The sequence below is a fragment of the Corylus avellana genome, chromosome 8 (genome assembly GCF_965113065.1).
Source record: "Corylus avellana chromosome 8, dhCorAvel1.hap1.2, whole genome shotgun sequence".
Lineage (NCBI taxonomy): Eukaryota > Viridiplantae > Streptophyta > Magnoliopsida > Fagales > Betulaceae > Corylus > Corylus avellana.
The window spans coordinates 6470658-6610091 of NC_142497.1; the positions used below are offsets into that span (position 1 = coordinate 6470658).

At 36.4% G+C, this 139434-nt stretch overlaps 19 protein-coding genes and 3 pseudogenes across 20 annotated transcripts; 21 read left to right on the plus strand and 1 right to left on the minus strand.

Annotated features, from left to right (window-relative positions):
- Positions 1-1889: 1889 nt before the first annotated feature.
- Positions 1890-12435, minus strand: LOC148584033 (uncharacterized). Its single transcript, XM_088518713.1, has 9 exons — positions 11700-12435; positions 11554-11615; positions 10752-11494; positions 9945-10627; positions 3428-3568; positions 2999-3316; positions 2779-2895; positions 2317-2461; positions 1890-2211 (listed from the first exon to the last, which is right to left on the minus strand). The coding sequence occupies exons 1-9, from the start codon at positions 12433-12435 to the stop codon at positions 1890-1892; spliced, it is 3267 nt and encodes a 1088-aa protein (XP_088374839.1).
- A 1078-nt stretch (positions 12436-13513) lies between these two features.
- LOC132177903 (uncharacterized) lies at positions 13514-14095 on the plus strand. The gene has a single exon (XM_059590381.2). It carries the CDS (start codon positions 13514-13516, stop codon positions 14093-14095), a length of 582 nt encoding a protein of 193 aa, XP_059446364.2.
- A 7484-nt stretch (positions 14096-21579) lies between these two features.
- LOC148584034 (threonine dehydratase 1 biosynthetic, chloroplastic-like) lies at positions 21580-35850 on the plus strand. 2 transcript variants are annotated; one of them, XR_015912996.1, is made up of 6 exons: positions 21580-21809; positions 22846-22978; positions 23189-23308; positions 23768-23995; positions 24664-24809; positions 25304-25405. XR_015912996.1 is itself a non-coding variant. In XM_088519231.1 (5 exons), exons 3-5 carry the CDS (start codon positions 33282-33284, stop codon positions 35236-35238), a joined length of 291 nt encoding a protein of 96 aa, XP_088375357.1. In that variant the 5' UTR covers positions 24558-24809; positions 32512-32562; positions 33171-33281; the 3' UTR covers positions 35239-35850. The 2 variants fall into 2 exon arrangements, 1 of the variants encoding a protein (XP_088375357.1); XM_088519231.1 differs by lacking the exons at positions 21580-21809; positions 22846-22978; positions 23189-23308; positions 23768-23995; positions 25304-25405 and adding exons at positions 32512-32562; positions 33171-33305; positions 34757-34891; positions 35107-35850 and having other exon boundaries at positions 24558-24809.
- A 4332-nt stretch (positions 35851-40182) lies between these two features.
- Positions 40183-40914, plus strand: LOC132162819 (uncharacterized; annotated as a pseudogene).
- Positions 40915-43066: 2152 nt separating this feature from the next.
- LOC132162816 (GDSL esterase/lipase At5g22810-like) lies at positions 43067-47103 on the plus strand. Its single transcript, XM_088519135.1, has 5 exons — positions 43067-43319; positions 43916-44043; positions 44324-44557; positions 45190-45445; positions 46910-47103. The coding sequence occupies exons 1-5, from the start codon at positions 43067-43069 to the stop codon at positions 47101-47103; spliced, it is 1065 nt and encodes a 354-aa protein (XP_088375261.1).
- A 1207-nt stretch (positions 47104-48310) lies between these two features.
- On the plus strand, positions 48311-49887 carry LOC148584035 (uncharacterized). Its single transcript, XM_088519136.1, has 5 exons — positions 48311-48388; positions 49171-49212; positions 49313-49439; positions 49544-49605; positions 49722-49887. The coding sequence occupies exons 1-5, from the start codon at positions 48311-48313 to the stop codon at positions 49833-49835; spliced, it is 423 nt and encodes a 140-aa protein (XP_088375262.1). The 3' UTR covers positions 49836-49887.
- Positions 49888-51989: 2102 nt separating this feature from the next.
- Positions 51990-56161, plus strand: LOC132162818 (GDSL esterase/lipase At5g22810-like). Its single transcript, XM_088519235.1, has 5 exons — positions 51990-52242; positions 52831-52958; positions 53239-53472; positions 54105-54360; positions 55826-56161. Exons 1-5 carry the CDS (start codon positions 51990-51992, stop codon positions 56017-56019), a joined length of 1065 nt encoding a protein of 354 aa, XP_088375361.1. The 3' UTR covers positions 56020-56161.
- A 1065-nt stretch (positions 56162-57226) lies between these two features.
- On the plus strand, positions 57227-58809 carry LOC148584036 (uncharacterized). Its single transcript, XM_088519336.1, has 5 exons — positions 57227-57304; positions 58087-58128; positions 58235-58361; positions 58466-58527; positions 58644-58809. The coding sequence occupies exons 1-5, from the start codon at positions 57227-57229 to the stop codon at positions 58755-58757; spliced, it is 423 nt and encodes a 140-aa protein (XP_088375462.1). The 3' UTR covers positions 58758-58809.
- A 2182-nt stretch (positions 58810-60991) lies between these two features.
- Positions 60992-65023, plus strand: LOC148584037 (GDSL esterase/lipase At5g22810-like). Its single transcript, XM_088519248.1, has 5 exons — positions 60992-61244; positions 61834-61961; positions 62242-62475; positions 63108-63363; positions 64830-65023. The coding sequence occupies exons 1-5, from the start codon at positions 60992-60994 to the stop codon at positions 65021-65023; spliced, it is 1065 nt and encodes a 354-aa protein (XP_088375374.1).
- A 1209-nt stretch (positions 65024-66232) lies between these two features.
- On the plus strand, positions 66233-67809 carry LOC132162817 (uncharacterized). Its single transcript, XM_088519335.1, has 5 exons — positions 66233-66310; positions 67093-67134; positions 67235-67361; positions 67466-67527; positions 67644-67809. The coding sequence occupies exons 1-5, from the start codon at positions 66233-66235 to the stop codon at positions 67755-67757; spliced, it is 423 nt and encodes a 140-aa protein (XP_088375461.1). The 3' UTR covers positions 67758-67809.
- A 2102-nt stretch (positions 67810-69911) lies between these two features.
- LOC148584038 (GDSL esterase/lipase At5g22810-like) lies at positions 69912-73942 on the plus strand. Its single transcript, XM_088519247.1, has 5 exons — positions 69912-70164; positions 70753-70880; positions 71161-71394; positions 72027-72282; positions 73749-73942. Exons 1-5 carry the CDS (start codon positions 69912-69914, stop codon positions 73940-73942), a joined length of 1065 nt encoding a protein of 354 aa, XP_088375373.1.
- A 1207-nt stretch (positions 73943-75149) lies between these two features.
- LOC148584039 (uncharacterized) lies at positions 75150-76726 on the plus strand. The gene is made up of 5 exons (XM_088519334.1): positions 75150-75227; positions 76010-76051; positions 76152-76278; positions 76383-76444; positions 76561-76726. The coding sequence occupies exons 1-5, from the start codon at positions 75150-75152 to the stop codon at positions 76672-76674; spliced, it is 423 nt and encodes a 140-aa protein (XP_088375460.1). The 3' UTR covers positions 76675-76726.
- Positions 76727-78906: 2180 nt separating this feature from the next.
- LOC132164600 (GDSL esterase/lipase At5g22810-like) lies at positions 78907-83077 on the plus strand. Its single transcript, XM_088519241.1, has 5 exons — positions 78907-79159; positions 79748-79875; positions 80156-80389; positions 81022-81277; positions 82742-83077. The coding sequence occupies exons 1-5, from the start codon at positions 78907-78909 to the stop codon at positions 82933-82935; spliced, it is 1065 nt and encodes a 354-aa protein (XP_088375367.1). The 3' UTR covers positions 82936-83077.
- A 1066-nt stretch (positions 83078-84143) lies between these two features.
- On the plus strand, positions 84144-85730 carry LOC148584040 (uncharacterized). Its single transcript, XM_088519333.1, has 5 exons — positions 84144-84221; positions 85004-85045; positions 85156-85282; positions 85387-85448; positions 85565-85730. The coding sequence occupies exons 1-5, from the start codon at positions 84144-84146 to the stop codon at positions 85676-85678; spliced, it is 423 nt and encodes a 140-aa protein (XP_088375459.1). The 3' UTR covers positions 85679-85730.
- A 2178-nt stretch (positions 85731-87908) lies between these two features.
- On the plus strand, positions 87909-92079 carry LOC148584041 (GDSL esterase/lipase At5g22810-like). The gene is made up of 5 exons (XM_088519240.1): positions 87909-88161; positions 88750-88877; positions 89158-89391; positions 90024-90279; positions 91744-92079. Exons 1-5 carry the CDS (start codon positions 87909-87911, stop codon positions 91935-91937), a joined length of 1065 nt encoding a protein of 354 aa, XP_088375366.1. The 3' UTR covers positions 91938-92079.
- A 1056-nt stretch (positions 92080-93135) lies between these two features.
- Positions 93136-94714, plus strand: LOC148584042 (uncharacterized). Its single transcript, XM_088519288.1, has 5 exons — positions 93136-93213; positions 93996-94037; positions 94140-94266; positions 94371-94432; positions 94549-94714. Exons 1-5 carry the CDS (start codon positions 93136-93138, stop codon positions 94660-94662), a joined length of 423 nt encoding a protein of 140 aa, XP_088375414.1. The 3' UTR covers positions 94663-94714.
- Positions 94715-96891: 2177 nt separating this feature from the next.
- On the plus strand, positions 96892-101061 carry LOC148584043 (GDSL esterase/lipase At5g22810-like). The gene is made up of 5 exons (XM_088519239.1): positions 96892-97144; positions 97732-97859; positions 98140-98373; positions 99006-99261; positions 100726-101061. Exons 1-5 carry the CDS (start codon positions 96892-96894, stop codon positions 100917-100919), a joined length of 1065 nt encoding a protein of 354 aa, XP_088375365.1. The 3' UTR covers positions 100920-101061.
- A 1772-nt stretch (positions 101062-102833) lies between these two features.
- LOC132162807 (uncharacterized) lies at positions 102834-108403 on the plus strand. Its single transcript, XM_088519289.1, has 4 exons — positions 102834-102953; positions 107881-108007; positions 108112-108173; positions 108290-108403. Exons 1-4 carry the CDS (start codon positions 102834-102836, stop codon positions 108401-108403), a joined length of 423 nt encoding a protein of 140 aa, XP_088375415.1.
- Positions 108404-110901: 2498 nt separating this feature from the next.
- Positions 110902-114879, plus strand: LOC148584044 (GDSL esterase/lipase At5g22810-like; annotated as a pseudogene).
- A 1135-nt stretch (positions 114880-116014) lies between these two features.
- Positions 116015-116763, plus strand: LOC148584045 (uncharacterized). Its single transcript, XM_088519319.1, has 4 exons — positions 116015-116134; positions 116241-116363; positions 116468-116533; positions 116650-116763. The coding sequence occupies exons 1-4, from the start codon at positions 116015-116017 to the stop codon at positions 116761-116763; spliced, it is 423 nt and encodes a 140-aa protein (XP_088375445.1).
- Positions 116764-129117: 12354 nt separating this feature from the next.
- LOC148584046 (uncharacterized) lies at positions 129118-130068 on the plus strand. The gene has a single exon (XM_088518714.1). The coding sequence runs from the start codon at positions 129118-129120 to the stop codon at positions 130066-130068; it is 951 nt and encodes a 316-aa protein (XP_088374840.1).
- A 5541-nt stretch (positions 130069-135609) lies between these two features.
- Positions 135610-139366, plus strand: LOC148584047 (GDSL esterase/lipase At5g22810-like; annotated as a pseudogene).
- The last annotated feature ends 68 nt before the right edge of the window (positions 139367-139434 follow it).

Here is a 139434-nt window from a genome sequence, read left to right on the forward strand (position 1 = left end):
ATTTTGGTGATGTTTGTAGCATGCGATCTCATTAAGTAAACAGCGGGAGTACAACAGGGAGTATCAGCTTAGGGTGATTAAAATTGCAGAACGAGTTGACATAAACGGAAGAATTAAAGACATAATGATGAATTTAAACAGAGACTGCTTGAAAGAATCTAGGTTGAATATGAACAGCATATCTAGAAGGATACACAAAGATATAAACATAAATATGAATATGAAATATTGAAAATACTTCAATTGGAACTATAAATTATATATATAACCAATCTGCGGAGAAGCTGCAGCCGGAGATGGATAAACTGAGGCCGGAGAACCGCCGAAGACGAAGACAGCGACGGCGAGGACGAACGACGTCGATCTGGCCATTAGAGAGAGAGAGAGCGAGCTGTTAGAGAAAGAGAGAGAGTGAGTGAGCTAGCCGGAGTAGGTGAGAGAGTTAGTGAGTGAGTGAGTGAGTGAGTGAGTACTGTGAGATGGAGCGAGGGATATGTGCGGCGACGGCAGAGAAATGGGCGGCCGGCAGTGAAAAAATCATTGAGAAGAGGGAGGAGCTGTGCGAGCTGCACGCGGGAGGAGGAAGAAAGAAGAGGGAAAAGCAAAGAAAAAGGAGCTGGCATGGGGATAAGTGGTTAGATCTAATTTACCACATGTAGCACGTCAATAATTTCTGACGTGCCACATGTAGCACGTCAGAAAAGGGCTGACGCGCCACATGTGGCACGTCAATAAATTCTGACGTGTCACATGTGGCACGTTAGAAAATGACTGATAAATTAAAATAATTACCTAACTTAATTATTAGGAGACACTTCAGTAAGCCCCCCCGAACTTTCAGTCGATTTGACAAATACCCATGTACTTCAAACTCTCTCACTTTACCTCCCTGAACTTTGGTTTGCTCTCACTTTGGACCATTTTGTTAGTTTTCAACGTTAAAGTCAAATGGTTTGACTTTTTATGCCAATTATACCCTCACCCCAAAACTACACTGTTTTGTGACCTAAAACTACAACACCCACCCAGCCCAAAATGACGTTGTTTTAGGCATTAATTTTTTTTTTTTTTTTGAAAAAAAAAAAAAAAAAAAAAAAAAGCAAAATATTTTAAACAAAAAAAAAGAGGGGGGGGGGGGGGGGCGGGGGGAAATCGAGAAGCCACCTCCTTGGCCAAAATGGGGTTGTCGGACCACCCCATTTTTGGCTAAGGGGGTCCAGCCACCCCCTAAAGGGAAAAAAAAAAAAAAAAAAAAAAAAAAAAAAAAAAAGGGATTGGGTGTTTTAGGGGTGGCCGGACCACCCCTAAGGGGCTGGGGATGGTTTCGGCCACCCCTACCGGCCGTATGGGGTGGCCGAAACCACCACCCTCAGGCCATTGGGGGTGGTCTGGCCACCCCCAAAAAACCCGATCCCCCCCCCCCCCCCTTTTTTTTTTTTTTGACCTTTTGGGGGTGGCTGGATGTTATAGTGTTGATGATGAATGCACTATGATTGAGCTTTTAACAAGAGGGAAAAAATGTAAAAGAATGGAAAAGAGAGAGAAATGGAAGGATCTTTATTGAACAAGCAATTTCGAGGATTGCTTAACCTCCATGAACATTTCAAGGATGCTCTACCTCCAAGTTCAGAATGAACTTTACAACCATCAAAAGCTAACTAATTACATAATGAGCTATAGACTTTATACTACAACTTCCTGCCCAATGCCTTAGTTGCTAATAGACTTAATAGAAACTAACTACCATAACAAAACTAACTGCTAAGTAGTTGTTGCAGCTCCTCCATTCCCCACGTGCCTTCTCAAACCCTTGCCAGCTGTCTTCTAATGTCTTGAAAGCATAACAACTGCCACCTCAGCTCTTCAGGTATAGCCTGTTGCACTACTCCCTATTTTAAAACACCTTGCCCACAAGGTGTGGAAAAGGCCTTCTTCAATGCTTGAAACTTTTCCCACGTAGCATCCTCAACAGATTGTCCTGCCCACCTAATCAACAAGTCAGTGACTGCATGATTAGCTTGAGCTCTAACCCTCCTATCCAAAACTGCCTCAGGTTCAGGCTGAATAATCCCATTGAAGTCCACAGGCGGCAAAGTGGGAAGTGCAATACTGCTTCTTCCTATCTTGGCCTTTAGTTGAGAGATGTGGAACACAAGATGAATCCTGGTAATAGCTGGTAAATCCAGCTCATAAGCTACCTCACCTATCTTCCTGATCACTGTAAAGGGTTCATAAAACCGTGGAGCTAATTTCAAAGCTCTCCTAACCACCATAGAGCCCTGTCTATAGGGTTGCAGCCTGAGAAAAACCTACTACCCCACCTCTAATGTTCGCTTAGACCTCCTTAAGTCAGCATATTTTTTCATCATATGCTGAGCATGCTGCAGGTTATGCTGTAAGAGTGCTAGAATCTCTTCTCTAGATCTTAAAACTTCATCCACAACAGCCACTTTAGTAGTACCTGGTACATAGGTCAACAACCAAGGAGGTAATCTGCCATAGACAACCTCAAAAGGAGTCATTTTGATAGATCCATGCCAACTGGTGTTATACCAGTATTCAGCCCAAGGCAGCCAAGATAGCCACTACTTAGGCCTATCTTGAGCAAAACACCTCAAATAATTTTCTAAACTCTTGTTAACCATTTCAGTCTGGCCATCTTTTGTGGATGGTAGCTAGTGCTCATCTTAAGTGAGGATCCTTGTAACCTAAATAGCTTTCTCCAAAAGACACTAGTAAATGTAGGGTCACGATCAGAGACAATAGATGTGAGCATACCATGTAACTTGATGATGTGAGCTACAAAAAGCTGAGCAGCCTTAGATGCAGTATATGGATGAGCCAAAGAAATGAAATGGCTATACTTAGATAACCGGTCCACCACCACTAAGATCACTGAATGTCCATTGGAAAAGGGTAACCCTTCCACAAAATCCATAGATAAGTTTGAAAAAAAAAAAAAAAACCCTCTTTGCCCTCTACATGGATCTTTCATAACCTGAATGATCTGCCACAGGATCACTATGGACAAAAGCCAACACTTGCTTCTTAATGGTTTGACAACTTCCCAAATACAGCCTATTCTTATAGAACAAAAGGCCATCATTGACAGCATACTTGGATGAATTTAAGGAATTGCTCTTCCACCTTGCAAACAAAGACTTCAACTCCTCATCCTCTAGGTATTGCTCATTAAGCTTATCAATCCAATCAGGTGTTGGAATAGATAACAGAGAAAGAGCCACCTCTTCTACCCAACCTTCCCTTCTAGAAAATGCATCAGCTACTCGATTCTCTACTCCTTTTTTATACTCTACTATAAAATCATAACCAAGCAGTTTGGTGATCCATTTTTGCTGAAAGGGTGTACCCACCTTCTATTCTAATAAGAATTTCAAGCTTTGTTGGTAAGTTTTGACCACAAAACTTTGGCCTAACAGATATAGCCTCCACTTCTGAATAGCAGTCACTAAAGCAAACAACACTTTCTCATTTGCAGACATGAGAAGAGCTCTCCCTTTCAAGGCCTTACTCAAGTAAGCAATAGGTCTACCAATCTGCATCAAGACTGCTCATATACCCAAACCACTTGCATCACATTCAATTACAAAGGGATGTGCAAAATTAGGTAAAGCCAAAACATGAGCTTCAGTCACTACAGCCTTGAGATTCAGAAAAGCTTCCTTGCCAGCAACATCCCAATGGAATGCATTTTTTTTCAACATAACTGTTAAGGGAGCAACAATTGAACCATAGCCTTTTATAAACTTCATGTAGTATCTGATAAGCGTCAAATGTTGCAGATTCAAGCCCCTTAATTTGCATATGTTAATTCCTTAGCGTTGTTGTTTGTTTGATTTTGTTTTGTTTTTATTGTTTTAATGTTATAAATAAATATGCAATTAATTCCATTGATTTGGGGCTGAAAAGCACACTGTGAGAAGACTTAGAAGATATGATTAAGCTTAGCCAATCATAACAGAGGACCTATATGTTTTGGTTAAGTTTAATCAAATAAAGAAAATGATTAATTCGGAATTTCTCAAATTAGAGTCAAAATCGGATTGGATTCAAATTTGGATTCTGCATGCATCTCGGTATTTTGGTCATAACTTTATCAGATTTAGGTGATTCAAGCGGCATTGGAAAGCTAACTCAAATTGCTACAAATCATTGTGAAATAGCATTTTCCTAATTCGGAGCACCGCAATGCCAAAATTGCCCCACAAGATAGGAACGCAATTCTGGGCGAATCCTATTGCGATTTGGACTTAGGTTTTCTTAATCCTAATTGGACTTGGACTTAAATCTCCAAAATTTATAGGATTACTAGGACTTCTAGGACTCTCCTAAGCCCTATAAATAGGCCTCTAAGCATTGAGAAAAAAGACAACTCTTCGTAGAGCTAGAAATCAGAAAATTGTCTTTGGAGGTTAGAAGATCATGAGTGGCTAAACCCCTTCGTGGGGTGTTGATGTAACCCTATCCAAGCACAATGGTTTGATTGTATTTAATTTCTAGTTTTTAATTTATGCATGTTGATTGTATAACTGTGAGAATTGCTACCTTTTGATTTTGTTCTTAATTATTAAATGCAATTGTTCTCAAATTCCAAAATCAATATTAGTGAAATTCTTCTCTTGTCTTAGAAAGTATTTTACTTTTATTGATCTCAAATCATTCTTGTTTTCTGTGATCACGAGGATGATGGTAATACAATGGGTATAATTGACATATGATCAATAGGATTTGATAGGCCATGCCTAGGGAAGACGGATTGTACTACACCCTAGTTTAGTGTAATTTAGGTAAACAATCTGTGCCAACCGAAGATGGGTTACACTTATTCATTGATTGTATTTATCCTGTTAAAGAATTTGATAATTTATACCTAGGGAAGATGGGTCGTACCGCATCTTAGTGGTTAGGTGAACGATCCGTGCCAACCGAAGATAGATTATGCTTATTCTTTAATAAGGTAGTTTCTTGTTTATTTATAACATGCATAGAATGAATTTCTGTGATTAATTATGATTATCCATTGTTGTGCGAATAGAGGTGAAGTTAATACCCTACACTCTCTCTTATTTTAAATCTCTTTTATTTTCATGCACTTTAAATTTTAAAGAAAACCAATTCAATTCTCTTTTTAATTAAGTTAATTTTAATATTTCGAATTTTGATAATAAAACCCCTACAGTCCTTGAAGTTCGACACCCTCAATATAGTTCTATCCTACGGGATTCGTCCTATTGCGAGTGGTTATTTTTATAATTGATATTTTTTGTCACAAAAATACCACATCAATATTTGGCGCCGTTGTCGGGGACTGCTTAACGGTTTCATTATCAAATTTTAAAGATTAATTTTAGCTTAATTTTTATTTTTCTGTTGCTAACTTTCATTCTGTTTTATGTTTTGTTTTTATTTTTTTTAGAATTTGCAAATAGGTCCAAAGCTGCCCTCTCGGTGACTGCGATCGAGCATACTCTGCCGTGCGATCGAGCGCATTAGCAGCAGTCAGCATCCAAATTTCCAGCGCACTTAAGGGCCGTTTGTAAGTTTTTATTTTTATTTTTCTGTTGTTATTTTATGTTGATTCTATTAGTTAGTTCATGTGGGGAGGCATTCCAACACCCCATGGACCATGTTCATATTGCTATAATCCTTATCATCATGTTAGAGATTGTCCTACAGCAGGACAATTTTCTAATTATTCTTATGAGCATATGAACATACAGTTCTCTAGACCGGGGAATGACCTTTATTCTGATCCCTATAACCCGGTATGGAGCAACCAGTCTAATCTCTCGTAGCAAGCTCAAGCTCCTGAAAATTATGCTTCACAATTTCATGAACTGTACCATCAACCAAATCCGTAGTTCAATGATCAATCATATTCCCCTCAATATCAAGCAACTCCACTGCAGAAATACCAAACCAAACCACCTCCTCCGATGGGTCCTGACTGTCAAGAAAAAATGTTAGCTTCTCAGGAAATTTTTTTAGAAAAGATGTCGAAACTTATGAGCGAGGTGAGTCAGGCTGTTCAGGAGATGGTGAACTCTCAATCCATTGCCAAGATAGAAGCCTACAAAGAGGAACCATCTCCCATCTATTGGCCTCCACAACAACAATACCAAGAGGAGCCATCTCCCATCTACTGGCCTACACAATAACACCAGGCTGAGCCATCTCCTCAGAAGAATTTTAACAAATCCAATGCCAAGATAGAAGCTCACCTCAAACAAATCATCAACCACCTTAATAGAGAGGAAGAAGAGCTTCAAAGTCAGCCGGTGGCCAATCCTGATGGACCCTACATGGAGGGTGAGAGTACTTCTTATCATGAGCAAGCTATCACCACATTGAGGAGATGAGAGGTGGTCGAAAACCACGTGGAAGAAAGGAAGGAGGAGCAAATTGAGGTCCCACAAGATCTATATCGGGAAAAAAGCAAGGAAGCGAGCACTAAGGCTTCTTCACCATCACCTCCTATTCCCGAGATGCCATATGAGCCTCAAGCCCCTGTTCCAGGTAATCTGAAATCTTCATTTTTAGGGACAGATGACATTATTCCGATCATTATTTTGTATGACTTACCAAGAGGCTAGGAGGGTAGTCTGTTAGGGTTGTTAGATGAGCAAAACGAGACCATCGAGGTTGAAAGACTTCCTAAGTATTCTCCCAATTTTATTATAATTCATGATTCCTTTTAGGATGAGAAATTGTTTGGGAATACTGAAAGGGATCTACCTCGATATGCTGACATTTGGAATTACCTATTTGTGGGTAAAATTTATTATCTTTGGTCCAAGAGAAGAAAAGATTGGTACTTCAAATTTAAACTTAAGGGTCAGAGAACACTGCGCGCATCAAGGATGTGGATTCCGTTGACTTGGCGAATTCCATATATTTTGACTAAATGAGTCAGTTTCATAGGATCGAGTGCAGGCCCTGTGCCCTTGAACCTCACTCTACTAGGGTACATGATCTCCATCCACGTTTCTTTTATCCATTGTTGTTTCATTCTTTGATTATATTTTTACAACAATCTGTGCATTTGATTGGTATTTGGTTGGAGTATCACATTTTTTTTAGGACAAGTGTGCTTCAATTCAAGTTTGGGGGTGTGCAATGAGCCATGCTATTTCAAACAGTTCGTCCATCTCCCAGGTAAATTCTTTCCATATTATACACACATTGAGGACAATGTGTAATTTAAGTTTGGGGGTATGAGGGACACCGTACACAAACTTTGTCCCAGTTTTATTTTATTTTTATTTGTGAAAAATCAAAAGGAAAAAAAATATATATGCATGTTCATGTTTGTCTTAAAATTTTGGTTGATCTTAAAAAATTGTGATTTGATTTCATTGGTGAGCTTAAAATTTTGAACACATGATCTGATAATTGAGTTTTTCAGTTTGGTTACTTGCTTAGGACAGTTGAGAATTCACATGTTTGATCTAATCTTACACAAGCACATTAGCACATAATTTGTGTGGTATGACATGAAGTCTGATGTGTGTGTTTCTATATCTTGGGTGAAACTGGATGATTTATTAGATGGATACTTTGGCATATACATATGTGAGAAAATAAAAAAAATAAAAATAAAAATAAAATCATTGATAAGCTTTTCACTAAGTAACTGGGTCTCTTGCCTCAAAGCATTGAGTGTTCATGTCAAAAGGTGAAAAATTTTGATTTGATTGATGTCATGGTTAGTTTGGTTTCGTAGCCTTTTTGACTCGAGTTAGTAAGTCCTAGGGGTGTCTCTACACCTAATGCCCTAAAACCATATAGTTTGGGAGTCATTGACTTAACACTTGTTACATGGGTTAATTAGAAAGCTTAAGAGAGCCAAACATTGCACAACCTAACGAAAAAAAATAAAATAAAAAATGTCATTGTTGTTCTTTCTAATAGGGATTTCAGTGAACTTTGAGATATGGAGACATTGCACATTGGAAATACTTGGAAACTTCATATTTATGTGCTAGTTCACCTTACATTGTTCGAACTTGTGATACCTTAGCATGTCTTTTGTAAGTAATTAAATTTTAAAATTCCAATTCATTGTGAAGATGAAGTTTATCTTTTTAAGCTTGCTAATGAATGAAAAATCATGGTTTTAAGTGATACCTCAAGCTTTGGATAACATGAACTCTTGCACAATGTTTGTGGGTATCATTCCTGGAAAACCCTCATATGACTTCACTCATCCACTAGGAAATTCCTAGGGGTTTAAAAGGCTTGTTGCATATGCTAAATGCAATCATACATCCCACGAAAAATGGATTTATCTTTTTTGTTTTCAGTTTTTCATTTAATTTTTAGCTTTGTATTGCTAAGGGACTAGCAATATGTAAGTTTGGGGGTGTGATAAGCGCCAAATGTTGCACATTCAAACCCCTTAATTTGCATATGTTAATTCCTTAGCGTTGTTGTTTGTTTGATTTTGTTTTGTTTTTATTGTTTTCAGGTTATAAATAAAGATGCAATTAATTCCATTGATTTGGGGCTTAAAAGCACACTTTGAGAAGACCTAGAAGATATGATTAAGCTTAGCCAATCATAATAGAGGACCTATATGTTTTGATTAAGTTTAATCAAATAAAAAAAAATGATTAATTCGGAATTTCTCAAATTGGAGTCAAAATCGGATTGGATTCAAATTTGGATTCTGCATACATCTCGGTATTTTGGTTATAACTTTCAACTCAAATATTAGATTGAGGTGATTCAAGCGGTATTGGAAAAGTAACTCAAATTTTTACAAATCATTGTGAAATAGTATTTTCCTAATTCGGAGCGCCGCAATGCCAAAATTGCCCCGTAAGATAGGAATGCAATTCTGGGTGAATCCTATTCCGATTTGGACTTAGGTTTTCTTTATCCCAATTGGACTTGGACTTAAATCTCCAAAATTTATAGGATTACTAGGGCTTCTAGGACTCTCCTAAGCCCTATAAATAGGCCTCTAAGCATGGAGAAAAAAGACAACTCTTCCTTGAGCTAGAAATCAGGAAATTGTCTTTGGAGCTTAGAAGATCATGAGCGGCTAAACCCCTTCGTGGGGTGTTGATGTAATCCTATCCAAGCACAATGATTTGATTGTATTTAATTTCTAGATTTTTAATTTATGCATGTTGATTGTATAACTATGAGAATTGCTACTTTTTGATTATGTTCTTAATTATTAAATGCAATTGTTCTTAAATTCCAAAATCAATATTAGTGAAATTCTTCTTTGTCTTAAAAAGTATTTTACTTTTATTGATCTCAAATCATTCTTTTTTTCTGTAATCACGAGGATGATGGTTATACAATGGGTTTAATTGACAATGATCAATAGGATTTGATAGGCAATGCCTAGGGAAGACGGATTGTACTACACCCTAGTTTAGTGTAATTTAGGTAGACAGTCTGTGCCAACCGAAGATGGGTTACACTTATTCCTTGATTGTATGTATCCTGTTAAAGAATTTGATAATTTATACCTAGGGAAGACGGGTCGTACCGCATCTTAGTGGTTGGGTGGACGATCCGTGCCAACCGAAGATAGATTATGCTTATTCTTTAATAAGGTAGTTGCTTGTTTATTTATAACATGCATATAATGAATTTTTGTGATTAATTATGATTAACCATTGTTGTGCGGATAAAGGTGAAGTCAATACCCTACACTCTCTCTTATTTTAAATCTCTTTTATTTTCATGCACTTTAAGTTTTAAAGAAAATCAAATCAATTCTCTTTGTAATTAAGTTAATTTTAATCTTTCGAATTTTGATAATAAAACCCCTGCAGTCCTTGAGGTTCGACACCCTCAATATAGCCCTATCCTACGGGATTCGTCCTATTGCAAGTGGTTAATTTTATAATTGATATTTTTGGTCACAAAAATACCACATTAGTATCCAGTCATTCCCAAGTTACCTCTCAAAGCTTTGATGTTGGTTGGAAAAGGCCACTCAACCATGACTTGGATTTTTCCTGGATTAGCCCTTACCCCATTTTCAGAAATAATATGTCCCAAGTAATCCACCTCTTTACAGCAAAATTTACATTTTGACTCCTTAGCAAATAACTTATGACTCCTCAAGACTGCTAAGGTCAATTGCAAATGTGTTTTGTGGCTGTTTTCATCCTTACTAAAGATAAGAATGTCATCAAAGAATACTAAGATAAACTTCCTAAGGTAAGGTTGAAAAATATGGTTCATTAGGCTTTGAAAGGTAGAAGGTGCATTTGTTAAACCAAATGGCATAACCAAGAATTCATAATGACCTTCATGAGTTCTAAAGGCAATCTTATGAATATCTTTTTCAACCACCCTTATCTGATGATAACCAGAAATCAAATCTAATTTAGAAAACACAGTAGCTCCCCACAATTCATCCAACAGTTCATCTACAACAGGAATTATAAAACAATCTTTAATTGTCACCTTGTTGAGAGCCCTGTAGTCCATGCACATCCTCCAAGTTGCATCATTTTTTCTAACTAGGATCATTGGAGAAGAAAAAGGGTTGTTGCTGTGTCGAATTACCCCAGACTTCAACAAGTTCTTGACAATCTTCTCTATTTCTGTTTTCTGATAAAATGGGTACCTGTATGGCCTGACAGAAATAGGCTGCACCCCTTCTTACAAGTTAATTGCATGGTCATGAGCTCTTTTTGGTGGTAATTCAATAGGTACTTGAAAAATATCCTAAAACTCCTCCAGAATATCATCCCACAAACCAGAGTTTTGAACCACCTCCAGAGCAGCTACACTGTGTCCTTCTTTTGAGTGATCCTCTATCTCCACCAACTGTAAAAGCACCCCCCTTATTCCCTTTTTTCAACCACCTAAATGAGATTTCATCTTCCAAATTCAAGTTAGGACCCTTCTGTAATCCCTTTAAACTACATCTCTTAGCACCCCACTGAAAAACCATGGTAAGGTCATCAAAGTTCCATAGAATTGGACCCAACAACCTCAACCATTGAATCCCCAGAGTGACATCACAACCAGCTAATGGCAAAATGTACAAATCCACCTGAAAAACATTCCCCTGCACCTTAACAGAAAGATCTTCACACTTCCCCGGACTACTAATTTGTTGACCATTAGCTATTCTCACTTTAATCACATCCTTATTTGTGCTTGTTATCCCAACCATTTTGGCCACCTGCTCATCTACAAATTTATGAGTGCTGCCCAAATCAATGAGAATTATAACCTGCTGACCCTTTATAATTCCTACAATTCTCATAGTTTTTGGATTAGAGGTTCCTTTGATAGCATTTAGTGAGATTTCTGGTTCCTGGTCCATAAAAAATTTTCCAGGATCTTCCTCATCTTTTTCCACTATTTCTTCAACTGTGATGGAATCCTCCTCAACCTCCTCAATAAGAAACAATTTAGCGACAGCACAAACATGACCTATACTCCACTTGGCATCACATGAATAACACAACCCCTTCTTCCTCCTCTCATCTATCTGAGCAGGAGAAATTTTTTGAACAAGTACAAAAGCCTTAGTATTCTCCTGAGTAGAACCTTTCTGCTGGTCATTCCCTCCAACTCCTCCTTGATATTGTCTAGTTTGAGAAAATTGCATTCTATTACCATAAGGATTCCCATATCTCATAAAAGCAAAGTTGTTTTCACCCCCAACACCTTGACTTACCACCACATTGACTTACCAGATTTGATGTTATTTGCAAGACACTCCTCCTGAATCTTTGCCAAAGAATAGGCATCATTCAATGTGTTAGGGTTAAACATTCTAGTAGGCAATCGAATACTGTCCCTTAATCCTCCCAAAAAACAACTTAGTTTATGGGGATCAATCAACCTATGGACTTGATTTGCTAAGCCTTCAAACTGAGTCTTATAGTCATCCAAAGAACCAGTTTGTTTTAACTTGGATAGAGTCTTCATAGGATCATCATAAGACCCTCTACCAAACCTCACTTGAATAGCTATCAAGAACTCACTCCAATTGGAAAGATTATTAGCACTATGTAAAGCTTGAAACCAAGACAAAGCCTTACCTTCCATGTGAAATGCAGACATGCTTAACCTCTGCTTTTCAGGAATGTCATGAAACTCAAAAAATTGTTCTGCTCTATAACACCAAGCATTTGGATCTTCCCCATTAAAACAAGGAAATTCCAGCCGCAAGCCTTTAGTGTAAAGTCCCCCACTAAAGCTTGATGACTCCCATCTTGATTGCCTTCCCCACTGAGCTGGAAGAACTCGAGGGTCATCAACATCCTCCTCCCCCTGATGCATTGTACCCTTCTGTTTACACACGTTGGCTGTCTCAACTCGCATGTCAGCCCTCATATCATTCATCTCCTGCCTGATACTGGCAGCCAAAGTGGTAAGAGCAATATGAATTTCTCTCATTTGATCATTCTGCTGATCTTCTGCCATTGCAGACCTCGTTTTCATGAAGAAAGAAAGAAGAGAAAAGGAAGAAAAAAAAACTCAATGGATCAAAGGGCTTTGATACCACTTGTTACAGTGCTGATGATGAATGCACTGTGATTGAGCTTTTAACAAGAGGGAAAGAATGTAAAAGAATGGAAAAGAGAGAGAAATGGAAGGATCTTTATTGAACAAGCAATTTTGAGGATTGCTTACCCTCCATGAACATTTCAAGGATGCTCTACCTCCAAGTTCAGAATGAACTTTACAACCATCAAAAGCTAACTAATTACAGAATGAGCTATAGACTTTATACTACAACTTCCCGCCCAATGCTTTAGCTGCTAACTAATTTAATAGAAACTAACTACCATAACAAAACTAACTGCTAAGTAGTTGTTGCAGCTCCTCCATTCCTCACGTGCCTTCTCAAACCCTTGCCAGCTATCTTCTAATGTCTTGAAAGCATAACAACTGCCACCTCAGCTCTTCAGGTACAGCTTGTTGCACCGGACCACCCCTTTGGCCATGGGGGTGGTTCGACCACCCCCAGACCGGCCAGGGGTGGCTCCAGCCAACCCGATTTCCCTTTTTTTTTTCTTTTTTTTTTTAATATTTTGCTTTTCTTTTCTTTTCTTTTCTTTTTTTCTTTTTTTTTCTTAAATATTATGCTCTAAATGACATCGTTTTGGGCTAGGTGGTGATGTAGTTTTGAAGCCCAAAACGGTGTAGTTTTGGAGCCCAAAACGATGTAGTTTTGGTTAAGGGTATAATGGGCACAAAATGTCGGTTTAATAGTGAAAACTAACAGAGGGCAGAAAATGATAGAAATTGAATGTTTAAGGAGGTAAAGTGAGAGAGTTTGAAGTACAGGAGGTGTTTGTCAATTCGGCTGAAAGTTCGGGGGAGCTTACTGAAGTTTCCCCTAATTATTACCATAAATAGCTATATATGTTTTTAACCTAGCTAATTAATTATGGTAAGCTACTATAATTACAGTAAGTTAATTATTTAGTTAACTTACCATAATTAGTCCAGTTTTTAATTATAGTAATTACCGTAATTAAAACACAACTAATTCTATATGAAGTTGGAAGGGAGAACAGTTCCAGAATGCTCTAAACAAGTGAAGGGGAGCTCAATGTGGAAGACGTTATGGCATTTACCCATATCAAATGCTGGAAAAAATTTCTTTTGGCAAGCATGTCACAACGTGCTCCCAACAAAAGACAACCTGCTTAGAAGAAAAGTGGTAAATGAGCCATTTTGCCCGATATGCGAAAGGGAACTAGAGACAGTCATGCATGCAATATGGAGTTGCCCAGCAGCTACGGATGTGTGGGGTTATAGCAAGACAATTTTCCAAAAATGTGCAATTGAAAGTAACGATTTTATGCTTGTGGCTGAGTTTATATTGGGTAGATGTGGGAAAGAAGATGATGTGCTTTTTATCCACCTTGCTCGTCAGATATGGATGCGGAGAAACAAATGGGTTCATGAAGGTAACTTCATCAACCCAAATGTTCTAATGAAGGAGGCGCAGGTATATGTTCATGAATTTCAAAAAGTGAATAAGCCAATAATTTCTGCTACAAACGAGAACGTCAACAACAACGAGAACGTTAAATGGTCAGCACCTACTCAAGGTTGGCTTAAGGTCAACTAGGATGTAGCTATTGACAAAGTTGGTGGAAGAATGGGGATAGGAGCTGTTGTCAAAGAAGAAAAAGGAAATGTAATTGCTGTAATGTGCAAGACACAAAGTGGTAGCTTTGAACCAACGACGGGAGAAGCCCTTGCTTCTTTTCATGTAGCGATTTTATGCAAAGACCTGGGAATACAGTAGATAGTTCTAGAGGGTGATGCCAAATTGGTAGTGGATGCAATTAATTCATTTAAGAATAATTGGAGCCTTTTTGGTCATATTGTGGAGGATATGCGGGGTGTCTTGCAAAATTTCTCAAGGTGGAGATGTGGGTTTATACACCATGAAGCTAATGAAGCAGCATATCGACTTGCAAGGGAGGCTATTACAAATGGCAGTGATAGGATTTGGAGGGATCAAACTCCAGATTGTATTAGTGACATTATTTTAATGGAGCAAATTGCTCTATCTTTTGATTGTTGATGGAGGCTTATGCTCCACCTCAGTTATTTTATCAATGATAATCATCATATTTATTTTCAAAAAAAAAATCTATATGGTATTATAAGTTTTAATTATTTAATTGGTAGTTAAGTTTTATAAAACCTAGCTAGCTAGCTAGCTAGCTACTAATTAACTATTTAATTTTTAAAAAGAAATAAATAAAAGGTGCCTCTTATATGACTTGATTTTTTGATAGTCCATGAAAGGTATATTTACCCTATAATATATATATACTTAACATCTATAGCTAGCTAGATAGGTTCGAAGCTCGCTAATTATTTCAACTAACATATATACGTACCCTAGCTATATATATATATATATATATATATATATGAAAGGTCTAATTAAACAAGTAAGATTAATTTTGAAGTAAAATAATCAATGCATGTGAAGTTTTTGTATATTGTGAAAGGCCTTAATATATATAAATTCGAAGTAAAAAATCAATGCATGTGGAGGAAACAATAAAATTAATTACAATAATCATTATACACGTAGCAATTAAATTTTGTTATTAATTATTAATTGTTATGGACAGGAATTTTCTCCAAACCGATATGGAGGAAATCTAGATTAAATTTAATGTGTCTTTTAAATATTTATAAACACTTGACACTATTTTATATCGGTTGAAAGACATGCAAATATCTGCATGCATGTGCAATTGTTATTAATCGTTAATTTTTATTATAACTTTTTTTATCAAATTTTTGTTATTAATCGTTAATCATTAATTATTTTGTTATTAATTTTTATTAATCGTTAATTTTTATTTTAAATACGTAATTTTTATTATTATTTTTTAACATGTGAAAGAATGACATGTCAATAAATATTGACGTGTGAAAATGACATGTCAATATTTACTAACGTGGCGAAATGACACGTCAATAAATATTCACATGTCACACGTCAATAAATATTGACGTGTGATAGTTTAGCACGTCACTATATTAAATTATTTAAATATAATTTTTAAAATTTTAATTTAATTTAAATTTAGCAACGTGTCAATATTGACACGTTGCTATTTCTTGACGTGTGGAATGTGCCACGTCACTAAATATTGATGTGGCACATTCAACACGTCAATAAAATAATTTTGATGTGGCACTTTTGCCACATCAATAATTATTGACGTGACAAAAGTTGGATTACTGTTTGCTACGTCAAAAACTATCCTTTTTTTTTGTAGTGTGTATTCCTACCTAAATTTTATCTAGTACTCATGATAAACTTTATAATATTATATATATATATATATAGGAATGTTTGTGACCTATATATATAGGAATGTTTGTGAAGGTCTTTTATACTAGTCTGCAAGCACCCAGCCCCCTCTCTCTCTCTGCAAAAATGGAAGCGCTCTGCTTCATTGCTTCACCCACTCCTCTATTTTGCAGTACACCCGAGCAGTCAACCTTCCCACCAATCAGGACGAAGAAGTACTCCAACAAAATTCAACCATCCATTATTACTGCAACATTGACAAACCCAAAGGAGCAGATCTGCTTCCACAAGCTCTCAGGGCTCGATTCTCTTAATACGACGTCGCCTGAATCGGCCTCTTCACATGTTCACCAGCTGATGAAAGTCTTGTCTGAGTCGTTGGTGTATGAGAGTGGCTTCCTCAGTGTTGTGCCGGAAAAGATGGCGGCGCTGCCATTTGGGATGGGTGGAGACTGGGCCCACAGCACCACCAGTTACTTGACGAAGATATTGTCATCTAAGGTTTATGATGTTGCGGTGGAGACACCATTGGACTATGCTTCGAAGCTGTCTGAGAAGCTTGGTGTTCATCTTTGGCTCAAAAGGGAGGATCTTCAACCTCGAGTATGTAAGTTTACGGGAAATGTTTGTTTTCATTAGGAAAAATTGCACTTTATCTCCTAAAATTGGTAACAATTTTCAATTCGAATTCCAAAGTTTTAATTTTTACAATTTATCCCCAAAGTTTTTATTTTTTTCAATTCAGCTATTCCGTCAGTCAAAGCCACTTTGACTGACGGAACAGTGATCACGTGTGAGGCACGTGATCATTTTAGGAGTTTTAGTACCGAAAATACCCCATCTCCTTCAGCTTCGCTAAGACTCAGATTGAGACTTTTGAGGGATGAACTTTGTCAAATGATGCCTTTTTGTTGATATTATTGGTAATATATTTTCGTCAATTTCTTTGTTTGTTTTCTTAATTGATATTTATTTGTTGCGTTATTATAATATTAAGTATATATGTTTATATATGAACCCAACCGATCGTCTTAAAGACGAACTATGAAACCTGAAAAACCTATATACGACTCCAAACGACACCAATAAGGGGGTTGAATAGGTGTATGCAAATAATACGCGGAATTAAAAATTAAACAATCATACCACCAAAATATGTAGAACAATAGATCACAGAGACACAAATATTTTGGTTACGAAGAGAAAACCATTTAGAGAACTCTCTAAGATGTAAAATCTCTCAGGGGCGGCCAAACCCAGGAAATCAATCAACTATAAAATAATAAGGATTACAAGAAGTTCACACTTACAAAACATTTGCAATTGACACTCCCTTGCATAAGACAAGGGACCCACTTGACTTCTACCGCGGTAGCCCTTTCCAGAACATTTGGCACAATTCTTCTACTTGATCTCCTTTACCGAAACTCCGGTAGACTTCGGTTGTATATGATCTGTGATGAAGACACAACCTTTAACTCTAAGAGAAGCTAACCCTAACACTCAATAGCTTAAATGCTCTCTTAGCACATGGAATTCTTATGTGGAATTCATTACAATTTCGTGCATAACAGCTCTCTATATATAGACTACAAGAAAACCTAGTACTAGTTGAAATGGGAAGAAAAACTAGTTCTAGTTGGAATGAGATTTATCTAAATTTTCTTCCTTATCTTGCGAGACGATTTTGGCATAGCTAACTTTCGAATTTTGAAAATCTTATTTCACAAATATTTTTATAATTTTGTGTTAGCTTTCCAATGCCGCTGGTTTCACCTCAATCTGATTCTTGAGCCGAAAACTATGATCCGAATACTGATACATGTGCAGGATACGAAATTTAATCAAATCCTATTTTAACTCTAATTAAAGAATTCCGATTTGATTAAACTTAACCATATCATATAGGTCTTCTATTATGATTGGTTAAGCTTAACCACATCTTCTAGGTCTTCTCTTGACACAACACCTCGTATGTATGCACTGCTGACGGGATTGCAGATGAATGTATTTTGTCACTGAATTTGGCAATTCAAAACCCAGCAAAACCCAATCCGATGTGAACTAAGAAACTCAGGAAACGAATTCTTATATGTGTATACATATATATATATATATATATATATATACATACACTACCACAAAATCAAAATCAACCTCTCTTTTGGGTTGTTTAGAAACCTCTACCTCTCTCCTTTAGTACCTTCGCCTAAGGTGGTTAGTATGGACTACACATAATCTAGGATGAGAGAGGTTATGGGGCCATATGAATAATGAAGTTTTTAGCTTAAAAAGATTTAGTTTTCACACTCTATTCATGTGTGTTCGACCGGTACTACTTGTGTTCCAATGTTGAACTCTTTCTTCAAAGCAAGTTCAATAATTGTCTGAACGGTAAACTAAAAATTGCAAAATCGAGAGCATCATTTGAAGCATGTTTGATACATGATCAGATGGTAAGTTGAAAAAGTTTAGACCATAGAGTTTTGCTTGAACCTTGTTTGAAGATAATTCGAACATCAAATTTAAAAATCGTGTACTTTAATCTAACACACTCAAATGCTGCATAAATTAAGATCTTTGCTTTAATACCAAAATAAATCGTTTGTTGTTCAAAAAGTTTAAGCTCATAAAAAAATATAAGTTTAATTATTTAATTGATATTCTAACAATGCTCATATTTCTTATCACTTTTACTTTTAGCTTAGTACTGAATAAGTTATAGGAGAAGAATAAAATTATTTAGAGTTCTAAAAGATTGACCTCTTATAAGCTTCCATTATTGGAATGGGAGGTGAATTACAGACATTGTTTGAACTCAAAATCTCTACTTCGATACCATGATAAATGATAGTGAATTTAATCATTTAATTACACTACAAGAAATCTACTCATCAGGGGCGACTTATTAGGGGCGACTATGAAGTCGACGCTAATGCTTACCTATTAGCGTCGACTTTTGAAAGTCGCCCTTAATAGGTGAGTATTAGCGTCCACCTTGCAGTGGACACTAATAGTTGACCCAAAAGATAAATATATATTAGCATCCACTTTACAGTGGATGCTAATAAGTCGACGCTAATATACTAGCGGAAATTATACCAGAGGCAAGAAAATTATTAGGGGCGACAGTATAACTATTAACGTCCACTCTTAGTCGACGCTGATAGTTTAGTACTAGTGTCTAACACTAGTGGACGCTAATAGTCAAATATATAAATAAAAAAAATTAATTGTCCTCAATAGCGTCCACTTTCAAAGTGGACACTAATGATGGAGCATTAGCGTCCACAAAGTTGATGTTAAAGCTCTTATAAAAAAAAATAAAAAAATAAAAAACAAATTAAACTAAAAGCTCAACAATGTCCACCAAAAGTGGACACTAATGATACATCATTAGCGTCCACTCTCATAGTGGATGCTAATAATTAAGCATTAGCATCCACTTTGGTGGACGCTAAAGCTCTAATAAAAAAATTAAAAATTAAAAAATAAATTAAACTAAAAGCTCAACAGCATCCACCAAAAGTGGACGCTGATGATGCATCATTGGAGTGGACGCTAATAATTAAGCATTAGCGTCCACTTTGGTGGACGCTAAAGCTCTTCTAAAAAAATTAAAAAATAAAAAATAAATTAAACTAAAAGCTCAACAGCGTGCACCAAAAGTGGACGCTGATGATACATCATTAGCGTCCACTCCCATAGTGGACGCTAATAATTGAGCATTAGCGTCCACAATGGTTTTGTAAAAACAAAAACAAATTAAACTAAAGGTTCAACAGTGTCCACAAAAGTGGACGCTAAAGCTCTTTTAAAAAAATTAAAAATTAAAAAATAAATTAAACTAAAAGCTCAACAGGTGGACGCTACTAATTGAGCATTAGCGTCCACTCTAATAGTCTTGTAAAAAAATAAAAAACAAATTAAACTAAAAGCTCAACAGCGTCCAAAAAAGGCGACGCTGATGATACATCATTAGCGTCCACTCTGATAGTGGAAGCTAATAATTAAGCATTTAGCGTCCACCAAAGCTCTTATAAAAAAATAAAAAATAAATTAAACTTAAAGCTCAACAGCGTCAACCAAAAGTGGACGGTGTTGATAATCATTAGCATCTACTCTCATAGTGGACGTTAATAATTAAGCATTAGCGTCCACTTGGACGCTAATGGTCTTGTAAAAAACACAAAAAAACAAATTAAACTAAAAGTTCAACAGTGTCCACCAAAAGTGGACGCTAATAATTGAGCATTAGCAAACTAAAAGTTCAACAGCGTCCACCAAAAGTGGACGCTAATAATTGAGCATTAGCGTCCACGGTAGTGGACGCTAATGCTCTTGTAAAAAATAAAAAAATAAAAAACAATAAAAGTAAAGATTATAGGTTCAGTTGAATATCTAAAAATGATAAAATGTCCTTTATACCCTCAAAACTTTTAGAAAATTCTAAATTTTCTCTTAATTTAAAATTAAAATTAATTTAAAAAAATGAAAAAAATAAATTAATTTCAATTTATTGTAGTCATGCAACAAACTTGACACAAATTGAAGATTCGATTTAACATCCGATCGATCCTAGTGAATTAGTTCGATTGATCGTGATAAGATCAAATGATCGATCAAACTTGATACAAATTGAAGGTTCGATCAAACATCCGATCGATCCTAGTGAATTAGTTTGATTTATCGCGATAGGATCAAGTGACGACCAAAATTGAAACAATTGAAAGTAAAGGTTCGTTCAAACATTCGTTTGATCCTAGTGCATTTGTTCGATCGATCATGATAGGATCAAATGATCGATCAAACTTAAAACATTTGAAATTGAAGGTTTGATCGAATATCTGATCAATTGAAATTGAATGTTTGATCAGACATCCAATTGGTCCTAGCTAGTGCATTCGTTCGATCAATCGTGATAAGATCAAATGATCGATCGTGAAAAAAATAAATATTTATTTTTTCTTTTAAATATAACAAATTTTCCTATTAAATTAAAACGCTTAGAATTTTTTATTTATTTATTTTTATATTATTATTGAAGTTTTCTATTTCTTATTCTTATTTAAATGTTTGATTGATCGTGATAGGATCAAATGTTTAATCAAACATCCGATCGATCCTAGTGAATTAGTTCGATTGAATGTGAAAGGATCAAACATTCGATTGAACATCCGATCAATCCTAATGGATTAGTTCGATTGATCATGATAGATCAAACATTTGATCGATCATGGTGAATTAGTTCGATTGATCGTGATAGGATCAAATGATCGATCGAACATCCAATGGATCCTATTGAATTAATTTGATTGATTGTGATAAGATCAAATGATCGATCAAACATCCGATCGATCCTAATGAATTAGTTCGATTGATCATAATATGATCAAATGTTTGATTAATTTTTTTAAAATTTGTTTAAAAATTGCACCAAAGTACTGGTGTGTTTGCTTCCAGAAAGTTGTTATAAAAATGTTAAAAAAAAAAAAAAATTTCATACAAAACTATCAATTCAAATTTTATATATATATTTCCGGATCAGAAGGCCAAATTATTGGGCTTTTATTATAAACTACAAGCCACCACCCACTGAAGCAAGAAATGGACTATTCAAATATTAGGTGCTTAATTATTCTAAAAATATTGTAAGTATAATTTAAAAAAAAAAAAAAAAAAAAATCCTAAAAAGCGGCGACCAATTTTGTTGCCACTGATTATGCTCAATTTTTGCGCCAACAAGTGGCGCGCGGTGTCTGAAATTTTTGAACCAAAAATTTCAGACTCCGTGTTTTTTTCCCCAAACCTCAAAAACCTCAAAAACACCAAAATCCCTCAAATTTCTGAAACTTCTGCCTCTCTCTCCCTCTCACTCACCTCCCTCATCACTCTCACTCTCGATCTCTCTCTCTCTACCTCACTCCGGCGCTCGTCTCTCTCTCTCCGGCGCGCTAAGCTCTCTCCGACAACTCTCTCTTCGGCGCACCTCTCTCTGGTACGTACTCGATCTCTCTCCACTCTCCAATCTCCCTCACTTGTTCATTCTGGGCCACTCTATGAAAGGGATAGACAAACATTGTTATTTAGGTCATATAAATAAATTTTAAGACAACAATTATTTGTTGATTACTCAATACCGATTATTTAGGTCATATAAATCTTTTTTTTCCAGCTGGGGTTTGGGGTTTGGGTTTTCGTTTGGGGTTTGGGGTTTGAAAGAAGATATATATGCTTTGAAACATTTACAAGGTTTGGGGTTTGGGTTTTCGTTTAGGTAATATGGGATGTTCAGAATTCTCGGGCTTTAGTTGAATTTTTGGGTAGTTTTGCATTGAATTTGTGGGTTTTGTGCGCTGGGATTGTGTATTTGTGTTTAGAATTCAATTGGGTTTTGTGTTTTGAGTGGCTGTGATGAAAATTTGAGTTTCTGGTTCAGTGTTTTTTTTTCCCTGAAGTTTAAGTTTTGGTGGTTTGTGCTGGTGTTATAGAGGAGAGAATGCAACTGGATTTTAGAAGTTTAGCCTGAATTCCTGGGTTTTGGTCAATCTTTTTTGTTTGTTTTGATTGAATTTGTGAGTTTGGGTTTAAAATTCAACTGGTGTTTTTGAGTGATTGTGTTGAATTTTTTTAGCTTTTTGGCTGAAGTTTGTTTTGGTGGTGTGACAGTGGAGAAGATGCATTTCTAACATTTTTTATTTTATTTTATTTTTTTTATGTGGGATGGTGCGCCGGCTTTAGAATAAGTTGGGACTTATGTGTTTTGGTCATCTATTGTGGATACGGTTAGTTGTCTAGTTATTAAAGTTTTAGTGGTATAATGGTGGTGTCTTACTTGGGATTCAGCTGGGTTTTTATACAAAAAATTGCTTTCCTTAGCCAAAATTTAGAACTGCATTCTTTCATCTATACTGTTTTGCAACAAACATTATTAGGAATTATAGGGTTTATGTTTCTTTGATATGTGACCAGGGGTTAGTAAAATTTCTGCATTAAATGTTGCCTCCGGCATTTTTTAATTGTCTTCATTTTAGCTTCCAGAGTGAGTTCATAGCTGAATGTTATATGAGGAGGGCCTATATATCAGGCTTTACTGGTAGCGCCGGTGCTGCTGTTGTCACAAGGGATAAAGCAGCTCTGTGGACAGACGGGCGTTACTTTCTCCAGGTTTGAAAGAAGGATACTCTTTGCCTATTCCAACTATTTAGCTTTAGCTCTGTCCTATATGCAAAGTCAAAACCCTTTTTTTCCCTCTTATTTTCTCATTGGTCGGGCCAAATCATTATGTCATTATTAGGAAAGGAAATTTATGTTTTGATATCCACCATTCTAGCTATATAGTTGTTATTAATACTTTTTTCTCTCTATAATGATTAGGCTGAGAAGCAGCTGAGTTCTAGTTGGATTCTCATGCGGGCTGGTAATCTTGGAGTTCCTACCACTAGTGAATGGCTTAATGATGTTTTGGCTCCTGGTGGTAGGGTTGGCATTGATCCTGTGAGCAATACTCTGCTGCTTAAGATGCCTGCACTAATCTTCTTGTTCTTACTTTTCTGTACTGTGCAATCCGTTTTATCATTTTTTCTGATTTTGAATTCTCATGTGTTCTTTTCATTTTAAAATTTGGATTTCTCCCATATTTTCCATTTGTAAATATGGAGCATATGCTGAACATTTCAGTTTTGTCATGATTTATGGGATATTTCATAAAGTATAAAAAATTATCTTTTAATAATCTGATTCACATTCTGACTTACTTGGTAACTTGCACCTTCTGTTAATATGTACTTTGCTTGTTTTAAGTTTGTTTCATTGTTCTTCGTTTTCTTCCCATGATTCCACCTCCCCACCCAACTCATCTATATGCCTTTTTCAACTCATTTGTGCTCACTATAGCTTTCTTTGAACTTGCCTGGTTCTGATGACACAGTGTCTTTGGTATTGTGAAGGGAGCAGTTTCTTTTTTCTTCCGATGCTGCAGAGGAACTGAAGGAGGCCATTGCAAAGAAGAATCATGGGCTGGTTTACTTATATGAAGGAAATAATTGTTTTTGTCATTTTAAAATGGACTTTCATTGGTAGCTCATTTATTCTTTTTTAGAGTGCCACAAATTATTCATTGGAAGGAGCTTTAACGGAATTTAGTTCCTGAATGCAGATTACTTCATTCTTTAATCCAATTGAGTATATCCTCTATTTCAAGGAATTTTCTCTTAACTAAAGATTATTCCAAATTCTTTTCTTTCTTCCTTTTTTTTTTTTTACTTCAGTTTTTTTTTTTTTTTTTTTTTTTTTTTCATTAAAATTGCTAATTATTTTTCTTCCCGTGTTCTGCCTGTTCTTTCCTGCATATGGGCAGATTTTCACTCCCATGTTTGTGACATGGGTCAATGATCATATCACTTTATATGTATAAGAGAAGAGGGGAAATAAAAGCTGAAATTAGAATGAAAATTATTGATGCATGATTAACTATACTATTCCATTAGTCCATACATAAAAAAACACTATTCCATTAGTCCATCAGATTTAGTACCTTTTACTAAAATGGCCTTAAGTATCTCTTATGTGACTTTGTGAATAGATTATCTGAGGAATTCTGATGAGAATAATATTTTCTTACAGCATTGGGAGAAACTTTTGAAAAAGAAATTGTAAGCAAGAGTAGGATAATAGTCAGTCTCCATAGGCATGCATGAAGGTGCTCCTTTTTTTTATTGGGGGGGGGGGGGGGGGGGGATTCAAAACTTATTTTTGTTTTGCATGGAAAGCTTGAATCTGTATGGTCACTTACAAAAATGAATTTCATTTAGAACTTTGGGGAAGATGTGACTGTGATATCTTCTATGCAGGGCTGCTCTGGCACAGTTTTGGGTCTGGCTGGAAGATGAAATTCATAAGGATGTGAAACTAACAGAGGTGGAAGTTGCAGACAAACTTCTTGAATTTCGTTCAAAGCAGGCTGGTTTCATTGATACAAGCTTTGATACTATAAGCGGTATATCAAATTACATAATTACATAATTTTCATTATAAGTTTTTTACTTATGAAGATTTTAGATCAAGTTCGACTTCTAAGTGGCATATCAACTTCTGTAATTTTGACTATCTAGTTTTTTTAAAAAAGTGTTTTGTGCTGAATTTCACTGCAGAAACTTACTCTATACTTCTAAACTTCTGTACTGTTTCTCTCTCTCTCTCTCTCTCTCTCTCTTTCCCTCTTCCCCCCCCCACCTCAACAAATCGGTTAAGTATTTGGAGAGTACTCATCTTTGTAACATGCTTGCCCATGACTTGGGATTTTTGTTTTATTTTTTTCACTCGTTTTATTTTTAATTGATTTGTGTAAGTTACAAGCTTGTGGTTTTGTTGCATTTGGTGCTTATTAAAAGGATACTGTGTCTGTGTCTTTGCAAATTGTAACTAATAGTATGCACAGATGTTTCTATCTGTTATTAAACCTCACTGCTCACAGTTAGGGTGTTCTTCCAGCTTCTGGTGCAAATGGGGCTATAATACACTACAAGCCAGAAACTGAAAGTTGCACTGTTGTGGATGCAAAGAAACTCTTCCTATTGGATAGTAGAGCTCAATATGTTGATGGTAATACTGATGTAACCAAGAAAGTACATTTTGGTGAACCTACTGCACGACAGAAAGAATGTGAAAAATTCTAAACAGATAAATATCACAATTTTATATGGAATTAATGGATATTTAAATCTAAGCAAACAATCACCAAAAACAAATAAAATCAAACACACAGATTTTGGTGACGAAGAGGAAACATTTTAGAAAACGTTCTAAAAGTAAAACCTCTTCGGGGCAGTCAAATTCAGGAAATCACTATCAAAAAATTATTCAGATATTACAGATACTAGGAACACTTACAATCCTTTGCAAGACCTTGACTCTGTAAGATCGACAAGCCTCCAATTTGTCTCCTTGCTTACAATCTTTTTCAACGTGATTCTCCTTTATCGGACTCTTCTGATGGACTTCAATTAAGCACACAATCAAAACTTACAAAAATCCTCTAAGAGGAATCAATTTGGCTCACAACAAAATAATCACTCAAGCACAGCCTCACACGAACTCTCTAGGGGTGAAAATTCGTATCTCTCTTCTATAATGATGTATATATATTCCCGACAAAATCCTAGACCTAACCCACTTAAAATCACATTTTTGGACCTAAAACTTACGGAGTGTCCGGACAGGTTAATGGGCTGTCCGGATAGGGCTTTACGGAGCAGAAATAGAATTTTTGGAAATGCGGTCCGGACCCGGGGAAGGCTTGTCCGGACAGGGCATGTAATGGGTGAAACAACATTCTGGAAATGCTGTCCAGTCTTGATCAATAGCTCCGATCGATGGGCGTTTGTGGTCTGATTGAGCTGAAATTTTGCAGGGACGTTCATAACACATGAATTTACATTATGAACGGTGAAAATTGGATTCTGAGCATTCTATACTAGTGTTTGAGCCCGCAAATAGTAGCTTCTGCATTTTGGAACTGAATTAAGCCAACACAAGAATTAACAAACTCCCCCTTTGGCAATTCAGTGACAAAACCAAAATGTCGAGCCAATCCCATCATCTCCCTATATTTACTCCTCCTTTTTGTCATAGAATGACAAAAGGTTTTCATATTTCCTGAAACACTTCACAAAATACATCAAGGCATATGTGGAACAGGGATACAGAAATAAAACTCATGATCACAAAAAAATGACATAAAATGCAAGATTATGAACACACATCACCAAAAACTCCCCCTCAACATATGACTCAATAATCAACAAGAAGCTAAAAAATGCAAAACATGTTTCTCCCCCTCAAAAGTCAAATGAATACAAATAATAACACATTAATGACTCATGTATTACACAATGAATATCCCAAACATGCTCCAAATATGCAAAATATACATGAGACTAGAAATGGCAAGAAACTTATATTGCTCAACCCAAGCGAAGAAAAATGTTCCATTCAACCCATGCTTGTATAGTTGTATGGTGTGTGTGTAAGCCATCCAAAGAAAAAATTTTCAACTTATAAAATGAGGAAAAAGTTTCACCACAATGAGGTTTTGACAAGTATATCAAATCAAAAGTCAAATCTTATCATACTAGGGCCTAGCCACTCTCATCCTATACATTTCTCTTTGTAAAACATTTTGCACAAGTTTGACACAGTGAAATAAATTCCTTTTGGAATATGATCTTTTGATTTTATTTGTTTTACTATTTTGTTTATTTTTCTCTTTGAGAAAGTGTCCTTAAACTTTTGGTGTTTTTCACAAAAGAGAAAGCAGGAATTTTTAAGCTCTAGGTTCAACTAGCATATGGTTAATTTGAAAAATATGACTAATCAAAAACTTCATATGGTGACTTAACAGATCTCACAAATAAAGTGAAACAAACCTCAATTTAAGCTTAACTGTGCACAAGAGATAAAGCATAGGCAAAATGTACCACATAAGTTCAGGCTTTAGGCAATCACAAAAACAAGTGCATTGACACAAATTTTCATCTCATGCATATTAAGAACATTTCAAGACGCAAGGAATTAAATTCATAAAAAGCAATATGAGAAATTTATGAACTATTTAGGTGCATAAGACAAAATAAAGGAGAAAAAAAAGAAAAAAAAAGAGGAAAAAAAAAAAAAACAACCAAAGTAAAATATTTTTGTTTTTTTGTTATTTTTCACAAAAGAAATGCACACAAACAAAATACAATTTAAAAACAAAATAAAACAAAAATGCAATGAAAAACGAAAAAGCAACATGCTCTAGGATATGCAAAGATATGCAAGAAAATCAATTCTAGGCATGTGGGTGACTCACCTAACATAATGTGAGATCATCACCACTCCCCCTCAAGGGGTGAATGGTATCATCCTTCTTAACCCAAACTTGAGAAATCTTAAGTCTATACTTATGGCTTTGCTCAAACTTATCTATCCTAGATAGCACTTCTTTCATCATTATGACTAAACCCTCACTTTTTTTCCTAGAATAGGAATTTTCATTTATATTGACATGAGGTTTCAAATTAAAACAGTGAGGTCGAATGTGATCCACTTTGCCACAATGATGACATGTAGGGACAAACCTTTGAGAAGGTAATTTCTTAGGAGGATGCACGACTCTAGGTGTCATTACAAAAAAAATAGGATTTTCTAATGTGGCTACAGTACATGTATTGTTGCCACGTCATTAATTTTCTCACGTGGGAATTTTACCATGTCAGAAATTTTTTTTTCTAACGTGTTAAATACTCCAACGTCAGAAAATTGTTACAAATTTTAAAACATTAAAAATTATATATTTTCTGACGTGGCAACATTTACCGTGTCAAAAAATTTCTGATGTGGCGGTGTGCTACGTCAGAAAAATTTTAACGTGGTAAACTACCACGTCAGAAAAATTTTGACGTGGCACATTACCACGTCAGAACATTATTTATTATATATATAATTTTTTTTTTTCTAAATCTTCTGACGTAGTGCTTTGCCCGTTAGAAAATATATTAATTATATTTTAATTTTTTATAAAAACTCTTGACATGCCATGGGTGGCGTGTCAGGAATTCCTGACTTGCTACACCTGGCACGTCAGGAATTCCTAATGTGTCATACATGGCGCATCAGAAATCCCCTCGATACCCTAAATATTGACATGTCGCAAAAAAATGGTGGGCTTTTGAATTTTAACCTCTTCTTGTTTCCCATCAACTTTTTCATTCTTCTTATTCTTTCCCTCTTCATTTATTTTCCCCACACTCTTGATCTCTCCTCTCTCAATCTCCCTTCTCTGCACACTTCACGGCAGCTCCCTCTAGATGTAGAGGGAAAAAATGAAAGCAGTAGATTGAAGAAGAAAGCAGAAGAAGAAGAAGAAAAAGAAAAGGATAAGAGAAGCAGAAGAAAAAAAAAAAAAAGAAGAGAAGATAAGAAGATTTTTGGGTTTTTGAAGATTTGTTGGGTTTGACGTTTGGGTTTTTGATTTTTTGAAGATTTTTTCGGTTTGGGTTTGAGTTTTTGAAAATGGAGATAAAAAAGAAGAGAGAGAGAGTGAGAAAATGGAGAGCTGGTTGGAGAAAAGAAGAGAGAGAAAATTGAGAAAAGAAGAGGTGCAGAGAAACGAAAGTCTTTGCACCATTCGAGTGGGGTGCAGAGAAATTCCTAAAAAAAAAAATTAATTGAAAATTAATTTAAATAAATAAATGTTTTAATTGAAGAAAAAAATTCTAGATAAATTTAAAAAAAGAAAAAGATTTCTGACGTATACCACGTCAAAATTTTTTTCTGACGTGTGATACAATAGAACGTCAAAATTTTCTAACGTTCTACCCACTAACACGTCAGCAAAAATTTTTTGTTGACACCTACGCTTCTAACAATCGACATACGTCAGAAACGACACGTCAGAAAATTTTTCTGACGTGTCGGACACCAGAAAACGTCAGAAAATTTCAGTCAAGAAAAATTTGTTTTTTTGTAGTGTGTAGGGTAAGATGCATGAGGCTCAATGTAGATTTTCTTCTCTTTCTTACCTTGAGGAGTTGGAGCAATTACTTGCTTTTCTTCACTTGAAGATTCTTCTATTTTCACTGGTTTAACAAAAACAGTCTTTGAAGTAGAAGCACGGTTAGAAGACAAAGAAGCAGTTTTATCAAATCCTAAGCCAGATCTGTCGCTAGAATGCTTTTGAATATGCAACATTTTACCAAGCTTTTCACTAGAGAATTTACTCAAGTGATTTCTAGATGCAATTAGATCATTTTGAAGGGATTTATTTTTAGCAATTAACATATGATTTTCAGATTTGAGAGTATTGCAAGCAACATGTGAATTACTCAAAGATTTCAACAAATTATCCCTTTCAAGCTCAAGATTCTTAAAATCCTTAACAAGTTTCAAGTTAGTATTTCTAAGCCTAGAAAACTTTTCCATTAAATTGTTAAAAGAGTTTTGAAGATCATTAACCCTATTTGATTCATTATCAGAGGCAGACTGAACATCTGATTGATTAGAATCATCAGAATCATAAGATACAACAAAAGCCATATAATTAGGAGTTTCTTCCTCATCGGTGTTACTCAAGGTAATATTGAAGGCTTTTTGGTCTTTTAGCTTATTACTCCTGAGATTAGCACAATCATTGCGAACATGATCATAGCCAGAACACTCATAACATTTTGGACCTTCATTTCTTTCCTGAGTACTTTCTTTTTGTTTTCCAAATCTCTTGGAAATTCTATGTTCATTCTTATAAAACTTTCTAGCTATCAAGGCAAGTTCCTCATCATCTGGTGATTCCTCATCAGAGTTTTTCCTAAGAGTTATAAGGGCAAGATCCTTACTTTTCCTAGGTTGAGGCAAAGAAAACTCATAAGTCTGAAGGGCACCAACTAACTCTTCTATCCTCATGGTTTTCAGATTAGTGCATGACTCAATGGCTGTTACCTTCAGTCTGAATCTTTCAGGGAGTGATCTCATGACCTTTCAAATAATCTTAGTGTCAAAAACTTTCTTTCCTAGATTTATCATGCAATTTCTAATTTCACTAAGTTTACCAAAGAAATCATTAAATGTCTCATCCTCTAACATTTCAATTTCCTCAAACTTAGAAACTAACATTTGAAGTTTTGAAGCTTTAACAAGATTTGTTCCTTCATAAGTAGTTTTTAGGATCTCCCATGCATCTTTGGCACTATCACAATTTGAAATTCTAGATAACTCAGTTTGTGAAATTGCCAAGCATATAGAGCATTTATAGCTTTGTCATTTACCATACGAGTTTTTTTTTAACATTAGACCATTCAGCTGTCGGCTTATCTGGAGCTTTAAATCCAGATTCAATGACATGCCAAACGTCTATAGATTTTAAGAAAAATCTCATACGGGACTTCCAATAGCCATAATTTGATCAATCAAAATTAGGCACAGTGTTAAGGGTTTGAGACATCTTAAACAAGAAACAAAGATCACACTCAGGAATTTAATCCTTCATGGAGTGAACCCGCTCTGATACCAATTGAAAAACTTTAAACAGATAAATATCACAATTTTATGTGGAATTAATGGCTATTTAAATCTAAGCAAACAATCACCAAAAACAAGTAAAATCAAACACAAAGATTTTGGTGATGAAGAGGAAACATTTTAGAAAACATTCTAAAAGTAAAACCTCTTCGGGGCAGCCAAACCTAGGAAATCACTATCAAAAGATTATCCAGAGATTACAGACACTAGGAACACTTACAACCCTTTGCAAGACCTTGACTCTATAAGATCAACAAGCCTCCAACTTGTCTTCTCGCTCACAATCTTCTTCAACATGATTCTACTTTATCGGATCCTTCCGATAGACTTCAATTAAGCACACAATCAAAACTAACAAAAATCTTCTTAGAGGAATCAATTTGGCTCACAACAAAATAATCACTCAAGCACAGCTTCACACGAACTCTCTGGGGGTGAAAATTCGTATCTCTCTTCTATAATGATGTATATATACTCTCGACAAAACCCTAGACCTAACTCATTTAAAATCACGTTTTTGGGCCTAAAACTTACAGGGTGTCTGGACAAGTTAATGGGCTGTCCGGATAGGGCTTTACGGAGCAGAAACAGAGTTTCTGGAAATGCGGTCCGGACCCGGGGAAGGCCTGTCCGGATAGGGCATGCAATGGGTGAAACAGCATTTCGGAAATGCTGTCCAGTCTAGATCAACAGCTCTGATCGATGGGCGTTTGTGGTCCGATTGAGCTGAAATTTTGAAGGGACGTTCATAACACATGAATCTACATTATGAGCGGTGAAGATTGGATTCTGAGCATTCTATATTAGTGTTTGAGCCCGTGAACAGTAAATTCTGCATTTTGGAACTGAATTAAGCCAACACAAGAACTAACAGAATGCTTCACTCGTGTTTTACAGGTAGCTGATTTTTTTTTTTTTTTTTTTTTAAAAAAATTCTATAGATTTCCACTGAATTTTGTAGATGAGGGGCCTCATGGTTGCGTAAAGTAATTTACTTAAATTGATGTGGTCAAGAAGTATATAATGAAGAGAAAAAATGATTTTTCTTTAAGGTTGCCTGCTGTCTTTATTCAGGTGCTAGAAAAATTAGGCTGGGGTTGCTCAAGGTCTTATGTTCAAATATTCCCTAGAAAATGTTTTCCTGTGGTTGTTGACTGTAGTGATCCTGCTTTACAGCCGATCACTATTACATTTCTTACCAATCTACCATCCTATTGTCTCATGGTGGGACAGAAGTATATACAGAATATGGGATTTAGAGAATATAAATCTTTTATGATTTCAAAGTATTATTGCATCTTGGTTTTGGGTAGTGCCCCTCTATGCTTGCTTGGGTAAATAATTAGTGTGAATAATATATATTGTTTGTCGCGTGTGGTATGGTTTTTACTTTTATCCTGTTGTTCTCAAGTGCTAAAATGGCTAATTTTGGCTTTTATGAACATTATTTTTGGATTTTTCTGATAGTGTCCAATTGCAGGGTCACATTGATCATTTATATATTCTTCTTCAACTTCTTTCAAGCCTTTGTTCAAAAGATCTTGTATACTTATCCTTTTTTTTTCTAATAAGTTGAAACGTTGGAAAGGGTATTGTTTACCTTAAGGTTTTAAGTGATCCTTATTGGGAAGTATTGAATATTGCAGGTTGATTTTTCATCAGATTCTATTGAGACACAGGGCACAAATATATCTCTGGTAATTTCAGTTTGCAGTTAACATACATAATTTTGTTGGGTTTGAAATACTGTCCAATTTGGAAAATTAGTTGTTTTCTTAGTCGATGACCTTATACAACTTGTACAATAGGGACTTTCCAAATAACCCTACCATTCATGACCCAATTCACATCAAAAAGGGCAAAAATAACACATCATATCTACAGGCACTGTATGAAATAGCTTCAATTTATGTTGATAAATGCTAGTGCATAAGCATGTAATTGTGGGATTCGGGTTTGTCAACTAAATTGCTACATCGAAAATAAATCACCCATTACTGCTTGTCCTCTATTTTCAGCACAATTATGTATTGCATCAATGCTATTCTATGATTCACACTTACATGTCACCCTGTTACTGTAAGAGTTGTTTGAGTATGTACTGGTACTTGTTGGTGGTTGTTTAGCAAACCTGGTGATACAAACAACTAAAGAGGTTTCTGAAAATAGGCATTTACTTTGATACCCATTCTGTTAATCTGATATTAATTCTATCAATTCAAATTCATTGCATTTCTTTGGTCTTTGGATTATAACTCTGTGTTGTGAATATTCTTTGTTCCTTAACTTGCTTGCTTGATCACAGGTTGCTAGGCTTAGAGGATCTATAAGTAGCTTTCAAGAGAAAGCAAGTTGCAAAGTTAAAGTTCCTTCGGTGGCAGTACCATACAAACTTTCTCAGCCTTTTACCCTGAAAATGTGTCCTTCTAGTCCACTTAAGGTTAGTTCTCAGAAAGGACTATTTCAAACCCAACAAAACAATGTTTTCTTAGTTGTTATCTCAGGTAATTTCAGTTTGCAGTTAAAGATAAAGATTCACTTTATCTTTATTAAGGTTTTGGACATTATGAATTGTAATGTTCATATTTCTCTTATCAGCAAACTGAATTTTTGTATTTGTAATCATTTTACTTTAGATTTTTCAATTTGATAAGCAATATGCATGGCTAGAAACTTTTGGTTGCCTTATTGTATTCTTTTGTCATGACTTTTTTATTGTTTCTTTTCATTAGGATCATTTATATATCTTTTGAATATGACCTCATTTTTTAAAATTGTTTTTTTTTTTTTTTTAAATAAAAAAATAATAATAAAACATTATTAGGGTCGAACTGACCTTAATAAGGTTTTATTTTTTTTAGAATGCCAAATCCATTAGCGTCCACTTTGTACAACCATCAACGTCCACTTTAGTTTGGACGCCGATGGTTATTTTTTTTAATTCTTTTTGGATCATTAGCGTCCACCTTAATGGACGCTAATAATTAACCATCAGCGTCCACTCTACTTTGGACGCTGATGGTTGTTTTTATTTTTTAATGGTTACCTACCATGTGGACGCTAATAGGTAACCAAAGTGGACGCTAATAGTTAATCATCAGTGTCCACTCTATTTTGGACGTTGATGGTTGTTTTTTTTTTCAATTTTTTTTTTTTGGACCATTAGCGTCCACTTTGTGGACGCTAATAGTTACCTATTAGCGTCCACTCCATGTGGATGCTAATAGTCCACCATTAGCATCCACTTTGAGTGGAAGTTGATAGTGGAGCACTAGCGTCGACTTTGCCTTCCGTTGACTCTAGCTTCAGCGACAAAAATCCACGACTTTTAGCGTCCACATTGTCGACGCTAAAAGTAATCATTAGCGTCCACTTATAAGTGGACGCTGATAATTACAAAGTTGATCATTAGGGTCGGACGATTAGCGTCCAACCCATTAGTGTCCAAAAGTTGACGCTGTTGTCAACAGCGTCCACTTTAGGACTTTTAGCGTTCAAATAATGTCGCCCCTAAAGACCTAATTTCTTGTAGTGTTAATATTCTAACAATTTTTATGTTTCTTTTCACTTCACTTTTAACTTAGTTGCTGACAAGTTATAAGAGAAGAATTGAATTATTAAGACCTCGATCATGGGACTGCAATGCAATATTGACCTCTCATAAGATTCCATTGCTTTAATTTCATGACTTTCCTTTGTAATGCAATAATGCAAGTGTTAGCAATATACCGAAACGGAAAATTTTATGAAATAATGCATATTCAAAGATTGAGCAGTTAATAGAATATTTCTTCCTTTTTTCTTTTCCCTTCCCCTTCTTCCTCCAGTTCTCTTCAGTTTGTCATTAAATAGGTACTGATTATGATTCCACCCTTTTGGGATATTTTTCAGGCGGGTGATCGATCAAGCTTTGAGAATGAGATTCTCTGTCGGTTTGTCATCCCCAAGAGGCCAGGTACTCTGATCAAATTACTAGATGCGTTTAGTGCCCGTTGGAATATTAGCATGCTCAATTACGGAGGACAGGTTGTGCTCAATTCTCTACTAGCCCTTTGAATTCCCAATTATGCAAAAGCCAAATTTATTTTGATAATTTTCTTGAAAATGAGCTTTTGATTTTCTAGCCTTTAACTATCGCTGTTTTTTGCTATAATTTATATGGAAGAATAGCCTAAAGAAATTATATTTTTTTAGTTTGAGCTTATTGCTAAGGGTTACATTGTGTTTTGCCTCTTTACTAGGGTGAGAGTGGTGGAAATGTATTAATGGGTCTCCAAGTTGTAAGCTTCGAGATGGATGAATTCAAGGCTTTGGCCAGTAGTCTAGGATATGCTTATGCATTTGAATCAGGGATGAAGCTTTGCCACTATTGATGCACTAGTAGATGTCACACCTCCATCTCATGGTCAGAATTTAAAGTTGGTGCATCTAACGGTATACATGATATTAATGTTGACTCATTTTTTATAAAGTTTAAAATAATATAATATCATGTAAACCATTAGATGCACTAATTTTAGATCTGACCATGATTTATATACTATCAATTTCAAATGAAATGGAGATGATCATTGTCCTGCTTTAAAAGGGTGCCACTATATGTCTCGCTTAGAAATCTGAGCTGCTGTAGAAAGAAAAGGCACCAAGGAATGAAATCAATAGAATAAAATTGTGACAAGAATCAAAAGATGAAGATGGAGCTTGAGATGAGATGAAGCTTGAGATGAGATGAATATCAAGTTGGTGCTTAGCATGTAATATTTGTGTATACTTCTACTTTTTCATTTCATTGGATCTCCAGAGTTGGTACCTTATTTTTGTCTTTGGAGAAACTCAAATGTGATTGTTGTTCCTATTTTGGTGTCCAGCAAGCTTTTCCTACCGGGTAACTCCATCACAGGACACCACCAGGGGTATTTGCATCCGCATTCGCTTCATACGATTATTATTTATATCAATGTGGTTATTACGGTTATTATCCTTTATCAATTATCGCAAATGAGGTAATAGGCATTACCAAACTCGGCACTACTTATGCCAAGTGCAATCACTTATACATAAAAAGATAAATTTACGGCTTCTCTCTAGTGATAGAAGCTCTTCCTTCTCTCTTTGTAGAGAAAACGTGCCTCCTTTGTGAGGCTTGTTACCATTGGTTGTGTGTTTGTTTGGGAAGGAGGAATGGTTCTTCCTCCCTCTCATTTTTTCTCCCTAGTCGGTGTTCTCGTGACTTTCATATTTCATTTTTGCCCTTTAACAGTGTTTTTTTCACCACCTTCAGCCGTCTACTACTCTGTTGTCCAAGGCCACTTGCCTCCTCAGTCTAGCTCCCTGCTACTTGCCACTTACCGTCCTCCACCCTGCAACTTGGATCTGCCGTGGTTCATAGATGAGTTTTCTGTAAAACCCGATATACTTTCCTCCAGTCGACCTAGGTCTTCACGCACCAGTCCACCGTCCTCATCACCTCCCAGCTCCCCACAACTACCTTCCGCTCCGCCTCCAGTTGTTCATGCTTTAGTACATGTTCCCCATGCCTCAATCAGCAGGCTTCTCTTGCCGCTCTTCAACCTTCTCCACCGCCAACACTATTGTTTGTACAATTTTTATTTTTTATTGTTTTTCCACTTGTTTTGTCTTCTTCTTTATTTTCCATGTGTTTCTTGTTGTTTTGTTTGGGTTTTGTGGATTTTAGTCTCTCTTTTTGTTATGGAAACTAGTGTTACCGGAGATAGTATTCCATTCTCTTCGATTCTAGATTTGGTTCTTGAGAGTGTCTTTCTTATGTCAACTTCCTTCCTATGGTCAATGGAGTTCCGTGGCAGCGGTGTAGATGGGTTTGGACATCTTAAGGTTCTTTTACCTGTAATTAGGGTTGGTGAACCTCTTGAGGTTCGTGACTCTTCCAATACTAATTTTTCTTTAGAAACAGTTTTGTGCAGTCCCTTGGAGAGGACCGCGTCATTTGTTTGGCCCATTTCCTACTTTGATCTGTTTTCTTGCAATGTTGATTTTCATTTTTGGGTTTGCTGTAAGGAAGCCCACCCATTTTCAATATTTTGATCAATTGTAACCCATTCTCTACTTGATTAGAAAGGAAAAAGAATAAAAGATTTTATTGCATTTTTTTAATGTGGGACAATAACCGTCCAACACAACTTGACCACATGCAGATTTTTTTTTTTTTACATGTATTCAAAAACTAATTACTAACATAAATGCTGTCAATTATTCTGACACAAGCACTCACCAAATGTAGCTTGAATTAATTTGGGCTTCGTTTGTTTCGGCGTAAAATGTTTTTTATCAGAAAATATTTTCAGCAAAAAACATTCTTGAAAATGATTTCATTGAAAATATTTCTTCGTGTTTGGCTTGGATAGAAAATCACATTTTTTGAATATATATATATATTTTTTTTCATTCAATCATATTAAAATTTAAATTACAATAATGTCCCAACCAGGTCTCGACATTGACATGGTCGGGTACTGCGAGTCTTGACCGGGTTCGATGAGGTTTCAATCGGGTCCCAATGGTGTCCCGACCAGGTCCCGACGAAGTTCCAATGGTGGCTTGGCCGAATCCTAGAGAATTCCAATCGTGTACCCACTGGGGTCCCGTACGGGTTCCCACAATGTCCCAACCTGGCCTCAGTGAAGTCCAAGCGGCGGCTCGGCTAAATCCCGAAAAGTTTCCAGTAGGGTCCTGACGGTGTCCCAGCGAGGGACCGATTGGCTCTCAGCTGTGTCCTAGTTGGGTCTCATTAGGTCCCAACCAAGTTCCGAAGAGTCCTGATGACGTCCTAGTGGGTTCCTTGCAACATTCCAGTTAGGTCTGTCGAATTAAGAATAAAATGCTCAAACTCGAAAAATAATATATGATTTAAAAAAAAAAAATGAAAATCATTTTACAGAAATTAAAGAGTCTTTTAATATTTTTTATTGACTATTATTTTTGGTCGCACCTAACACCTAAAAATACATAAAATATTTTTCAACAAAACATACTAAGAGCCTTAAGAAGTTCGTTCCTCCCATTTATAAAGCTTTCTCAACTTATGGGGATTAATTAGACCAGAGTATTGTGGATATTGATGCTTATTCATCAACCATCAGTCCACAATACAAAAAAGACAGAAGAGGGCCGAAGTTAATTGGAATTTTCTAGGGGTGGGCAAATTAACCGTTACCGTTTAACCGGCCGTTTACCGGCTTCGACCAAACCGATATAAACCGTAGCCGATATGCCGATATCCTTATCGGTTAAAAAAAGTATACCGGAATTCGGTCCGGTCCGGTCCGGTCCGGTTAAGCGGTTCTTATCGGTTAACCGGTTAACCGATAAGAAACCGGATTTTTTTTTTTTTTTTTTTTTTTTTTTTTTTTTTTTAAGTCTTAGTCCCAAAACGGCGCCGTTTAGTCTTTTAGAGAGGTTTCCAAATTCCCACAAGTGACACAGGTTTCCGAATTTGTGTAATGGTGTTGCCCATGACTTATTTTCCTTTTGCTAAGTGACTTTAATTAGTTAATACTTTGTTTATTATTCATTAATGAATTTTATTTTAATTTGGGTTTGGGTAGGTTTGATGTTTTTTTTTTAAGTGATGGCATTTGATGAGATTTCTTTGCCTTTGGTAAAAACATTTTTCATTAACTAGTTTTGCTAGTCTAATTAGCATTCATTATGTTAATTAGTCAATTTGCTTTGGAAAAATGTATTTTATAATATTAAAAAAAAAAAAAATTGAAGTGGATCAATATAAAAAAGCTTCAATTTTTAGCCCAAAAAACAAATATTTGGGTCCCAACAAAAAGTATTTGGTCCCTAAAACAACTCATTTTTAATAAATTATTTTATCCCAAGAAAAAGTATTTGGGCTCTCAAAAGTCAAAAAAACTCATTTTTGGTTTTTGGCCCAACAAAATAAATCAATATAAAGCTCTCGGTTAAATCGGTTAACCGGTTTAACCGGACCGTTTAACCGTGTACCGTTTTAACCGAAATTATCGGTTAAAATTCTTATTGGTTCGGTATCGGTTAATAAACCGTTTAACCGAAAATTATCGGTTAATAACCGATAAGGTCCTTAACCGGACCATTTTGACCGATACCCAGGCCTAGAATTTTCTAAACAATTAACCATTTCCTTTTTCATTTCTTTCCTGAACTCTCTCAAACAAAGGATTGCAATCATTTGTAATGTGGACACATGAATGATTTGAAAGAAAACATAATCAAATGAATATATAAAACAATAGCGGAATAAAATAAAATAAACATAAAGATTTTACATAATTCCGTCTATAACATAATAAAATTTTAAAAGCTACATCATACTCTTATTTAATTGATAAATTTATTCCTCTATTTCTTTTGTCATTATCTTCTGACATTAAAAGAAAATAAATACTTGCTTACAGTTTGTGTTATCTGCTTGGCTTATGCAGTCAGGACCAATTTTTTACCCATTGAGCAGAAAATATAAAAATAAAAAATGAGAAAGAAAATTAAAAAAACTGGGTCCGTTTGGGTTTACGAGGCAAGCTCAAAATTTTAAAATTTCTTTTAAATTATATTTTTTTAGAAAATAGTCTCAAAAATTAATTTTTTTACTGCTGCAAAGTCTTTTTTTTAGCTCAAAACTTTTTACCTTTTACTGACTTTGGCATCAAAAGTATTATATCGACAAACTCAACAAGCCTTTTTTTTCTCATGCTCATTCATTTTTCCTTTCAAAAGTAAAACCACCATTGAATTTATTTAAGCTTAATGATCATTGCACTCACTGGGGGAAGAATTTGATCCCAAGCAATTTGACTATTGCAACTTTTTTTTATTTTATTATTTTTTATTTTTATAAATCTATTACTTTTATTTAGTTTTAAATTTTTTTCTACTTTGCTTCTTATGACGAAGAACATACGTTTCAAAATTAAGACAAAAAAGTTTTTTTCTAAAAAATAAAATTGCTTGATCCATTCAACAAAAATCAGTAAATAATTTGAACATATTGATTTTTAGTGTGTTAAAAGTAAGTTGTGTATAACATTTTACAATTAAAAGGAGATTAGTGTCCAATTCAAAGTAACCAAAAAAGTATAATTTTATAAAAAATTCAATAAAATTCTTTTATTGGGAAAAAAAAAAAAAAAAACATGATTGGCTCTCTTCTTTTGGGTCAGACTTGACATTATGTCCCAATCATTCGAAGTCGATTAGTCTCCATCTTTTCCCTCCTAAAATCGAAACACGATGTTCCATATACGGGCAATCTGGCTTTTTGGGTGAGGTGAGAAATTGAGAGAGAGAGAGAGATGGACAACCGCCCAACTGCGCTGAAGCTGTTGTGCGCACACCTGAAGGACGCGACAAAAGGGGCGCCGCAGAACGCTATGACTCTAGGTGGCATCCTCTTCCAACGCACCTGGTTACAGTTTCTCTCTCTCTCTCTCTCTTGTTTTCCTAAAACACCCTTCCCATTTTACTATGCAATTCTCTATTCCGAATCAATTTCTGTATCTCAGGGAGTTTTGGTCTCAGCCCCTATGAAAACAACAACGTAGAAGCGCCGTTGCTTCTCGAGAACAGCACCGGTGTCGTCAAGCTCTCCCTCAACTCTGCCGACTTCCGTCTGCGCCCTTGGAAGACCGGTACCAAAATTTTCACTCTCCGGCGGCGTATTATAGCATTTCTGAGAAATAGCTGCTAAATTTGATTGTTTTTCTCACCCTCTCTATGTTTCTTTGTACTACAGGGATGTGTGTGATGGTTATTGGAGGATAAAGTGCAGGTGCAGTTGAGCCCCCAGTGATCAAGGTACAAAGTTGTTTGCTCATTGTTGGATGAAAACAATTGAAGAATAGTGAAAGAGCAAAATTTTGAACAGAATTTTCACCGTTGCAAATATTTGGCCATTGTGTATTTGATATTAGGTGCACAAGATTGTTGATCTTTCAGCGAACCCAAATCGAGAGGTGATGTGGTATCTTGAAGTTATGGAGGCATACAAACTGTTCTACGGCCCCCTAGTTGAAGAACTTGTGTGATTTTGTCAGACCATCTCTCAGAGAGAGCAAGACTTTCAGTCAAGATTGATGCTTTTCGGCCAATCACTAAGAAGTCATCATAAATGAAGAGTGTGAAACATTTGGGATATTTCACTTCATTTATAATTTGACATGTAGAATTCTCTCAAACCTCAAAGGCCAAAGTTGTGTCGGTTTTCAAGTGTTCTAATACAAATTTGTAGTCTCCATTACAATGAAACGACAAACATGAGAGACTTAATTCTCACTCATTTCCTTTTTACAATGTTCTGATGTTCTGTGGTCTGTCAACAAGAAAGTGCAAAAAGTACAGAGTTGATGCAAGGTACTCAAAAGCTCAGAATGATATTTGCTTTTCGAGCATATTCCATCCCGAGAAACAAGTGTATTGCATTAAACAGGCAAATGTTTTGGATAATATGCATCTGGTTGCTTAAAAGATCCGCTTGACTTATACCAGCAAAACTAACAACGTAAAAGTGAGGCTGGGGGCATCGACCGATCATCGTTTTCTTGTACAAGGCATAAATTCGATCTCTTGCAATCTTGTCTTGACAGCTAAATTTCAATGTTCCTAGCAAAATTCATATAAAAATGTATTCCTCCTTGCAATATTTTTTACAAGAGTTTTCTCTGCAGTGATTGAACGGGGCCATACATCTCGAAAGTAGGACGCAGATGACAATATGAAAAATTTCAGTCCTTGAATGTCTATGCAGCATAACATCTGTGATCAAGGATTAGCACTCATGAATGATGTATTTATAAAATATGTATAAAAATAAGTTAATTGATATGTCATATTGACACATGAAATGGGCAGAGGCAAGTAGCAATGTGTTGGTATCCAGTCATGCCAATAGACGTATCAGAAAACACAGAGCAGCAAGAACATGATCAGGACTGTAAACTTGCAGAGCTGTTTTCAGATTAGTTTCTTGGATTTTACAGCAAGCTGGCCTCGGTAGGTCCCAACCAAATTCCGAGGAGTCCCGAAGATGTCCTAGCGGGGTCCTTGTGACATTCCGGTTAAGTTTGTCGAATTAAGAATAAAATGCTCAAACTTGAAAAATAATTTATGATTTTTTTTTTAAAAAAGAAAATCATTTTACGGAAATTAAAGAGTCTTTTAATATTTTTTGTTGACTATTATTTTTTGTCGCACCTAACACCTAAAAATACATAAAATATTTATCAAAAATCTTTTTTCAACCAAACATACTAAGAGCCTTAAGAAGTTCGTTCCTCTCATTTATAAAGCTTTCTCAACTTATGGGAATTAATTAGACCAGAGTATTGTGGATACTGATGCATGTTCGTCAATCATCTGTCCACAATACAAAAAAGAAAGAAGCGGGCCGAAGTTAATTCGAATTTTCTAAACAATTGACCATTTTTTTTTTTTTTTTTTCATTTCTTTCCTGAGCTCTCTCAAACAAAGGATTGCAATCATTTTGTAATGTGGACACATGAACGATTTGAAAGAAAACATAATCAAATGAATATATAAAACAATAGTAGAATAAAATAAAATAAACATATAGATTTTATAAAATTCCGTCTATAACATAATAAAATTTTAAAAGCTACTTTATACTCTTATTTAATTGATAATTTTACAATACAAAAGACTCTTATTTATAAGAGAATTGAGATAAATAATTATCAAACCTAATTTCAATTAATCCTATAAAATAGAAGTTGTCCAACAGCATTTTCTAAAAATTTTGTCATGTTTCTTGCAACATGAAATGACTTCTCAACCGACCATCTTTGTTTGCTTGGTGGTTAAAGTGTGTGTGATTAAAGTGTGTCATGTTTCTTGGAACATGCTCTCAACCAACCATCTTTATTTGGTTGGTGGTTAAAGTGTGTGTGATTAAAGTGCGTCATGTTTCTTGGAACATGCAGAGAGAGACTTCTCAACCGACCATCTTTGTTTTCTTGGAACATGCAGTGTCTTCTCAACCATCTTTGTTTGCATGGTGAGTAATGTGTGTTAAAATCAGAGGTTTAAAGGTTGGTCTCCAACCAGTTATTGCAGCCCTCCTTAAATTCCCACCTCCGTAACACACTACAACCCTCCTTAAATACCCAACTCCCTAACACACTACAACCAACTAAGATTATATATATATATATTATAATTATAATGGGAATTCCAAGATCTTTCGTGGCTTCCGTTCTTCTTCTGTTTCTTCGGCTATTTGTGGCCAATGGGCAATATGGTGATGGGCAGTATGGGCCTGCAATGTACTTCTTCGGGGACTCCGGCTTTGATGTCGGGAACAATAACCACCTCTTTACTCTTGTCAAATCAAATTTCCCGCCGTATGGTCGAGACTTTCCGACCAAACAACCAACCGGGAGGTTCTGCAATGGAAAGCTTGCCTGTGACTTCGCTGGTTCATCTTTCTCAAATTCCTCAATTCAAAGTTTCTCGCTCTATTTTTTTATTTTATTTTTATTTTTAATTTATTTGTTTATTATGATTTGCTTTATATCCGGGTATCCGGGGACTTGCCCTGACAAGTTTCTCAAGATACCGAGTGCAAAAAGCCCCTCCATCTAGATCTGGTAAACCTCAAGCTCTCACTCATAGGTGTTGCCCTAAGAAATTATTGATCAAAGGGGATGAAGCTAATTAGACCTAATGCTTGATGAAGTACCATGACCAAGTAGCTTACCACTCAAACCAACCAAAGACCAAACCACATTAAGAATAAGGGAGGCCGTACGTGGCACTCACTGATTTTCGAATATTCTTTTAATTTTTTTATTAAGTTAAATATGTGTAATTTTTGTTTAAAAATTAAGCCTAATCCTTCATTGCCCCCCAAAAATAAGAAATTCTAGTTGGGTCCCAAGATGAACCAACCCTTTGGGGTTAAAGTTTCTCTACTAATAGAAGTTTCTCTATTAATAATAATGCTTTCTACTGCTTCTTTAATGGAGTTCTCATTTGTGTGTTTTTTTATTTTTTTATGTTTTTTAATTACAGCTGAACGCCTAGAAATCCCTTATCCACAAGCTTATCTTAGCAGAGAAGCCAACGGAAATAACCTCTTGACCGGTGCAAACTTTGCTTCAGCTGCTTCTGGTTATTTTGATGCTACAGCCGAACTATATGTAAATACATTAACAAGAAAAAGAAATCTCTCTCATTCATATACATTAAATTATCATTTATTTCAAAAGTTTAAGTTGATAAAAATAGGTGAAATGCCCAACACATAAAATATTTAATTGAAACACAAACATGAATTCGAAGTCAGAGCCTAAACTCTTACTCTGATACAATGTTAAATAATTACTTATTCCAAAAGCTTAAGGAGGTAAAAATAAATAAATTTAATCATTTAATTTACATTCTAACAATATATATATGTTGTGAATTTTGGTGGTGTAGAATACGATCTCATTAAGTCAGCAGCTGGAGAACTACAGGGAGTACCAAAATAGGCTGGTGGAAATTGCAGGGAGATCAAATGCTTCAACAATAACATCTGATGCAGTCTACTATCTTAGTGCTGGGAGTAGTGACTTTCTTCAGAACTATTACATTGATCCTCTTCTTCAACTCGCCTTTACTTTTGATCGCTTCTCAGACATTCTCATGCAATCCTATACAAACTTCATCCAGGTCCTTCCTCATAGCAGTTCTCAAACATAGATTATAATTGCAATTTTTTAATTCATAAGATAGTAATTATAATTCAATGGGAATCCCCAATTGGTTGGGTACGCACTAGGGCATAGGTTCGAAATCCCCACACGAGTCTAATTAGTGTTAGCCAATTTGAGTTTTACTGATCTCTTAGAGGGATTAGGTAAAGCTATGACTCAACTGGGCTCGATGCGGTTTCTATGGTTTCTCATTGTTTACACCCCTCCCGTCGTTGGTTCCCAGCGAGTACGAACTATAATGGTCACACCCAAATAGAATAGCCAAAGCTGGTCACCCATCCTATCCTTTTAATTAGAAAGAAAGATAGTAATTCAATATGCTAGACATATTTTACCCAAAATTGGCTTTGTTTGATATAATTTTTTTCTCCTCTATTTTATTTTCTTTGTTCCAAATAAAAAATGTTAACAAACACTCAAGTTTCTACTTTTATCTTTATATCTTTATGTCATATCATAACATTTCGATGTTAATCTATTACCACTAATAAATGGATTTTTATGTATGTTATTTGTAAGAAATAAGAAAATAAACAAATTCCTATGCATTCATTGACAAACAAATTAACATTTATTTATTTTTTACAGAGGTTATATGCGTTGGGAGCAAGGAGAGTTGGAGTGACAACACTGCCCCCAATGGGATGCCTGCCAGCAGCCATGACAATATTTGGTTTGGGTAGCAACGAGTGTCTAGAATGGTTAAACAATGATGCAATTTCCTTTAATGACAGGCTTAATGCCACATCTCGGAGGTTGCAAAATCAACTTTTTGGTCTCAAGTTGATTATCTTTGATATCTACCGACCTCTATACAATATTTCCACAAGTCCTACAGCATATGGTAAGTGGATTTGTTTTCTGGGTTGATGTAAGCATGCGATTGAATCGCAGGGAGTTAAATTTATTTTGGCAAATTGTAAAAAAGTTGTAGTTATAAGCCAAGTGAGAATGACCAAAAAAAAATTCCATACACTCTCTCTCTCTCTCTCTCTCTCTCTCTCTCATTTTTAGAGAGAGAACCTTCCAATCTTTTAGGGTTTGAGATTTTCTGCCTCCATGGTGAGACTCTTCCACCGCCTTGTGAGGCTGTTCTGGGGAAGGAGGGATCGCTTTCCTCCTCCCTCACGTTGTTCCTCCTCCTTTTTGCCTTTTTCTTCACTTTTTGTTCTTGCTTTTTTGCATTTCCCAATATCGCCCACCTCGATATGTTTTGACTACCACGTGCGTGCGTGTGGATCTTACTCGCTAAAGTGTGTTTCCTACGTGCCGGCCAGTGATGTCCGCCTTCCATGCCCCGGCCATTGCTGCTACTTGCTAGTTGTTTTGTTGTTGTTCTTTTTTTGTTGGATCCAAATTAGTTTTTATTGGTGCCTCTTTCACTTCAGCTTCATTATATTTGTTGTTACTATTTCCTAGCAGGAATTTGGGTAGAGTTGAAGGGTATTGCGACAGTCATGCCCCTGTTCGGGTTCCTTGGGGTTCGAATGGGGTTAAAGGGTATCGCAACAGTCATACCCCAACTTAAGTACTTTGTTTTTGTGCTAGTACTGCTTTATGCAGCCACTTCTGATAGGACCGTATCATTTTTGGATTCATTTTCTATTGTTTAATTGTTTTTTCTGCATTGTAATTTTCACTTGGGGTTTATTGTTGGGGAATCCACCCTTTTTGTTAAGTCTCACACTCTCTCTTCCTTTCAGATCGATCAAGAGTAGAAAAGACACTCCCTTGTAACATTTTCCTCAGTCAATTAGGGGAAGAGAAAAAAATGACAAAAAAAGAAGAAGAGTTAATTAAACAATTTGAACTAGACACCTAAAAGAAGTGCCTAGTCATTTTAGCATGGCGAAGCTGTGTTAGCCTTTACTACAACTCCGTTTGGTATGATTGAAAAGCGTGGTAAACTGAAAACATTTTTTAGTGACATAATAACCATTTTTAATCCCTTAAAATGGATTCTATTTTTTTAAACCCATAAACAATTTTTTGAGTTTCAACCTCTTTTTGCACGCATTCTATCTCGCAGTTCACTCTCCTCCACCGTCGGAAGTCTCATGGAGCCCCCACTAGAGTTTGCCACTGGCCATTTCCCGCTGCCATCACCAATTTTTCCTGCAAGCCAAACGCCAAAAATTGTTTTCATCTAATTTTTTTTCTTTCTAAAAAATCATTTTGACAAGCAGAAAATATTTTATGTCGAAACAAGGAGAGCCTAAAAGACTAAACCTTATTTTTTGGGATGAATTAAGAGACAAAGCTGATTGCATATTGATTGATTAATTTTCATAAATCTGGATGATTACAGGGTTTGCTGAGTCAAGGAAGGCTTGCTGTGGGACAGGTTTGCTAGAAACGTCAATTCTATGCAATCCGTTTTCTGTGGGGACGTGTGCTAATGCATCCGATTACGTCTTTTGGGACGGTTTCCATCCATCGGACGCTGCAAACAGATTTATTGCCGAATCTTTGCTCGAAAGCGGCATGCGGCTCATGAGCTAATCATACACCTGCGCGCATCTACCGTAACATTACTCTTCTTAATTTGCTCTTCAACCCAGATGTTGTTGACGGTTAATTTGGTTAATTTATTTATATTTCTTGTGGTTTTGTTTGTAATAATGGAATATGGAGGGAAGAAGATGGAGATTTCAATGATTAGATATAATTCTATTCAAGTAATGATAAATTTATTCCTGTATTTCTTTTGTCATTATCTTCTGACAATAAAAGAAAATAAATACTTGCTTACAGTTTGTGTTATCTGCTTGGCTTATGCAGTCCGGACCAATTTTGTACCCATTGAGCAGAAAATATAAAAACAAAAAATAAAAAATGAGAAAGAAAATTAAAAAAAACTGGGTGCATTTGGGTTTACGACGCAAGCTCAAAATTTTAAAATTTCTTCCAGATTATATTTTTTTAGAAAATAGTCTCTCAAAAATTAATTGTTTTACTGCTGCAAAGTCTTTCTTTTAGCTCAAAATTTTTTACTTTTTACTGACTTTGGCATCAAAAGTATTATATCGACAAACTCAACAAGCCTTTTTTTTTTTCATGCTCATTCATTTTTCCTTTTAAAAGTAAAACCACCATTGAATTTATTTATGCTTACTGATCATTGCACTTACTGGGGGCAAGAATTTAATCCCAAGCAATTTGACTATTACAATTTTTTTTTTTTTTATTAAAATCTATTACTTTTATTTAGTTTGAAATTTTTTCTACTTTGTTTCTTATGACGAAGAAGAACATACATTTTAAAATTAAGAGAAAAAGTTGTTTTCTAAAAAATAAAATTCCTTGATCCTTTAAACAAAAATCAGTAAATAATTTGAACATATTGATTTTTAGTGTCTTAAAAGTAAGCTGTGTACAGCATTTTACAATTAAAAGGAGATTAGTGTCCAATTCAAAGTAACCAAAAAAGTATAATTTTATAAAAATTCAATAAAATTCTTTTATTGCAAAAAAAAAAAAAAAAATACACAACATGATTGGCTCTCTTGTTTTGGGTCAGACTTGACATTATCTCCCAATCATTTGTAGTCTGGTTTTGATAGTTTGCATGTTTCTTTGCAAATTTCGAGCGACGTCGTTTAGTCTCCATCATTTCCCTCCCAAAATCAAAACGCGCTGTTACATATACTGGCAATCTGGCTCTTTGGGTGAGGCGAGAGGTGAGAGAGAGAGAGAGAGAGAGAGAGAGATGGACGACAGCCTAGCAGCGCTAAAGCTGCTGTGCCCTCAGCTGAAGGATGCGACAAAAAGGGCGCCGCAGAACGCTATGACTTGTTGATATTTGTGACTTGAATAAGACAAGTCAATACACGTGGGGCCCATTGCAAGTTGCTGTTCAGCCTAGGAATACTTCTCCTTGTTGGATTCCTTATGTGGTGTCGTGCCTTTACACACCGACTTTGAGTCCTTGCCTTGGGAGGTTTTGGAGTACTTCTCTAACTTGTACTAGGAGTACTATTCTGACTTGGAGTTGGAGTCTTTGCCCAATATATAATGGCATGGTGCTGTGCGGCAAAGTGTAGAGCAAAAAGAAAGATAATATTTGCTTGTGTTCTAGTGTGCCAAAAACGTGAAGCGACAAAGGGAGGAGAAAAAAAGAGAGAATTTGAGAGAAGGAGGTACAAGGGCAGCAATGGTGTTTTCTTCTTGGTGGTTTTTGGAGGAGCCAAAAACAAGTGATTAGAAGAAAAAAGGTGCTGCAGAGTGAGAGAAGAAAATAGAGATCAGCCGCCATCCGTTCCAGCAAAAGAAGAGTTTGTACATCTGTCTTTTGTATTCTATTTTGGGAATAATCTTTCTTGTGTAATAGTGAGATTTGGGTGTATTGGGGCTTTGGGATCTGAGTGATTTTCTCTCTACTATTTTTGTACTCCATCTTTTGATAGTGAATTTTCTCCGGGTCGTCTCCGCCAGTGGATGTAGGCTTGTTAAGCCGAACCACTTAAATCTTTGTGTCGTGTGTGATTTGATTGCCTAATCTTTGTTATTCCGCATTCTTCTTATTTTTCGCATCTCACGGGTCTTGGGAAATAGGATTAATTTCCTAACATGACTCTCGGTGGCGTCCTCTTCCAACGCGCCTGGTTACAGGTTCTCGCTCTCTCTCTCTCTCTCTCTCTCTTGTTTTCCCAAAACACCTTTCCCATTTTACTATGCAATTCTCTATTCCGAATCAATTTCAGTATCTCAGGGCGTTTTGGTCTCAGCCCCCGAGGAAAACAACAACGTAGAAGAGCCGTTGCTTCTTGAGAATAGCACCGGTGTCGTCAAGCTCTCCCTCAACTCTGCCGACTTCCGTCTGCGCCCTTGGAAGACCGGTACCAAAATTTTCACTCTCCGGTGGCGTATTATAGCATTTCCGAGAAATAGCTGCTGAATTTGATTGTTTTTCTCACCCTCTCTATGTTTCTTTGTACTACAGGGATGTGTGTGATGGTTATTGGAGGATATAGTGCAGGTGCAGTTGAGCCCCCAGTGATCAAGGTACAAAGTTGTTTGCTCATTATTGGATGAAAACAATTGTAGAATAGTGAAAGAGCAAAATATTGAACAGAATTTTCACCGTTGCAAATATTTGGGCATTGTGTATTTGATATTAGGTTCACAAGATTGTTGATCTTTCAACGATCCCGGATCGAGAGGCGATGTGGAATCTTGAAGTTATGGAGGCATACAAACTGTTCTACGGCCCCCTAGTTGAAGAACTTGTGTGATTCTGTCAGACCATCTCTTAGAGAGAGCAACACTTTCAGTCAAGATTGATGCTTTTCGGCCAATCACTAAGAAGTCATCATAAATGAAGATTGTGAAACATTTGGGATATTTCGCTTCATTTATAATTTGACATGTAGAATTCTCTCAAACCTCAAAGTCCAAAGTTGTGTCGGTTTTCAAGTGTCCTAATACAAATTTGTAGTCTCTATTACAATGAAACGACAAACATGAGAGACTTAATTCTCACTCATTTCCTTTTTCCAATGTTCTGATTGTCTGTGGTCTGCCAACAAGAAAGTGCCAAAAGTGCAGAGTCGATTCAAGGTACACAAAAGCTCAGAATGATATTTGCTTTTCAAGCATATTCCATCCCGAGAAACTAGTGTATTGCATTAAACAGGCAAATGTTTTGGATAATATGAATCTGGTTGCTTAAAAGATCCGCTTGACTTCTACCTGCAAAACTAACAACGTAAAAGTGACGCCGGGGGCATCGACCGATCATCATTTTCATGTACGAGGCACAAATTCGATCTCTTGCAATATTGTATTGACAGCTAAATTTCAATGTTCCTAGCAGAATTTATGAAAAAATGTATTCCTCCTTGCAATATTTTTTACAAGAGTTTTCTCTGCTGTGATTGAACAGGGCCATACATCTCGAAAGTAGGACGCATATGGCGATACGAAAAATTTCATTCCTTGAAGGACTATGCAGCATTACATCTGTGATCAAGGTTTAGCACTAATGAATGATGTATTTATAAAACATGTATAAAAATAAGTTTAATTGATATGCCATATTGACACATGAAATGGGCAGAGGCAAGTAGCAATGTGTTGGTATCCAGTCATGCCAATAGACGTATCAGAAAACACAGAGCAGCAAGAACATGATCAGGACTGTAAACTTGCAGAGCTGTTTTCAGATTAGTTTCTTGGATTTTACAGCAAGTTGGCCTCGGTAGGTCCCAACCAAATTCCGAGGAGTCCCGAAGATGTCCTAGCGGGGTCCTTGTGACATTCCGGTCAAGTTTGTCGAATTAAGAATAAAATGCTCAAACTCGAAAAATAATTTATGATTTTTTTTTTAAAAAAAGAAAATCATTTTACGGAAATTAAAGAGTCTTTTAATATTTTTTGTTGACTATTATTTTTTGTCGCACCTAACACCTAAAAATACATAAAATATTTATCAAAAATCTTTTTTCAACCAAACATACTAAGAGCCTTAAGAAGTTCGTTCCTCTCATTTATAAAGCTTTCTCAACTTATGGGAATTAATTAGACCAGAGTATTGTGGATACTGATGCATGTTCGTCAATCATCTGTCCACAATACAAAAAAGAAAGAAGCGGGCCGAAGTTAAATCGAATTTTCTAAACAATTGACCATTTTTTTTTTTTCATTTCTTTCCTGAGCTCTCTCAAACAAAGGATTGCAATCATTTTGTAATGTGGACACATGAACGATTTGAAAGAAAACATAATCAAATGAATATATAAAACAATAGTAGAATAAAATAAAATAAACATATAGATTTTATAAAATTCCGTCTATAACATAATAAAATTTTAAAAGCTACTTTATACTCTTATTTAATTGATAATTTTACAATACAAAAGACTCTTATTTATAAGAGAATTGAGATAAATAATTATCAAACCTAATTTCAATTAATCCTATAAAATAGAAGTTGTCCAACAGCATTTTCTAAAAATTTTGTCATGTTTCTTGCAACATGAAATGACTTCTCAACCGACCATCTTTGTTTGCTTGGTGGTTAAAGTGTGTGTGATTAAAGTGTGTCATGTTTCTTGGAACATGCTCTCAACCAACCATCTTTATTTGGTTGGTGGTTAAAGTGTGTGTGATTAAAGTGCGTCATGTTTCTTGGAACATGCAGAGAGAGACTTCTCAACCGACCATCTTTGTTTTCTTGGAACATGCAGTGTCTTCTCAACCATCTTTGTTTGCATGGTGAGTAATGTGTGTTAAAATCAGAGGTTTAAAGGTTGGTCTCCAACCAGTTATTGCAGCCCTCCTTAAATTCCCACCTCCGTAACACACTACAACCCTCCTTAAATACCCAACTCCCTAACACACTACAACCAACTAAGATTATATATATATATATATATATTATAATTATAATGGGAATTCCAAGATCTTTCGTGGCTTCCGTTCTTCTTCTGTTTCTTCGGCTATTTGTGGCCAATGGGCAATATGGTGATGGGCAGTATGGGCCTGCAATGTACTTCTTCGGGGACTCCGGCTTTGATGTCGGGAACAATAACCACCTCTTTACTCTTGTCAAATCAAATTTCCCGCCGTATGGTCGAGACTTTCCGACCAAACAACCAACCGGGAGGTTCTGCAATGGAAAGCTTGCCTGTGACTTCGCTGGTTCATCTTTCTCAAATTCCTCAATTCAAAGTTTCTCGCTCTATTTTTTTATTTTATTTTTATTTTTAATTTATTTGTTTATTATGATTTGCTTTATATCCGGGTATCCGGGGACTTGCCCTGACAAGTTTCTCGAGATACCAAGTGCAAAAAGCCCCTCCATCTAGATCGGGTAAACCTCAGGCTCTCACTCATAGGTGTTGCCCTAAGAAATTATTGATCAAAGGGGATGAAGCTAATTAGACCTAATGCTTGATGAAGTACCATGACCAAGTAGCTTACCACTCAAACCAACCAAAGACCAAACCACATTAAGAATAAGGGAGGCCGTACGTGGCACTCACTGATTTTCGAATATTCTTTTAATTTTTTTATTAAGTTAAATATGTGTAATTTTTGTTTAAAAATTAAGCCTAATCCTTCATTGCCCCCCAAAAATAAGAAATTCTAGTTGGGTCCCAAGATGAACCAACCCTTTGGGGTTAAAGTTTCTCTACTAATAGAAGTTTCTCTATTAATAATAATGCTTTCTACTGCTTCTTTAATGGAGTTCTCATTTGTGTGTTTTTTTTTTTTTTTTAATTACAGCTGAACGCCTAGAAATCCCTTATCCACAAGCTTATCTTAGCAGAGAAGCCAACGGAAATAACCTCTTGACCGGTGCAAACTTTGCTTCAGCTGCTTCTGGTTATTTTGATGCTACAGCCGAACTATATGTAAATACATTAACAAGAAAAAGAAATCTCTCTCATTCATATACATTAAATTATCATTTATTTCAAAAGTTTAAGTTGATAAAAATAGGTGAAATGCCCAACACATAAAATATTTAATTGAAACACAAACATGAATTCGAAGTCAGAGCCTAAACTCTTACTCTGATACAATGTTAAATAATTACTTATTCCAAAAGCTTAAGGAGGTAAAAATAAATAAATTTAATCATTTAATTTACATTCTAACAATATATATATGTTGTGAATTTTGGTGGTGTAGAATACGATCTCATTAAGTCAGCAGCTGGAGAACTACAGGGAGTACCAAAATAGGCTGGTGGAAATTGCAGGGAGATCAAATGCTTCAACAATAACATCTGATGCAGTCTACTATCTTAGTGCTGGGAGTAGTGACTTTCTTCAGAACTATTACATTGATCCTCTTCTTCAACTCGCCTTTACTTTTGATCGCTTCTCAGACATTCTCATGCAATCCTATACAAACTTCATCCAGGTCCTTCCTCATAGCAGTTCTCAAACATAGATTATAATTGCAATTTTTTAATTCATAAGATAGTAATTATAATTCAATGGGAATCCCCAATTGGTTGGGTACGCACTAGGGCATAGGTTCGAAATCCCCACACGAGTCTAATTAGTGTTAGCCAATTTGAGTTTTACTGATCTCTTAGAGGGATTAGGTAAAGCTATGACTCAACTGGGCTCGATGCGGTTTCTATGGTTTCTCATTGTTTACACCCCTCCCGTCGTTGGTTCCCAGCGAGTACGAACTATAATGGTCACACCCAAATAGAATAGCCAAAGCTGGTCACCCATCCTATCCTTTTAATTAGAAAGAAAGATAGTAATTCAATATGCTAGACATATTTTACCCAAAATTGGCTTTGTTTGATAGAATTTTTTTCTCCTCTATTTTATTTTCTTTGTTCCAAATAAAAAATGTTAACAAACACTCAAGTTTCTACTTTTATCTTTATATCTTTATGTCATATCATAACATTTCGATGTTAATCTATTACCACTAATAAATGGATTTTTATGTATGTTATTTGTAAGAAATAAGAAAATAAACAAATTCCTATGCATTCATTGACAAACAAATTAACATTTATTTATTTTTTACAGAGGTTATATGCGTTGGGAGCAAGGAGAGTTGGAGTGACAACACTGCCCCCAATGGGATGCCTGCCAGCAGCCATGACAATATTTGGTTTGGGTAGCAACGAGTGTCTAGAATGGTTAAACAATGATGCAATTTCCTTTAATGACAGGCTTAATGCCACATCTCGGAGGTTGCAAAATCAACTTTTTGGTCTCAAGTTGATTATCTTTGATATCTACCGACCTCTATACAATATTTCCACAAGTCCTACAGCATATGGTAAGTGGATTTGTTTTCTGGGTTGATGTAAGCATGCGATTGAATCGCAGGGAGTTAAATTTATTTTGGCAAATTGTAAAAAAGTTGTAGTTATAAGCCAAGTGAGAATGACCAAAAAAAAATTCCATACACTCTCTCTCTCTCTCTCTCTCTCTCTCTCTCATTTTTAGAGAGAGAACCTTCCAATCTTTTAGGGTTTGAGATTTTCTGCCTCCATGGTGAGACTCTTCCACCGCCTTGTGAGGCTGTTCTGGGGAAGGAGGGATCGCTTTCCTCCTCCCTCACGTTGTTCCTCCTCCTTTTTGCCTTTTTCTTCACTTTTTGTTCTTGCTTTTTTGCATTTCCCAATATCGCCCACCTCGATATGTTTTGACTACCACGTGCGTGCGTGTGGATCTTACTCGCTAAAGTGTGTTTCCTACGTGCCGGCCAGTGATGTCCGCCTTCCATGCCCCGGCCATTGCTGCTACTTGCTAGTTGTTTTGTTGTTGTTCTTTTTTTGTTGGATCCAAATTAGTTTTTATTGGTGCCTCTTTCACTTCAGCTTCATTATATTTGTTGTTACTATTTCCTAGCAGGAATTTGGGTAGAGTTGAAGGGTATTGCGACAGTCATGCCCCTGTTCGGGTTCCTTGGGGTTCGAATGGGGTTAAAGGGTATCGCAACAGTCATACCCCAACTTAAGTACTTTGTTTTTGTGCTAGTACTGCTTTATGCAGCCACTTCTGATAGGACCGTATCATTTTTGGATTCATTTTCTATTGTTTAATTGTTTTTTCTGCATTGTAATTTTCACTCGGGGTTTATTGTTGGAGAATCCACCCTTTTTGTTAAGTCTCACACTCTCTCTTCCTTTCAGATCGATCAAGAGTAGAAAAGACACTCCCTTGTAACATTTTCCTCAGTCAATTAGGGGAAGAGAAAAAAATGACAAAAAAAGAAGAAGAGTTAATTAAACAATTTGAACTAGACACCTAAAAGAAGTGCCTAGTCATTTTAGCATGGCGAAGCTGTGTTAGCCTTTACTACAACTCCGTTTGGTATGACTGAAAAGCGTGGTAAACTGAAAACATTTTTTAGTGACATAATAACCATTTTTTAATCCCTTAAAATGGATTCTATTTTTTTAAACCCATAAACAATTTTTTGAGTTTCAACCTCTTTTTGCACGCATTCTATCTCGCAGTTCACTCTCCTCCACCGTCGGAAGTCTCAAGGAGCCCCCACTAGAGTTTGCCACTGGCCATTTCCCGCTGCCATCACCAATTTTTCCTGCAAGCCAAACGCCAAAAATTGTTTTCATCTAATTTTTTTTCTTTCTAAAAAATCATTTTGACAAGCAGAAAATATTTTATGTCGAAACAAGGAGAGCCTAAAAGACTAAACCTTATTTTTTGGGATGAATTAAGAGACAAAGCTGATTGCATATTGATTGATTAATTTTCATAAATCTGGATGATTACAGGGTTTGCTGAGTCAAGGAAGGCTTGCTGTGGGACAGGTTTGCTAGAAACGTCAATTCTATGCAATCCGTTTTCTGTGGGGACGTGTGCTAATGCATCCGATTACGTCTTTTGGGACGGTTTCCATCCATCGGACGCTGCAAACAGATTTATTGCCGAATCTTTGCTCGAAAGCGGCATGCGGCTCATGAGCTAATCATACACATGCGCGCATCTACCGTAACATTACTCTTCTTAATTTGCTCTTCAACCCAGATGTTGTTGACGGTTAATTTGGTTAATTTATTTATATTTCTTGTGGTTTTGTTTGTAATAATGGAATATGGAGGGAAGAAGATGGAGATTTCAATGATTAGATATAATTCTATTCAAGTAATGATAAATTTATTCCTGTATTTCTTTTGTCATTATCTTCTGACAATAAAAGAAAATAAATACTTGCTTACAGTTTGTGTTATCTGCTTGGCTTATGCAGTCCGGACCAATTTTGTACCCATTGAGCAGAAAATATAAAAACAAAAAATAAAAAATGAGAAAGAAAATTAAAAAAAACTGGGTGCATTTGGGTTTACGACGCAAGCTCAAAATTTTAAAATTTCTTCCAGATTATATTTTTTTAGAAAATAGTCTCTCAAAAATTAATTGTTTTACTCCTGCAAAGTCTTTCTTTTAGCTCAAAATTTTTTACTTTTTACTGACTTTGGCATCAAAAGTATTATATCGACAAACTCAACAAGCCTTTTTTTTTTTCATGCTCATTCATTTTTCCTTTTAAAAGTAAAACCACCATTGAATTTATTTATGCTTACTGATCATTGCACTTACTGGGGGCAAGAATTTAATCCCAAGCAATTTGACTATTACAATTTTTTTTTTTTTTATTAAAATCTATTACTTTTATTTAGTTTGAAATTTTTTCTACTTTGTTTCTTATGACGAAGAAGAACATACATTTTAAAATTAAGAGAAAAAGTTGTTTTCTAAAAAATAAAATTCCTTGATCCTTTAAACAAAAATCAGTAAATAATTTGAACATATTGATTTTTAGTGTCTTAAAAGTAAGCTGTGTACAGCATTTTACAATTAAAAGGAGATTAGTGTCCAATTCAAAGTAACCAAAAAAGTATAATTTTATAAAAATTCAATAAAATTCTTTTATTGCAAAAAAAAAAAAAAAAATACACAACATGATTGGCTCTCTTGTTTTGGGTCAGACTTGACATTATCTCCCAATCATTTGTAGTCTGGTTTTGATAGTTTGCATGTTTCTTTGCAAATTTTGAGCGACGTCGTTTAGTCTCCATCATTTCCCTCCCAAAATCAAAACGCGCTGTTACATATACTGGCAATCTGGCTCTTTGGGTGAGGCGAGAGGTGAGAGAGAGAGAGAGAGAGAGAGAGAGATGGACGACAGCCTAGCAGCGCTAAAGCTGCTGTGCCCTCAGCTGAAGGATGCGACAAAAAGCGCGCCGCAGAACGCTATGACTTGTTGATATTTGTGACTTGAATAAGACAAGTCAATACACGTGGGGCCCATTGCAAGTTGCTGTTCAGCCTAGGAATACTTCTCCTTGTTGGATTCCTTATGTGGTGTCGTGCCTTTACACACCGACTTTGAGTCCTTGCCTTGGGAGGTTTTGGAGTACTTCTCTAACTTGTATTAGGAGTACTATTCTGACTTGGAGTTGGAGTCTTTGCCCAATATATAATGGCATGGTGCTGTGCGGCAAAGTGTAGAGCAAAAAGAAAGATAATATTTGCTTGTGTTCTAGTGTGCCAAAAACGTGAAGCGCCAAAGGGAGGAGAAAAAAAGAGAGAATTTGAGAGAAGGAGGTACAAGGGCAGCAATGGTGTTTTCTTCTTGGTGGTTTTTGGAGGAGCCAAAAACAAGTGATTAGAAGAAAAAAGGTGCTGCAGAGTGAGAGAAGAAAATAGAGATCAGCCGCCATCCGTTCCAGCAAAAGAAGAGTTTGTACATCTGTCTTTTGTATTCTATTTTGGGAATAATCTTTCTTGTGTAATAGTGAGATTTGGGTGTATTGGGGCTTTGGGATCTGAGTGATTTTCTCTCTACCATTTTTGTACTCCATCTTTTGATAGTGAATTTTCTCCGGGTCGTCTCCGCCAGTGGATGTAGGCTTGTTAAGCCGAACCACTTAAATCTTTGTGTCGTGTGTGATTTGATTGCCTAATCTTTGTTATTCCGCATTCTTCTTATTTTTCGCATCTCACGGGTCTTGGGAAATAGGATTAATTTCCTAACATGACTCTCGGTGGCGTCCTCTTCCAACGCGCCTGGTTACAGGTTCTCGCTCTCTCTCTCTCTCTCTCTCTCTCTCTCTTGTTTTCCCAAAACACCTTTCCCATTTTACTATGCAATTCTCTATTCCGAATCAATTTCAGTATCTCAGGGCGTTTTGGTCTCAGCCCCCGAGGAAAACAACAACGTAGAAGAGCCGTTGCTTCTTGAGAATAGCACCGGTGTCGTCAAGCTCTCCCTCAACTCCGCCGACTTCCGTCTGCGCCCTTGGAAGACCGGTACCAAAATTTTCACTCTCCGGTGGCGTATTATAGCATTTCCGAGAAATAGCTGCTGAATTTGATTGTTTTTCTCACCCTCTCTATGTTTCTTTGTACTACAGGGATGTGTGTGATGGTTATTGGAGGATATAGTGCAGGTGCAGTTGAGCCCCCAGTGATCAAGGTACAAAGTTGTTTGCTCATTATTGGATGAAAACAATTGTAGAATAGTGAAAGAGCAAAATATTGAACAGAATTTTCACCGTTGCAAATATTTGGGCATTGTGTATTTGATATTAGGTTCACAAGATTGTTGATCTTTCAACGATCCCGGATCGAGAGGCGATGTGGAATCTTGAAGTTATGGAGGCATACAAACTGTTCTACGGCCCCCTAGTTGAAGAACTTGTGTGATTCTGTCAGACCATCTCTTAGAGAGAGCAACACTTTCAGTCAAGATTGATGCTTTTCGGCCAATCACTAAGAAGTCATCATAAATGAAGATTGTGAAACATTTGGGATATTTCGCTTCATTTATAATTTGACATGTAGAATTCTCTCAAACCTCAAAGTCCAAAGTTGTGTCGGTTTTCAAGTGTCCTAATACAAATTTGTAGTCTCTATTACAATGAAACGACAAACATGAGAGACTTAATTCTCACTCATTTCCTTTTTCCAATGTTCTGATTGTCTGTGGTCTGCCAACAAGAAAGTGCCAAAAGTGCAGAGTCGATTCAAGGTACACAAAAGCTCAGAATGATATTTGCTTTTCAAGCATATTCCATCCCGAGAAACTAGTGTATTGCATTAAACAGGCAAATGTTTTGGATAATATGAATCTGGTTGCTTAAAAGATCCGCTTGACTTCTACCTGCAAAACTAACAACGTAAAAGTGACGCCGGGGGCATCGACCGATCATCATTTTCATGTACGAGGCACAAATTCGATCTCTTGCAATATTGTATTGACAGCTAAATTTCAATGTTCCTAGCAGAATTTATGAAAAAATGTATTCCTCCTTGCAATATTTTTTACAAGAGTTTTCTCTGCTGTGATTGAACAGGGCCATACATCTCGAAAGTAGGACGCATATGGCGATACGAAAAATTTCATTCCTTGAAGGACTATGCAGCATTACATCTGTGATCAAGGTTTAGCACTAATGAATGATGTATTTATAAAACATGTATAAAAATAAGTTTAATTGATATGCCATATTGACACATGAAATGGGCAGAGGCAAGTAGCAATGTGTTGGTATCCAGTCATGCCAATAGACGTATCAGAAAACACAGAGCAGCAAGAACATGATCAGGACTGTAAACTTGCAGAGCTGTTTTCAGATTAGTTTCTTGGATTTTACAGCAAGTTGGCCTCGGTAGGTCCCAACCAAATTCCGAGGAGTCCCGAAGATGTCCTAGCGGGGTCCTTGTGACATTCCGGTCAAGTTTGTCGAATTAAGAATAAAATGCTCAAACTCGAAAAATAATTTATGATTTTTTTTTTAAAAAAAGAAAATCATTTTACGGAAATTAAAGAGTCTTTTAATATTTTTTGTTGACTATTATTTTTTGTCGCACCTAACACCTAAAAATACATAAAATATTTATCAAAAATCTTTTTTCAACCAAACATACTAAGAGCCTTAAGAAGTTCGTTCCTCTCATTTATAAAGCTTTCTCAACTTATGGGAATTAATTAGACCAGAGTATTGTGGATACTGATGCATGTTCGTCAATCATCTGTCCACAATACAAAAAAGAAAGAAGCGGGCCGAAGTTAAATCGAATTTTCTAAACAATTGACCATTTTTTTTTTTTCATTTCTTTCCTGAGCTCTCTCAAACAAAGGATTGCAATCATTTTGTAATGTGGACACATGAACGATTTGAAAGAAAACATAATCAAATGAATATATAAAACAATAGTAGAATAAAATAAAATAAACATATAGATTTTATAAAATTCCGTCTATAACATAATAAAATTTTAAAAGCTACTTTATACTCTTATTTAATTGATAATTTTACAATACAAAAGACTCTTATTTATAAGAGAATTGAGATAAATAATTATCAAACCTAATTTCAATTAATCCTATAAAATAGAAGTTGTCCAACAGCATTTTCTAAAAATTTTGTCATGTTTCTTGCAACATGAAATGACTTCTCAACCGACCATCTTTGTTTGCTTGGTGGTTAAAGTGTGTGTGATTAAAGTGTGTCATGTTTCTTGGAACATGCTCTCAACCAAGCATCTTTATTTGCTTGGTGGTTAAAGTGTGTGTGATTAAAGTGTGTCATGTTTCTTGGAACATGCTCTCAACCAACCATCTTTATTTGCTTGGTGGTTAAAGTGTGTGTGATTAAAGTGCGTCATGTTTCTTGGAACAAGCAGAGAGAGACTTCTCAACCGACCATCTTTGTTTTCTTGGAACATGCAGTGTCTTCTCAACCATCTTTGTTTGCATGGTGAGTAATGTGTGTTAAAATCAGAGGTTTAAAGGTTGGTCTCCAACCAGTTATTGCAGCCCTCCTTAAATTCCCACCTCCGTAACACACTACAACCCTCCTTAAATACCCAACTCCCTAACACACTACAACCAACTAAGATTATATATATATATATATATATATATTATAATTATAATGGGAATTCCAAGATCTTTCGTGGCTTCCGTTCTTCTTCTGTTTCTTCGGCTATTTGTGGCCAATGGGCAATATGGTGATGGGCAGTATGGGCCTGCAATGTACTTCTTCGGGGACTCCGGCTTTGATGTCGGGAACAATAACCACCTCTTTACTCTTGTCAAATCAAATTTCCCGCCGTATGGTCGAGACTTTCCGACCAAACAACCAACCGGGAGGTTCTGCAATGGAAAGCTTGCCTGTGACTTCGCTGGTTCATCTTTCTCAAATTCCTCAATTCAAAGTTTCTCGCTCTATTTTTTTATTTTATTTTTATTTTTAATTTATTTGTTTATTATGATTTGCTTTATATCCGGGTATCCGGGGACTTGCCCTGACAAGTTTCTCGAGATACCAAGTGCAAAAAGCCCCTCCATCTAGATCGGGTAAACCTCAGGCTCTCACTCATAGGTGTTGCCCTAAGAAATTATTGATCAAAGGGGATGAAGCTAATTAGACCTAATGCTTGATGAAGTACCATGACCAAGTAGCTTACCACTCAAACCAACCAAAGACCAAACCACATTAAGAATAAGGGAGGCCGTACGTGGCACTCACTGATTTTCGAATATTCTTTTAATTTTTTTATTAAGTTAAATATGTGTAATTTTTGTTTAAAAATTAAGCCTAATCCTTCATTGCCCCCCAAAAATAAGAAATTCTAGTTGGGTCCCAAGATGAACCAACCCTTTGGGGTTAAAGTTTCTCTACTAATAGAAGTTTCTCTATTAATAATAATGCTTTCTACTGCTTCTTTAATGGAGTTCTCATTTGTGTGTTTTTTTTTTTTTTTTTAATTACAGCTGAACGCCTAGAAATCCCTTATCCACAAGCTTATCTTAGCAGAGAAGCCAACGGAAATAACCTCTTGACCGGTGCAAACTTTGCTTCAGCTGCTTCTGGTTATTTTGATGCTACAGCCGAACTATATGTAAATACATTAACAAGAAAAAGAAATCTCTCTCATTCATATACATTAAATTATCATTTATTTCAAAAGTTTAAGTTGATAAAAATAGGTGAAATGCCCAACACATAAAATATTTAATTGAAACACAAACATGAATTCGAAGTCAGAGCCTAAACTCTTACTCTGATACAATGTTAAATAATTACTTATTCCAAAAGCTTAAGGAGGTAAAAATAAATAAATTTAATCATTTAATTTACATTCTAACAATATATATATGTTGTGAATTTTGGTGGTGTAGAATACGATCTCATTAAGTCAGCAGCTGGAGAACTACAGGGAGTACCAAAATAGGCTGGTGGAAATTGCAGGGAGATCAAATGCTTCAACAATAACATCTGATGCAGTCTACTATCTTAGTGCTGGGAGTAGTGACTTTCTTCAGAACTATTACATTGATCCTCTTCTTCAACTCGCCTTTACTTTTGATCGCTTCTCAGACATTCTCATGCAATCCTATACAAACTTCATCCAGGTCCTTCCTCATAGCAGTTCTCAAACATAGATTATAATTGCAATTTTTTAATTCATAAGATAGTAATTATAATTCAATGGGAATCCCCAATTGGTTGGGTACGCACTAGGGCATAGGTTCGAAATCCCCACACGAGTCTAATTAGTGTTAGCCAATTTGAGTTTTACTGATCTCTTAGAGGGATTAGGTAAAGCTATGACTCAACTGGGCTCGATGCGGTTTCTATGGTTTCTCATTGTTTACACCCCTCCCGTCGTTGGTTCCCAGCGAGTACGAACTATAATGGTCACACCCAAATAGAATAGCCAAAGCTGGTCACCCATCCTATCCTTTTAATTAGAAAGAAAGATAGTAATTCAATATGCTAGACATATTTTACCCAAAATTGGCTTTGTTTGATAGAATTTTTTTCTCCTCTATTTTATTTTCTTTGTTCCAAATAAAAAATGTTAACAAACACTCAAGTTTCTACTTTTATCTTTATATCTTTATGTCATATCATAACATTTCGATGTTAATCTATTACCACTAATAAATGGATTTTTATGTATGTTATTTGTAAGAAATAAGAAAATAAACAAATTCCTATGCATTCATTGACAAACAAATTAACATTTATTTATTTTTTACAGAGGTTATATGCGTTGGGAGCAAGGAGAGTTGGAGTGACAACACTGCCCCCAATGGGATGCCTGCCAGCAGCCATGACAATATTTGGTTTGGGTAGCAACGAGTGTCTAGAATGGTTAAACAATGATGCAATTTCCTTTAATGACAGGCTTAATGCCACATCTCGGAGGTTGCAAAATCAACTTTTTGGTCTCAAGTTGATTATCTTTGATATCTACCGACCTCTATACAATATTTCCACAAGTCCTACAGCATATGGTAAGTGGATTTGTTTTCTGGGTTGATGTAAGCATGCGATTGAATCGCAGGGAGTTAAATTTATTTTGGCAAATTGTAAAAAAGTTGTAGTTATAAGCCAAGTGAGAATGACCAAAAAAAAATTCCATACACTCTCTCTCTCTCTCTCTCTCTCTCTCTCTCTCATTTTTAGAGAGAGAACCTTCCAATCTTTTAGGGTTTGAGATTTTCTGCCTCCATGGTGAGACTCTTCCACCGCCTTGTGAGGCTGTTCTGGGGAAGGAGGGATCGCTTTCCTCCTCCCTCACGTTGTTCCTCCTCCTTTTTGCCTTTTTCTTCACTTTTTGTTCTTGCTTTTTTGCATTTCCCAATATCGCCCACCTCGATATGTTTTGACTACCACGTGCGTGCGTGTGGATCTTACTCGCTAAAGTGTGTTTCCTACGTGCCGGCCAGTGATGTCCGCCTTCCATGCCCCGGCCATTGCTGCTACTTGCTAGTTGTTTTGTTGTTGTTCTTTTTTTGTTGGATCCAAATTAGTTTTTATTGGTGCCTCTTTCACTTCAGCTTCATTATATTTGTTGTTACTATTTCCTAGCAGGAATTTGGGTAGAGTTGAAGGGTATTGCGACAGTCATGCCCCTGTTCGGGTTCCTTGGGGTTCGAATGGGGTTAAAGGGTATCGCAACAGTCATACCCCAACTTAAGTACTTTGTTTTTGTGCTAGTACTGCTTTATGCAGCCACTTCTGATAGGACCGTATCATTTTTGGATTCATTTTCTATTGTTTAATTGTTTTTTCTGCATTGTAATTTTCACTTGGGGTTTATTGTTGGGGAATCCACCCTTTTTGTTAAGTCTCACACTCTCTCTTCCTTTCAGATCGATCAAGAGTAGAAAAGACACTCCCTTGTAACATTTTCCTCAGTCAATTAGGGGAAGAGAAAAAAATGACAAAAAAAGAAGAAGAGTTAATTAAACAATTTGAACTAGACACCTAAAAGAAGTGCCTAGTCATTTTAGCATGGCGAAGCTGTGTTAGCCTTTACTACAACTCCGTTTGGTATGATTGAAAAGCGTGGTAAACTGAAAACATTTTTTAGTGACATAATAACCATTTTTAATCCCTTAAAATGGATTCTATTTTTTTAAACCCATAAACAATTTTTTGAGTTTCAACCTCTTTTTGCACGCATTCTATCTCGCAGTTCACTCTCCTCCACCGTCGGAAGTCTCATGGAGCCCCCACTAGAGTTTGCCACTGGCCATTTCCCGCTGCCATCACCAATTTTTCCTGCAAGCCAAACGCCAAAAATTGTTTTCATCTAATTTTTTTTCTTTCTAAAAAATCATTTTGACAAGCAGAAAATATTTTATGTCGAAACAAGGAGAGCCTAAAAGACTAAACCTTATTTTTTGGGATGAATTAAGAGACAAAGCTGATTGCATATTGATTGATTAATTTTCATAAATCTGGATGATTACAGGGTTTGCTGAGTCAAGGAAGGCTTGCTGTGGGACAGGTTTGCTAGAAACGTCAATTCTATGCAATCCGTTTTCTGTGGGGACGTGTGCTAATGCATCCGATTACGTCTTTTGGGACGGTTTCCATCCATCGGACGCTGCAAACAGATTTATTGCCGAATCTTTGCTCGAAAGCGGCATGCGGCTCATGAGCTAATCATACACCTGCGCGCATCTACCGTAACATTACTCTTCTTAATTTGCTCTTCAACCCAGATGTTGTTGACGGTTAATTTGGTTAATTTATTTATATTTCTTGTGGTTTTGTTTGTAATAATGGAATATGGAGGGAAGAAGATGGAGATTTCAATGATTAGATATAATTCTATTCAAGTAATGATAAATTTATTCCTGTATTTCTTTTGTCATTATCTTCTGACAATAAAAGAAAATAAATACTTGCTTACAGTTTGTGTTATCTGCTTGGCTTATGCAGTCCGGACCAATTTTGTACCCATTGAGCAGAAAATATAAAAACAAAAAATAAAAAATGAGAAAGAAAATTAAAAAAAACTGGGTGCATTTGGGTTTACGACGCAAGCTCAAAATTTTAAAATTTCTTCCAGATTATATTTTTTTAGAAAATAGTCTCTCAAAAATTAATTGTTTTACTGCTGCAAAGTCTTTCTTTTAGCTCAAAATTTTTTACTTTTTACTGACTTTGGCATCAAAAGTATTATATCGACAAACTCAACAAGCCTTTTTTTTTTTCATGCTCATTCATTTTTCCTTTTAAAAGTAAAACCACCATTGAATTTATTTATGCTTACTGATCATTGCACTTACTGGGGGCAAGAATTTAATCCCAAGCAATTTGACTATTACAATTTTTTTTTTTTTTATTAAAATCTATTACTTTTATTTAGTTTGAAATTTTTTCTACTTTGTTTCTTATGACGAAGAAGAACATACATTTTAAAATTAAGAGAAAAAGTTGTTTTCTAAAAAATAAAATTCCTTGATCCTTTAAACAAAAATCAGTAAATAATTTGAACATATTGATTTTTAGTGTCTTAAAAGTAAGCTGTGTACAGCATTTTACAATTAAAAGGAGATTAGTGTCCAATTCAAAGTAACCAAAAAAGTATAATTTTATAAAAATTCAATAAAATTCTTTTATTGCAAAAAAAAAAAAAAAAATACACAACATGATTGGCTCTCTTGTTTTGGGTCAGACTTGACATTATCTCCCAATCATTTGTAGTCTGGTTTTGATAGTTTGCATGTTTCTTTGCAAATTTCGAGCGACGTCGTTTAGTCTCCATCATTTCCCTCCCAAAATCAAAACGCGCTGTTACATATACTGGCAATCTGGCTCTTTGGGTGAGGCGAGAGGTGAGAGAGAGAGAGAGAGAGAGAGAGAGAGATGGACGACAGCCTAGCAGCGCTAAAGCTGCTGTGCCCTCAGCTGAAGGATGCGACAAAAAGGGCGCCGCAGAACGCTATGACTTGTTGATATTTGTGACTTGAATAAGACAAGTCAATACACGTGGGGCCCATTGCAAGTTGCTGTTCAGCCTAGGAATACTTCTCCTTGTTGGATTCCTTATGTGGTGTCGTGCCTTTACACACCGACTTTGAGTCCTTGCCTTGGGAGGTTTTGGAGTACTTCTCTAACTTGTATTAGGAGTACTATTCTGACTTGGAGTTGGAGTCTTTGCCCAATATATAATGGCATGGTGCTGTGCGGCAAAGTGTAGAGCAAAAAGAAAGATAATATTTGCTTGTGTTCTAGTGTGCCAAAAACGTGAAGCGCCAAAGGGAGGAGAAAAAAAGAGAGAATTTGAGAGAAGGAGGTACAAGGGCAGCAATGGTGTTTTCTTCTTGGTGGTTTTTGGAGGAGCCAAAAACAAGTGATTAGAAGAAAAAAGGTGCTGCAGAGTGAGAGAAGAAAATAGAGATCAGCCGCCATCCGTTCCAGCAAAAGAAGAGTTTGTACATCTGTCTTTTGTATTCTATTTTGGGAATAATCTTTCTTGTGTAATAGTGAGATTTGGGTGTATTGGGGCTTTGGGATCTGAGTGATTTTCTCTCTACTATTTTTGTACTCCATCTTTTGATAGTGAATTTTCTCCGGGTCGTCTCCGCCAGTGGATGTAGGCTTGTTAAGCCGAACCACTTAAATCTTTGTGTCGTGTGTGATTTGATTGCCTAATCTTTGTTATTCCGCATTCTTCTTATTTTTCGCATCTCACGGGTCTTGGGAAATAGGATTAATTTCCTAACATGACTCTCGGTGGCGTCCTCTTCCAACGCGCCTGGTTACAGGTTCTCGCTCTCTCTCTCTCTCTCTCTCTCTTGTTTTCCCAAAACACCTTTCCCATTTTACTATGCAATTCTCTATTCCGAATCAATTTCAGTATCTCAGGGCGTTTTGGTCTCAGCCCCCGAGGAAAACAACAACGTAGAAGAGCCGTTGCTTCTTGAGAATAGCACCGGTGTCGTCAAGCTCTCCCTCAACTCCGCCGACTTCCGTCTGCGCCCTTGGAAGACCGGTACCAAAATTTTCACTCTCCGGTGGCGTATTATAGCATTTCCGAGAAATAGCTGCTGAATTTGATTGTTTTTCTCACCCTCTCTATGTTTCTTTGTACTACAGGGATGTGTGTGATGGTTATTGGAGGATATAGTGCAGGTGCAGTTGAGCCCCCAGTGATCAAGGTACAAAGTTGTTTGCTCATTATTGGATGAAAACAATTGTAGAATAGTGAAAGAGCAAAATATTGAACAGAATTTTCACCGTTGCAAATATTTGGGCATTGTGTATTTGATATTAGGTTCACAAGATTGTTGATCTTTCAACGATCCCGGATCGAGAGGCGATGTGGAATCTTGAAGTTATGGAGGCATACAAACTGTTCTACGGCCCCCTAGTTGAAGAACTTGTGTGATTCTGTCAGACCATCTCTTAGAGAGAGCAACACTTTCAGTCAAGATTGATGCTTTTCGGCCAATCACTAAGAAGTCATCATAAATGAAGATTGTGAAACATTTGGGATATTTCGCTTCATTTATAATTTGACATGTAGAATTCTCTCAAACCTCAAAGTCCAAAGTTGTGTCGGTTTTCAAGTGTCCTAATACAAATTTGTAGTCTCTATTACAATGAAACGACAAACATGAGAGACTTAATTCTCACTCATTTCCTTTTTCCAATGTTCTGATTGTCTGTGGTCTGCCAACAAGAAAGTGCCAAAAGTGCAGAGTCGATTCAAGGTACACAAAAGCTCAGAATGATATTTGCTTTTCAAGCATATTCCATCCCGAGAAACTAGTGTATTGCATTAAACAGGCAAATGTTTTGGATAATATGAATCTGGTTGCTTAAAAGATCCGCTTGACTTCTACCTGCAAAACTAACAACGTAAAAGTGACGCCGGGGGCATCGACCGATCATCATTTTCATGTACGAGGCACAAATTCGATCTCTTGCAATATTGTATTGACAGCTAAATTTCAATGTTCCTAGCAGAATTTATGAAAAAATGTATTCCTCCTTGCAATATTTTTTACAAGAGTTTTCTCTGCTGTGATTGAACAGGGCCATACATCTCGAAAGTAGGACGCATATGGCGATACGAAAAATTTCATTCCTTGAAGGACTATGCAGCATTACATCTGTGATCAAGGTTTAGCACTAATGAATGATGTATTTATAAAACATGTATAAAAATAAGTTTAATTGATATGCCATATTGACACATGAAATGGGCAGAGGCAAGTAGCAATGTGTTGGTATCCAGTCATGCCAATAGACGTATCAGAAAACACAGAGCAGCAAGAACATGATCAGGACTGTAAACTTGCAGAGCTGTTTTCAGATTAGTTTCTTGGATTTTACAGCAAGTTGGCCTCGGTAGGTCCCAACCAAATTCCGAGGAGTCCCGAAGATGTCCTAGCGGGGTCCTTGTGACATTCCGGTCAAGTTTGTCGAATTAAGAATAAAATGCTCAAACTCGAAAAATAATTTATGATTTTTTTTTAAAAAAAAGAAAATCATTTTACGGAAATTAAAGAGTCTTTTAATATTTTTTGTTGACTATTATTTTTTGTCGCACCTAACACCTAAAAATACATAAAATATTTATCAAAAATCTTTTTTCAACCAAACATACTAAGAGCCTTAAGAAGTTCGTTCCTCTCATTTATAAAGCTTTCTCAACTTATGGGAATTAATTAGACCAGAGTATTGTGGATACTGATGCATGTTCGTCAATCATCTGTCCACAATACAAAAAAGAAAGAAGCGGGCCGAAGTTAAATCGAATTTTCTAAACAATTGACCATTTTTTTTTTTTCATTTCTTTCCTGAGCTCTCTCAAACAAAGGATTGCAATCATTTTGTAATGTGGACACATGAACGATTTGAAAGAAAACATAATCAAATGAATATATAAAACAATAGTAGAATAAAATAAAATAAACATATAGATTTTATAAAATTCCGTCTATAACATAATAAAATTTTAAAAGCTACTTTATACTCTTATTTAATTGATAATTTTACAATACAAAAGACTCTTATTTATAAGAGAATTGAGATAAATAATTATCAAACCTAATTTCAATTAATCCTATAAAATAGAAGTTGTCCAACAGCATTTTCTAAAAATTTTGTCATGTTTCTTGCAACATGAAATGACTTCTCAACCGACCATCTTTGTTTGCTTGGTGGTTAAAGTGTGTGTGATTAAAGTGTGTCATGTTTCTTGGAACATGCTCTCAACCAACCATCTTTATTTGGTTGGTGGTTAAAGTGTGTGTGATTAAAGTGCGTCATGTTTCTTGGAACATGCAGAGAGAGACTTCTCAACCGACCATCTTTGTTTTCTTGGAACATGCAGTGTCTTCTCAACCATCTTTGTTTGCATGGTGAGTAATGTGTGTTAAAATCAGAGGTTTAAAGGTTGGTCTCCAACCAGTTATTGCAGCCCTCCTTAAATTCCCACCTCCGTAACACACTACAACCCTCCTTAAATACCCAACTCCCTAACACACTACAACCAACTAAGATTATATATATATATATATATATTATAATTATAATGGGAATTCCAAGATCTTTCGTGGCTTCCGTTCTTCTTCTGTTTCTTCGGCTATTTGTGGCCAATGGGCAATATGGTGATGGGCAGTATGGGCCTGCAATGTACTTCTTCGGGGACTCCGGCTTTGATGTCGGGAACAATAACCACCTCTTTACTCTTGTCAAATCAAATTTCCCGCCGTATGGTCGAGACTTTCCGACCAAACAACCAACCGGGAGGTTCTGCAATGGAAAGCTTGCCTGTGACTTCGCTGGTTCATCTTTCTCAAATTCCTCAATTCAAAGTTTCTCGCTCTATTTTTTTATTTTATTTTTATTTTTAATTTATTTGTTTATTATGATTTGCTTTATATCCGGGTATCCGGGGACTTGCCCTGACAAGTTTCTCGAGATACCAAGTGCAAAAAGCCCCTCCATCTAGATCGGGTAAACCTCAGGCTCTCACTCATAGGTGTTGCCCTAAGAAATTATTGATCAAAGGGGATGAAGCTAATTAGACCTAATGCTTGATGAAGTACCATGACCAAGTAGCTTACCACTCAAACCAACCAAAGACCAAACCACATTAAGAATAAGGGAGGCCGTACGTGGCACTCACTGATTTTCGAATATTCTTTTAATTTTTTTATTAAGTTAAATATGTGTAATTTTTGTTTAAAAATTAAGCCTAATCCTTCATTGCCCCCCAAAAATAAGAAATTCTAGTTGGGTCCCAAGATGAACCAACCCTTTGGGGTTAAAGTTTCTCTACTAATAGAAGTTTCTCTATTAATAATAATGCTTTCTACTGCTTCTTTAATGGAGTTCTCATTTGTGTGTTTTTTTTTTTTTTTTAATTACAGCTGAACGCCTAGAAATCCCTTATCCACAAGCTTATCTTAGCAGAGAAGCCAACGGAAATAACCTCTTGACCGGTGCAAACTTTGCTTCAGCTGCTTCTGGTTATTTTGATGCTACAGCCGAACTATATGTAAATACATTAACAAGAAAAAGAAATCTCTCTCATTCATATACATTAAATTATCATTTATTTCAAAAGTTTAAGTTGATAAAAATAGGTGAAATGCCCAACACATAAAATATTTAATTGAAACACAAACATGAATTCGAAGTCAGAGCCTAAACTCTTACTCTGATACAATGTTAAATAATTACTTATTCCAAAAGCTTAAGGAGGTAAAAATAAATAAATTTAATCATTTAATTTACATTCTAACAATATATATATGTTGTGAATTTTGGTGGTGTAGAATACGATCTCATTAAGTCAGCAGCTGGAGAACTACAGGGAGTACCAAAATAGGCTGGTGGAAATTGCAGGGAGATCAAATGCTTCAACAATAACATCTGATGCAGTCTACTATCTTAGTGCTGGGAGTAGTGACTTTCTTCAGAACTATTACATTGATCCTCTTCTTCAACTCGCCTTTACTTTTGATCGCTTCTCAGACATTCTCATGCAATCCTATACAAACTTCATCCAGGTCCTTCCTCATAGCAGTTCTCAAACATAGATTATAATTGCAATTTTTTAATTCATAAGATAGTAATTATAATTCAATGGGAATCCCCAATTGGTTGGGTACGCACTAGGGCATAGGTTCGAAATCCCCACACGAGTCTAATTAGTGTTAGCCAATTTGAGTTTTACTGATCTCTTAGAGGGATTAGGTAAAGCTATGACTCAACTGGGCTCGATGCGGTTTCTATGGTTTCTCATTGTTTACACCCCTCCCGTCGTTGGTTCCCAGCGAGTACGAACTATAATGGTCACACCCAAATAGAATAGCCAAAGCTGGTCACCCATCCTATCCTTTTAATTAGAAAGAAAGATAGTAATTCAATATGCTAGACATATTTTACCCAAAATTGGCTTTGTTTGATAGAATTTTTTTCTCCTCTATTTTATTTTCTTTGTTCCAAATAAAAAATGTTAACAAACACTCAAGTTTCTACTTTTATCTTTATATCTTTATGTCATATCATAACATTTCGATGTTAATCTATTACCACTAATAAATGGATTTTTATGTATGTTATTTGTAAGAAATAAGAAAATAAACAAATTCCTATGCATTCATTGACAAACAAATTAACATTTATTTATTTTTTACAGAGGTTATATGCGTTGGGAGCAAGGAGAGTTGGAGTGACAACACTGCCCCCAATGGGATGCCTGCCAGCAGCCATGACAATATTTGGTTTGGGTAGCAACGAGTGTCTAGAATGGTTAAACAATGATGCAATTTCCTTTAATGACAGGCTTAATGCCACATCTCGGAGGTTGCAAAATCAACTTTTTGGTCTCAAGTTGATTATCTTTGATATCTACCGACCTCTATACAATATTTCCACAAGTCCTACAGCATATGGTAAGTGGATTTGTTTTCTGGGTTGATGTAAGCATGCGATTGAATCGCAGGGAGTTAAATTTATTTTGGCAAATTGTAAAAAAGTTGTAGTTATAAGCCAAGTGAGAATGACCAAAAAAAAATTCCATACACTCTCTCTCTCTCTCTCTCTCTCTCTCTCTCTCATTTTTAGAGAGAGAACCTTCCAATCTTTTAGGGTTTGAGATTTTCTGCCTCCATGGTGAGACTCTTCCACCGCCTTGTGAGGCTGTTCTGGGGAAGGAGGGATCGCTTTCCTCCTCCCTCACGTTGTTCCTCCTCCTTTTTGCCTTTTTCTTCACTTTTTGTTCTTGCTTTTTTGCATTTCCCAATATCGCCCACCTCGATATGTTTTGACTACCACGTGCGTGCGTGTGGATCTTACTCGCTAAAGTGTGTTTCCTACGTGCCGGCCAGTGATGTCCGCCTTCCATGCCCCGGCCATTGCTGCTACTTGCTAGTTGTTTTGTTGTTGTTCTTTTTTTGTTGGATCCAAATTAGTTTTTATTGGTGCCTCTTTCACTTCAGCTTCATTATATTTGTTGTTACTATTTCCTAGCAGGAATTTGGGTAGAGTTGAAGGGTATTGCGACAGTCATGCCCCTGTTCGGGTTCCTTGGGGTTCGAATGGGGTTAAAGGGTATCGCAACAGTCATACCCCAACTTAAGTACTTTGTTTTTGTGCTAGTACTGCTTTATGCAGCCACTTCTGATAGGACCGTATCATTTTTGGATTCATTTTCTATTGTTTAATTGTTTTTTCTGCATTGTAATTTTCACTTGGGGTTTATTGTTGGGGAATCCACCCTTTTTGTTAAGTCTCACACTCTCTCTTCCTTTCAGATCGATCAAGAGTAGAAAAGACACTCCCTTGTAACATTTTCCTCAGTCAATTAGGGGAAGAGAAAAAAATGACAAAAAAAGAAGAAGAGTTAATTAAACAATTTGAACTAGACACCTAAAAGAAGTGCCTAGTCATTTTAGCATGGCGAAGCTGTGTTAGCCTTTACTACAACTCCGTTTGGTATGATTGAAAAGCGTGGTAAACTGAAAACATTTTTTAGTGACATAATAACCATTTTTAATCCCTTAAAATGGATTCTATTTTTTTAAACCCATAAACAATTTTTTGAGTTTCAACCTCTTTTTGCACGCATTCTATCTCGCAGTTCACTCTCCTCCACCGTCGGAAGTCTCATGGAGCCCCCACTAGAGTTTGCCACTGGCCATTTCCCGCTGCCATCACCAATTTTTCCTGCAAGCCAAACGCCAAAAATTGTTTTCATCTAATTTTTTTTCTTTCTAAAAAATCATTTTGACAAGCAGAAAATATTTTATGTCGAAACAAGGAGAGCCTAAAAGACTAAACCTTATTTTTTGGGATGAATTAAGAGACAAAGCTGATTGCATATTGATTGATTAATTTTCATAAATCTGGATGATTACAGGGTTTGCTGAGTCAAGGAAGGCTTGCTGTGGGACAGGTTTGCTAGAAACGTCAATTCTATGCAATCCGTTTTCTGTGGGGACGTGTGCTAATGCATCCGATTACGTCTTTTGGGACGGTTTCCATCCATCGGACGCTGCAAACAGATTTATTGCCGAATCTTTGCTCGAAAGCGGCATGCGGCTCATGAGCTAATCATACACCTGCGCGCATCTACCGTAACATTACTCTTCTTAATTTGCTCTTCAACCCAGATGTTGTTGACGGTTAATTTGGTTAATTTATTTATATTTCTTGTGGTTTTGTTTGTAATAATGGAATATGGAGGGAAGAAGATGGAGATTTCAATGATTAGATATAATTCTATTCAAGTAATGATAAATTTATTCCTGTATTTCTTTTGTCATTATCTTCTGACAATAAAAGAAAATAAATACTTGCTTACAGTTTGTGTTATCTGCTTGGCTTATGCAGTCCGGACCAATTTTGTACCCATTGAGCAGAAAATATAAAAACAAAAAATAAAAAATGAGAAAGAAAATTAAAAAAAACTGGGTGCATTTGGGTTTACGACGCAAGCTCAAAATTTTAAAATTTCTTCCAGATTATATTTTTTTAGAAAATAGTCTCTCAAAAATTAATTGTTTTACTGCTGCAAAGTCTTTCTTTTAGCTCAAAATTTTTTACTTTTTACTGACTTTGGCATCAAAAGTATTATATCGACAAACTCAACAAGCCTTTTTTTTTTTCATGCTCATTCATTTTTCCTTTTAAAAGTAAAACCACCATTGAATTTATTTATGCTTACTGATCATTGCACTTACTGGGGGCAAGAATTTAATCCCAAGCAATTTGACTATTACAATTTTTTTTTTTTTTATTAAAATCTATTACTTTTATTTAGTTTGAAATTTTTTCTACTTTGTTTCTTATGACGAAGAAGAACATACATTTTAAAATTAAGAGAAAAAGTTGTTTTCTAAAAAATAAAATTCCTTGATCCTTTAAACAAAAATCAGTAAATAATTTGAACATATTGATTTTTAGTGTCTTAAAAGTAAGCTGTGTACAGCATTTTACAATTAAAAGGAGATTAGTGTCCAATTCAAAGTAACCAAAAAAGTATAATTTTATAAAAATTCAATAAAATTCTTTTATTGCAAAAAAAAAAAAAAAAATACACAACATGATTGGCTCTCTTGTTTTGGGTCAGACTTGACATTATCTCCCAATCATTTGTAGTCTGGTTTTGATAGTTTGCATGTTTCTTTGCAAATTTCGAGCGACGTCGTTTAGTCTCCATCATTTCCCTCCCAAAATCAAAACGCGCTGTTACATATACTGGCAATCTGGCTCTTTGGGTGAGGCGAGAGGTGAGAGAGAGAGAGAGAGAGAGAGAGAGATGGACGACAGCCTAGCAGCGCTAAAGCTGCTGTGCCCTCAGCTGAAGGATGCGACAAAAAGGGCGCCGCAGAACGCTATGACTTGTTGATATTTGTGACTTGAATAAGACAAGTCAATACACGTGGGGCCCATTGCAAGTTGCTGTTCAGCCTAGGAATACTTCTCCTTGTTGGATTCCTTATGTGGTGTCGTGCCTTTACACACCGACTTTGAGTCCTTGCCTTGGGAGGTTTTGGAGTACTTCTCTAACTTGTATTAGGAGTACTATTCTGACTTGGAGTTGGAGTCTTTGCCCAATATATAATGGCATGGTGCTGTGCGGCAAAGTGTAGAGCAAAAAGAAAGATAATATTTGCTTGTGTTCTAGTGTGCCAAAAACGTGAAGCGCCAAAGGGAGGAGAAAAAAAGAGAGAATTTGAGAGAAGGAGGTACAAGGGCAGCAATGGTGTTTTCTTCTTGGTGGTTTTTGGAGGAGCCAAAAACAAGTGATTAGAAGAAAAAAGGTGCTGCAGAGTGAGAGAAGAAAATAGAGATCAGCCGCCATCCGTTCCAGCAAAAGAAGAGTTTGTACATCTGTCTTTTGTATTCTATTTTGGGAATAATCTTTCTTGTGTAATAGTGAGATTTGGGTGTATTGGGGCTTTGGGATCTGAGTGATTTTCTCTCTACTATTTTTGTACTCCATCTTTTGATAGTGAATTTTCTCCGGGTCGTCTCCGCCAGTGGATGTAGGCTTGTTAAGCCGAACCACTTAAATCTTTGTGTCGTGTGTGATTTGATTGCCTAATCTTTGTTATTCCGCATTCTTCTTATTTTTCGCATCTCACGGGTCTTGGGAAATAGGATTAATTTCCTAACATGACTCTCGGTGGCGTCCTCTTCCAACGCGCCTGGTTACAGGTTCTCGCTCTCTCTCTCTCTCTCTCTCTCTTGTTTTCCCAAAACACCTTTCCCATTTTACTATGCAATTCTCTATTCCGAATCAATTTCAGTATCTCAGGGCGTTTTGGTCTCAGCCCCCGAGGAAAACAACAACGTAGAAGAGCCGTTGCTTCTTGAGAATAGCACCGGTGTCGTCAAGCTCTCCCTCAACTCCGCCGACTTCCGTCTGCGCCCTTGGAAGACCGGTACCAAAATTTTCACTCTCCGGTGGCGTATTATAGCATTTCCGAGAAATAGCTGCTGAATTTGATTGTTTTTCTCACCCTCTCTATGTTTCTTTGTACTACAGGGATGTGTGTGATGGTTATTGGAGGATATAGTGCAGGTGCAGTTGAGCCCCCAGTGATCAAGGTACAAAGTTGTTTGCTCATTATTGGATGAAAACAATTGTAGAATAGTGAAAGAGCAAAATATTGAACAGAATTTTCACCGTTGCAAATATTTGGGCATTGTGTATTTGATATTAGGTTCACAAGATTGTTGATCTTTCAACGATCCCGGATCGAGAGGCGATGTGGAATCTTGAAGTTATGGAGGCATACAAACTGTTCTACGGCCCCCTAGTTGAAGAACTTGTGTGATTCTGTCAGACCATCTCTTAGAGAGAGCAACACTTTCAGTCAAGATTGATGCTTTTCGGCCAATCACTAAGAAGTCATCATAAATGAAGATTGTGAAACATTTGGGATATTTCGCTTCATTTATAATTTGACATGTAGAATTCTCTCAAACCTCAAAGTCCAAAGTTGTGTCGGTTTTCAAGTGTCCTAATACAAATTTGTAGTCTCTATTACAATGAAACGACAAACATGAGAGACTTAATTCTCACTCATTTCCTTTTTCCAATGTTCTGATTGTCTGTGGTCTGCCAACAAGAAAGTGCCAAAAGTGCAGAGTCGATTCAAGGTACACAAAAGCTCAGAATGATATTTGCTTTTCAAGCATATTCCATCCCGAGAAACTAGTGTATTGCATTAAACAGGCAAATGTTTTGGATAATATGAATCTGGTTGCTTAAAAGATCCGCTTGACTTCTACCTGCAAAACTAACAACGTAAAAGTGACGCCGGGGGCATCGACCGATCATCATTTTCATGTACGAGGCACAAATTCGATCTCTTGCAATATTGTATTGACAGCTAAATTTCAATGTTCCTAGCAGAATTTATGAAAAAATGTATTCCTCCTTGCAATATTTTTTACAAGAGTTTTCTCTGCTGTGATTGAACAGGGCCATACATCTCGAAAGTAGGACGCATATGGCGATACGAAAAATTTCATTCCTTGAAGGACTATGCAGCATTACATCTGTGATCAAGGTTTAGCACTAATGAATGATGTATTTATAAAACATGTATAAAAATAAGTTTAATTGATATGCCATATTGACACATGAAATGGGCAGAGGCAAGTAGCAATGTGTTGGTATCCAGTCATGCCAATAGACGTATCAGAAAACACAGAGCAGCAAGAACATGATCAGGACTGTAAACTTGCAGAGCTGTTTTCAGATTAGTTTCTTGGATTTTACAGCAAGTTGGCCTCGGTAGGTCCCAACCAAATTCCGAGGAGTCCCGAAGATGTCCTAGCGGGGTCCTTGTGACATTCCGGTCAAGTTTGTCGAATTAAGAATAAAATGCTCAAACTCGAAAAATAATTTATGATTTTTTTTTAAAAAAAAGAAAATCATTTTACGGAAATTAAAGAGTCTTTTAATATTTTTTGTTGACTATTATTTTTTGTCGCACCTAACACCTAAAAATACATAAAATATTTATCAAAAATCTTTTTTCAACCAAACATACTAAGAGCCTTAAGAAGTTCGTTCCTCTCATTTATAAAGCTTTCTCAACTTATGGGAATTAATTAGACCAGAGTATTGTGGATACTGATGCATGTTCGTCAATCATCTGTCCACAATACAAAAAAGAAAGAAGCGGGCCGAAGTTAAATCGAATTTTCTAAACAATTGACCATTTTTTTTTTTTCATTTCTTTCCTGAGCTCTCTCAAACAAAGGATTGCAATCATTTTGTAATGTGGACACATGAACGATTTGAAAGAAAACATAATCAAATGAATATATAAAACAATAGTAGAATAAAATAAAATAAACATATAGATTTTATAAAATTCCGTCTATAACATAATAAAATTTTAAAAGCTACTTTATACTCTTATTTAATTGATAATTTTACAATACAAAAGACTCTTATTTATAAGAGAATTGAGATAAATAATTATCAAACCTAATTTCAATTAATCCTATAAAATAGAAGTTGTCCAACAGCATTTTCTAAAAATTTTGTCATGTTTCTTGCAACATGAAATGACTTCTCAACCGACCATCTTTGTTTGCTTGGTGGTTAAAGTGTGTGTGATTAAAGTGTGTCATGTTTCTTGGAACATGCTCTCAACCAAGCATCTTTATTTGCTTGGTGGTTAAAGTGTGTGTGATTAAAGTGTGTCATGTTTCTTGGAACATGCTCTCAACCAACCATCTTTATTTGCTTGGTGGTTAAAGTGTGTGTGATTAAAGTGCGTCATGTTTCTTGGAACAAGCAGAGAGAGACTTCTCAACCGACCATCTTTGTTTTCTTGGAACATGCAGTGTCTTCTCAACCATCTTTGTTTGCATGGTGAGTAATGTGTGTTAAAATCAGAGGTTTAAAGGTTGGTCTCCAACCAGTTATTGCAGCCCTCCTTAAATTCCCACCTCCGTAACACACTACAACCCTCCTTAAATACCCAACTCCCTAACACACTACAACCAACTAAGATTATATATATATATATATATATATTATAATTATAATGGGAATTCCAAGATCTTTCGTGGCTTCCGTTCTTCTTCTGTTTCTTCGGCTATTTGTGGCCAATGGGCAATATGGTGATGGGCAGTATGGGCCTGCAATGTACTTCTTCGGGGACTCCGGCTTTGATGTCGGGAACAATAACCACCTCTTTACTCTTGTCAAATCAAATTTCCCGCCGTATGGTCGAGACTTTCCGACCAAACAACCAACCGGGAGGTTCTGCAATGGAAAGCTTGCCTGTGACTTCGCTGGTTCATCTTTCTCAAATTCCTCAATTCAAAGTTTCTCGCTCTATTTTTTTATTTTATTTTTATTTTTAATTTATCTGTTTATTATGATTTGCTTTATATCCGGGTATCCGGGGACTTGCCCTGACAAGTTTCTCGAGATACCAAGTGCAAAAAGCCCCTCCATCTAGATCGGGTAAACCTCAGGCTCTCACTCATAGGTGTTGCCCTAAGAAATTATTGATCAAAGGGGATGAAGCTAATTAGACCTAATGCTTGATGAAGTACCATGACCAAGTAGCTTACCACTCAAACCAACCAAAGACCAAACCACATTAAGAATAAGGGAGGCCGTACGTGGCACTCACTGATTTTCGAATATTCTTTTAATTTTTTTATTAAGTTAAATATGTGTAATTTTTGTTTAAAAATTAAGCCTAATCCTTCATTGCCCCCCAAAAATAAGAAATTCTAGTTGGGTCCCAAGATGAACCAACCCTTTGGGGTTAAAGTTTCTCTACTAATAGAAGTTTCTCTATTAATAATAATGCTTTCTACTGCTTCTTTAATGGAGTTCTCATTTGTGTGTTTTTTTTTTTTTTTTAATTACAGCTGAACGCCTAGAAATCCCTTATCCACAAGCTTATCTTAGCAGAGAAGCCAACGGAAATAACCTCTTGACCGGTGCAAACTTTGCTTCAGCTGCTTCTGGTTATTTTGATGCTACAGCCGAACTATATGTAAATACATTAACAAGAAAAAGAAATCTCTCTCATTCATATACATTAAATTATCATTTATTTCAAAAGTTTAAGTTGATAAAAATAGGTGAAATGCCCAACACATAAAATATTTAATTGAAACACAAACATGAATTCGAAGTCAGAGCCTAAACTCTTACTCTGATACAATGTTAAATAATTACTTATTCCAAAAGCTTAAGGAGGTAAAAATAAATAAATTTAATCATTTAATTTACATTCTAACAATATATATATGTTGTGAATTTTGGTGGTGTAGAATACGATCTCATTAAGTCAGCAGCTGGAGAACTACAGGGAGTACCAAAATAGGCTGGTGGAAATTGCAGGGAGATCAAATGCTTCAACAATAACATCTGATGCAGTCTACTATCTTAGTGCTGGGAGTAGTGACTTTCTTCAGAACTATTACATTGATCCTCTTCTTCAACTCGCCTTTACTTTTGATCGCTTCTCAGACATTCTCATGCAATCCTATACAAACTTCATCCAGGTCCTTCCTCATAGCAGTTCTCAAACATAGATTATAATTGCAATTTTTTAATTCATAAGATAGTAATTATAATTCAATGGGAATCCCCAATTGGTTGGGTACGCACTAGGGCATAGGTTCGAAATCCCCACACGAGTCTAATTAGTGTTAGCCAATTTGAGTTTTACTGATCTCTTAGAGGGATTAGGTAAAGCTATGACTCAACTGGGCTCGATGCGGTTTCTATGGTTTCTCATTGTTTACACCCCTCCCGTCGTTGGTTCCCAGCGAGTACGAACTATAATGGTCACACCCAAATAGAATAGCCAAAGCTGGTCACCCATCCTATCCTTTTAATTAGAAAGAAAGATAGTAATTCAATATGCTAGACATATTTTACCCAAAATTGGCTTTGTTTGATAGAATTTTTTTCTCCTCTATTTTATTTTCTTTGTTCCAAATAAAAAATGTTAACAAACACTCAAGTTTCTACTTTTATCTTTATATCTTTATGTCATATCATAACATTTCGATGTTAATCTATTACCACTAATAAATGGATTTTTATGTATGTTATTTGTAAGAAATAAGAAAATAAACAAATTCCTATGCATTCATTGACAAACAAATTAACATTTATTTATTTTTTACAGAGGTTATATGCGTTGGGAGCAAGGAGAGTTGGAGTGACAACACTGCCCCCAATGGGATGCCTGCCAGCAGCCATGACAATATTTGGTTTGGGTAGCAACGAGTGTCTAGAATGGTTAAACAATGATGCAATTTCCTTTAATGACAGGCTTAATGCCACATCTCGGAGGTTGCAAAATCAACTTTTTGGTCTCAAGTTGATTATCTTTGATATCTACCGACCTCTATACAATATTTCCACAAGTCCTACAGCATATGGTAAGTGGATTTGTTTTCTGGGTTGATGTAAGCATGCGATTGAATCGCAGGGAGTTAAATTTATTTTGGCAAATTGTAAAAAAGTTGTAGTTATAAGCCAAGTGAGAATGACCAAAAAAAAATTCCATACACTCTCTCTCTCTCTCTCTCTCTCTCTCTCTCATTTTTAGAGAGAGAACCTTCCAATCTTTTAGGGTTTGAGATTTTCTGCCTCCATGGTGAGACTCTTCCACCGCCTTGTGAGGCTGTTCTGGGGAAGGAGGGATCGCTTTCCTCCTCCCTCACGTTGTTCCTCCTCCTTTTTGCCTTTTTCTTCACTTTTTGTTCTTGCTTTTTTGCATTTCCCAATATCGCCCACCTCGATATGTTTTGACTACCACGTGCGTGCGTGTGGATCTTACTCGCTAAAGTGTGTTTCCTACGTGCCGGCCAGTGATGTCCGCCTTCCATGCCCCGGCCATTGCTGCTACTTGCTAGTTGTTTTGTTGTTGTTCTTTTTTTGTTGGATCCAAATTAGTTTTTATTGGTGCCTCTTTCACTTCAGCTTCATTATATTTGTTGTTACTATTTCCTAGCAGGAATTTGGGTAGAGTTGAAGGGTATTGCGACAGTCATGCCCCTGTTCGGGTTCCTTGGGGTTCGAATGGGGTTAAAGGGTATCGCAACAGTCATACCCCAACTTAAGTACTTTGTTTTTGTGCTAGTACTGCTTTATGCAGCCACTTCTGATAGGACCGTATCATTTTTGGATTCATTTTCTATTGTTTAATTGTTTTTTCTGCATTGTAATTTTCACTTGGGGTTTATTGTTGGGGAATCCACCCTTTTTGTTAAGTCTCACACTCTCTCTTCCTTTCAGATCGATCAAGAGTAGAAAAGACACTCCCTTGTAACATTTTCCTCAGTCAATTAGGGGAAGAGAAAAAAATGACAAAAAAAGAAGAAGAGTTAATTAAACAATTTGAACTAGACACCTAAAAGAAGTGCCTAGTCATTTTAGCATGGCGAAGCTGTGTTAGCCTTTACTACAACTCCGTTTGGTATGACTGAAAAGCGTGGTAAACTGAAAACATTTTTTAGTGACATAATAACCATTTTTAATCCCTTAAAATGGATTCTATTTTTTTAAACCCATAAACAATTTTTTGAGTTTCAACCTCTTTTTGCACGCATTCTATCTCGCAGTTCACTCTCCTCCACCGTCGGAAGTCTCATGGAGCCCCCACTAGAGTTTGCCACTGGCCATTTCCCGCTGCCATCACCAATTTTTCCTGCAAGCCAAACGCCAAAAATTGTTTTCATCTAATTTTTTTTCTTTCTAAAAAATCATTTTGACAAGCAGAAAATATTTTATGTCGAAACAAGGAGAGCCTAAAAGACTAAACCTTATTTTTTGGGATGAATTAAGAGACAAAGCTGATTGCATATTGATTGATTAATTTTCATAAATCTGGATGATTACAGGGTTTGCTGAGTCAAGGAAGGCTTGCTGTGGGACAGGTTTGCTAGAAACGTCAATTCTATGCAATCCGTTTTCTGTGGGGACGTGTGCTAATGCATCCGATTACGTCTTTTGGGACGGTTTCCATCCATCGGACGCTGCAAACAGATTTATTGCCGAATCTTTGCTCGAAAGCGGCATGCGGCTCATGAGCTAATCATACACATGCGCGCATCTACCGTAACATTACTCTTCTTAATTTGCTCTTCAACCCAGATGTTGTTGACGGTTAATTTGGTTAATTTATTTATATTTCTTGTGGTTTTGTTTGTAATAATGGAATATGGAGGGAAGAAGATGGAGATTTCAATGATTAGATATAATTCTATTCAAGTAATGATAAATTTATTCCTGTATTTCTTTTGTCATTATCTTCTGACAATAAAAGAAAATAAATACTTGCTTACAGTTTGTGTTATCTGCTTGGCTTATGCAGTCCGGACCAATTTTGTACCCATTGAGCAGAAAATATAAAAACAAAAAATAAAAAATGAGAAAGAAAATTAAAAAAAACTGGGTGCATTTGGGTTTACGACGCAAGCTCAAAATTTTAAAATTTCTTCCAGATTATATTTTTTTAGAAAATAGTCTCTCAAAAATTAATTGTTTTACTCCTGCAAAGTCTTTCTTTTAGCTCAAAATTTTTTACTTTTTACTGACTTTGGCATCAAAAGTATTATATCGACAAACTCAACAAGCCTTTTTTTTTTTTCATGCTCATTCATTTTTCCTTTTAAAAGTAAAACCACCATTGAATTTATTTATGCTTACTGATCATTGCACTTACTGGGGGCAAGAATTTAATCCCAAGCAATTTGACTATTACAATTTTTTTTTTTTTTATTAAAATCTATTACTTTTATTTAGTTTGAAATTTTTTCTACTTTGTTTCTTATGACGAAGAAGAACATACATTTTAAAATTAAGAGAAAAAGTTGTTTTCTAAAAAATAAAATTCCTTGATCCTTTAAACAAAAATCAGTAAATAATTTGAACATATTGATTTTTAGTGTCTTAAAAGTAAGCTGTGTACAGCATTTTACAATTAAAAGGAGATTAGTGTCCAATTCAAAGTAACCAAAAAAGTATAATTTTATAAAAATTCAATAAAATTCTTTTATTGCAAAAAAAAATAAAAAAATACACAACATGATTGGCTCTCTTGTTTTGGGTCAGACTTGACATTATCTCCCAATCATTTGTAGTCTGGTTTTGATAGTTTGCATGTTTCTTTGCAAATTTTGAGCGACGTCGTTTAGTCTCCATCATTTCCCTCCCAAAATCAAAACGCGCTGTTACATATACTGGCAATCTGGCTCTTTGGGTGAGGCGAGAGGTGAGAGAGAGAGAGAGAGAGAGAGAGAGATGGACGACAGCCTAGCAGCGCTAAAGCTGCTGTGCCCTCAGCTGAAGGATGCGACAAAAAGCGCGCCGCAGAACGCTATGACTTGTTGATATTTGTGACTTGAATAAGACAAGTCAATACACGTGGGGCCCATTGCAAGTTGCTGTTCAGCCTAGGAATACTTCTCCTTGTTGGATTCCTTATGTGGTGTCGTGCCTTTACACACCGACTTTGAGTCCTTGCCTTGGGAGGTTTTGGAGTACTTCTCTAACTTGTATTAGGAGTACTATTCTGACTTGGAGTTGGAGTCTTTGCCCAATATATAATGGCATGGTGCTGTGCGGCAAAGTGTAGAGCAAAAAGAAAGATAATATTTGCTTGTGTTCTAGTGTGCCAAAAACGTGAAGCGCCAAAGGGAGGAGAAAAAAAGAGAGAATTTGAGAGAAGGAGGTACAAGGGCAGCAATGGTGTTTTCTTCTTGGTGGTTTTTGGAGGAGCCAAAAACAAGTGATTAGAAGAAAAAAGGTGCTGCAGAGTGAGAGAAGAAAATAGAGATCAGCCGCCATCCGTTCCAGCAAAAGAAGAGTTTGTACATCTGTCTTTTGTATTCTATTTTGGGAATAATCTTTCTTGTGTAATAGTGAGATTTGGGTGTATTGGGGCTTTGGGATCTGAGTGATTTTCTCTCTACCATTTTTGTACTCCATCTTTTGATAGTGAATTTTCTCCGGGTCGTCTCCGCCAGTGGATGTAGGCTTGTTAAGCCGAACCACTTAAATCTTTGTGTCGTGTGTGATTTGATTGCCTAATCTTTGTTATTCCGCATTCTTCTTATTTTTCGCATCTCACGGGTCTTGGGAAATAGGATTAATTTCCTAACATGACTCTCGGTGGCGTCCTCTTCCAACGCGCCTGGTTACAGGTTCTCGCTCTCTCTCTCTCTCTCTCTCTCTCTCTCTCTCTTGTTTTCCCAAAACACCTTTCCCATTTTACTATGCAATTCTCTATTCCGAATCAATTTCAGTATCTCAGGGCGTTTTGGTCTCAGCCCCCGAGGAAAACAACAACGTAGAAGAGCCGTTGCTTCTTGAGAATAGCACCGGTGTCGTCAAGCTCTCCCTCAACTCCGCCGACTTCCGTCTGCGCCCTTGGAAGACCGGTACCAAAATTTTCACTCTCCGGTGGCGTATTATAGCATTTCCGAGAAATAGCTGCTGAATTTGATTGTTTTTCTCACCCTCTCTATGTTTCTTTGTACTACAGGGATGTGTGTGATGGTTATTGGAGGATATAGTGCAGGTGCAGTTGAGCCCCCAGTGATCAAGGTACAAAGTTGTTTGCTCATTATTGGATGAAAACAATTGTAGAATAGTGAAAGAGCAAAATATTGAACAGAATTTTCACCGTTGCAAATATTTGGGCATTGTGTATTTGATATTAGGTTCACAAGATTGTTGATCTTTCAACGATCCCGGATCGAGAGGCGATGTGGAATCTTGAAGTTATGGAGGCATACAAACTGTTCTACGGCCCCCTAGTTGAAGAACTTGTGTGATTCTGTCAGACCATCTCTTAGAGAGAGCAACACTTTCAGTCAAGATTGATGCTTTTCGGCCAATCACTAAGAAGTCATCATAAATGAAGATTGTGAAACATTTGGGATATTTCGCTTCATTTATAATTTGACATGTAGAATTCTCTCAAACCTCAAAGTCCAAAGTTGTGTCGGTTTTCAAGTGTCCTAATACAAATTTGTAGTCTCTATTACAATGAAACGACAAACATGAGAGACTTAATTCTCACTCATTTCCTTTTTCCAATGTTCTGATTGTCTGTGGTCTGCCAACAAGAAAGTGCCAAAAGTGCAGAGTCGATTCAAGGTACACAAAAGCTCAGAATGATATTTGCTTTTCAAGCATATTCCATCCCGAGAAACTAGTGTATTGCATTAAACAGGCAAATGTTTTGGATAATATGAATCTGGTTGCTTAAAAGATCCGCTTGACTTCTACCTGCAAAACTAACAACGTAAAAGTGACGCCGGGGGCATCGACCGATCATCATTTTCATGTACGAGGCACAAATTCGATCTCTTGCAATATTGTATTGACAGCTAAATTTCAATGTTCCTAGCAGAATTTATGAAAAAATGTATTCCTCCTTGCAATATTTTTTACAAGAGTTTTCTCTGCTGTGATTGAACAGGGCCATACATCTCGAAAGTAGGACGCATATGGCGATACGAAAAATTTCATTCCTTGAAGGACTATGCAGCATTACATCTGTGATCAAGGTTTAGCACTAATGAATGATGTATTTATAAAACATGTATAAAAATAAGTTTAATTGATATGCCATATTGACACATGAAATGGGCAGAGGCAAGTAGCAATGTGTTGGTATCCAGTCATGCCAATAGACGTATCAGAAAACACAGAGCAGCAAGAACATGATCAGGACTGTAAACTTGCAGAGCTGTTTTCAGATTAGTTTCTTGGATTTTACAGCAAGTTGGCCTCGGTAGGTCCCAACCAAATTCCGAGGAGTCCCGAAGATGTCCTAGCGGGGTCCTTGTGACATTCCGGTCAAGTTTGTCGAATTAAGAATAAAATGCTCAAACTCGAAAAATAATTTATGATTTTTTTTAAAAAAAAAGAAAATCATTTTACGGAAATTAAAGAGTCTTTTAATATTTTTTGTTGACTATTATTTTTTGTCGCACCTAACACCTAAAAATACATAAAATATTTATCAAAAATCTTTTTTCAACCAAACATACTAAGAGCCTTAAGAAGTTCGTTCCTCTCATTTATAAAGCTTTCTCAACTTATGGGAATTAATTAGACCAGAGTATTGTGGATACTGATGCATGTTCGTCAATCATCTGTCCACAATACAAAAAAGAAAGAAGCGGGCCGAAGTTAAATCGAATTTTCTAAACAATTGACCATTTTTTTTTTTTCATTTCTTTCCTGAGCTCTCTCAAACAAAGGATTGCAATCATTTTGTAATGTGGACACATGAACGATTTGAAAGAAAACATAATCAAATGAATATATAAAACAATAGTAGAATAAAATAAAATAAACATATAGATTTTATAAAATTCCGTCTATAACATAATAAAATTTTAAAAGCTACTTTATACTCTTATTTAATTGATAATTTTACAATACAAAAGACTCTTATTTATAAGAGAATTGAGATAAATAATTATCAAACCTAATTTCAATTAATCCTATAAAATAGAAGTTGTCCAACAGCATTTTCTAAAAATTTTGTCATGTTTCTTGCAACATGAAATGACTTCTCAACCGACCATCTTTGTTTGCTTGGTGGTTAAAGTGTGTGTGATTAAAGTGTGTCATGTTTCTTGGAACATGCTCTCAACCAAGCATCTTTATTTGCTTGGTGGTTAAAGTGTGTGTGATTAAAGTGTGTCATGTTTCTTGGAACATGCTCTCAACCAACCATCTTTATTTGCTTGGTGGTTAAAGTGTGTGTGATTAAAGTGCGTCATGTTTCTTGGAACAAGCAGAGAGAGACTTCTCAACCGACCATCTTTGTTTTCTTGGAACATGCAGTGTCTTCTCAACCATCTTTGTTTGCATGGTGAGTAATGTGTGTTAAAATCAGAGGTTTAAAGGTTGGTCTCCAACCAGTTATTGCAGCCCTCCTTAAATTCCCACCTCCGTAACACACTACAACCCTCCTTAAATACCCAACTCCCTAACACACTACAACCAACTAAGATTATATATATATATATATATATTATAATTATAATGGGAATTCCAAGATCTTTCGTGGCTTCCGTTCTTCTTCTGTTTCTTCGGCTATTTGTGGCCAATGGGCAATATGGTGATGGGCAGTATGGGCCTGCAATGTACTTCTTCGGGGACTCCGGCTTTGATGTCGGGAACAATAACCACCTCTTTACTCTTGTCAAATCAAATTTCCCGCCGTATGGTCGAGACTTTCCGACCAAACAACCAACCGGGAGGTTCTGCAATGGAAAGCTTGCCTGTGACTTCGCTGGTTCATCTTTCTCAAATTCCTCAATTCAAAGTTTCTCGCTCTATTTTTTTTTTTTATTTTTATTTTTAATTTATCTGTTTATTATGATTTGCTTTATATCCGGGTATCCGGGGACTTGCCCTGACAAGTTTCTCGAGATACCAAGTGCAAAAAGCCCCTCCATCTAGATCGGGTAAACCTCAGGCTCTCACTCATAGGTGTTGCCCTAAGAAATTATTGATCAAAGGGGATGAAGCTAATTAGACCTAATGCTTGATGAAGTACCATGACCAAGTAGCTTACCACTCAAACCAACCAAAGACCAAACCACATTAAGAATAAGGGAGGCCGTACGTGGCACTCACTGATTTTCGAATATTCTTTTAATTTTTTTATTAAGTTAAATATGTGTAATTTTTGTTTAAAAATTAAGCCTAATCCTTCATTGCCCCCCAAAAATAAGAAATTCTAGTTGGGTCCCAAGATGAACCAACCCTTTGGGGTTAAAGTTTCTCTACTAATAGAAGTTTCTCTATTAATAATAATGCTTTCTACTGCTTCTTTAATGGAGTTCTCATTTGTGTGTTTTTTTTTTTTTTTTAATTACAGCTGAACGCCTAGAAATCCCTTATCCACAAGCTTATCTTAGCAGAGAAGCCAACGGAAATAACCTCTTGACCGGTGCAAACTTTGCTTCAGCTGCTTCTGGTTATTTTGATGCTACAGCCGAACTATATGTAAATACATTAACAAGAAAAAGAAATCTCTCTCATTCATATACATTAAATTATCATTTATTTCAAAAGTTTAAGTTGATAAAAATAGGTGAAATGCCCAACACATAAAATATTTAATTGAAACACAAACATGAATTCGAAGTCAGAGCCTAAACTCTTACTCTGATACAATGTTAAATAATTACTTATTCCAAAAGCTTAAGGAGGTAAAAATAAATAAATTTAATCATTTAATTTACATTCTAACAATATATATATGTTGTGAATTTTGGTGGTGTAGAATACGATCTCATTAAGTCAGCAGCTGGAGAACTACAGGGAGTACCAAAATAGGCTGGTGGAAATTGCAGGGAGATCAAATGCTTCAACAATAACATCTGATGCAGTCTACTATCTTAGTGCTGGGAGTAGTGACTTTCTTCAGAACTATTACATTGATCCTCTTCTTCAACTCGCCTTTACTTTTGATCGCTTCTCAGACATTCTCATGCAATCCTATACAAACTTCATCCAGGTCCTTCCTCATAGCAGTTCTCAAACATAGATTATAATTGCAATTTTTTAATTCATAAGATAGTAATTATAATTCAATGGGAATCCCCAATTGGTTGGGTACGCACTAGGGCATAGGTTCGAAATCCCCACACGAGTCTAATTAGTGTTAGCCAATTTGAGTTTTACTGATCTCTTAGAGGGATTAGGTAAAGCTATGACTCAACTGGGCTCGATGCGGTTTCTATGGTTTCTCATTGTTTACACCCCTCCCGTCGTTGGTTCCCAGCGAGTACGAACTATAATGGTCACACCCAAATAGAATAGCCAAAGCTGGTCACCCATCCTATCCTTTTAATTAGAAAGAAAGATAGTAATTCAATATGCTAGACATATTTTACCCAAAATTGGCTTTGTTTGATAGAATTTTTTTCTCCTCTATTTTATTTTCTTTGTTCCAAATAAAAAATGTTAACAAACACTCAAGTTTCTACTTTTATCTTTATATCTTTATGTCATATCATAACATTTCGATGTTAATCTATTACCACTAATAAATGGATTTTTATGTATGTTATTTGTAAGAAATAAGAAAATAAACAAATTCCTATGCATTCATTGACAAACAAATTAACATTTATTTATTTTTTACAGAGGTTATATGCGTTGGGAGCAAGGAGAGTTGGAGTGACAACACTGCCCCCAATGGGATGCCTGCCAGCAGCCATGACAATATTTGGTTTGGGTAGCAACGAGTGTCTAGAATGGTTAAACAATGATGCAATTTCCTTTAATGACAGGCTTAATGCCACATCTCGGAGGTTGCAAAATCAACTTTTTGGTCTCAAGTTGATTATCTTTGATATCTACCGACCTCTATACAATATTTCCACAAGTCCTACAGCATATGGTAAGTGGATTTGTTTTCTGGGTTGATGTAAGCATGCGATTGAATCGCAGGGAGTTAAATTTATTTTGGCAAATTGTAAAAAAGTTGTAGTTATAAGCCAAGTGAGAATGACCAAAAAAAAATTCCATACACTCTCTCTCTCTCTCTCTCTCTCTCTCTCTCATTTTTAGAGAGAGAACCTTCCAATCTTTTAGGGTTTGAGATTTTCTGCCTCCATGGTGAGACTCTTCCACCGCCTTGTGAGGCTGTTCTGGGGAAGGAGGGATCGCTTTCCTCCTCCCTCACGTTGTTCCTCCTCCTTTTTGCCTTTTTCTTCACTTTTTGTTCTTGCTTTTTTGCATTTCCCAATATCGCCCACCTCGATATGTTTTGACTACCACGTGCGTGCGTGTGGATCTTACTCGCTAAAGTGTGTTTCCTACGTGCCGGCCAGTGATGTCCGCCTTCCATGCCCCGGCCATTGCTGCTACTTGCTAGTTGTTTTGTTGTTGTTCTTTTTTTGTTGGATCCAAATTAGTTTTTATTGGTGCCTCTTTCACTTCAGCTTCATTATATTTGTTGTTACTATTTCCTAGCAGGAATTTGGGTAGAGTTGAAGGGTATTGCGACAGTCATGCCCCTGTTCGGGTTCCTTGGGGTTCGAATGGGGTTAAAGGGTATCGCAACAGTCATACCCCAACTTAAGTACTTTGTTTTTGTGCTAGTACTGCTTTATGCAGCCACTTCTGATAGGACCGTATCATTTTTGGATTCATTTTCTATTGTTTAATTGTTTTTTCTGCATTGTAATTTTCACTTGGGGTTTATTGTTGGGGAATCCACCCTTTTTGTTAAGTCTCACACTCTCTCTTCCTTTCAGATCGATCAAGAGTAGAAAAGACACTCCCTTGTAACATTTTCCTCAGTCAATTAGGGGAAGAGAAAAAAATGACAAAAAAAGAAGAAGAGTTAATTAAACAATTTGAACTAGACACCTAAAAGAAGTGCCTAGTCATTTTAGCATGGCGAAGCTGTGTTAGCCTTTACTACAACTCCGTTTGGTATGACTGAAAAGCGTGGTAAACTGAAAACATTTTTTAGTGACATAATAACCATTTTTAATCCCTTAAAATGGATTCTATTTTTTTAAACCCATAAACAATTTTTTGAGTTTCAACCTCTTTTTGCACGCATTCTATCTCGCAGTTCACTCTCCTCCACCGTCGGAAGTCTCATGGAGCCCCCACTAGAGTTTGCCACTGGCCATTTCCCGCTGCCATCACCAATTTTTCCTGCAAGCCAAACGCCAAAAATTGTTTTCATCTAATTTTTTTTCTTTCTAAAAAATCATTTTGACAAGCAGAAAATATTTTATGTCGAAACAAGGAGAGCCTAAAAGACTAAACCTTATTTTTTGGGATGAATTAAGAGACAAAGCTGATTGCATATTGATTGATTAATTTTCATAAATCTGGATGATTACAGGGTTTGCTGAGTCAAGGAAGGCTTGCTGTGGGACAGGTTTGCTAGAAACGTCAATTCTATGCAATCCGTTTTCTGTGGGGACGTGTGCTAATGCATCCGATTACGTCTTTTGGGACGGTTTCCATCCATCGGACGCTGCAAACAGATTTATTGCCGAATCTTTGCTCGAAAGCGGCATGCGGCTCATGAGCTAATCATACACATGCGCGCATCTACCGTAACATTACTCTTCTTAATTTGCTCTTCAACCCAGATGTTGTTGACGGTTAATTTGGTTAATTTATTTATATTTCTTGTGGTTTTGTTTGTAATAATGGAATATGGAGGGAAGAAGATGGAGATTTCAATGATTAGATATAATTCTATTCAAGTAATGATAAATTTATTCCTGTATTTCTTTTGTCATTATCTTCTGACAATAAAAGAAAATAAATACTTGCTTACAGTTTGTGTTATCTGCTTGGCTTATGCAGTCCGGACCAATTTTGTACCCATTGAGCAGAAAATATAAAAACAAAAAATAAAAAATGAGAAAGAAAATTAAAAAAAACTGGGTGCATTTGGGTTTACGACGCAAGCTCAAAATTTTAAAATTTCTTCCAGATTATATTTTTTTAGAAAATAGTCTCTCAAAAATTAATTGTTTTACTCCTGCAAAGTCTTTCTTTTAGCTCAAAATTTTTTACTTTTTACTGACTTTGGCATCAAAAGTATTATATCGACAAACTCAACAAGCCTTTTTTTTTTTCATGCTCATTCATTTTTCCTTTTAAAAGTAAAACCACCATTGAATTTATTTATGCTTACTGATCATTGCACTTACTGGGGGCAAGAATTTAATCCCAAGCAATTTGACTATTACAATTTTTTTTTTTTTTATTAAAATCTATTACTTTTATTTAGTTTGAAATTTTTTCTACTTTGTTTCTTATGACGAAGAAGAACATACATTTTAAAATTAAGAGAAAAAGTTGTTTTCTAAAAAATAAAATTCCTTGATCCTTTAAACAAAAATCAGTAAATAATTTGAACATATTGATTTTTAGTGTCTTAAAAGTAAGCTGTGTACAGCATTTTACAATTAAAAGGAGATTAGTGTCCAATTCAAAGTAACCAAAAAAGTATAATTTTATAAAAATTCAATAAAATTCTTTTATTGCAAAAAAAAAATAAAAAAATACACAACATGATTGGCTCTCTTGTTTTGGGTCAGACTTGACATTATCTCCCAATCATTTGTAGTCTGGTTTTGATAGTTTGCATGTTTCTTTGCAAATTTCGAGCGACGTCGTTTAGTCTCCATCATTTCCCTCCCAAAATCAAAACGCGCTGTTACATATACTGGCAATCTGGCTCTTTGGGTGAGGCGAGAGGTGAGAGAGAGAGAGAGAGATGGACGACAGCCTAGCAGCGCTAAAGCTGCTGTGCCCTCAGCTGAAGGATGCGACAAAAAGGGCGCCGCAGAACGCTATGACTTGTTGATATTTGTGACTTGAATAAGACAAGCCAATACACGTGGGGCCCATTGCAAGTTGCTGTTCAGCCTAGGAATACTTCTCCTTGTTGGATTCCTTATGTGGTGTCGTGCCTTTACACACCGACTTTGAGTCCTTGCCTTGGGAGGTTTTGGAGTACTTCTCTAACTTGTATTAGGAGTACTATTCTGACTTGGAGTTGGAGTCTTTGCCCAATATATAATGGCATGGTGCTGTGCGGCAAAGTGTAGAGCAAGAAGAAAGATAATATTTGCTTGTGTTCTAGTGTGCCAAAAACGTGAAGCGCCAAAGGGAGGAGAAAAAAAGAGAGAATTTGAGAGAAGGAGGTACAAGGGCAGCAATGGTGTTTTCTTCTTGGTGGTTTTTGGAGGAGCCAAAAACAAGTGATTAGAAGAAAAAAGGTGCTGCAGAGTGAGAGAAGAAAATAGAGATCAGCCGCCATCCGTTCCAGCAAAAGAAGAGTTTGTACATCTGTCTTTTGTATTCTATTTTGGGAATAATCTTTCTTGTGTAATAGTGAGATTTGGGTGTATTGGGGCTTTGGGATCTGAGTGATTTTCTCTCTACTATTTTTGTACTCCATCTTTTGATAGTGAATTTTCTCCGGGTCGTCTCCGCCAGTGGATGTAGGCTTGTTAAGCCGAACCACTTAAATCTTTGTGTCGTGTGTGATTTGATTGCCTAATCTATGTTATTCCGCATTCTTCTTATTTTTCACATCTCACGGGTCTTGGGAAATAGGATTAATTTCCTAACATGACTCTCGGTGGCGTCCTGTTCCAACGCGCCTGGTTACAGGTTCTCGCTCTCTCTCTCTCTCTCTCTCTCTCTTGTTTTCCCAAAACACCTTTCCCATTTTACTATGCAATTCTCTATTCCGAATCAATTTCAGTATCTCAGGGCGTTTTGGTCTCAGCCCCCGAGGAAAACAACAACGTAGAAGAGCCGTTGCTTCTTGAGAATAGCACCGGTGTCGTCAAGCTCTCCCTCAACTCCGCCGACTTCCGTCTGCGCCCTTGGAAGACCGGTACCAAAATTTTCACTCTCCGGTGGCGTATTATAGCATTTCCGAGAAATAGCTGCTGAATTTGATTGTTTTTCTCATCCTCTCTATGTTTCTTTGTACTACAGGGATGTGTGTGATGGTTATTGGAGGATATAGTGCAGGTGCAGTTGAGCCCCCAGTGATCAAGGTACAAAGTTGTTTGCTCATTATTGGATGAAAACAATTGTAGAATAGTGAAAGAGCAAAATATTGAACAGAATTTTCACCGTTGCAAATATTTGGGCATTGTGTATTTGATATTAGGTTCACAAGATTGTTGATCTTTCAACGATCCCGGATCGAGAGGCGATGTGGAATCTTGAAGTTATGGAGGCATACAAACTGTTCTACGGCCCCCTAGTTGAAGAACTTGTGTGATTCTGTCAGACCATCTCTTAGAGAGAGCAACACTTTCAGTCAAGATTGATGCTTTTCGGCCAATCACTAAGAAGTCATCATAAATGAAGATTGTGAAACATTTGGGATATTTCGCTTCATTTATAATTTGACATGTAGAATTCTCTCAAACCTCAAAGTCCAAAGTTGTGTCGGTTTTCAAGTGTCCTAATACAAATTTGTAGTCTCTATTACAATGAAACGACAAACATGAGAGACTTAATTCTCACTCATTTCCTTTTTCCAATGTTCTGATTGTCTGTGGTCTGCCAACAAGAAAGTGCCAAAAGTGCAGAGTCGATTCAAGGTACACAAAAGCTCAGAATGATATTTGCTTTTCAAGCATATTCCATCCCGAGAAACTAGTGTATTGCATTAAACAGGCAAATGTTTTGGATAATATGAATCTGGTTGCTTAAAAGATCCGCTTGACTTCTACCTGCAAAACTAACAACGTAAAAGTGACGCCGGGGGCATCGACCGATCATCATTTTCATGTACGAGGCACAAATTCGATCTCTTGCAATATTGTATTGACAGCTAAATTTCAATGTTCCTAGCAGAATTTATGAAAAAATGTATTCCTCCTTGCAATATTTTTTACAAGAGTTTTCTCTGCTGTGATTGAACAGGGCCATACATCTCGAAAGTAGGACGCATATGGCGATACGAAAAATTTCATTCCTTGAAGGACTATGCAGCATTACATCTGTGATCAAGGTTTAGCACTAATGAATGATGTATTTATAAAACATGTATAAAAATAAGTTTAATTGATATGCCATATTGACACATGAAATGGGCAGAGGCAAGTAGCAATGTGTTGGTATCCAGTCATGCCAATAGACGTATCAGAAAACACAGAGCAGCAAGAACATGATCAGGACTGTAAACTTGCAGAGCTGTTTTTAGATTAGTTTCTTGGATTTTACAGCAAGTTGGCCTCGGTAGGTCCCAACCAAATTCCGAGGAGTCCCGAAGATGTCCTAGCGGGGTCCTTGTGACATTCCGGTCAAGTTTGTCGAATTAAGAATAAAATGCTCAAACTCGAAAAATAATTTATGATTTTTTTTTAAAAAAAGAAAATCATTTTACGGAAATTAAAGAGTCTTTTAATATTTTTTGTTGACTATTATTTTTTGTCGCACCTAACACCTAAAAATACATAAAATATTTATCAAAAATCTTTTTTCAACCAAACATACTAAGAGCCTTAAGAAGTTCGTTCCTCTCATTTATAAAGCTTTCTCAACTTATGGGAATTAATTAGACCAGAGTATTGTGGATACTGATGCATGTTCGTCAATCATCTGTCCACAATACAAAAAAGAAAGAAGCGGGCCGAAGTTAAATCGAATTTTCTAAACAATTGACCATTTTTTTTTTTTCATTTCTTTCCTGAGCTCTCTCAAACAAAGGATTGCAATCATTTTGTAATGTGGACACATGAACGATTTGAAAGAAAACATAATCAAATGAATATATAAAACAATAGTAGAATAAAATAAAATAAACATATAGATTTTATAAAATTCCGTCTATAACATAATAAAATTTTAAAAGCTACTTTATACTCTTATTTAATTGATAATTTTACAATACAAAAGACTCTTATTTATAAGAGAATTGAGATAAATAATTATCAAACCTAATTTCAATTAATCCTATAAAATAGAAGTTGTCCAACAGCATTTTCTAAAAATTTTGTCATGTTTCTTGCAACATGAAATGACTTCTCAACCGACCATCTTTGTTTGCTTGGTGGTTAAAGTGTGTGTGATTAAAGTGTGTCATGTTTCTTGGAACATGCTCTCAACCAAGCATCTTTATTTGCTTGGTGGTTAAAGTGTGTGTGATTAAAGTGTGTCATGTTTCTTGGAACATGCTCTCAACCAACCATCTTTATTTGCTTGGTGGTTAAAGTGTGTGTGATTAAAGTGCGTCATGTTTCTTGGAACAAGCAGAGAGAGACTTCTCAACCGACCATCTTTGTTTTCTTGGAACATGCAGTGTCTTCTCAACCATCTTTGTTTGCATGGTGAGTAATGTGTGTTAAAATCAGAGGTTTAAAGGTTGGTCTCCAACCAGTTATTGCAGCCCTCCTTAAATTCCCACCTCCGTAACACACTACAACCCTCCTTAAATACCCAACTCCCTAACACACTACAACCAACTAAGATTATATATATATATATATATATTATAATTATAATGGGAATTCCAAGATCTTTCGTGGCTTCCGTTCTTCTTCTGTTTCTTCGGCTATTTGTGGCCAATGGGCAATATGGTGATGGGCAGTATGGGCCTGCAATGTACTTCTTCGGGGACTCCGGCTTTGATGTCGGGAACAATAACCACCTCTTTACTCTTGTCAAATCAAATTTCCCGCCGTATGGTCGAGACTTTCCGACCAAACAACCAACCGGGAGGTTCTGCAATGGAAAGCTTGCCTGTGACTTCGCTGGTTCATCTTTCTCAAATTCCTCAATTCAAAGTTTCTCGCTCTATTTTTTTATTTTATTTTTATTTTTAATTTATCTGTTTATTATGATTTGCTTTATATCCGGGTATCCAGGGACTTGCCCTGACAAGTTTCTCGAGATACCAAGTGCAAAAAGCCCCTCCATCTAGATCGGGTAAACCTCAGGCTCTCACTCATAGGTGTTGCCCTAAGAAATTATTGATCAAAGGGGATGAAGCTAATTAGACCTAATGCTTGATGAAGTACCATGACCAAGTAGCTTACCACTCAAACCAACCAAAGACCAAACCACATTAAGAATAAGGGAGGCCGTACGTGGCACTCACTGATTTTCGAATATTCTTTTAATTTTTTTATTAAGTTAAATATGTGTAATTTTTGTTTAAAAATTAAGCCTAATCCTTCATTGCCCCCCAAAAATAAGAAATTCTAGTTGGGTCCCAAGATGAACCAACCCTTTGGGGTTAAAGTTTCTCTACTAATAGAAGTTTCTCTATTAATAATAATGCTTTCTACTGCTTCTTTAATGGAGTTCTCATTTGTGTGTTTTTTTTTTTTTTTAATTACAGCTGAACGCCTAGAAATCCCTTATCCACAAGCTTATCTTAGCAGAGAAGCCAACGGAAATAACCTCTTGACCGGTGCAAACTTTGCTTCAGCTGCTTCTGGTTATTTTGATGCTACAGCCGAACTATATGTAAATACATTAACAAGAAAAAGAAATCTCTCTCATTCATATACATTAAATTATCATTTATTTCAAAAGTTTAAGTTGATAAAAATAGGTGAAATGCCCAACACATAAAATATTTAATTGAAACACAAACATGAATTCGAAGTCAGAGCCTAAACTCTTACTCTGATACAATGTTAAATAATTACTTATTCCAAAAGCTTAAGGAGGTAAAAATAAATAAATTTAATCATTTAATTTACATTCTAACAATATATATATGTTGTGAATTTTGGTGGTGTAGAATACGATCTCATTAAGTCAGCAGCTGGAGAACTACAGGGAGTACCAAAATAGGCTGGTGGAAATTGCAGGGAGATCAAATGCTTCAACAATAACATCTGATGCAGTCTACTATCTTAGTGCTGGGAGTAGTGACTTTCTTCAGAACTATTACATTGATCCTCTTCTTCAACTCGCCTTTACTTTTGATCGCTTCTCAGACATTCTCATGCAATCCTATACAAACTTCATCCAGGTCCTTCCTCATAGCAGTTCTCAAACATAGATTATAATTGCAATTTTTTAATTCATAAGATAGTAATTATAATTCAATGGGAATCCCCAATTGGTTGGGTACGCACTAGGGCATAGGTTCGAAATCCCCACACGAGTCTAATTAGTGTTAGCCAATTTGAGTTTTACTGATCTCTTAGAGGGATTAGGTAAAGCTATGACTCAACTGGGCTCGATGCGGTTTCTATGGTTTCTCATTGTTTACACCCCTCCCGTCGTTGGTTCCCAGCGAGTACGAACTATAATGGTCACACCCAAATAGAATAGCCAAAGCTGGTCACCCATCCTATCCTTTTAATTAGAAAGAAAGATAGTAATTCAATATGCTAGACATATTTTACCCAAAATTGGCTTTGTTTGATAGAATTTTTTTCTCCTCTATTTTATTTTCTTTGTTCCAAATAAAAAATGTTAACAAACACTCAAGTTTCTACTTTTATCTTTATATCTTTATGTCATATCATAACATTTCGATGTTAATCTATTACCACTAATAAATGGATTTTTATGTATGTTATTTGTAAGAAATAAGAAAATAAACAAATTCCTATGCATTCATTGACAAACAAATTAACATTTATTTATTTTTTACAGAGGTTATATGCGTTGGGAGCAAGGAGAGTTGGAGTGACAACACTGCCCCCAATGGGATGCCTGCCAGCAGCCATGACAATATTTGGTTTGGGTAGCAACGAGTGTCTAGAATGGTTAAACAATGATGCAATTTCCTTTAATGACAGGCTTAATGCCACATCTCGGAGGTTGCAAAATCAACTTTTTGGTCTCAAGTTGATTATCTTTGATATCTACCGACCTCTATACAATATTTCCACAAGTCCTACAGCATATGGTAAGTGGATTTGTTTTCTGGGTTGATGTAAGCATGCGATTGAATCGCAGGGAGTTAAATTTATTTTGGCAAATTGTAAAAAAGTTGTAGTTATAAGCCAAGTGAGAATGACCAAAAAAAAATTCCATACACTCTCTCTCTCTCTCTCTCTCTCTCTCTCTCATTTTTAGAGAGAGAACCTTCCAATCTTTTAGGGTTTGAGATTTTCTGCCTCCATGGTGAGACTCTTCCACCGCCTTGTGAGGCTGTTCTGGGGAAGGAGGGATCGCTTTCCTCCTCCCTCACGTTGTTCCTCCTCCTTTTTGCCTTTTTCTTCACTTTTTGTTCTTGCTTTTTTGCATTTCCCAATATCGCCCACCTCGATATGTTTTGACTACCACGTGCGTGCGTGTGGATCTTACTCGCTAAAGTGTGTTTCCTACGTGCCGGCCAGTGATGTCCGCCTTCCATGCCCCGGCCATTGCTGCTACTTGCTAGTTGTTTTGTTGTTGTTCTTTTTTTGTTGGATCCAAATTAGTTTTTATTGGTGCCTCTTTCACTTCAGCTTCATTATATTTGTTGTTACTATTTCCTAGCAGGAATTTGGGTAGAGTTGAAGGGTATTGCGACAGTCATGCCCCTGTTCGGGTTCCTTGGGGTTCGAATGGGGTTAAAGGGTATCGCAACAGTCATACCCCAACTTAAGTACTTTGTTTTTGTGCTAGTACTGCTTTATGCAGCCACTTCTGATAGGACCGTATCATTTTTGGATTCATTTTCTATTGTTTAATTGTTTTTTCTGCATTGTAATTTTCACTTGGGGTTTATTGTTGGGGAATCCACCCTTTTTGTTAAGTCTCACACTCTCTCTTCCTTTCAGATCGATCAAGAGTAGAAAAGACACTCCCTTGTAACATTTTCCTCAGTCAATTAGGGGAAGAGAAAAAAATGACAAAAAAAGAAGAAGAGTTAATTAAACAATTTGAACTAGACACCTAAAAGAAGTGCCTAGTCATTTTAGCATGGCGAAGCTGTGTTAGCCTTTACTACAACTCCGTTTGGTATGACTGAAAAGCGTGGTAAACTGAAAACATTTTTTAGTGACATAATAACCATTTTTAATCCCTTAAAATGGATTCTATTTTTTTAAACCCATAAACAATTTTTTGAGTTTCAACCTCTTTTTGCACGCATTCTATCTCGCAGTTCACTCTCCTCCACCGTCGGAAGTCTCATGGAGCCCCCACTAGAGTTTGCCACTGGCCATTTCCCGCTGCCATCACCAATTTTTCCTGCAAGCCAAACGCCAAAAATTGTTTTCATCTAATTTTTTTTCTTTCTAAAAAATCATTTTGACAAGCAGAAAATATTTTATGTCGAAACAAGGAGAGCCTAAAAGACTAAACCTTATTTTTTGGGATGAATTAAGAGACAAAGCTGATTGCATATTGATTGATTAATTTTCATAAATCTGGATGATTACAGGGTTTGCTGAGTCAAGGAAGGCTTGCTGTGGGACAGGTTTGCTAGAAACGTCAATTCTATGCAATCCGTTTTCTGTGGGGACGTGTGCTAATGCATCCGATTACGTCTTTTGGGACGGTTTCCATCCATCGGACGCTGCAAACAGATTTATTGCCGAATCTTTGCTCGAAAGCGGCATGCGGCTCATGAGCTAATCATACACATGCGCGCATCTACCGTAACATTACTCTTCTTAATTTGCTCTTCAACCCAGATGTTGTTGACGGTTAATTTGGTTAATTTATTTATATTTCTTGTGGTTTTGTTTGTAATAATGGAATATGGAGGGAAGAAGATGGAGATTTCAATGATTAGATATAATTCTATTCAAGTAATGATAAATTTATTCCTGTATTTCTTTTGTCATTATCTTCTGACAATAAAAGAAAATAAATACTTGCTTACAGTTTGTGTTATCTGCTTGGCTTATGCAGTCCGGACCAATTTTGTACCCATTGAGCAGAAAATATAAAAACAAAAAATAAAAAATGAGAAAGAAAATTAAAAAAAACTGGGTGCATTTGGGTTTACGACGCAAGCTCAAAATTTTAAAATTTCTTCCAGATTATATTTTTTTAGAAAATAGTCTCTCAAAAATTAATTGTTTTACTCCTGCAAAGTCTTTCTTTTAGCTCAAAATTTTTTACTTTTTACTGACTTTGGCATCAAAAGTATTATATCGACAAACTCAACAAGCCTTTTTTTTTTTCATGCTCATTCATTTTTCCTTTTAAAAGTAAAACCACCATTGAATTTATTTATGCTTACTGATCATTGCACTTACTGGGGGCAAGAATTTAATCCCAAGCAATTTGACTATTACAATTTTTTTTTTTTTTATTAAAATCTATTACTTTTATTTAGTTTGAAATTTTTTCTACTTTGTTTCTTATGACGAAGAAGAACATACATTTTAAAATTAAGAGAAAAAGTTGTTTTCTAAAAAATAAAATTCCTTGATCCTTTAAACAAAAATCAGTAAATAATTTGAACATATTGATTTTTAGTGTCTTAAAAGTAAGCTGTGGCATTTTACAATTAAAAGGAGATTAGTGTCCAATTCAAAGTAACCAAAAAAGTATAATTTTATAAAAATTCAATAAAATTCTTTTATTGCAAAAAAAAATAAAAAAATACACAACATGATTGGCTCTCTTGTTTTGGGTCAGACTTGACATTATCTCCCAATCATTTGTAGTCTGGTTTTGATAGTTTGCATGTTTCTTTGCAAATTTCGAGCGACGTCGTTTAGTCTCCATCATTTCCCTCCCAAAATCAAAACGCGCTGTTACATATACTGGCAATCTGGCTCTTTGGGTGAGGCGAGAGGTGAGAGAGAGAGAGAGAGATGGACGACAGCCTAGCAGCGCTAAAGCTGCTGTGCCCTCAGCTGAAGGATGCGACAAAAAGGGCGCCGCAGAACGCTATGACTTGTTGATATTTGTGACTTGAATAAGACAAGTCAATACACGTGGGGCCCATTGCAAGTTGCTGTTCAGCCTAGGAATACTTCTCCTTGTTGGATTCCTTATGTGGTGTCGTGCCTTTACACACCGACTTTGAGTCCTTGCCTTGGGAGGTTTTGGAGTACTTCTCTAACTTGTATTAGGAGTACTATTCTGACTTGGAGTTGGAGTCTTTGCCCAATATATAATGGCATGGTGCTGTGCGGCAAAGTGTAGAGCAAAAAGAAAGATAATATTTGCTTGTGTTCTAGTGTGCCAAAAACGTGAAGCGCCAAAGGGAGGAGAAAAAAAGAGAGATTAGTGTCCAATTCAAAGTAACCAAAAAAGTATAATTTTATAAAAATTCAATAAAATTCTTTTTTTGAAAAAAAAAAAAAAAAAAATACACAACATGATTGGCTCTCTTGTTTTGGGTCAGACTTGACATTATCTCCCAATCATTTGTAGTCTGGCTTTGATAGTTTGCATGTTTCTTTGCAACTTTCGAGCGACGTCGTTTAGTCTCCATCGTTTCCCTCCCAAAATCAAAACGCGCTGTTACATGTACTGGCAATCTGGCTCTTTGGGTGAGGCGAGAGGTGAGAAATTGAGAGAGAGAGAGAGATGGACAACAGCCTAGCAGCGCTAAAGCTGCTGTGCGCTCAGCTGAAGGATGCGACAAAAAGGGCGCCGCAGAACGCTATGACTCTTGGTGGCATCCTCTTCCAACGCGCCTGGTTACAGGTTCTCGCTCTGTCTCTCTCTCTTGTTTTCCCAAAGCACCCTTCCCATTTTACTATGTGAAAAACTCTATACAGATAAATATCACAATTTTATGCGGAATTAACGGTTATTTATCAAAGCAAACAATCACCAAAATTTGAACATTTTTGTAAACGTTCTAAAAGTAAAACCTCTCCGGGGTAGCCAAACCCAGGAAATCACTATCAAAAGATTATCCAGTGATTATAGACACTAGGAACACTTACAATCCTTTGCAAGACCTTAACTCTGTAAGATCGACAAGCCTCCAACTTATATCATCGCTCACAATCTTTTTCAACGTGATTCTCCTTTATCGGACCTTTTGCGAAAGACTTCAATTAAGCACACAATCAAAACTAACAAAAATCCTCTAAGAGGAATCAATTTGGCTTGCAGCAAAATAATCACTCAAGCACAGCCTCACACGAACTCTTTGGGGGTGAAAATTTGTGCCTCTCTCCTCTATAATGATGTATATATACCCCCGACAAAACCCTAGACCTAACCCACTTAAAATCACGTTTTTGGGCCTAAAACTTACGGGGTGTCCGGACAGGTTAATGGGCTGTCCGGACAGGGCTTTACGGAGCAGAAACTGAGTTTCTGGAAATGCGGTCCAGACCCGGGGAAGGCCTGTCCGGATAGGGCATGCAATCAGCATTTTGGAAATGCTGTCCAGCCTTGATCAACAGCTCCGATCGATGGGCGTTTGTGGTCCGATTGAGCTGAAATTGTGCAGGGACGTCCATAACATATGAGTCTACATTATGAACGGTGGAGATTGGATTCTGAGCATTCTATATCAGTGTTTGAGCCCATAAACAGTAACATCTGCATTTTGGAACTGAATTAAGCTAACACAAGAACTAACAAACCCCCTTTGGCAATTCAGTGACAAAACCAAAATGTCGAGCCAATCCCATCTTCTCCCCATATTTACTCCCCCTTTTTGTCACAGAATGACAAAAGGTCTTCATGTTTCATGAAACACTTCACAAAATACATCAAGGCATATGTGGAACAAGAAGACATAAATAAAACTCATGATAAAAAAAATGACGTAGGATGCATGATCACAAAGAAACATCAGCAAAACTCCCCCTCAATATATGACTTAATTAACAACGAGAAACTGGAAATGCAAAACATGTTTCTCCCGCTCAAAAGTCAAATGAACACATATGATACACACATCAACGACTCATGTATTTCAACAATGAATACCTCAAACATGCTCAAAATATGCAAAATATACATGAGATTAAAAATGGCAAGGAACTCATAATGCTTAACCCAAGCAAAAGACACAATGTTCCATTTAAACAATGCTTGTTTGGTGTGTGTGTGTAAGCCATTCAAAGAGAAAAATGGTCAACTTACAAAATGAGGAGAAAGTTTCACCAAAATGAGGTTTTGACAAGTATATCAAATCAAAAGTCAAACCTTATTATACTAGGGCCTAGTCACTCTCATCCTATACATTTCTCTTTGTAAAACAATTTGCACAAGTTTGACACAGTGAAATAAATTCATTTTGGAATATGAACTTTTGATTTTATTTGTTTATTTTTCTCTTTGAGAAAGTGTCCTTAAACTTTTGGTGCTTATCACAAAAGAGAAAACAGGAATTTTTAAGCTCTAGGTTCAACTAGCATATGGTCAATTTGAAAAATATGACTAATCAAAAACTTCATATGGTTACCTAACAGATCTCACAAATAAAGCGAAACAAAACCTCAATTTAAGCTTAAATGTGCACAAGAGATAAAGCATAGGCAAAATGTACCACATAAGCTCAGGCTTTAGGTAACCACAAAAACAAGTCCATTGACACAAATTTTCATCTCATGCATATTAAGAACATTCCAAGATGCAATGAATTAAATCCATGAAAGCAACATGAGAAATTAATGGACTATCTAGGTGCATAAGACAAAAGAAAGAAAAGAAAACAATCAAAGTAACATATTTTTGTCTTTTTGAAATTTTTTACAAAAGAAATGCACATGAACGAAAACAAATTCAAAACAAAAAAAAAAAAAATGCAATGAAAAACGAAAAACAACATGCTCTAGGATATGCAAAGATATGCAAGAAAATCAATCCTAGGCATGTGGGTGACTCACCTAACATAAGGTGAGATCATCACCACTCCCCCTCAAGGGGTGAATGGTATCATCATTCCTAACCCAAACTTGAGAAATCTTAGGTCTAGACTTATGACTTTGCTCAAACTTATCTAGCCTAGACAACACTTCTCTCATCATTATGACCAAACCCTCACTTTCTTTCCTAGAATAGGAATTTTCATTTATATGCACATGAGGTTTAAAATTAAAATAGTGGGGTCGAATGTAACCCACTTTTCCACAGTGATGACATGTAGGGACAAACCTTTGAGAAGGTAATTTCCTAGGAGGATGCACGACTCTAGGTGTAGGGTAAGATACATGAGGCTCAATGTAGATTTTCTTACCTTTCTTACCTTGAGGAGTCGGAGCAACTACTTGCTTTTCTTCACTTGAAGATTCTTCTATTTTCACTGGTTTAACAAAAACAGTTTTTGAAGTAGAAGCACGGTTAGAAGACAAAGAAGCAGTTTTATCAAATCCTAAGCCAGATCTGTCGCTAGAATGCTTTTGAATATGCAACATTTTACCAAGCTTTTCACTAGAGAATTTACTCAAGTGATTTCTAGATGCAATCATATCATTTTGAAGGGATTTATTTTTAGCAATTAACACATGATTTTCAGATTTGAGAGTATTGCAAATAGCATGTGAATTACTCAAAGATTTCAACAAATTACCCCTTTCAAGCTCAAGATTCTTAAAATCCTTAACAATTTTCAAGTTAGTATTTCTAAGCATAGAAAAATTTTCCATTAAATTGTTAAAGGAGTTTTGAAGATCATTAACCCTATTTGATTCATTATCAGAGGCAGACTGAACATCTGATTGATTAGAATCATCAGAATCATGGGATGCAACAAAAGCCATATAATTAGGAGTTTCTTCCTCATTGGTGTCACTCAAGGTAATATTGAAGGCTTTTTGGTCTTTTAGCTTATTACTCTTGAGATTAGCACAATCATTGTGAACACGACCATAGCCAGAACACTCATAACATTTTAGACCACATGGGTCTCTTTCATTTCTTTCCTGAGTACTTCTTTTTGTTTTCCAAATCTCTTGGAAATTCTATGTTCATTCTTATAAAACTTTCTAGCTATCAAGGCAAGTTCCTCATCATCTGGTGATTCCTCATTAGATAACTCATCAAAGTTCTTCCTAAGAGTTCTAAGGGCAAGATCCTTATTTTTCCTAGGTTGAGGCAAAGAAAACTCATAAGTCTGAAATGCACCAACTAACTCTTCTATCCTCATGGTTTCCAGATTAGTGCATGACTCAATGGCTGTTACCTTCATTCTGAATCTTTCAGGGAGTGATCTCATGACCTTTCTAATAATCTTAGTGTCAGAAACTTTCTTTCCTAGATTTATCATGGAATTTCTAATTTCACTAAGTTTACCAAAGAAATCATTAAATGTCTCATCCTCTAACATTTTAATTTCCTCAAACTTAGAAACTAACATTTGAAGTTTTGAAGCTTTAACAAGATTTGTTCCTTCATAAGTAGTTTCTAGGTTCTCCCATGCATCTTTGGCACTATCACAATTTGAAATTCTGCAGAACTCAGTTTGTGAAATTGCCAACAATAAAGCATTCATAGCTTTGTCATTCGCTATACGAGTTTGTTTTTCATCATTAGACCATTCAGCTGTCGGCTTATCTAGAGCTTTAAATCCAGATTCAATGACATGTCAAACGTCTATAGATTTTAAGAAAAATCTCATACGGGACTTCTAATAGCCATAATTTGATCCATCAAAATTAGGCACAGTGTTAAAGGTTTGAGACATCTTAAACAAGAAACAAAGATCACACTCAGGAATTTAATCCTTCACAGAGTGAACTCGCTCTGATACCAATTGAAAAACTCTATACAGATAAACATCACAATTTTATGCGAAATTAACTGTTATTTATCAAAGCAAACAATCACCAAAATTTGAACAATCACACACAAAGATTTTGGTGACGAAGAGGAAACCTTTTAGAAAATGTTCTAAAAGTAAAACCTCTCCGAGGCAACCAAACCTAGGAAATCACTATCAAAAGATTATCAAGAGATTACAAACACTAGGAACACTTACAACCCTTTGCAAGACCTTGACTCTATAAGATCGACTAGCCTCCAACTTGTCTCCTCGCTCACAATCTTCTTCAACGTGATTCTCCTTTATCGGACCCTTTCGATAGACTTCAATTAAGCATACAATCAAAACTAACAAAAATCCTCTAAGTGGAATCAATTTGGCTCACAACAAAATAATCACTCAAGCACAGCCTCAGACGAACTCTCTGGGGGTGAAAATTTGTATCTCTCTCTTCTATAATGATGTATATATACCCCCGACAAAACCCTAGACCTAACCCACTTAAAATCACGTTTTTGGGCCTAAAACTTATGGGGTGTTCGGACAGCCCACTAACCTGTCCGGACAGGGCTTTACGGAGTAGAAACTGAGTTTCTGGAAATGTGGCCCGGACCTGGGGAAGGCTAGTCTGGACAGGGCATGCAATCAGCATTCTAGAAATGTTGTCCAGCCTTGGACAGGGCATGCAATCAGCGATTGGTGTTTGTGGTCCGATTGAGCTGAAATTTTGCAGGGACGTTCATAACATATGAATCTACATTATGAACGGTGGAGATTGGATTCTGAGCATTCTATATCAGTGTTTGAGCCTATGAACAGTAACCTCTGCATTTTGGAATTGAATTAAGCCAACACAAAAACTAACACTATGCAATTCTCTATTTCGAATCAATTTCTGTATCTCAGGGCGTTCTGGTCTCAGCCCCCGACGAAAACAACAACATAGAAGCGCCGTTGTTTCTCGAGAACAGCACCAGTGTCGTCAAGCTCTCCCTCAACTCTGCCGACTTTTGTTTGCACCCTTGGAAGACCGGTACCAAAATTTTCACTATCTGGCGGCGTATTATAGCATTTCTGAGAAATAGATGCTAAATTTGATTGTTTTTCTCACCCTCTCTATGTTTCTTTGTACTACAAGGATGTGTGTGATGGTTATTGGAGAATATAGTGCAGGTGCAGTTGAGCCCCCAGTGATCAAGGTACAAAGTTGTTTTCTCATTGTTGGATGAAAACAATTGTAGAATAATGAAAGAGCAAAATTTTGAAAAGAATTTTCACCGTTGCAAATATTTGGGCATTGTGTATTTGATATTAGGTTCACAAGATTGTTGATCTTTCAGCGATCCTGGATCGAGAGGCGATGTGGTATCTTGAAGTTATGGAGGCATACAAACTATTCTACGGCCCCCTAGTTGAAGAATTTGTGTGATTCTGTCAGACCATCTCTCAGGGAGAGCAACACTTTCAGTCAAGGTTGATGCTTTTCGGCCAATCACTAAGAAGTCATCATAAATGAAGATTGTGAAACATTTGGGATATTTCGCTTCATTTATAATTTGACATGTAGAATTCTCTCAAACCTCAAAGGCCAAAGTTGTGTCGGTTTTCAAGTGTTCTAATACAAATTTGTAGTCTCTATTACAATGAAACGACAAACATGAGAGATTTAATTCTCACTCATTTCCTTTTTACAATGTTCTGATGTTCTGTGGTTTGCCAGCAACAAAGTGCCAAAAGTGCAGAGTCGATTGAAGGTACACAAAAGCTCATAATGATATTTGCTTTTCAAGCATATTCCATCCCCACAAACTAGTGTATTGCATTAAACAGCCAAATGTTTTGGATAATATGCATCTGGTTGCTTAAAAGATTCACTTGACTTCTACTTGCAAAACTAACAACGTAAAAGTGAGGCCGGGGGCATCGACTGATCATCATTTTCATGTACGAGGCACAAATTCGATCTCTTGAAATCTTGTATTGACAGCTAAATTTCAATGTTCCTAGCAGAATTTATGAAAAAATGTATTCCTCCTTGCAATATTTTTACAAGAGTTTTCTCTGCTGTGATTGAACGGGGCCATACATCTCGAAAGTAGGACGCATATGGTGATACGAAAAATTTCATTCCTTGAAGGACTATGCAGCATTACATCTGTGATCAAGGATTAGCACTCATGAATGATGTATTTATAAAATATGTATAAAAATAATTTTAATTGATATGTCATATTGACACATGAAATGGGCAGAGGCAAGTAGCAATGTGTTGGTATCCAGTCATGCCAATAGACGTATCAGAAAACACAGAGCAGCAAGAACATGATCAGGATTGTAAACTTACAAAGCTGTTTTCAGATTAGTTTCTTGGATGTTATAGCAAGCTGGCCTCGGCAGGTCTCAACCAAATTCCGAGGAGTCTCGACGATGTCCTAGCGGGGTCCTTATGACATTCCGGTTAAGTTTGTCGAATTAAGAATAAAATGCTCAAACTCGAAAAATAATTTATGATTTTTTTTAAAAAAGAAAATCATTTTACGGAAATTAAAGAGTCTTTTAATATTTTTTGTTGACTATTATTTTTTGTCGCACCTAACACCTAAAAATATATAAAATATTTATCAAAAAATCATTTTTCAACCAAACATACTAAGAGCCTTAAGAAGTTCGTTCCTCTCATTTATAAAGCTTTCTCAACTTATGGGAATTAATTAGACCAGTTTCGGCCACCCCATACGGCCGGTATGGGGTGGCCGAAACCACCCCAGCCCCTTGGGGGTGGTGCAGCCACCCCCAAATGCACCCGACCCCTTCTTTTTTTTTTTTTTTTGGCCATGAGGGTGGTTCGACCACCCCCAGATCGGCCAGGGGGTGGCTCCAGCCACCTCCTTGGCCAAAAATGGGGTGGTCCGGCCATCCCATTTTGGCCAAGCCACCCCGATATTTCTCCCTTTTTTTTTTTTTTTTTTTTTAATATTTTTCTTTTTCTTTTTCTTTTTAACGAAAAAAAAAATATAATTTTAATGCCCAAAACGGTGTCGTTTTGGGTTGGGGTGGGTGCTGTAGTTTTGGGCATTTTCAGAATTTCAAGTGGGTTGGGTAGGGGTATAATGGACATTTAACGTTGAAAACTAACAGAGGGGTCCAAAGTGAGAGAAAATGGAAGTTTAGGGGTCCAAAATGAGAGATTTAGAAGTTCAGTGGGGTTTGCAAAATCGGCCAGAAGTTTAGGGGGGCTTAGTGAAGTTTCCCCCTTTTTTTTTTTTTTTTTTTCATTTCTTTCCTGAGTTTTCTCAAACAAAGGATTGCAATCATTTTGTAATGTGGCCACATGAACGATTTGAAAGAAAACATAATCAAATGAATATATAAAACAATAGCAGAATAAAATAAAATAAACATATAGATTTTACATAATTCCGTCTATAATATAATAAAATTTTAAAAGCTACTTTATACTCTTATTTAATTGATAATTTTACAATACAAAAGACTCCTACTTATAAGAGAATTGAGATAAATAATTATCAAACCTAATTTCAATTAATCCTATAAAATAGAAGTTGTCCAATAGCATTTTCTAAAAATTTTGTCATGTTTCTTGGAACATGCAGTGACTTCTCAACCGACCATCTTTGTTTGCTTGGTGGTTAAAATGTGTGTGATTAAAGTGTGTCTTGTTTCATGGAACATGCAGTGACTTCTCAACCGACCATCTTTGTTTTCTTGGAAAATGCAGTGTCTTCTCAACAGACCATCTTTGTTTGCATGGTGATTAATGTATGTTAAAATCAGAGGTTTAAAGGTTGGTTTCCAACCAGTTATTGCAGCCCTCCTTAAATTCTCACCTCCCTAACACACTACAACCAGTTAAGATTATATATAATAATAATAATAATAATAATAATAATAATAATAATAATTATAATGGGAATCCCAAGATCTTTCGTGGCTTTCATTCTTCTTCTGTTTCTTCGGCTATTTGTGGCTGATGGGTAGTATGGTGATGGGCAGTATGGGCCAGCAATGTACTTCTTCGGGGTCTCCGGCTTTGATGTCGGAAACAATAACAACCTCTTTACTCTTGTCAAATCAAATTTCTCGCCATATGGTTGAGACTTTCTGACCAAACAACCAACCGGGAGGTTCTGCAATGGAAAGCTTGCCTGTGACTTCGCTGGTTCATCTTTCTCAAACTCCTCAATTCAAAGTTTCTCTCTCTATTTTTTTATTTTTTATTTTTATTTTTAATTTATTTGTTTATTATTATTTGCTTTATATCCGAGTATCCGGGGACTTGCCCTAACTAGTTTCTTGAGATACCAAGTGCAAAAAGCCCCTCCATCTAGATTGGGTAAACCTCAGGCTCTCACTCATAGGTGTTGCCCTAAAAAAAATTTGATCAAAGGGGATGAAGCTAATTAGACCTAATGCTTCATGAAGTACCATGACCAAGTAGTTTACCACCCAAACCATCCAGAGACCAAACCACATTAAGACTGAGGGAGGCCGTACGTGGCACTCACTGATTTTCGAATATTCTTTTAATTTTTTTATTAAGTTAAATATGTGAAATTTCTGGTTAAAAACTAAGCCTAATTCTTCATTGCCCCCCAAAATAAGAAATTCTAGTTCGGTCCCAAGATGAACCAACCCTTTGGGGTTAAAGTTTCTCTACTAATAGAAGTTTCTCTATTAATAATAATGCTTTCTACTGCTTCTTTAATGGAGTTCTCATTTGTGTGTGTTTGTTTTTTTTTTTAAAATTACAGATGAACGCCTAGAGATCCCTTATCCACAAGCTTATCTTAGCAGATAAGCCAACGGAAATAACCTCTTGTAAGCCAACGGAAATAACCTCTTGACAGGTGCAAACTATGCTTCAGCTGCTTCTGGCTATTTTGATGCTACAGCCGAACTATATGTAAATACATTAACAAGAAAAAAAAATAGGTGAAATGCCCAACACATAAAATATTTAATTGAAATAGAAACATGAATTCGAAGTCAGAGCCTAAACTCTTACTCCGATACAATGCTAAATAATTGCTTATTCTGAAAGCTCAAGGAGGTAAAAATAAATAAATTTAATCATTTAATTTACATTCTAGCAATATATGTTGTGGATTTTGGTGGTGTAGAATACGATCTCATTAAGTCAGCAGCTGGAGAACTACAGGGAGTACCAAAATAGGCTGGTGGAAATTGCAGGGAGATCAAATGCTTCAACAATAACATCTGATGCAGTCAACTATCTTAGTGCTGGGAGTAGTGGCTTTTTTTAGAACTATTATATTGATCCTCTTCTTCAACTCGCCTTTACTTTTGATCGCTTCTCAGACATTCTCATGCAATCCTATACAAACTTCATCCAGGTCTTTCCTCATAGCACTTCTCAAACATAGATTATAATTGCCATTTTTTAATTCATAAGATAGTAATTATAATTCAATGGGAATCCGCAATTGGTTGGGTACGCACTAGGACATAGGTTCGAAATACCCACACTAGTCTAATTCGTGTTAGCCAATTTGAGTTTGGCTGATCTCTTGTAGGGATTAGGTAAAGCTATGACTCAACTGGGCTTGATGCAATTTCTATGGTTTCTCATTGTTTACACCCCTCCCCTCGTTGGTTCCCAGCGAGTAGGTACTATAATGGTCACACCCAAATAGAATTGCCAAAGCCGGTCACCAATCCTATCCTTTTAATTAGAAAAAAGAAAAGAAAAGAAAAGAAAAGAACGAAAGATAGTAATTCAGTATGCTAGACATATTTTACCCAAAATTGGCTTCGTTTGATAGAATTTTTTTCTCTATTTTTTTTTCTTTGTTCCAAATAAAAAATGTTATCAAACACTCAAGTTTCTACTACTTTATCTTTATATCTTTTTGTCGTATCATAACATTTCGATGTTAATCTATTACCACAAATAAATGGGTTGTTATGTATGTTATTTGTAAGAAATAAGAAATAAACAAATTCCTATGCATTCATTGATAAACAAATTAACATTTAATTATTTTTTACAGAGGCTATATGCATTGGGAGCAAGGAGAGTTGGAGTGACAGCACTGCACCCAATGGGATGCCTGCCAGTAGCCATGGCAATAGTTGGTTTGGGTAGCAACGAGTGTCTAGAATGGTTAACCAATGATGCAATTTCCTTCAATAACAGGGTTAATGCCACATCTCATAGGTTGCAAAATCAACTTTTTGGTCTCAAGTTGATTATCTGTGATATCTACCGACCTTTTACAATATTTCCACAAGTCCTACAGCATATGGTAAGTGGATTTGTTTTCTGGGTTGATGTAAGCATGCGATTGAAGGGAGTTAAATTTATTTTGGCAAATTGTAAAAAAGTTGTAGTTATAAGCTAAGTGAGATTGACCAAAAAAAATTTCCATACACTTAGAGAGAGAACCTTCCAATCTTTTAGGGTTTGAGATTTTCTGCCTCCATGGTGAGACTCTTCCACCGCCTTGTGAGGCTGTTCTGGGGAAGGAGGGATCTCTTTCCTCCTCCCTCACGTTGTTCCTCCTCCTTTTTGCCTTCTTCTTCACTTTTTGTTCTTGCTTTTTTGCATTTCCCAATATCGCCCGCCTCGATCTGTTCTGACCACCACGTGCGTGCGTGTGGATCTTACTCGCTGAAGTGTGTTTCCTACGTGCCGGCCAGTGATGTTCGCCTTCCATGCCCTGCCGTTGCTGCTACTTGCTAGTTGTTTTGTTGTTGATCTTTTTTTGTTGGATCCAAATTAGTTTTTATCGGTGCCTCTTTAACTTCAGCTTCATTATAGTTGTTGTTACCATTTCCTAGCAGGAATTTGGGTAGAGTTGAAGGGTATTGCGACAGTCATGCCCCTGTTCGTGTTCCTAGGGGTTTGAATGGGGTTAAAGGGTATTGCAACAGTCATACCCCTACTTGAGTCCTTTGTTTTTGTGTTAGTATTGCTTTAAGCAACAACTTCTGATTGGACCTTATCATTTTTTGATTCATTTTCCATTGTTTAATTGTTTTTTCTGCATTATAATTTTAACTTTGGGTTTATTGTTGGGGAATCCACCCCTTTTGTTAGGTCTCACACTCTCTCTTCCTTTCAGATCGATCAAGAGTAGAAAAGACACTCCTTTGTAACATTTTCCTCATTCAATTAGGGGAAGAAAAAAAAATGACAAAAAAAGAAGAAGAGCTAATTAAACAATTTGAACTAGACACCTAAAAGAAGTGCCTAGTCATTTTAGCATGGCGAAGCTGTGTTAGCCTCTACTACAACTCTGTTTGGTACGACTGAAAAGCGTGGTTAAATTGAAAACATTTTTTAGTGACATAAAAACCATTTTTAATCCCGTAAAATGGATTCTATTTTTTTAAAACCATAAACTATTTTTTGAGTTTCAACCTCTTTTTGCATGCATTCTCTCTCGCAGTTCATTCTTCTCCACCGTCGGAAGTCGCATGGAGCCCCCACTAGAGTTTGCCGCTGGCCGCTGCAACCAGAGGTTGCCAGAAGTCATTGGCCTTTTCCTGCTGCCATCACCAATTTTTCCTGCAAGCCAAACGCCAAAAATCATTTCGATAAGAAGAAAATATTTTATGTCGAAACAAAGAGTGCCTAAGAGACTAAACCTTATTTTTTTGGATGAATTAAGAGACAAAGCTGATTGAATATTGATTGATTAATTTTCATAAATCTGGATGATTACTGGGTTTCCTGAGTCAAGGAAGGCTTGCTGTGGAATAGGTTTGCTAGAAACGTCAATTCTATGCAATCCGTTTTCTGTGGGGCCGTGTGCTAATGCATCCGATTACGTCTTTTGGGACGGTTTCCATCCATCGGACGCTGCAAACAGATTTATTGCCGAATCTTTGCTCGAAAGTGGCATGCGGCTCGTGAGCTAATCATACACATGCGCGCATCTACCGTAACATTACTCTTAATTTGCTCTTCAACCCAGATGTTGTTGACAGTTAATTTGGTTAATTTATTTATATTTCTTGTGGTTTTGTTTGTAATAATGGAATATGGAGGGAAGAAGATGGAGATTTCAATGATTAGATACAATTCTATTCAAGTAATGATAAATTTATTCCTGTATTTCTTTTGTCATTATCTTCTGACAATAAAAGAAAATAAATACTTGCTCACAGTTTGTGTTATCTGCTTGGCTTATGCAGCCAGGACCAATTTTCTACCCATTGAGCAGAAAATATAAAAATAAAAAATAAAAAATGAGAAAGAAAATTAAAAAAAAAAACTGGGTCCTTTTGGGTTTACGAGGCAAGCTCAAAATTTTAAAATTATATTTTTTTAGAAAATAGTCTCTCAAAAGTTTTTTTTTTTTTTTTCTGCTACAAAGTCTTTTTTTGAGCTAAATTTTTTTTTACCAAACTCAACAAGCCTTTTTTTTTTTTTTCAAGCTCATTCATTTTGCCTTTTAAAAGTAAAACCACCATTGAATTTATTTATGCTTAATGATCATTACTTTTTTTTTAAAATTTTTATTTTTGTAAATCTTTTACTTTTATTTAGTTTGAAATTTTTTCTACTTTACTTCTTATGACGAAAAACATACATTTCAAAATTACGACAAAAAGTTGTTTTCTAAAAAATAAAATTCCTTGATCCTTTCAACAAAAATCAGTAAATAATTTTAACATATTGATTTTTAGTGTCTTAAAAGTAAGTTGTGTATAACATTTTACAATTAAAAGGAGATAGTGTCCAATTCAAAGGAACTAAAAAAGTATAATTTTATAAAAATTCAATAAAATTCTTTAATTGAAAAAAATAAAAAAATAAAAAAATAAAACACAACATGATTGGCTCTCTTGTTTTGGGTCGGACTTGACATTATCTCCCAATGATTTGTAGTTCAGTTTTGACTGTTTGCATGTTTCTTTGCAACTTTCGAACGACGTCGTTTAGTCTCCATATTTTCCCTCCTAAAATCGAAACGTGCTGTTCCACATACTGGCATTCTGGCTCTTTGGGTGAGGCGAGAGGTGAGAAATTGAAAGAGAGAGAGAGAGAGAGATGGACAACAGCCTAGCAGCGCTAAAGCTGTTGTGCGCTCAGCTGAAGGACGCGACAAAAAGGGCGCCGCAGAACGGTATGACTCTCAGTGGCATCCTCTTCCAATGCGCCTTGTTACAGGTTCTCTCTCTCTTTCTCCCTCTCTCGCTCTCTCTCTTGTTTTCCCAAAACACCCTTCCCATTTTACTATGCAATTCTCCATTCTGAATCAATTTCTGTATCTCAGGGTGTTCTGGTCTCAGCCACCGACGAAAACAACAACGTAGAAGCGCCATTGCTTCTCGACAACAGCACTGGCATCGTCAAGCTCTCCCTCAATTCCGCCGACTTCCGTTTGCGCCCTTGGAAGACCGTTACCAAAATTTTCAGTCTCCGACGGCGTATTATAGCATTTCCGAGAAATAGCTGCCGAATTTGATTGTTTTTCTCACCCTCTCAATGTTTCTTTGTACTACAGGGATGTGTGTGATGGTTATTGGAGGATATAGTGCAGGTGCAATTGAGCCCCTAGTGATCAAGGTACAAAGTTGTTTGCTCATTGTTGGATGAAAACAATTGTAGAATAGTGAAAGAGCAAAATTTTGAACAGAATTTTCACCGTTCCAAATATTTGGGCATTGTGTATTTCATATTAGGTTCACAAGATTGTTGATCTTTCAACGATCCCGGACCGAGAGGCGATGTGGTATCTTGAAGTTATGGAGGCATACAAACTGATCTACGGCCCCTTAGTTGTAGAACTTGTGTGACTCTGTTAAACCATCTCTCAGAGAGAGCAACGCTTTCAGTCAAGATTGATGCTTTTCGGCCAATCACTAAGAAGTCATCATAAATGAAGATTGTGAAACATTTGGGATATTTCGCTTCATTTATAACTTGACATGTAGAATTCTCTCAACTCTCAAAGGCCAAAGTTGTGTCGGTTTTCAAGTGTTCTAATACAAATTTGTAGTCTCTATCACAATGAAACGACAAACATGAGTGACTTAATTCTCACTCATTTGCTTTTTACGATGTTCTGATGTTCTGTGGTCTGCTGAGAAGAAAGTGCCAAAAGTGCAGAGTCGATTCAAGGTACACAAAAGCTCAGAATGATATTTGTTTTCCAAGCATATTCCATCCCCAGAAACTAGTGTATTGCATTAAACAGCCAAATGTTTTGGATAATATTGATGCATTGTGACTTAGTGGGTTGCAGCGAAGAACATCAATAAGCAGTGGATAAATAACTCTAGATCTAGATTCTATCAAAGATCTAAGAATTCTTCTTGACAAAACTAGATACTCTCTAGGTTTTGAAGGAAAAGAGGAATAAACTCAACTTTGAGTATTCTCATTAATCAAAATCAATAATAAACAACAACTATTTTTTCTGGAAGCTATAAGCATATATTTATAGCCCAAAACCCTAAACATAATAAAATATGACATAAATACCCCCAAAACCCTAAACCTAACAAAATAACGTAATATTGACTCTCAAAACCCTAATCCTACTAAAACAAGGAAATAAAGATGGCTTAACCATAATAAAATGCGGAATATAACATAAGCAGCTTCGTGTGTGATCGATCGCAGGTACAAGTGCGATCGATCGCAGTTTCATGGACTTGCGATCTGCATCATCCTCCCCTTGTTGGAGAGAATTCGCCCTTGAATTCGGCCGGTTCTTTCCACGGTCCTTTGGATGTCCAATCAACTCATTCCATTCTCCTCTGCTCAAAATCACAACAAGGTCACATCCCATAATAAACATGATATCCTTATTCATCAACACACCCCCACGCTTATATTGAAGACCCTACGCCTCCCCTTACAGTGTAGGTTTGCCATGCTCTTGTCGTGCCTTTTCCTTTCCCCATGCTACGAGAATTCCCAAAGTCGTTCACAAGAACCCCTTCACTCTTTGATAGACAAGTCGCCTCCACCCCATAGATCTCATCACAACTTTGGTTAAAAGTTTTTGATAAGATAACATCTACTCCAAGGAAATCAACTTCCAAATCAAAGAATTCTCGTTTAGGACTTTTATCAAACACTTGGTTTATATAATTCACCTCTTCGTCACTTTTAATTCTAATAGAAATTAGGGAAAAAAAAAAGAAAAAAAAAAAGAACTATGCAAGGATGATGGCATTAGGAAAAAATGTGCAGATAAGAAAGATAAATAATTTACCCTTTGAGATCTCTAAAGCTAAATCAGATACATCAGAAAGAATATTTGCAATCAGTATTGCAGTAGTAACACAAGAGCTGGCAACCTACGGAAGAGATATCAATCAACTCAAAGCGCCTCAAAGAATTTACCCTCAAAGAATATTACAAAATATTCACACGTTCTACTGATGCACAATTTTCTTATGACAAGGATTTCTCTTTTGTTTTTTTCTTGGCTAGAGGCTAATAGTTAGTGACACCGGGTAGAACTAGGATTGTTCTGACAGCGTATAAAAGCAGTAGAAACTAAGATTTGAAGATAGAAAAGGGAATTCAGGAAGAGAGAAAATAACAAATAGGGAAGAGAAAATCCCTAAGTGCCCCAAATAAGCAAACAGAGAAATAACTCTGAAAGACTTAAATTTAATTGATAGTATAAACTGGATTCTTCAGAAATAACAAAGACTAGATGCCTTTATATAGGCTAGGCACCTCCTAAATTAACAAGGAAAAGGAAAAATAAACCTAATTGGAAAAGGAAAAGCAAACCTAATTGGAAAAGGAAAACAAATCCTAATAGAAAAAGAAAACCCCCATCCTTATTGAAGAAGGAAAACTAAAACACACATACATAATTAAAATAATAATTTTCTCAAATTTCTCCTGCATCAGTCTCCTCGGGTTGGAAAAGAATTCGTCCTCGAATTCAAGTCATCTTTGCCGGGTTGGAGATAATCCGTCGATCCTTCGGATGACTAATCAATCCCTTCCATCCCTTTCTCTTCAAAAATAAAATACTGTAACATCCTGATATAAATAACACTCCCTTAATTACCACAAGAATGTGAGTATCATCTTGAAAATTCTTTCCAACAAGTTGAGATAATGCAATCTTTACACGCACTTTACTTATTTTCTCCCTTTCACGTGCCATGAAGATCTCCCAAAAGGGATTGACGATCTCTTCTGTTCTAAACATAATATTCTCATCAACCAAGTAAAACTGATCAAAACCACCATCATCAAGAGAATTTGATAAAATATTGTCTACCCCAAGGAAATCCACTAAATCGATTTCTTCAACCTTCAACTTAAACCCTTCAAATTTAGGGCTTTCTTCAAACACGTCATAGTTATTATTTTCTTCAATAAAATTTTCAGCATTAACCACAAAACTTACCTCCTTCAATAAATCCTCTTCGTCAGGATAGATGTCATAGATTAGTGGAGAGACCCAATCTACAGAAAAATCTTCCTTAATAAATTTATCTTCCTCCTCCACATGAGATGGATTTGGTAGATGGGCTTGAGACTTGTTAACAATAGTTAAGGATGTGAGAGTACCATAAATTTTTGGAAACTCAACTCTAAAGCCTAAGTCTTCATGCCACTCATCCCGAACACACTGTTCCCGAACCAGAACAGGCTTGTGATACGGGTTCTCGAAATTGAAGTTTGAATTGCGACCGTCAATATCGCAATACATCTCCAAGTTTTGAGCCGCTAGACGCTGGGTTAACTCAGCAACCTGCCTCTGCAAATCTTCAATCATCACGTCTTGTATACTGCGCTCATGGTAAGGGACTTCCTCCTTCGGAACCTGTCCACGTTGACCACGACCACTAGTCATGAAAAACTAATGAAAAAAATCATCCCAAGAAGACACTAAGCTTTGATACCAACTGACGCCGGGCAGAACTAGGATTGTTCTGACAGCGTATAAAAGCAGCAGAAACTAAGATTTGAAGATAGAAAAGGGAATTCAGGAAGAGAGAAAATAACAAGTAGGGAAGAGAAAATCCCTAAGTGCCCCAAATAAGCAAACAGAGAAATAACTCTAAAAAACTTAAATTTAATTGATAGTATAAACTGGATTCTTCAGAAATAACAAAGACTAGATGCCTTTATATAGGCTAGGCACCTCCTAAATTAACAAGGAAAAGGAAAAGCAAACCTAATTGGAAAAGGAAAAGCAAACCTAATTGGAAAAGGAAAACAAATCCTAATAGAAAAAGAAAACCCCCATCCTTATTGAAGAAGGAAAACTAAAACACACATACATAATTAAAATAATAATTTTCTCAAATTTCTCCTGCATCAGTTAGTCATTTCAATTTATACAATACTTATAGTATCCAATTAATTTCTTTAGTAGTAAGGGCAGACAACTCCAAAGTTCAAAAGATATAGAACAGTCGAGAATCAAACATTCAGCAAACTACCAATTATCAAAACATTATCTGGAAAGGGTGAAATGATCGAAACATCACTACCAAAAATTACACTTATCCTATATGTATATAATATACCAGTATTTTATGATTTTCAGCAAGCTCAAATGTACCTCAACTTTTTCAGGGAGTTTGACCATGTCACAAGTCAGTCTAAAAAGTTCCTTATTAGAACAGATTTCTTGAGAATAACCATCTAAAGCAGAAAGAGCTTCAATTGCATGAAGGAAACTAACAAAGAAACATTTTCCCCTCACCACTAATTATTTGGTGAGAGGTAAATAATTCCTCAGATATTTCTTCTCCATTTCTTTTCCTCAAACCAACGCCTCTGTCCTCTTAAATCTCATGAACCACATGAAACTAGAAACATCAGGAGAACCACATGAATCAAAAGTTTCCATATATATTAAAAGGAAAATGACAAACAAATCTTACAGATCTGAGAGGACAGAGGCGCTGGTTGAGGAAAAAGAATGGAGAAGAAGATCCAAAGAAATTACAAGATTGACAAGTGCCACAAGTGGGAAATCCTTGGGTTGAAAATGAGAGAAGGAATAAATGGGACGTGATAGTAAAAATCAATATTTAATTTGTTTTCACACGCTCTTGTTCATCTAAAGGCTGATTTTCATTGCCACATCATTCCAGTTCTATTATGATTGAATAACAATATACTAAATAGCATTACTCAATAAAAAAAACATAGGTTAAGGTTTCTCAGACAGAGTGACAACTCATTCAAACAACAATATGTTAGTAAAAAACTGTAAATTTTAAAATTATGAAACTCAGACAACTGCTTGCATTAAATAGCTTAAAAATAACACTAACTAAAAGTGTTGCATTTTTTTTTTCTTCATATCTTTCCTAACTTTCTCGAACAAAGGATTGCAATCATTATTTTGTAATGTAGACACATGGAGGATTTTCTAAAAAATAGACATGTTTCTTGGAACAATGACTTCCCAACCGATTGACCATTGAGAAGAATAAGAGAATTGGTTTAGAAAGACAAAGAGCTTCTAAAAAACATGTGTTGCTCTAGCCATATGACTCTTCTATATATTTAGGAGAAATACAATGGTACAATTTTTTTCTATGGAAAACTCCTAACAGTAACACTAGATAATATTGGAAAGTTCATATTACAAAGTGTAAGCAATCTTCTCTTGGTCCACGTCTGTAGCATTGAAGTCTCCAACGGTCACTTGAGCAAACATAGGAATATCTTTGTCTAGGTCCTCTATATATGGGATGTTTGCAACAGCTGGGTCCACCCTTTCTAAACACATCCACATGAGTTGAAGTCTTCAACGGTACATTGATAAATTATAGGAATATCTTTTCTAAGTCCACCAGGTATGGAATATTTGCAACGGCTAGTTCCACACTTCCTAAACCAATTAATCTATTTTCCATAATTCTTGGTGAAGCTCAATCTGTAGTGGATTCTTTTGATACTTTTGCTTTATCACTCCCCCTCAAGCTGGAGGGCGGCGGAGGCAGAACTCCAAGCTTGATTCGAAGAGTAAGAAAGTGGTCCTTAAAGAGTGCCTTGGTGAGAATATCAGCCACCTGTAAAGCAAAGGGGACATAGCGGGTAATAAGAGCACTAGCATCAACTTTTTCGCGAACATAGTGAATATCAAGCTCAATATGTTTGGTGCGAGCATGAAAAACTGGATTCACGGTCATATGTAGGGCACTAATATTGTCACAAAATAATGTAGGAGGAAGATGTAGTGTAAGGTCGATATCACGAAGCAAATAAGTAATCCAAGTGATTTCAGCTGCAGTGGAGGCCATGGCTCGGTATTCAGCTTCAGCACTCGACCGAGAAACCATGGGCTGCTTCTTGGAAGTCCAAGAGATACAGTTTGAGCCCAAATAAATAGAATAGCCAGTTGTAGATCGTCGCGTGTCAGGGCACCCAGCCCAATCAGCATCAGAAAAACCATAGAGATTAAGGGATGAGCGGGATAGTAGTCTTATTTCATAATGCAACGTACCTTGGAGTGGAGATAACGCAAGATGCGTTTGACAGCTTGAAGATGGGACAATCCAGGTAAATGCATAAATTGACAAACAAGATTGACAACATATGTGAGATCAGGCCGAGTCAATGTGAGATATTGTAGAGCACCAACAAGACTACGACAATATGTGGCATTAACAAGAGAGTCATCCTTATTGTGCAGCTTAAGCTTTTGAGCAATGGGAGTGCCAATAGGGTTGCAACTAGACATGGATGCCTTGGAAAGAATATCACGGGCATACTTTTGTTGGGAGAGGAATAGGCCACCAGAAAAGGGAATAACTTCAATACCCAAGAAAAAATGTAGAGGTCCTAAGTCTTTCATGCAAAATTCTCTGCTTAACTGAGAAATGAGGTTAGTCAAAAGAGAAGATTGATTACTAGTAACAATTATATCATCAACATAAACCAAAAGGAGAATGAGAGTAGAATTAGTTCGAAAAGTAAATAAAGATGAATCAGCTCTACTACATGTGAAACCAAGGTGTAAAAGAAAAGAGCTAAAATGATGAAACCACGCATGAGGTGCTTGTTTGAGTCCGTAAATAGCCTTGAGAAGGCGACATACATGAGTGGGAAAAGTAGGATTGGAGAATCCAGGTGGTTGTCCCATGTAGACAACCTTTTTAAGATGTCCACGCAAAAAGGCATTTTTAACGTCCAATTGCCGAATGGGCCAACCATGAGTAACAGCTAGGGAAAAGACAAGCCGTATAGTAGTTGGTTTAGTAACAGGACTAAAGGTTTCAGTGAAATCTATACCTTTCAATTGACTATAACCTTTGGCAACCAACCTGGCTTTAAAACGCTCAATAGAGCCATCAGATTTGAGTTTAGTTTTGAAGACCTATTTGGAGCCCATGATATTCATAGAATTGTGACGAGGAACAAGATCCCAGGTGTGTTGGTGATGAAGAGCAGTTAGCTCATCTCGCATAGCTTGGAGCCATTTAGGACTTTGTAGAGCTGAAGAGAGATCACGAGGTTACAAGGGAGATGATGAGCGTGAACTGACTAAGCCATGGTGTGTACGAGCTTTACATCGAGTGATCATCGGATGGACATTGAGAGATGACGAGCCTCTAGAGCATGATTCCATAGGAATTTGAGGCAAATCTATATATAATTTGCCTGGGTGAACAGAGATTGATGAAGGGAGCACTTGAGTATTGTTTGATGAATTGTTCGCAAGCTGAGAATTTTTAGGTGAGGGGACTTTGAGCATTTTGTCTGTTTTCATTCGGTTGACTGCTACAAGGATCTAAGACTCTTGCTGACGAGTTGATGATGTCTGGTGCACTGGAGGCATCTTGGATGACGTTTGGTTCTCTATAAGCAGCTTAGATGTCTTCTAGTTCTTTGGAGGAAGCTTGGATGTCGTGGGTGTTATCATTTGGTGGAGCATTATGGTTGTGGCAAACATGAGCAATTGTGGAGTCCATGGGTTGTTGAAAAATAAAAGATGAGCCCCCAAGTTTTGGTAAGGAGACAACATCCATTTGTGATGTGGAGTCACCACGTGATCGCTCAGGGGTGACATCTGAGAGCCCAGAAGATGAAGACAAGAAAAACCCATCTGCAAGTTCTGAAAATGTAGAAAAAAATACTATTTTGTTGTGCAGGAGAAAACAACAATTTTAAGTCAGTGTAAGGAAATATTTTTTCTTCAAAGATAACATGGCGAGATAAATAGACTCTATTCGAGGGTGGATGAAGGCATCTATAGCCTTTGTGCATAGGACTATATCCAAGAAACACACAAGGGTAGGATTTTGGAGTGAACTTGTTCTTGGCATAGTCACCTAAATAAGGAAAACACCTACATCCAAAAACCTTTAGAGAGTTATAGTCAGGATGAATGCCATGTAATTTAAAAAATGGTGTCTCCATTTGGAGAACTGAGGATGGTAGTCGATTATGAGATATACAGCAGTCATGAAGGCATTAACCTAAAAATGCTTGGGTAACTGTGCATGAAAAAGCATTGTTAGTCCAGTTTTGACAATGTGCCTATGCTTTCGTTTGGCAACGCCATTTTGTTCGGGTGTTCTTGGACAAGAAATATGTCGGATAATACCATTTGTTTCCAAGTGAGACAAAAAAAATCCTTTAATTCAAATTCACCACCTCCATCATACTGAAAAATTTTAATTTTGGACCCAAATTGATTTTCTACCATACGTTGAAAAATGAGGAAGCTATTGAAAAAATCAGATTTTTTTTTTTTTTTTTCAATGGATATAGCCAAGTATATCTAGTATGATCATCAACAAAAAGCATATAATATTTGTAATTTTGAACAGGGGCAATTGGGGCTAGTCCCCATAAATCATAGTGAACTTTTGTGAGAGGAGCAGATTCAATTTTATTATGCAGAGGAAAAGGGAGACGACAACTTTTTCCCATTTGACAACTACTACATATAGTTTGATATTTTAACCAACTAGAAACATCAATAATTTGTTTAGAAGCTAAATTATGTAAAAGCTTAGAATGAGGGTGGCCAAGCCTCTGGTGCCAAAGAGGCTCAGGTGCTCGTCCAGATTTTATTGCTTCCAAAGCCGTAACTGCTCCCCCTTCATGAAGTGCGTATAAGCCACCTTGCTTATGCCCCATTGCCAGGATTAGCTTCGTAATTCTGTCCTTGATCTTAAAACCAGAAGAAATTAATTCAATAGCACATGAAAGATCTTTAGTTAATTTACTAACAGAAATTAAATTTTTCTTAATATCATGCACAACAAGCACATCTTGAAGTTCTAATTTTCCATGAGAAGAGTTTAGTGTAGTGGTACCAATATGAGAAATAGGCAACAATGAACCATCGCCAACCATCACGTGATCATTACCAGTGCAAGATTGAGGATTATTAAGATTACCGGGATTGGAGGTCATGTGAGAATTTGCTCCGGTGTCGGTATTCCAATTTGGATCAGAATCTTGTGGGTCAGATACCGTAGTTGCAGCAAAAGCTTGAGAGAGATTTTCATTAGTATCATAGGAATAGTCATACCGATACCAACACTTTGTCTCGATGTGTCCAATGCGTCCACAAATTTGACATTGAGGTGTTGAATGAGATTGTTGTTGATTTGGTCGTGAAAAATCTGATTGAGATGACTGATTTTTTTGTTGTGCAGAACGGCCTACAATATTATTGTTGGGAAAAGGTGCATATGACTGATTTATTCCATGAGTGATCTCACGTCCATGATGAGTGGAAGCTTGATTTGCTGGAGCAAATCCACGTCCTCGAGAGTTGAAAAAGAACCCTGGATTTCTACCTCGATTCGATCCAAGACCCCTTCCACCGTTTCGTTGACTAAAAAATGCAAAATTGGGATTGGGATTTGGATTAAATCCCTCTTTTTCTTCATTAGTCATAGAACCATATCTCATGTCATAGCCTTGTAAGGCCATGACGAACTGACTAAATGTGGGAAATGGAGGTTTAGATAGCATGGTTATGACAAATACATCATATTTTTTGCCAAGACAATGAGACAGTTCCACAGTCTTGTCTTCCTTAGAAATTGGTTTCTTTATGGCTGCAAGATTATCACAAATAGATTTAAAAGAAGTGAGATAATTACCTAAGGATGTCGACTCTGGTTTGGGCATCTGAAGTTGGCGTTTTAATTGAACTTATCTTTCTTTGGTTGCCTGAAGATAGGTTTCTTCAAGACAACACCACAATTCACGTGCGGTATTTTGGCCAACAACGTGTCCGAGAGCTTCTTCTGACAATGTTCCTATAATCCAACTGCGTAGCAGCAAATCTGTGGATTGCCATTCTTCATTCTAAGGAATGGGTACTTCTTTATTTGACTCATTTGTAGTTGTTGCCTTGAGTGGATCATCGGTAAGATGGTTCACCAATTTGAGATTTTGGATTAATGGAAAAATGGTCATTCGCCACACAAGAAAATTTTTTGAGTTGAGTTTAGGTGGGATAGCTGTGATAAGGTTATGAAGATTGAGCATAGAGAGTGTGAGGGTTGTTGATGATTGAGCCATTTGTTGTTAAGGCACGTGACTTAAAGCCATCAAGCATGTGCTTGTGGGACCCAATCGGTTTATTGTCCTACAAAGCCTTGGAATTGGTTTTCCTTTTTTGGGTCAACTTTGACTCCTTGCCTTGCAGGGACTTGGAGTTGTTTCTCTTTGCCAAAATTGAATTCCTTCTCCTAGTTGTTTTGGTGTCTTGCACAACCGACTTATGACACTATAAAAGGACTTGCTACGTCCTTGTGAAATGTGCCAAGCCAAATAGCTTTATAAGTGCCAAAAACGTGAAGCACCAAAGGGAGGAGAAAAAAGAGAGAATTTGAGAGAAGGAGGTACAAGGGCAGCAAGGATGTTTTCTTCTTGGTGGTTTTTGGAGGAGCCAAAAACAAGTGATTAGAAGAAAAAGGGTGCTACAGAGTGAGAGAAGAAAATAGAGATCAGCCGCCATCCGTTCCAGCAAAAGAAGAGTTTGTACATCTGTCTTTTGTATTCTATTTTGGGAATAATCTCTCTTGTGTGATAGTGAGATTTGGGTGTATTGGGGCTTTGGGATCTGACTGATTTTCTCTCTACTATTTTTGTACTCCATCTTTTGATAGTGAATTTTCTCCGGGTCGTCTCCGCCAGTGAATGTAGGCTTGTTAAGCCGAACCACTTAAATCTTTGTGTCGTGTATGATTGCTTGTCTTTGTTATTCCGCATTCTTCTTATTTTTTGCATCTCACGGGTCTTGGGAAATAGGATTAATTTCCTAACATTTGTCTAGACGTGTCAAGAGCTTCAAGGCTCTAATACCATGAGAAGAATAAGAGAATTGGTTTAGAAAGACAAAGAGCTTCTCAAAAACATGAGTTGCTCTAGCCATATGACTCTTCTATATATTTAGGAGAAATACAATGGTACAATTTTTTTCTATGGAAAACTCCTAACAGTAATGCTAGATGATATTGGAAAGTTCATATTACAAAGGGTAAGCAATTTTCTCTAGGTCCACGTCTGTAGCATTGAAGTCTCCAACGGTCACTTGAGCAAACATAGGAATATCTTTGTCTAGGTCCTCTATATATGGGATGTTTGCAACAGCTGGGTCCACCCTTTCTAAACACATCCACATGAGTTGAAGTCTTCAACGGTACATTGAGAAATTATAGGAATATATTTTCTAAGTCCACCAGGTATGGAATATTTACAACGGTTAGTTCCACACTTCCTAAACCATTTAATCTCTTTTCCATAATTCTTGGTGAAACTCAATCTGTAGTGGATTCTTTTGATACTTTTGCTTTATCAACCATAACTGTTTGCTTGGTGATTAGTGTGTGTTTGACAATCCCAAGTTGGTCTCCAACAAGTTATTGCTGCACTCCTTAAATTCCTATCCATCTTCAACAGCCTCTTTTATCTATCAATCTCTCCTAGCTACAAAGAAAGAAACAAAGTATTGATATCATATTATATATATAATTATAATGGGCCTTCCAAGATCTTTCTTGGCTTCCTTTCTTCTTGTGTTTCTTTGTGGCTGATGCCCATTTTATTCCTGCATTGCTCATATTTGAGGACTCTATTTTTTATGTCAGTAACAATAACAACCTCCACACCCTTATAAAAGCTAACTTCCCTCCTTATGGAAGAGACTTTGTCACTAAACAACCAACCGGGAGGTTTTGCAATGGAAAGCTTGCCGCTGACTTCACTAGTGTTGGAAGTTCAAATAAAAATGCAAAGTCAAAGAAAGCATGATGTATACGTTTTCTTCTTGCTTTTCTAGTATTTCGGCAGCAGCCTTCGTTTACTTTAATTGGCTTGGTAGATTATGCATGCCTTAAAAGTCAAAAGATATTTGTTAGGTAGCAACTTTATTAGACTTTGTGATTTTTAGCTTTATTAGCTTTTGAGCGCTATGTGTAGGGTGATTGATTATTAGTCACCTTTGTGGACCTTGTAACCATAGCATTAAATGCTATGATGACTTTGTATTAAATATTTTCCCTATATAAGAGATATGTGTGTACGTTGAGTATTAAGTAGAAGCAAGTGGGAAGCTTAATATTTCTCTTCAATATTAAAGTATTGTGATTCATCTTGTCTTTTGTTCTTTCTATTCTTTGTGAGTGTCCATTAATTTGGGTATTGGTTTGTAAACTAAATCCCAACAAATTGGTATCAGAGCTAGTTTATTCCTAGCATTGTAGTCATGACCTCCAATATGGTGCAAATCCAAGTTCCTCAGTTGAGAAAGGAAAATTATGGGAAATGGTGCATCCAATTCAAAGCATTATTTGGATCACAAGATCTCTTGGAGATTGTCAATACTGGGTACGTTGAGCCCACTCCGGAGCAAGAAACCACCTACACTACAGATCAGAAAGTCACTCTCAAAGACCAAAGAAGGACAAGAAGGTGTTGTATCTCCTTTGTCAAGGATTTGATGATTCAACATTTGAGAAGGTCGCTGAAGTGGCAACGAGCAAAACAGCATGGGACACGTTGAATACAATTTTCAAAGGTGTTGATCGAGTGAAGAGAATTCACCTTCAATCATTAAGGGCTAAATTTGAATCTGCCCATATGAATGAAGGAAAAAATGTCTCTAATTATTATTCTCGGTTACTTTAATCGTGAATGAAGTGAAGAGAACTTGCAAAAAACTTGAAGTTGTTCGTGTCATGGAAAAGATACTTCGATCCCTCACACCCAAATTTGAGCACGTGGTGACGGCAATTGAGACTACAAGTGCAAAGGAGCTACTGGGATCTCTCCGAGTTCATGAACAACGCATTTTGAAGAATGTAAGAGCCACATCTCTTGAGCAAGCTTTGGAGTCAAAATTAAATTTTGACAAACCAAAGGGAGGTCGTGATCAATGGAATTCGCGACGTGGGGGTGCCAACTACCGTGGTCGAGGACGCGGTAATACAAATGATCGTGGTCCATCTCAAGAAAGGAGAAATTTCTCTGACCGGAGAAAGCAGAATGTCCAATGTTACAACTGCGGAAAATATGGACACTATGCCTTAGAATGTTCATATAAGAATGATGACGATGTCAACCTTGCTGAAGCACCAAGCAGTGAGAGTAAGAATTCTACTCTCTTATTGGCACACAATGATTCCAGTGGCCAACACGATGTTTGGTACCTTGACTCTGGTGCAAGCAATCATACGTGTGGAAGAAAAGAAACTTTTGTTGAACTCAAAGAAGGAGTTTGCAGAAACGCGAGCCTTGGAGATTCCTCAAAACTTGCAGTTGAAGGAAGAGGAAAAGTCTGGATCTTCCAGAAAAATGGCAAGGAAGAATTCATCTCTGATGTTTACTATGTCCCAAGTATAAAGAGCAGTATTCTAAGTATTGGCCAACTTCTCCAGAAGGGATATATTGTACACATGAAGAATAATGGTCTCTCTCTAAGAGATACAAGTGGAAGGCTCATTGCACATGTTCAAATGACCAAGAACCGTATGTTTCCTTTGAACCTAAATACGAAGATCGAGAAATGCCTCATTATACTCATTAAAAACGAGTCATGGCGGTGGCATTTACACTTTGGCCATCTTCACTTTAATGGTCTGAAGCTATTATCCTCTCATTCGGACGCCCATAGTAATTTGGCACTTTGAATCCATTTTGCTCACCGAAGATTTAGCCAACACTTAAAACTTACAAACTCCCCCTTCGGCAATTTCGGAGACAAAATCAATCGGACGAGTCACCATCCTCTCCCCAATTTTATACTCCCCCTTTTTGTCACAAATTGACAAAAGGTATCATGTTTCCTGAAACACTCAACACAAAAACATCAAGGCATATATGGAACAGGAAAAATAATAACCGAACACTCATGATCACATATAGGAAAATGCATGAAGAATACAACAAGATCATGAATAACAGAAACTCCCCCTCAATATAAGACTTAATAATCAACAAGAAACTTCAAAAAAAATTTGCTCCCCCTCAAAAGTCAAATGAACACACATGATACACACATCAACAACTCATGTATTTTAGCAATGAATATCCCAAACATACTCCAAATATGTAAAATATACATGAGACTAGAAATGGCAAGAAACTCATATTGTTTAACCCAAGCCAAGAGAAATGATCCTTTCAATCTATGCTTGTGTGTTGTGTGTGTAAGCCATTTAATGAGAAAAAAATACAAGTTTACAAAAGAGGAGAAAGTTTCACCAACACGAGCTTTTGACAAGTAAATTCAATCAAAAGTCAAACCTTATCATACTAGGGCCTAGCCACTCTCATCCAATACAATCCTCTTTTGAAAAAAAAAATAGCACAAGTTTGACACAGTTAAAATAAATTCCATAAGGAACATGTTCTTTTGATTGTGTTTCACTATTTTGATTCTTTTTCTTTGTGAGAGCGTGTCCTTAAACAATTGATGCTTTATACAAAAGAAAGAATGTAGGAATTTTTAAGCTCTAGGTTCAACTAGCATATGGTCAATTTGAAAAAAAATATGACTAGTCAAAAACACCTCATGTAGTTACCTAACATACCTCACTTTTTAAAAAAATTTCCTCAAATTAAGCTTAAGTGTGCATAAGAATTAAGCATAGGTAAAACGTACCACATACGCTCAAGCTTTAGGTAACCACAAAAACAAGTCCATTGAAACAATTTTTTTATCTCATGCATATTTAGAATATTTCAAGATGCAAGAAATTAAATCCATGTAAGCAACATGAGGAATTAATGGACAATCTGGGTACATAAGACCAAAAAAAAAAAAAAGAAAAACAACCAAATTAAAATATTTTTGTCTTTTTGATTTTATTTTATTATTATTTTTTTAAATGCACACAAAACAAAACATGTTAAAAGAAACAAAACACATACAACAAAAAATTTAAACAAACACCCAACAAACTATGACACTAGGACACAAACATATATATATATATAAGCAAAGTCTGTCCTAGGCATGCAATGTGCCCACCTAAACTAGGTGAGTCCAATACCACTCCCCCTCAACAGGTGAACGGTATCAACCTTCTTAACACAAACTTTCTTCATTTTGGGAACAAAAGTACGACTCTTGTCCAAGTTATTTAACTGGGTTATAACACCCCTTACTATGGGCTATGAATCTCGTTCGGACGCCCATAGTAATTTGGCACTTTGAATCCATTTTGCTCACTGAACATTTAGCCAACACTTAAAACTTACAGAATTAAAATACAAAAGATTTCACTAATTCTTTTTAAAAGTACCTTTGAAACATTATTTGGAGGGGCAAAAATCAATTTTTAAAGATTTATTTTATAAAAAATACATATATATATATTTTTGAAAATTTATTTTTTTGGAGGACCACCTTATGGCCCAAGGCTTAAGGTGGTTCCACCCCAGGCTGTCGTGGATCTTGGAAGATGAAGATGGATAACTAGTTTGGCTTTATGACTAGGTCAATGAAGGTTTAATTATTTTTAGGATTAAATACAAATTCAGTACCTGTGGTTTGCACCAAAATCAAATAACTACCCGTGTTTTCAAAAATATCACAAATGGTACTTGTGGTAAGCAAATAAATCCACTTGGTACCTCTGTTAAGATTCCGTTAGGTTTTTAACAGAATGCCACGCCACCCGTACAGATGGGAGCCATATGACGTGGTACCTGAGTTTTTGGATGCCATGTCATTTTTTTTTTTAATTATTTAAAAAAAAAAACCAAAAAAAAAACCAAAAAAAAAAAAGAAAAAAAAAAAAAAAAGAAACAACAATTGGGGTGGCCTGGGGTGGTTTAGCCACCCCCAGCCCCAGGGCGATCGTCTGGGGGTGGCCGAACCACCCCCATGGCCTAAGGGGGTGGTTCGGCCACCCCCTAGGGCCAAATCATCAAAAAAAAAAAAAAAAATTACAGTGTGGAAGCACATGGCCCAGCCATCCGATTTCCCTTCCGAGTTAACAGCATGCCAGAGCAATGTGGGTATCCTGTGTTTAATCTCTCTTGCACCGATACAAATGATACGGTGGTCGAGTTGCCGATTTCAGTCAAGCTTTTTGTCAAACAGATTGACTACAAATCTTGAATAATTCAATTATATGATCCAGATCATTGCTTTCCAAGGCATCTTCGAAGACTTAATTTATCTTCCTCGCCTTTCCAATTCAAAGTAGATTCCCCTTATTACAGCCTTTCAGACTTCGTCTTCTTCAATTGTTCCCAAAGAGAAGAAAAATTGGAGTTTATCTGTTGTCTTAGTAGCCAAAACCACCAGATTTGTGCCTTCGATAAGGATGATGACCTCATGAACTATCCCCATCAATTTTTTTTTTAGGGTTTGGCCATAGGGGGTGGCTATGGGGTGGTTCGGCCACCCCAGCTGTCCTTCTCTTTTTTGATTTTTTTTTAAATAAAATAAAAAAATGATGTGGCACCCAAAAACCCAAGTACCATGGCACGTGGTGCCAACATGTAAGGGTGCCGTGGCATTCTGTTAAAGAACGTAACGGAATCTTAACAGAAGTATCAAGTGGGTTTATTTGCTTGCCACAGGTACTATTTATGATATTTTTGAAAACTCAGATGGCTATTTGATTTTTGTGCAAACCACAGGTACTGGATTTGTATTTAACCCTTATTTTTATGTGAAATTTACTTAATTCTCTTAAACTTTTATCCTTTTTGCAATCTCTTTTCAAAGTTCAAAAACTCTTAATTGAGTGTATTGAACTTTAAAAAATTTGCAATCTCACCCCTTCGGTAAAGGTTTGTCAAATGTTGAAATGATAATTATACCCTTGTAAATTTCATGATATTATAAAATTACCCTTAAGTTACAATGATTTTTTTTTTATTTATTTTTTTAAAAAAAAAAAAAAAAAAAAAAAAAAAAAAAAGAGAAAAAAAAAAAACCTAAAAAAAATACAAGGGTATTTTGAACTTTGGGGGGAGATTATAAAAGGATGAAGTTTCCCTTATTTTTATCATGGCAACTTGGGTTGTAACACTCACTTTCAAATTAATTAAATCTTATGTTAGTGAGGGTGACATGTTTTGTCCATTTTCTTATAAATGATTGTAAGCAACACCTATGTAAAGATTGGCTGGGATACCATGTTTGTCCTCATCCGTCTGGCACATGCCAATGTGGATGTGGTTATTGACAATATCTACATCTTTATATACATAATGTGATTATCACTTTTAAGTATTCACATCTGCATCTACATCATGTGATTATTATCTGCATCCACACAATACTAGTTATTTCGGTTATTAAATGCGGTTATTATCCGTTATCCGCAAATGAGGTAATATTGGGCCATTTGGTCTCTATTATGACATATTTTAAACGATTTTGAAAATAGTTTGGACCTTTTTTTTAGTGTTTTGGGCTTGTTTTAGTGTTTCCTTGAGGCCTAATGTTTTAGATGAAATCCATATCTATTTTACATTTGAACTTAAAAATAACCAAAAAAAAAAAAAAATGCAAACACCCCATGATGAATTTATCCAGGAAAGTAAAATATATATTAAATGGTGAAATTATTATGTATACTAATGTCCCACTTCGTTACAACCTTGCGTCACCAAACTCAACATTGCTTATGCTAAGTGCAGTCACTTATAAATAAAAAGATAAATTTACAACTTCTCTCTGGAGGGAGAAGCTTTTCCTTCTCTCTAGGTAGAGAAAACTTGCCTCCTTTTTTAGGCTTTTTACCACTAGTTGTGTGGTTGTTTGGGGAGGAGGGAAGGTTCTTCCCCTTTCCCTCCTCCCCTCCCTTTTTTTTTTTTTTTTTCTCTGATTATTGTGCTCGTGGCTTTCTTGTTTCATTTCTGCCCTCCAACATAGTGTTTCTTCACCACCTTCTGTTGCGCAAGGCTGCTTGCCTCCTTCACCATCCAGCTCCCTGCCACTCGTCGCTTATTGTCCTCCACCCTGCAACTCAAATTTGTCATGGTTCGTAGATGGATTTTCTTTAAAACCCGATAGACTTTCCTATAGTCGACCGAGGTCTTCATGCGCTAGTACACCATCCTCGCCAGCCTCCCATCTCCCCACTGCCACCTTATGCTTCGCCTCCAGCCATTCACGCACCGAAGCATGAGCTCCATGCACTTGGCGTGGACCTTAGACATCGATGCGTGTTCCCCATGCCTCGGTTAGCGGGCTTCTCTTGCCGCTCCTCTACCTTCTCCCCCACCAACACTACTATTTGTTGGGCTTTCTTCGTTGTTTTTTTGCTTGTAGTTTTTTTTCCTTTCTTTTCTTTTTTCTCTTTATTTTCCTTGTATTTCCTGTTGTTTTGTTTGGGTTTAATTTTGTGGGTTTTATTCTCTCTTTGTTCTTAATTAAGGTTCTTTATTTTCCACGTATGTCAATTTCATATCAAAGCTTGATAAAAGTTAGAATAATGTTATTTAGTAAACAGATATATGATTACCATATCACTGGAATCACGTGGCATTGAAAATTAGCCTTTAATTTTTTAATTTTTTACAAGATTGTATGATAATTGTATAACAGTCTAAAATATAACATCACTCATCTAAAGGTTAATATGATTACCACATCTGCATCATGATATAATTGCAAGATAAAAAAGTGATGTGGTGAGAGAGAGATAAATAGCAAGGTGGCCCTAGCCCAAAGAAAGTTGAACATGAAAAAAGAAGAAGAAAGAAGCTTTCTCGAGTTAAAAAGAAAAAGAAAAGGAATACATAGGTTAATTAAGGTTTCTTTTAGAGAGAATAGCAGTTAAGATGGTACCCCACCTATCAATCCGAACAAAACTTATTTTTTTACAACTCAACCATGTATATATATATATATATATATATATATATTGTCATTTCTTTCCTGAACTTTCAAAAAAAGGATTGCAATCATTTATTAATGTGGACACATGAAAGATTTTTATAGAAAATTGGTCATGTTTCTTGAAACAGTGACTTAATTCCCAACCGACCATCTTTGTTTGCTTGGTTATTAGTGTGTGTTTGACGATCCCATAATGATCAAAGGTTTAGAGGTTGGTCTGCAACCAGTTACATATTGCACTTCCAAGCCTCCACCTCCAAGCTATAACTATATATCCATCATCAAAGCCTCCTCTATCTACATCTCCTAGAAAATAAAGAAAGAAACAAAGTGTTGATATCATATTATATATATATATAATATAATGAGACTTTCAAGATCTTTCTTAGCTTCCTTTCTTCTGTTTCTTGGGCTATTTGTGGTTGATGGCCAGCATGTTCCTGCATTGTTCATATTTGGGGACTCTTTTTTTGATGTCGGTAACAATAACAACCACGTCACCCTTATAAAAGCTAACTTCCCTCTGTATGGAAGAGACTTTGTCACTAAGCAACCAACCGGGAGGTTCTGCAATGGAAAGCTTGCCGCTGACTTCATTGGTTCATCATTCTCAAACTCCCCAATTCATTTTTTTAAAAAAAAAAAATTTTTGTAATTATTTTTTATAACTTGGGTATCCGGGGAAAGCGCCCCTTCTACACGGGTTGAACCTTAGATCTAATGTTTTATGAAGCAGAGGGCCAAGTGACTTACCACTCGAATCAACCCTTTCGGGTTAAGGATTCCTTATTAATAGTAATGCTTTCTACTGGTTGTTTAATGGATTTTTTTTTATTTTTTTTTAATTACAGCTGAAAGCCTAGGCTTCACTTCTTATCCACAAGCTTATCTTAGCATAGAAGCGAGCGGAAATAACCTCTTGATCGGTGCAAACTTTGCTTCAGCTGCATCTGGTTATTTTGATGCTACATCCGACCTATATGTAAATACATTAACAAGACTAAAATTCTAGCTTTTTCTTTTATACATATATATATATATATATATATATATATATATATATATATATATATATATATGACATACGATATGATATGATATGATATATGTTGTGGGTTTTGGTGATATTGTAGCATGCAATCTCATTAAGTCAACAGATTGTGTACTATAGGGAGTATCGGCATAGGGGTGGTGGAAATTGTAGGGAGATCAAATGCTTCAAGAATAACATCCGATGCAATCTACTTTCTTAGTGCTGGGAACAGTGACTTTCTTCAGATCTATTATGTTGATCCTCTTCTTCAATCCACCTATTCTTTTGATCGCTTCTCGGATATTCTCTTGCATTCCTAAACAAATTTCTTTCAGGTCCTTCTTCTCCTCACAGCACTTCTCAAATGGCCTAGGGGTGGCAAAATGGGTACCCATACACGACCCGATTATGACCCGCGGGTACCCGTTACACGATTAGCCTATACCCAGACACGACCCGTTTAGCTAAACGGGTAATCGGGTTTGACACGATTATGACACGAAAATAACCGGGTAACCCGACACGACCCGTTTTACCCGTTTAAAATAACCGGGTATAAGCGGGTAGACACGACCCGACACGACCCGATTACCCTAAACTATAATTTTTTTTAAAACAAAAAAATTAAAATTCAAAATTGTCATAATAATACTAATACATCAATATAGTCAATGCAAAAAATTGAGTTCTAAGAGATTAAAGGCTTTAATAAAGGATAAGAAAAAAAAAAAAAAATTGGAAAGTGACCGTAATTGACAAATTGTACTCCAAAATAAATTACTAAACTCATAATTTCACCTAAACTTAAAAGTTAAAAGTTAAAACAAGTAAGTTCATTTATTAAAATAGTCTACTTATAATTTAGTCTCACATGTAACAAAAGTGTTAAAAAATTAATTTGAACAAAGATACAAATTCTCAGACATTTTTTTTAGCATCCAACCCTGGGCCAGGACTCAATATTTTTGAATTCCATGAGAGCCATAGAAGACCAAGACCCTTATTTAATTGTGCAAATACATTTATCAAAATGTGTAATATAATAGAATAGTTATAATTTAAGTGATTTTCATTTTAGCAACGACAAGGTAAAGTACAGTAAAATTTTTCTAAAGATCACAAATTTGCTATCCGAAACAAACAATGGCATCAATGTTTAGAGAGTTCTTCATTAGTAGACATTAGAATTTCATCTGTAGTTTTATTACAGAGAGAAAGAAGAAAGTTATTATAAAATCAACATAAATCCCAAGAATCATTCCAAATCCTTATCAATGCAAATACCCAGATGAAGAATATTTAAAAAGAAAAGAAAATCCTAATAAATGCTAAAGCAATAATAATACATGCAATCGGAGATGACACACAGCTAGAATCAAGGAGAAGGAGCTGGGAAACCCAAGAAGGGCCTTCCACAAAGACTCCCATTGATATTGGGATCGCAGAGATCCACAAAGACTCATATTCCAAAAATGGTAAAGACAAAGTGAGAGGGAGTCAGGGAGAGGGTTAGGTTACGTTACAGAGAGACTGATTTTCAAAATGGTAAAGACAAAAGAGTCAAGTAAGTAAACTACTAAACTGACGTGAGGAGTCTGAGGACTGAGGCGAGAGTCGTGTCGTGCGTGAGCTGCTGCCGGGTCCAGAAACAAACCAAGAAAAAAAAACCGGGTCGGCGGGTCTAGAAAAAAGAAAAAAAAAAAAAAAAACCGGGTCTGGCGGGTCGACCCGCCAGACCCGCACAGTAATCGTGTCTGGCGGGTCGACCCGCCAGACACGAAATTTCCAGGTCTTAATCGGGTAGACCCGATTACGACCCGAACCCGATTAGCCCAAACCCAATACCTGTTTTTTCGTGTCGTGTTCGTGTCGGATTCGCGGGTCGTGTCAAAATTGCCGGCCCTACTCAAAGCATAGATTATACTTATCTTTCTCCTTTTATTTTTTATTTTTTATTTTTATTTTCGAAATAAGAACATTAACAAACATTCAAACTACCTTTTATGTTTATGTATATTATTTGTAAAATTTAAGAAAAAATAAACAAAATTCGTATGCATTAATTGATAAACTAAGAAACATTTGTGACAGGGCCTATATGCATTGGGAGCGAGGAGAGTTGGAGTGACAACACTACCCCCAATGGGATGCCTACCAGTAGCCATGACATTATATGGGTTGGGTGCGAACGAGTGTGTGGAAAGGTTAAACAATGATGCAGTTTCCTTCAATAAGAAGCTCAATGCCACATCTAAGAGGCTGCAAAATCGCCTTTCTAGTCTCATTTTGGTAGTCCTTGATATCTACCAACCTCTTTTCAATCTTTCCACAAATCCTACACTAAATGGTACGTGGATTACTTCTCTATGTTCACGTAAGCATGAGATCGATCAAAAGATGTTAATTTATTTATTTTTGGCAGACGCATGCATGTTAGTAAGTTGTAAAAAAGTTGTAATCGTACATAGGATAGGTAAACATTAATTACTCCTTGGATAGACACCTAAAAGAAAGTGGCACGCCATATAGCTCATCGAGCCTCTAGTACTATGAGACCAAACCCATTGTATATTAATGTAGATCATACACGGACCACCCATAGTGACCTCAACCCATTTTCTAGGAAGGGAGCTCCTCCTACAAAACAAGGGAAGGGTTGCTAAAAGGTCAGCCGGTCGAAAGACTGGGAACACTCTGACGCCCAAGTTAGTAAAAGCCTTTATAAAATAGATTAAGAGTGTGTATATGAGCGAGACCGTCGCATGGTAGTGTCAATGTGTGTACTTTTCCTCGGCTTCCTTAAGCTTTCGTAGCAGTCGGGCGATATTTATTATGTAGTATGGTCCTCCATATATAGATTTGTTAATTTTTCATAATAATATGTGTGGTTACAGGGTTTTTTGAGGCAAAGAGGGCTTGCTGTGTATCAGGCGTGCTAGCGACGGCAATGTTATGCAATTCATATTCTTTGGGCACGTGTGTTAATGCATCAGATTACGTCTTCTGGGATGGTTTCCATCCATCCGAGGCTGCAAACAACGTTATAGTCCAAACTTTGATCCCTAGTGGTGTTCAGCTCATCAGCTAATTATCATACACATGCATCTACCTCAACATTATTCTGCTTTTCTCTTCAACAGATCCATGTTATTGAGG

Coding starts and splice junctions, on each gene's coding strand:
- LOC148584033 (XM_088518713.1), bottom strand. CDS start 12,435: ATGGCAGAAGATCAGCAGAATGATCAAATGAGAGAAATTCATATTGCT. Junction 3,569..9,944: donor CAACATCAAAGCTTTGAGAG/GTAACTTGGGAA, acceptor GTATATGAGCAG/TCTTGATGCAGATTGGTAGA. Junction 3,317..3,427: donor GCTATATCTGTTAGGCCAAA/GTTTTGTGGTCA, acceptor ATGATTTTATAG/TAGAGTATAAAAAAGGAGTA.
- LOC132177903 (XM_059590381.2), top strand. CDS start 13,514: ATGAAGTTGGAAGGGAGAACAGTTCCAGAATGCTCTAAACAAGTGAAG.
- LOC148584034 (XM_088519231.1), top strand. CDS start 33,282: ATGTGTCCTTCTAGTCCACTTAAG. Junction 33,306..34,756: donor GTCCTTCTAGTCCACTTAAG/GTTAGTTCTCAG, acceptor GATATTTTTCAG/GCGGGTGATCGATCAAGCTT. Junction 34,892..35,106: donor TGCTCAATTACGGAGGACAG/GTTGTGCTCAAT, acceptor CCTCTTTACTAG/GGTGAGAGTGGTGGAAATGT.
- LOC132162816 (XM_088519135.1), top strand. CDS start 43,067: ATGGGAATTCCAAGATCTTTCGTGGCTTCCGTTCTTCTTCTGTTTCTT. Junction 43,320..43,915: donor GCTTGCCTGTGACTTCGCTG/GTTCATCTTTCT, acceptor TTTTAATTACAG/CTGAACGCCTAGAAATCCCT. Junction 45,446..46,909: donor CACAAGTCCTACAGCATATG/GTAAGTGGATTT, acceptor GGATGATTACAG/GGTTTGCTGAGTCAAGGAAG.
- LOC148584035 (XM_088519136.1), top strand. CDS start 48,311: ATGGACGACAGCCTAGCAGCGCTAAAGCTGCTGTGCCCTCAGCTGAAG. Junction 48,389..49,170: donor AAAGGGCGCCGCAGAACGCT/ATGACTTGTTGA, acceptor TAATTTCCTAAC/ATGACTCTCGGTGGCGTCCT. Junction 49,606..49,721: donor TTGAGCCCCCAGTGATCAAG/GTACAAAGTTGT, acceptor ATTTGATATTAG/GTTCACAAGATTGTTGATCT.
- LOC132162818 (XM_088519235.1), top strand. CDS start 51,990: ATGGGAATTCCAAGATCTTTCGTGGCTTCCGTTCTTCTTCTGTTTCTT. Junction 53,473..54,104: donor CCTATACAAACTTCATCCAG/GTCCTTCCTCAT, acceptor TATTTTTTACAG/AGGTTATATGCGTTGGGAGC. Junction 54,361..55,825: donor CACAAGTCCTACAGCATATG/GTAAGTGGATTT, acceptor GGATGATTACAG/GGTTTGCTGAGTCAAGGAAG.
- LOC148584036 (XM_088519336.1), top strand. CDS start 57,227: ATGGACGACAGCCTAGCAGCGCTAAAGCTGCTGTGCCCTCAGCTGAAG. Junction 57,305..58,086: donor AAAGCGCGCCGCAGAACGCT/ATGACTTGTTGA, acceptor TAATTTCCTAAC/ATGACTCTCGGTGGCGTCCT. Junction 58,129..58,234: donor TCCAACGCGCCTGGTTACAG/GTTCTCGCTCTC, acceptor TCAGTATCTCAG/GGCGTTTTGGTCTCAGCCCC.
- LOC148584037 (XM_088519248.1), top strand. CDS start 60,992: ATGGGAATTCCAAGATCTTTCGTGGCTTCCGTTCTTCTTCTGTTTCTT. Junction 61,245..61,833: donor GCTTGCCTGTGACTTCGCTG/GTTCATCTTTCT, acceptor TTTTAATTACAG/CTGAACGCCTAGAAATCCCT. Junction 63,364..64,829: donor CACAAGTCCTACAGCATATG/GTAAGTGGATTT, acceptor GGATGATTACAG/GGTTTGCTGAGTCAAGGAAG.
- LOC132162817 (XM_088519335.1), top strand. CDS start 66,233: ATGGACGACAGCCTAGCAGCGCTAAAGCTGCTGTGCCCTCAGCTGAAG. Junction 67,362..67,465: donor TCTGCGCCCTTGGAAGACCG/GTACCAAAATTT, acceptor TTTGTACTACAG/GGATGTGTGTGATGGTTATT. Junction 67,528..67,643: donor TTGAGCCCCCAGTGATCAAG/GTACAAAGTTGT, acceptor ATTTGATATTAG/GTTCACAAGATTGTTGATCT.
- LOC148584038 (XM_088519247.1), top strand. CDS start 69,912: ATGGGAATTCCAAGATCTTTCGTGGCTTCCGTTCTTCTTCTGTTTCTT. Junction 70,165..70,752: donor GCTTGCCTGTGACTTCGCTG/GTTCATCTTTCT, acceptor TTTTAATTACAG/CTGAACGCCTAGAAATCCCT. Junction 71,395..72,026: donor CCTATACAAACTTCATCCAG/GTCCTTCCTCAT, acceptor TATTTTTTACAG/AGGTTATATGCGTTGGGAGC.
- LOC148584039 (XM_088519334.1), top strand. CDS start 75,150: ATGGACGACAGCCTAGCAGCGCTAAAGCTGCTGTGCCCTCAGCTGAAG. Junction 75,228..76,009: donor AAAGGGCGCCGCAGAACGCT/ATGACTTGTTGA, acceptor TAATTTCCTAAC/ATGACTCTCGGTGGCGTCCT. Junction 76,052..76,151: donor TCCAACGCGCCTGGTTACAG/GTTCTCGCTCTC, acceptor TCAGTATCTCAG/GGCGTTTTGGTCTCAGCCCC.
- LOC132164600 (XM_088519241.1), top strand. CDS start 78,907: ATGGGAATTCCAAGATCTTTCGTGGCTTCCGTTCTTCTTCTGTTTCTT. Junction 80,390..81,021: donor CCTATACAAACTTCATCCAG/GTCCTTCCTCAT, acceptor TATTTTTTACAG/AGGTTATATGCGTTGGGAGC. Junction 81,278..82,741: donor CACAAGTCCTACAGCATATG/GTAAGTGGATTT, acceptor GGATGATTACAG/GGTTTGCTGAGTCAAGGAAG.
- LOC148584040 (XM_088519333.1), top strand. CDS start 84,144: ATGGACGACAGCCTAGCAGCGCTAAAGCTGCTGTGCCCTCAGCTGAAG. Junction 85,283..85,386: donor TCTGCGCCCTTGGAAGACCG/GTACCAAAATTT, acceptor TTTGTACTACAG/GGATGTGTGTGATGGTTATT. Junction 85,449..85,564: donor TTGAGCCCCCAGTGATCAAG/GTACAAAGTTGT, acceptor ATTTGATATTAG/GTTCACAAGATTGTTGATCT.
- LOC148584041 (XM_088519240.1), top strand. CDS start 87,909: ATGGGAATTCCAAGATCTTTCGTGGCTTCCGTTCTTCTTCTGTTTCTT. Junction 88,162..88,749: donor GCTTGCCTGTGACTTCGCTG/GTTCATCTTTCT, acceptor TTTTAATTACAG/CTGAACGCCTAGAAATCCCT. Junction 89,392..90,023: donor CCTATACAAACTTCATCCAG/GTCCTTCCTCAT, acceptor TATTTTTTACAG/AGGTTATATGCGTTGGGAGC.
- LOC148584042 (XM_088519288.1), top strand. CDS start 93,136: ATGGACGACAGCCTAGCAGCGCTAAAGCTGCTGTGCCCTCAGCTGAAG. Junction 93,214..93,995: donor AAAGGGCGCCGCAGAACGCT/ATGACTTGTTGA, acceptor TAATTTCCTAAC/ATGACTCTCGGTGGCGTCCT. Junction 94,433..94,548: donor TTGAGCCCCCAGTGATCAAG/GTACAAAGTTGT, acceptor ATTTGATATTAG/GTTCACAAGATTGTTGATCT.
- LOC148584043 (XM_088519239.1), top strand. CDS start 96,892: ATGGGAATTCCAAGATCTTTCGTGGCTTCCGTTCTTCTTCTGTTTCTT. Junction 97,145..97,731: donor GCTTGCCTGTGACTTCGCTG/GTTCATCTTTCT, acceptor TTTTAATTACAG/CTGAACGCCTAGAAATCCCT. Junction 98,374..99,005: donor CCTATACAAACTTCATCCAG/GTCCTTCCTCAT, acceptor TATTTTTTACAG/AGGTTATATGCGTTGGGAGC.
- LOC132162807 (XM_088519289.1), top strand. CDS start 102,834: ATGGACAACAGCCTAGCAGCGCTAAAGCTGCTGTGCGCTCAGCTGAAG. Junction 108,008..108,111: donor TTTGCACCCTTGGAAGACCG/GTACCAAAATTT, acceptor TTTGTACTACAA/GGATGTGTGTGATGGTTATT. Junction 108,174..108,289: donor TTGAGCCCCCAGTGATCAAG/GTACAAAGTTGT, acceptor ATTTGATATTAG/GTTCACAAGATTGTTGATCT.
- LOC148584045 (XM_088519319.1), top strand. CDS start 116,015: ATGGACAACAGCCTAGCAGCGCTAAAGCTGTTGTGCGCTCAGCTGAAG. Junction 116,135..116,240: donor TCCAATGCGCCTTGTTACAG/GTTCTCTCTCTC, acceptor TCTGTATCTCAG/GGTGTTCTGGTCTCAGCCAC. Junction 116,534..116,649: donor TTGAGCCCCTAGTGATCAAG/GTACAAAGTTGT, acceptor ATTTCATATTAG/GTTCACAAGATTGTTGATCT.
- LOC148584046 (XM_088518714.1), top strand. CDS start 129,118: ATGGAAAAGATACTTCGATCCCTCACACCCAAATTTGAGCACGTGGTG.